General features: G+C 39.6%; 9 protein-coding genes and 1 pseudogene across 9 annotated transcripts; 9 read left to right on the top strand and 1 right to left on the bottom strand.

The window, feature by feature from the left end:
* The first annotated feature begins 16,656 nt into the window (after positions 1–16,656).
* LOC121967027 (keratin, type I cytoskeletal 13-like) lies at positions 16,657–19,536 on the top strand. The gene is made up of 7 exons (XM_088091151.1): positions 16,657–17,178; positions 17,780–17,862; positions 18,008–18,164; positions 18,334–18,495; positions 18,813–18,938; positions 19,032–19,267; positions 19,366–19,536. Exons 1-7 carry the CDS (start codon positions 16,720–16,722, stop codon positions 19,463–19,465), a joined length of 1,323 nt encoding a protein of 440 aa, XP_087947277.1. The 5' UTR covers positions 16,657–16,719; the 3' UTR covers positions 19,466–19,536.
* Positions 19,537–20,351: 815 nt separating this feature from the next.
* Positions 20,352–22,780, bottom strand: LOC148186422 (uncharacterized; annotated as a pseudogene).
* A 4,634-nt stretch (positions 22,781–27,414) lies between these two features.
* Positions 27,415–32,444, top strand: LOC121940217 (keratin, type I cytoskeletal 50 kDa-like). The gene is made up of 7 exons (XM_088091077.1): positions 27,415–27,930; positions 28,464–28,546; positions 30,211–30,367; positions 30,510–30,671; positions 30,991–31,116; positions 31,210–31,517; positions 32,267–32,444. The coding sequence occupies exons 1-7, from the start codon at positions 27,472–27,474 to the stop codon at positions 32,370–32,372; spliced, it is 1,401 nt and encodes a 466-aa protein (XP_087947203.1). The 5' UTR covers positions 27,415–27,471; the 3' UTR covers positions 32,373–32,444.
* Positions 32,445–41,098: 8,654 nt separating this feature from the next.
* LOC121964172 (keratin, type I cytoskeletal 13-like) lies at positions 41,099–47,828 on the top strand. Its single transcript, XM_088091286.1, has 7 exons — positions 41,099–41,613; positions 43,077–43,159; positions 45,466–45,622; positions 45,765–45,926; positions 46,513–46,638; positions 46,732–47,066; positions 47,643–47,828. Exons 1-7 carry the CDS (start codon positions 41,146–41,148, stop codon positions 47,755–47,757), a joined length of 1,446 nt encoding a protein of 481 aa, XP_087947412.1. The 5' UTR covers positions 41,099–41,145; the 3' UTR covers positions 47,758–47,828.
* A 5,810-nt stretch (positions 47,829–53,638) lies between these two features.
* Positions 53,639–57,820, top strand: LOC121966885 (keratin, type I cytoskeletal 50 kDa-like). The gene is made up of 7 exons (XM_042516954.2): positions 53,639–54,251; positions 54,894–54,976; positions 55,117–55,273; positions 55,715–55,876; positions 56,431–56,556; positions 56,640–56,860; positions 57,668–57,820. The coding sequence occupies exons 1-7, from the start codon at positions 53,832–53,834 to the stop codon at positions 57,744–57,746; spliced, it is 1,248 nt and encodes a 415-aa protein (XP_042372888.1). The 5' UTR covers positions 53,639–53,831; the 3' UTR covers positions 57,747–57,820.
* A 4,135-nt stretch (positions 57,821–61,955) lies between these two features.
* On the top strand, positions 61,956–64,938 carry LOC148186421 (keratin, type I cytoskeletal 50 kDa-like). The gene is made up of 7 exons (XM_088091225.1): positions 61,956–62,373; positions 62,539–62,621; positions 62,772–62,928; positions 63,003–63,164; positions 63,392–63,517; positions 63,977–64,191; positions 64,857–64,938. Exons 1-7 carry the CDS (start codon positions 61,975–61,977, stop codon positions 64,894–64,896), a joined length of 1,182 nt encoding a protein of 393 aa, XP_087947351.1. The 5' UTR covers positions 61,956–61,974; the 3' UTR covers positions 64,897–64,938.
* Positions 64,939–68,096: 3,158 nt separating this feature from the next.
* Positions 68,097–74,102, top strand: LOC121966898 (keratin, type I cytoskeletal 50 kDa-like). The gene is made up of 9 exons (XM_088069049.1): positions 68,097–68,662; positions 68,868–68,950; positions 69,105–69,261; positions 69,335–69,496; positions 69,587–69,712; positions 70,630–70,844; positions 72,894–72,933; positions 73,683–73,897; positions 74,036–74,102. The coding sequence occupies exons 1-9, from the start codon at positions 68,252–68,254 to the stop codon at positions 74,100–74,102; spliced, it is 1,476 nt and encodes a 491-aa protein (XP_087925175.1). The 5' UTR covers positions 68,097–68,251.
* A 4,100-nt stretch (positions 74,103–78,202) lies between these two features.
* LOC121938344 (keratin, type I cytoskeletal 50 kDa-like) lies at positions 78,203–80,850 on the top strand. The gene is made up of 7 exons (XM_088091076.1): positions 78,203–78,773; positions 78,939–79,021; positions 79,175–79,331; positions 79,406–79,567; positions 79,658–79,783; positions 80,151–80,365; positions 80,700–80,850. Exons 1-7 carry the CDS (start codon positions 78,375–78,377, stop codon positions 80,785–80,787), a joined length of 1,230 nt encoding a protein of 409 aa, XP_087947202.1. The 5' UTR covers positions 78,203–78,374; the 3' UTR covers positions 80,788–80,850.
* A 1,350-nt stretch (positions 80,851–82,200) lies between these two features.
* LOC121956200 (keratin, type I cytoskeletal 50 kDa-like) lies at positions 82,201–86,858 on the top strand. Its single transcript, XM_088069048.1, has 7 exons — positions 82,201–82,605; positions 84,378–84,460; positions 84,604–84,760; positions 84,835–84,996; positions 85,403–85,528; positions 86,137–86,351; positions 86,840–86,858. Exons 1-7 carry the CDS (start codon positions 82,201–82,203, stop codon positions 86,856–86,858), a joined length of 1,167 nt encoding a protein of 388 aa, XP_087925174.1.
* A 10,248-nt stretch (positions 86,859–97,106) lies between these two features.
* On the top strand, positions 97,107–103,444 carry LOC121956367 (keratin, type I cytoskeletal 13-like). Its single transcript, XM_042504542.2, has 8 exons — positions 97,107–97,532; positions 98,624–98,706; positions 99,464–99,620; positions 101,106–101,267; positions 101,349–101,474; positions 102,341–102,415; positions 102,505–102,653; positions 103,213–103,444. Exons 1-8 carry the CDS (start codon positions 97,161–97,163, stop codon positions 103,337–103,339), a joined length of 1,251 nt encoding a protein of 416 aa, XP_042360476.1. The 5' UTR covers positions 97,107–97,160; the 3' UTR covers positions 103,340–103,444.
* The last annotated feature ends 8,482 nt before the right edge of the window (positions 103,445–111,926 follow it).

The following is a 111,926-nucleotide window of genomic DNA, read 5'->3' as shown; positions in this document are numbered from 1 at the left end:
AGGTCATAGTAATCAGTGGTACTTTTCATTACACATATAATATACATTGACTACCTTGCTGTACAAAGTACTCATGCTGTTTTTTATCCTTATATTTGACATCTTGCACTACTTTAGGTCTTAGATTCTCGCTTTTTACATGCTTGATTATTTGTTTTTTTATACATATTTAACCTTTTAAAACTTGGATGATCATCAGCTTTTGTGTGCTGCACTCAGACACCACTTAAAAGTTGCTTAACTCTTGAAAGCTGAGCAAACTGATTTGATTGACTTTTGGAGAATGGAGCTGAATGGAGCTTTAAAAAAAAAACCTGAATATCATCACTACTGTATTATCAGTAGTGTATTTGTAAAATTAGACTGCTGACTGGTTATATAGTCATTTGGTTGAGTATCTTTAAAAGTGATTGTTTTATCTCTTTTTTTTTTCTTACGCCTGAAAATGAAGTGACTGTTCCCACCTCCTCCTTCACTCTCTCATGTCTGTTGAACATGCCACAAGGGATCAACCAATCACTGAGCAGTGTTGTGACCCACCTCTGCAGCAGCCTCTCCTTCAGCGATGTTGAGGTTAAAAGATCCCACAGACTTCAGCAGAGACGAGGTGTGTCTCAAGATGTCTCTGCACTGTAACAGATTTTAAGACACACACGACACAAAAATGTTATTACTACACAAACAGCCTATATCCCAACAAAAGAAGGGGTAATGTTAACCCCCAATGCAAATTATGTTTATTAGCAAAATTTACAAACTTTTCTGTGCAGGGGGTTGAATAATTTTGAGACTGCAGTAGTCATTAAAAGTGGCATTTTGTGGAATTTTCACTTTCCAATTCATGTAGAATTTGGAGAAACTGCTTGCAATATTAGTTGTGTTATTTAAATTGCTTTTGTTTGATTTGTTTATTGCGAATTGCTAATTTTGCCAATAAATTCAATTTGCAAGTAGGGTTAAAAAAACTGATTGCAACTGTATGTGAATTTAACTTGTGCTTCAAAGGATTAGTAGAGGTGCAGCAGCTCAGCTGGGATCGTGCTGACAGGCAGGCAGGAAGGTGTGGTTTGACTGACAGGAGTTTGGCAGCTCAGCAGAAACATCATGAAACTGGTCTGTCCGGTCAAAAATCTGCTGATGCCGCTTATTACCTTTAAAACATGTCAGCTTTTCAATTCAATTTAATTCTATTATTCCCTGAACAACAACTTGCATGTGCAGTTAGTGGGTACTAAAAATTTAATTAAAAATTGAATGGAGTTTGGTGGGAGGTGCCAGTTTCTCAAACCAGAGTTTTGTATTTTCTCATGAACCAGATTGATTAAAAAAGTCCATCACATGCTGCAATTAAAGTAATGTGCAGTTTCTGTGGTGTTTAAAAAGCCTTTAGGGGCATTGTAATTTTGAAACAGGAACTGACAAAAACACACAAAATTCAGTCATTTGTCTTTGCAACGATAACAGCCCAGTCACAAGAAGAAAACGTTGGCATTGTACATTTATGCAAACTAAAAATAAGTTAAATTTGCATGTAAGATGCACATCATGTCAATGCCTTTAAAGTAGTTAATAAGCCAGTTATCAAATTTCAAATTTACTATGCATCCAACAGGAGGAGACTCACCACCCAGACCAGCAGATACTGCCGCAAAGGGACTAACGATACTTAAAAAGTCTTAAAGGCACTGAATTCATTCACCTAAAAAGCCGTAAATGGTATTAAAATGTCTTAAATTAATCTTTCAAAAGTCTTAAAAATGCTTAGACATGGGAGGGAGCATGTTATGCAAATCTCAAACAATTGGCAACATCTATTTAAAAAAAAAATTCCCAAAACATCTCCTATTAAGGTCACACAGATCAGGATAGCTAAACCAACAGCATTCTTTTTTTGTCTGAGGCTGAGCTGCTCAGAGCAGAGGATCCAGTGTTTGCCACCTAGCTGTCCCTGTACCCTGGATGACACGGGGAAATGCATATTCAGCAAAAATTTAATGAAAAAAGATTTCAGGGCATGACTGAAACCCCTACAAGGCAATGAATATGCAGCTTGGTATATCTGATGCAAAATGCGGAGTAAGAAACATGCACGCACACACACACTCACACACACGCACGCACGCATGCACGCATGCACGCATGCACGCACGCACGCACACACACACACACACACACACACACACACACACACAAACAAACAAAAGCCAACAAGTATATATTTTTACAAAAGTTTTCCTTAGTAACTGATATCAGTTCATGTTTTTGTTTTTTGTCTTCACTTTTGTATATTGTAAAATTGATTCTACATGTCGTTGTGAGTTGCATTAAGCTACAGGAACCTGTGTAGACAGAAGGAGAAGGACACATTTTTTTCATCACAAAGCTGAAAACATCCAGTGATTACAATCGATGCATTGATTAACCATTTAAAACCTGAGCAAATTAGTTACTTTTTTTTTCAGAAACATGGATAGAAGTTTCAAGTTATGCGTTACAAAAAGTACCTGAAATTTAGCAAAACGAGAGAGAGAGAGGTAGAGAGAGAGAGAAGGCAAATAATAATTACAATAAAAAATAAGTGTTATATATATAGTTCTCTGGACATTCTCTCTCTTTTTTAAAGGGATTACAGTTAATTTATTAATCTCTCTCTGTTGCTTTATTTAAAAAAAACTCAGGTCAATTTCTTGTCACCTTTTCCTACTTTCTAGTAAATATAGGACATCTCATGCCTTTTTGCCTCTGAGACACCTAAATGCAGCACATGAAAACTGATGTTTTTCAAAGGGCTGACAAATATAAAAAATGTAAAAATGCATATGGTGTGATGAGTTGAGGGAATAAAGGAGTCTGACAGACTGAAATTGAGCTAATGACTCCTTCCTGGCTGTATTAGTCGTGTTAGCTTCGTTAGCATGCTGACCAAAAAGCAGTAGTGGAAGAAGCAATCAGATATTTTACTCCAGTAAAAATAGCAATGCTATAGTTTACAAGTGCTCTGTTGCAAATAAAGGTCCAGAGTTTTAACTCTTACCTATGCAATAATTTTGCAGGTTCATCAAAACACACTGTTATCATAAAAATAAAGGCCTACATCATTTAACTCATGAAGTCATGCAGTAAAAGTACAAATAAAACAGATTTATGTAATACTTGGTGTGTGTGGGGTCACTGGTTCCTGAGCTGTTATACAACCACATACTAGGACAGGGTGTGTGTGTGTGTGTGTGTGTGTGTGTGTGTGTGTGTTCTTGCATGTATGTACCTGACTGAGTGTTTGCACTGATATTTCCCACAGGCCTGTTGGAACAAAGCCTTCAGTGTGGTACAGCAGATAAAGTATTTCACACACACACACACACGCACACACACACACACACACACACACGCACACACACACACACACACACACACACACACCATCATCATCATCATGCAATAATTAATCTTTAATGCCTCCATTGATCTGTTGGTGACAGTCAGTCATTAGATGATTTTTTCTCACACCTGATCAGCCAATCAGCCACTAGGTGTGTTGCCGTGCCGACGTGACAACGCCTTTGATGCAGTGACAGCGCCTGGATGCATATCAAACACAACATGAACCACTTCAGCCTCTTTGCAACTGACATTTATCTAAATGATGCACACTAGTGCACAATAGTGTTTATAGGTTCAGTGAGAACACATGCAGGCACAGATCCAGTTAATCCAACAGACGCTTAACATTTGGCAACGTTAGGCTTGTAATTATTATTGGCATTCTCTTTAGCTTTTCACAGAGGAACATGTTTCAGTTGTCAAGGAGTAACTGTGACATGTGGTTAGATTTGGGAAGAAGGCTCTCGGCAGATTTCACTAAAATGTGACAAAAAATAAATGAAGTTTGGTGTGAAACATATTTGTGTTTTCTCATAAAATACTGCTCTAACCTGAACATAAAAAATCTGTCACATGCAGCACATGAATTTTTCATCATTATCTGTATTTCATGACAGATTCTTACACATTAAAATAGTAATGTGCAGCTTTTGTGGTGTTTGGATTGCCCTCAAGGGAAATGTCATGTTGAAATAGGAACAGACAAACACAAACTGTTGACACAAAGTTGGAAGAACACAGTGGCCTAAATGCTGAAGCAGAATAGTATTTTAACAGGTATGTCTACATTCTGTTGGCCACATAGGATATAAGAAATAACACCGTCTGAATTACAAACAGAAGTTAAATGTGTTTGTATTTTAAGCAGACAGGTTAAAAAAAACATCAACAGATTTCATTTAAATTTGTCAAAAATTCCATGGAGTTTGGTAAAGTGATACTAATTTCTAAACTGTTCTTTGAGCATATCTGCAACTTATTCAAAACATGCAGCCTGCAGGAAACTTGCATCATCTCGTCAGTTGAGGGCAGCACACTCAGAGGAACACTCACGGAGGAAGTGGAAGAACTGGACCATGTTGGTAATTCAACTTGAGATATCCATCAGAGAGCCGAAACTTGGAAGCAGATGAAGAGAAGAGATCTGCGGTCAGTGCTTATTGTCGTCAGGTGTAGCGGTCTCACACTGAGAAACTGATACACCTTGCTCAGTGTTGTAACCTAATTTACTGTAATCACAACCATTAAAAATGAGCAGGAACAAGGTTAGACTAATAGATACTGGCAGGCAGCCTTTACCACTTTGATAATGACTTAATGTAATTCAAGAGCACTTTTGATGATGGTTTCTATTATTGGTTCAGTATGCAAGATTTAGGGGAATGTATTGGCAGAAATGGAATATAACATAATAATACCCCTTTGCTACCAAAATTAGCATATGCATGCAGTTTTTTTAGACATGGGTAAACCCTGGAAAATATAGTATTGCCATTACAGCAGCGCTTTGAACACGGCACTGCAGCAGACGAGTTTGCCTTTCTGTGTGTTAGTGCAGACTAATTTGGAGTGATGTTTTGGCACTGCTAAGGTGGAGACAGATGGCAATTAATGATGGTGTGCCATTGCATATTGCCATTTAAGGGGCTAAAGTTAGCACGTTCACCCAGGTGTTGTGTTTCCATCAATGTTAAGGCCAGAGCTGAAGGGGATATATATCCATGACCAAGGTAGTTGTTTGACCTGGATGTGAATGCCAGCAGGAACAAGGCAGGCCGGAGTCAGATGAGAAGGCAGTTGTACAGAACCAGTGTTGTTACTTCACGCTGGCAGACAGCCTTAAGGCTACCAAAATTCCATATGTATTTATCACACCTTAGATGTGCAAAAGGGCTTTTAAGGCACAATTATTCTTTATATCACTATCTTAACTGCAATATTATGGTTCAATATTTCAGCCAAAGATTCCTCTGTGCTATTAATCTAATGTGCAATATATTTTTCCAACTATGTAGGCTAGGAGCTTGTTGGAAAGCTTGTGATATGTAGTTTAACCAGCAAAAAACAGCAAGTCACTAACTTGAACCTCTGGCAAGTAATATGATGTGAAGGCAGGATGATATTTGGGGGTGCACAAGCGCGTCAAGGGGATTAATATTTGGACAATTAAACAAATACATTATTCATTCACCAAGAAGCCACCCATCGCGCACCACGCCAGCTTGTAGCCTGTTCCCAACCAGGCTGATGAGACAGTCGTCATCATGTGCCCTTAAAATCCTCTCGGTCTATAAATATGCGTTGTCTTCACACTGCGCCATGTACAATATCTTCTCATAATGCTAAAACTGCGATTGTTGTTAGCATTATTTTCTGCACCATTCTGCGCGTGTTTTTATATCCACTCAACTAATTGCTGACAGGTGGATGTGTTAAAAATTCATCAGTGTGTCTCTGATGGGCACATCACTCATCACCTCTAAGTGTCACCAACAGATCAAAAGCAGTAGAAACTTGTGTACGCCAGCCATGTAGTTGGCGTTGAGCACCGCACATTTCCACGGTCATTTCATTCTTGATACATCTGAACATGAGCATGGAAAAAGGCGTACGCCACGTTTTTGTGCGTATGCACCCTTTGTACATGAGGCCCCTGGTCTGTTTGTTCTGGAGAGTAAGAGACCTACGCCGATAATTCAGCCCCTGGTAAAAAATCTCCAAAACAATAAACACTGAAGGAATTCACACTGTGAGAGGTTTGAGCTGGTTGCAATTTGCAATCCTCCCCACTTGATGCCAATCTTACACACTTCACCTGTAAGACTAAAGGTCAGGACACACATTGTTTCTCTGATGATGCATCTCATTTGTGCAGACTTTTAGAATCAAGATGGATTGTTCCAAGAACACATTACAGTCGGCGTTCTTGCTCATCTACCTCCAGAGCTCCATTTACAGGAAAATACCAAACTGTCATAATGCTTTTATTAGTCACTGTAAGACTATTAAGACAGATTCTTAAACCACATGCATAATCTGAGCCAGACTCACGTTTCAAAGCCCTGCTCTTTGTGTGCCTGCCTCCTTGAAACTTCAGCAAAGTGCACAAATGTAGAGCTAGTATGTACACTTACATTCCACTATTGTTCAGAATGAAACAATATTCTGAATTTGATGGTGGTAATATAAACAACATTTGTTGTTGTTTAGGTATGTTTCGAAATAGGCCTGTTTCTGGATTTAGCATTTTCTGATAAAGACACAGGATATGCCAGTGTCAAAAGCTCCTAACACTCCAAAGCTGAAACGGTTTCAGAGTATCAGCACACATTTCCTTCAAAAGCTTTCAAAGGTTTTTTTTTTTTTTATCTTGGATTGCCCAAATTCCACTTCACTGACCAAAATGATGCTGCAGGTGGGACTCACATTGACTTTTCCTTTTATGGTAAAAAAAAAAAAAAAATGCATGTCTGAAACAGAGGAGTGGGCACGTTGGAACAAATCTCTCTTTTTCTGAAGGCAGTCAACAGAGAGTTTGAACTGTGAAAGTATTCTGCAGCAGCACAGAAACATGCATGTAGCTGTCCAGTTCTCAGATTCATTTTTAAAGTTTTATTCAGCTACATGTTGATTTCACTGGTTTAACTTAAGATATGAAATATAAAATATTGTAAGTTTGAAATAAGATGGGTGTCAAATTTGAGCGAAACCAGAGGAATTATGCTGTTAAACTGCACAACTGTGTCAAATTGAAGTTAAAAAAGAAACAATTTAATTAGAATAAACTTTCTTTAAGAGAGTATCGGTTATCAAAGTGCTGACAGGGCGTTTGAGGAGCAATGACATTTGATGAATGATTTAAGGATCGCTGGAGGGGAAAATGAGAAAAGGTCTTACGAGAGCAGAGCCCGGAGGTGACTGAAGGAAAGAATTAAGGCGCCACACCCTGACAGACCTGACTTGCGTAAACCTGACCTGACTTGCGGACTAACAAGAAGAGCCCCTGGAGGGTTAGTACACAAGTCAGGTCATATGTTTTTCATTTTTTGATGATTGTAATCTGTTCTGAGGAATTTCATCAGAAACCTGCAACCAAGACAATGTCACAACAGCTCGTGCTGTTTTTACCTTGTAAGTCTTGTGTGTCCTCATGACAAAATGTAGTCGTAGTGACACTGATTATAGCGGGAACTATGACAGAAGCCTTTTGAAATATTTCACAGAATATTTTTATGTCAGAGTTTGTCACTGCAACAGCCTCAGAACTGTGCAAGATGAAGTCGTTCATTGATGAACGTAACTGCTTATCCTCTCTTAACAGTCATAGGTTGGCTGAGGCCTATGCCAGCTGACATTGGGCCAGAGGCAGGGCACACCCAGGACAGGTCGCCAAATGGGCTGACTCATTGAGCCAAACAACTTTTCAAACACAAAATAACTATTCAAACAAAAATTCACATCAACTCCCAATTTAGAGTCACCAAAACGGCATGTTTTGGACTGTGGATGGAAACTGGAGAATTTGTGGAAAACCCACGCAGACACAACATGCAAACTTCTCATAGAAGGGCCCTGGCCGGCCAATGGCTTCAAACCTAGAACCATCTTGCTGTGAGGCCACAGTGCTAACCACTGATCCTTCATGCCACTTTCAAGATTAAGTCATGAAACTTTTTACAATAAGTCTGAGCAAAGGTGCTGGAAGTAGTGGGGTAGGAAGTAGGGAAGGGGGGCAGTGACTCTCCCAAACCCTCTTCTTTACAGAACTGGGGCATGAAACTGTGCAGGTGTGTGGTTGAGATTGGGGCAAACTAAAACCAAAATATTGGTACTAAAGAGTTTTTTAATTTAAAAGATTGACCTATAGCATCAATAGGATTAAAACCAACCGGGATTACTTTCTCTCTTCTAACTTGCAGGAAGTGGAAGAAAATTGGTATTTCCTGACTTCCTCCTGTCTGATATTGCTCTCAAGGTGTGTGGTGAGATTAAAATACCTTGGCCACTACATCAGCAGTGATCTCTCAGATGATGAGGATATACTCAGACAGTGTTATAAGTTATATGTACAAGGAAACACGCAGACTCGTAAACTCAGTATGTGTACGTAGACTGTGAAGAGCTCTCTTTTTAAAGCTTTTTGTACACCTCTTCAAACTGCCCATCTGTGGCATCACAACATTTTTTTTTTATTTCGATGTCCCTTTTCATTATTGTTATTAATATTATTTTGTTAATATTATTTTTGTTTTATTTTCTATGGACCTCCCTACGAGCTGAGTCATCAGGCAAGGCAAGGTGGCTTTACAACAGGGCAATTCAAAGTGCTTTACAGAGCAATAAAACATAATAAAAGATACAGATTTACAATAAAAGAGAAGAGATAAGATAAACAAGGCAAAATGAATCACTAAATGATATAAATAAATATAAATATAAGTAAGTTTAAAGTTTTAAAGTTTAAAGTTTAAAGTTTAAAGTTTAAAGACTTAAAGTTTTGAATCGAAACTGACTTGCAGACCCCTGACACAGACATCACAGGCAGAGTCTTTTCAGAGAGGTGCTAAGACAAGAAATATCCAGCTGCATAGGAGTGAAATTAATATTTTAGTCAAATAAGATAATCAGTTAATGTTACATTTTCAAACTGGAATTGCTCATTGTTACTTAAGCTGATTCATTATTCACCTAATAAATCATGAGACACTGCTTTCGGCCATGCAAAATTACATTAGTCACTTTTAATATCAATAAAAAGTATCATCGGTATTGGCGATAATGTATTAGTTGGCATTAGATCGAAACAAGAATTTGTGGCATCTCCCAAACCCTAGTTTAGATGATAAAGATGGGTGTAGTCTGAGCAAAGGCAGAAGTACGAGGAAGAAGGGCAATAAAAATAAAATAAAAAGTCTTGCTTTGCAGATTGCTGTATCGTAGCCAGAGTGATTCCATTACAAGATGTTCTCTAGTTAAGTATAATTTTGAGTCCTTTTTACCTAACTGAGTTCTTCACCTCAGACAGAAACATTGTAGTTTTTGTATTTTTTCTGACAGCTACAGTTCCTCTGAACAGCAGCTTTACATAGAAAAATATATTCTCAGTTTACAAAAATATGATGCATTATAGATTAGTTATCCAACAGTAAACCAGTTAAGATTATCTTAATTATAACCAGCTACAACCCAAAATCCTGCTTTCACTCTAAAAAATATAATAACCTACTATGTCAAGCTGCAGCTGCCAAACGAGCACCTTTACTTTTAACTGAAATACATTTTGCTTCTTATACTGTTTTGAATGCAGAAATTTCACATGAGGCATCGCTATACTTTTACTTCAGTTAAAGGTCTGAATACTTCCCCTGACATGAAGAGACCACACCCAGCTCAGAGTGTGTGTGTACCTGCTTGGATCACACGCAGGACAGTGTGTGCAGCAGTGTACAGCTAGGATGAAAATGGTTTGTCTTGGGACATTCTTCTTAATAAGATTTTAATATGTAAATGAAGCCTATTGGATTGTTTTGAGATTAGAATACAGTGATTTTAAAAAATGGTATTGATTGACAGTAATTTGATTAAAAATATTTATTTATAGAGTTTATTTGATAGGGACAATGCAAATTAACAAAGTACAACTTCAGGCTGTTAGAAGCCAGCTGTAGTTTCCAGCTCCTGTTCCTAATTGTGGCAGTTATTGATGCCTTAGTGTTTATCTCTCTAATGTTTCAGCTGGTAAAGGGGGAGCTAATTTGAATAAACTTCTATTTCATATATATATTACTTTACATATTGGTAGCTTGTGAATTTCCCCTGGGGACAGATAAAGCCTTATTGACATAATTATATATTTTTTTGCAAAGTAACTAATTCAGCTAATGCTAGATAGTTTAGCTAACATCACATATCAGGGAGGTAGCTATTAACCATTCGCAAGGTTCTTTATGTTGCATAGCTGTCTCATGTAACCTAACTCACAGCAAACTCTCTTGCATGCAATAGACAATAACTGTCACATAATTCACTTTAACTTGAGCAAATTAAGAGCTGCACTGCAATCTTCAACTATGATAATAACAGCAATGCGAGTTTAGCCTTGCTATGAAAGTAAGGGCTTCCACAACTTCTAATAGACACAGTTGTTAAGGACTCATAACACTTTCCCCAAATTTACAGCGAGTTCACAAGTGCTGACATTATGCTGATAGTATGTAACCTTTAAAGTTGTCCATCGCCTGCAGGCACATACCTGTGCAGCTCAGACTTGCAGCTCTAGTCAGTTTATATAAGCTAGTGGAGACATACTTTCACACTGAGGCCTTTAACTACTAATGTAATACCAGCAATGACTCCCCTGAACCTATCGCTCTGTGTATGTAAAACAGGGGGTCACCCATTACCAGACAGAATGTGTTTGTGTGGATATTACTATATTCATCCTCCTAAAGTACAAATAAAGGTTCACTACTTTCTTTAATAATAATTGACAGACAAAAGTGTTAAAGTAAGTTTTTGTGTCATAAAAATGACACAAAAACACAAAAGAGTTTGTGTGGCCACGATGACACCGTCACTCTCTGGATTGACTAAGCACAATGGCTCTCATGCCACTCAAATACCTTGTTGAGCCACTTACAGAGGGTCATTGCCTATTCCTGCCTATTGGCTAGATGCTAAATTCTGCTTCAATAGAAGGATATAACCTCTCCATCACAAGGCCAATGGAGCAAAGACGTGATGCAGAACATCAAGCTGGAAAAAAGTAAGAAGCACCCTCAACAAACTTTATAAACTTTAAACTTTACAAAACTAGGGATCCTTTGATAAATTATGTGAATAATCTACCTGCCACCTACAAGTTGTCTTTCCTACATGTGCAAAATGCACCACGATGCACACATCCCATTTTGTTGTTTTCTGTTTTGTTTTGTTTTGTTTTGTTTTGACTTACTTGTTTCCTTTTTGTCCTTTCTTCCATGCTTTGATACATTTCTGTTCATATTTGCACTTTGACATTAAATCTTATGTTCAAGTCTTGTCTGATAAACTGAAAATTATCCATAAATTTAGTGTTAAAAACTATATATATTGTGGAGAATTTTTCTATTGAATCAAATCCAGCCAACTTTTAATGACTCAACTATCATACATGTATAGTTTTTTGTAGTTATATTGCACTTTACAAGACCTAATATTGTGAAACAGCAAAAAAAAAAAAAAAAAAAAAATTTTGGTAATTCAAATGTGCAGCTTCGCTTATTTTAGCTATTATCCTGCAGCTGTTGTTACATATTCTTTATATAAATCCATAATACATGAACAAAGTGTTTTCTTTTAATTTAAAAAAAAACAACTACAAATAACAACGTATTAATAAGATATAGAAGCTTAAATTTAAGAACAAAGCAATTGCAGCAGAAATTAAACCAAAAAAAGAGTTATTAATTTATCCTTTTTCATTTACTTCTTTTTTGCAGATAGTTAGAGTTGCACAAGAGGGACACACCTATATGTGCACCTGCAGGTGATGAGCCCCACCCTCTCAGGTTACAGGTGTTATGTAAGGTTTGTGCTGCAGGCAGGAGTATTCAGGTGAAAACTGACAGGGAGGGGGAGCGAGCTGGAGAAGGTTGAGCAGGCCCAGGTAGGGCTCCCCGAGGCGGGGGAGAGGAAGGTAGCGTTTGTGTGATGGCACAATAGCCGTCAGTCACTGAGCGGAGTGAACGCCAGCTTCCTGTCACTTGGTGTTTGTTCAGACTCTGTAGCGGGTTCTGCAGGCCTTAGAAACTGCATGAAACACAATATATTATCAAATATTTTGTGTAAAGGAATCCTAATGTGGAACTCCTGCAGACTGAGCTGAGTCCAAACGATAAATGTGACGATACGATCCTCCCATGTCCTTTGCTGAGCTAAGCTACAGGTGCTAACACCAAATTTTTGCTGCAAGGTACAAAGCAGCTCTGCTCAACTCCACTCGTTCTTTTTTTATGTGCAAAAGTTGTGAATCATCAACACGTTCTCAGTCAAACTGACACTGGGCCTACATGTCAAAATATGATGAAGAAGGCTACCCTACTGCATCAGTTTGGTCAGGGATGGTAGTGTTTCCCCCTCAACGGCACCCCCCATCCCACCTTGATGGTCAAGTAAACTGTAATTAATTTTATTTTCTACATAGCGCCAGATCATAACAGAAGTCATTTGAGGATATGTTTTCTATAGAACAGGTCTATACCTTGGCCTTTTATTAGATAAACTTAATAGCCTTATGTTATTTATCTTATTTATACGACTGCATGTCATTTCTGCCTCTACTTGGTTGCGCGTTTACAATTCTCCTCTGTTCTCTGTATTGTGCACAGCAGAGTTTCACCCTAATGCCCGCACACACACACACACACACACACACACACACACACACACACACACACACACACACACACACACACACACACAAACTTTTAGTGTTTGTGTCGGTGTCCATCTGCCCCCCACCCCCCCTCAAAACCTGGAAATGAGTTAGTATGTCGGCACTACTGGTTCCCTCCGCTTAAAGTCAATGGGTTTTTTTAAATGTGTTTTTGGTTAGAAGCCTCAAATAAGGTCTGTGGATGAAAATAGGATGATCAGCCTACAGAAAAATGTCATCACTGGGGCATTCTTTCTATAATCTATATAAAAATAAATTTAGCTTGTAATAGTACGAATGCAGACTCTGAGGAATTAGTGGCATCTAGTGGTGAGGCTTGCTGAATGCAACCAGCTGAAACTTCTCCCACTTAGAATTCCTTCAGTGCTCATTGTTCAAGAGGTTTTTAGTAGTGTCTAAATTATCCACAGAGGTCTGGTAACTGCTTAAGGACCACATGGGCTACTTTGTTTATGGATCCAAACTGTAAAAGTAGCACATATTTTTGGCAACTATGTATACATTTTCTGCATTTTGCATATTGTTTGTCGGAAGTAACAGACATTATTCCTATACCATGCATCACATTGCTTTTGCATTATATTCATTATACTTTGACTTATCATTATTTAAAAACAGAGCAGTTCCTTCATTCCTGTCACAGTTAAAATATGTTTGTGTTTAGGAGCTGAAGTTTCCTCCATTTAAAGCCAAATCATAAAAGTTTACAAGCTTTTTAATTGCTGCGCGTTGTCTAAATTCCAGTTAAATCTTAAGGAAGTGGGTGTTGTGCATACCTGTCAGTTTCCCCTGGAGCCTGAGAGCAGTAGCTGTACATAATGGGAACAAGCCTCCAGCAGAATACCAAGCAGTCACACCCTCTGCATAAAAAAATAACTGAAAATAAATCACTGAGTTCGTTCCAGAACACATTTAAATGCACACAATGAATCAACTGTTTGAGCCTCTAGAGTAATTGTTATTTAATTGAAACACTTCCGTACCATGTTATACAAATATAAACTTTCAGCAAAATCAAGAAGTCAATGTTTGCAAAGTAACTTATATTTCCCCAAACACAACAAAATGTCTGTTTTGCAGTGAAGTAGGTTTATTTTCATTTTTGTTTCTTTTATTAGATGCATCCTTACAGCATTTCTAATATCCCAAACATAGGCTCCTTGCCTGTTCCAGGACTTCTGACTGCATAACAGTCTTTTGGCTTTTAAACCAACATAAATTAGAAGTCTTAAAAGTGCTTTGAAGAGTTAAACGTTTAATGTAATACTTAGACCACAAAATTAACATTTGTGGATCAGTATAACACTGATTTTGTGAAACAAACTTTGTTTTTTCTTGCATGCCTCAATCGTGAACAAAGAATCCAAAAATAGAAAAAAATCCTGATGAATAGCAGCTAAAGAGGTCTGAGTGTAACAACAACAAAACTCTGTCAACTCTGTCCATTTGCAAACTCTTACACAAACCATGCAGCATGACCTAAGTCTCATTTATCCTTTTGTATGTCTAGCACGTGCCAAACAAGTGCATTTTCACTAAATCCTTACTATTTACAACCCTAACACCTAAGCCTACGACTAGAACTCTGCATTCCAGTTGAGCAGAGTTCAATTTCACACACATTAGCAGAGTTCAGAAGCATACACTTGTCAAGACGACTGTTTAAATTAGAAATGTTTCTAATTGCAGATGTTTAGAAAAAAAATGCATGTTTGGGAAATGTTTATATCATTCAGGAGATTCCCGAGTTTCGGCATTCAGTTACTTAATAGTTAAGTGTTCATTTCAGTTGTGTGTTGTTAACGCTGCATGCATGACTATATGTGCTAAAAATCTATATGTTGATGCCTCATGCTGCCTACATGGCTGTGTGTTGCTGTGCTCTTATTTTGCACTGATATTTAGCTGTTTTGTTTACTTTGGTGTTCCTGTTGGTGGTGGCTCTCTTTATTGTGTCCTACTACCATTGTTATGTGAATTATACCATTTTATATGTTTCAAAACATCTTGCCAAAGAACGGAAAACGCTGATTAATGTGTGTTGTCCTTATCAATAAAATAAATGAAACGAAAATAAATGAAAGATGGTAGGGGTGTCTGTCATAGCAGCGACCTATGAACCTGCTAGTGAATACCAGAGGAAGGAGGCTACCTTACTACAGAAGAAGGCCTTCCGGGCTTGGTTGGCCCAGGGGTATCCTGAAGTAGCAGACTGGTACCAGTTTGCCAGAACAGCTATAGCTGTGCTGGTCACTAAAGCAAGAACATGAGTGTGGAAGGAGTTCAAGGAGGCTTTGGGGAAGGACTTTCTGTCAGCTTAGAAAGTTCTGGCAAAACATTAAAAGCCACAGGAAGGGAAAACCAGGTTGCCTCAGACTGCGTTCAGCAGGTTAGGAGAACTGCTGACCTGGACTGGGGATATTGTCGAAAGGTAGAAAGGGCACTTTGAAGAACTCCTGAACTCGGCCATCACGTCTGCTGTGGAGGAGGCCGAGTCTGAGGACTTGATGGAACTCTGGACTTTATTCCTGGCAGGTAGTCAAAAAGCTCCTCGGTGGCAAGGCACCAAATGTGGATGAGATTCAAGCTGAGATGCTGAAGGCTCTTGACATTATTGGGCTGGGCCAAAAGGGCAGGTGCTTGAACTCCAATTGGGGTCCATGTGTGCAGATGCCTGGAATCAGCGGGGCTCCTGCTTAAATGCTATATCCAGGTCTCGACCTGTTGTTTGTGCTGTCCATTAGCCGAGGATTGTTGTCCTCGCTCCTCATTCTCTCTCTGTTCCTGTTTCCTGTCCTTACTTTAACAAAATACCCAAAAGACAATTTGAATGATACCAGTGCATTTTTTTTTAGCTTCCATTTTTGCTAATTTAGTCACGGATGATATCTTCCTTAGCTTGATGAAACCACCAGTCTGATTCTGCAGTTTAAATATGGTTACAGACAATGCCCTAATTTGCAACTACCCAGAAGTCCGCAAACTAAACATTGTCGAAAAGTCTGGGTATTTTTATCCAGCCGGCCTATCTTATTATCCTCTTTGGGTTTGTAAGAGATTGGAGACCATCATAGCATGCACTGGGTGAGAGGAAGGGTACACTTGAACAGCTTGGCCGTTCATCAAATCACAATGTCATCAAACATCTTTCTCTTCCAAAGCTGCATCTCCTTGGCCAGGATTGTTCAGAGATGATTTTAGCATCTAGAACTGATCTGGTAATAATGTAAAATATGTAACCTATAAGTGGAACAATCTCTCCTGAGCGCTGTGGTTTGTATAAATCCTTCATGCATGTGAACATTGCCAGACTTTTAAACTTACTTTGTAACGGAGTTTTAACTCTGAATGTTGAATGTTTCATTGATCTTAACTGAATATATTTGGTTTCTGCTTATTATCAGCTTTGTTTGCTTAAGACCAGGCAGCTGACTGAAACTTGTTTTGATCAAAGAGGCAGTTTATCCTTTAAGCCTTGTTGCTTCAGCTTTAATACACAATAGCCTGCTGCTAAGACTTACCTGCATTTGCAAAAACTGTTGAACTTATTGAATGTGGGTTTTAGTCTGGGAGTAATCATCAAATCTAAATGTCATCCATATCTGAACACGCCCTGCAGTACTTCTTGTGCTCTCATTCCTTTCAATGTGAAATGTTTGCATGAAGATGCCTCTGCATGTAAATCCGCAGGTCACACTGTCAGAAAATTAACCTACTGAGTCATACAAGTACAAGGTGTCTCCTCCCAGGGTTGGCACGAGCTTGCGATCCTTCCCTCCTAGGCTCCCTCCTCCTTCTCAGAAACTCTGTGTAGTGTATAAAATTCAACTGCTCTGAGAGCTTTTCACTTTCTCCTTTTCAGCTGAAGCAGATAGACTACTTTACTGTCATCACCGCTCAAAATGTACACCAATGCTAGCAGCATGTCGTTTAAAAGTGGAGTCAGTAGAGGTGGTACAAGTTATGCACGCAGCCTGCCTGGTGTGTCTCAAGCAGCAAGAATCTCTTCTGGTAGCACCCTGTTTGGCAGCAGCGGTGGTGGCCGAGGTAGTGGAGGTAGCTATGGCTTTAGCTTCGGTAGCTCAGGAGGTGCAGGAGGGTATGGATTCAGTGCTGGTGTTGGCGGCGGGTCTGCCTTCGCCGCTGGTGGCGGTGGCTGCATTGACATCTCTGCCAACGAGAAGGCCACCATGCAGAACCTGAACGACCGCCTGGCTGCCTACCTGGAGAAGGTCCGCAAGCTGGAGGCGGCCAATGCCGAGCTGGAGAGGATGATCAGGGAATTCTTGGAGAAAAAGACCTCCCCCTCTGCCAGAGACTACAGCCACTTCTTCGAAACCATCTCAGACCTGCAGGGAAAGGTAAGCTCACCTGTGACATTTAGTCATGTGACCATCCAACAACAAAAGGAAGGTTCAGGTTTATGCTCTATCTGTCATCATCACCGTCACCAAACAGTTTCTATCATCCAATGAGGAGTTACAGCACCAAAACTGCCAGCACTTTGGTAACAATGATAGCCTTTATGAAAACAGTTTACTGTGCATATCTGTCAATACCAGCTTTAAAGTTTGTAGCCTCTTCTAGTATTATTTCGCTGCTGATACTGGACTCATTTGTGGATTTGGCCTTTTATATCACAGTCACTTTATACAGCACTGTAATTAAATCTGTCTTGCACAAGAATGGATTTTATTATAAGTAGTAAGTAGTAGCTGACAACTGATGTAAAAGTTTAAAATCAAATAAGCAGTAATTGTTATGTAGCTTACCAGCATTTTGAATTTCAGCACATTTAAAAAAAGCCTAATTGATACTGCATGTTTTTTGCTGCTATCTTTGAGTGAGTTTTTTAGAAAACAGTCTCTTCTCCCTCTTTGCAGAAGGAACACATTAAAGCATTAGTGTAATCATAGCATGAACATAAAAAAACTGACACCATTACTTTTTTTTATCTCCCAGATCCAGGATGCTAACAGAGTCAATGGTGGCATCTACCTCTCCATTGACAATGCCAAGCTGGCTGCTGATGACTTCAGGGTCAAGTAAGTGAATTTATTCATTAATTAGTAGCTACGAATAGACTTTAAAGTTCACATTTTCCCCTCTCGGTTTCCATCTTTTGCATGCTTCGGTTGTTTATGTTGTAGTACAAACAAATTGAGAAACAAGCACTTTTTTTCTGTGCAGGTATGAGAATGAGCTGGCTATGCGTTTGTCAGTGGAGTCTGACATTGCTGGGCTGAGGAGGCTCCTGGACGAGCTGACTATGAGCCGCAGCGACCTGGAGATGCAGATCGAGGGTCTGAAGGAAGAGCTGATCTTCCTCAAGAAGAACCACGAGGAGGTCAGTGGGATCTTAGATCGTATTGAGCGGGTCAGGCATTGGAGTTAAAAAAAAAAAAAACAAGATTAAATGTATTTAAACAAAATTTGCTTTCAAGATTCCAGGGGTATCTTAATCAAGAAATGACTATACATCATATTCTCCTTTCTTTGTTTTTTGTCGTCTGCAGGAGCTGCTGGCAATGAAAGATCAGATGAGTGGCCAGGTGAACGTGGAAGTGGACGCCTCTCAAGGTGTGGACCTTGCTAAGGTCATGGAGGAGGCCAGAGAAGACTATGAACAACTTGCCGCCAAAAACAAAAAAGAACTGGAGGCTTGGTTCAATCAAAGGGTAAGGACATGATTTTTAGCCAAAGCTAGCCCACTGATTCACCATTTTGCTCCAGACTGAAATGTCCCAAACACTAGCATTCAGCTTAAAGCAGTGCTGTGTCTCAGCACAGCCTCACAGGGCTGCTATTACGGCTGAAGACCCAGTCTGATCACACAGACTTCACAGTGTCTCTACAACTGTCACATAAATGTAGAGGAGAAAATAGTAAAAGAAGAAGATCAAACCGATTACAATGTAGTGAGTTACTTGATACCTTTGGATAACTAAATATGCAGTCTGTAATGACCATACTGTGATTTGTGTCCTCTCTTCAGGCAGAAGCACTGAATCAAGAAGTTGCTGCTGACACACAAACCATCCAGACGTCCAAAACAGAGATCACAGACCTCAAGAGAACACTGCAGGCCCTGGAGATTGAGCTGCAGTCCCAGCTTAGCATGGTGAACATCTTATCATTTCTCCTTTTTTACATCTACTGTCTCTTTGTGAGGAAATAAACAAACTGAACAAGCTCCTTCTTCTCCCTCCTACAGAAAGCGGCGTTGGAGGGCACTCTGGCTGAAACTCAGAACCGCTATGCCATGCAGCTGTCGGGTTACCAGATGCAGATCAACAGTCTGGAGGAGCAGCTGGTGCAGCTGAGAGCCGACCTGGAAAGACAGGGCCAGGAGTACCAGATGCTGCTTGACATCAAGACCAGACTGGAGATGGAGATTGCCGAGTACAGGAGGCTGCTGGACGGAGAGGGCGGCCAAGTCATAAGTGGCGGGTGAGAAAATTAAAGGCTTGATTATGTTACAGCCAGATCAAAAATAATATTTCAATGAAAAAAAAACCTTGACAGTGATGTTTGGTTCTCTCCTGCAGTGGCGCATCCTCCTCCAAATCAACCAAAATCATCACCTTTGTAGAGGAGGTGGTGGATGGGAAGGTGGTGAGCTCCACTGAGACCATCAGTCAGAACTGAGCTCCAGCAGGGGACGCCTTCACAGAAATAAACACACAAATAAAAGTCTGCTGAAGTGCTTCAAAATTAAATGTCATCTGTTGTGTCTTCTGTGTGTCTGCAGTTACACTTTCTCTAATGGCCACCAGGAACTGCTGTAGGAAAACTTAATGAGGGTCTGGAATAAAATACAGAAGAGACAAAAAAACTATATCTGTCCTCAGATGTAAAAAAGTGTAATGAGTATAATGTGAAAATCATTATTTTATGAAGTGAATACTTCATAAAAGCTTAAAGATAAGTATATTTTGTATATAGTATATAAAATAAGTATATTTTGGAAGAAGCAGGTAAAAATTAAGATACACTTTGTCCCCTATGAGAAATTTGTCTTGGGCCACAGTACAACACACAGGCGCAATCATAAGCTATATTATAAAGACAATACCACAAGGTGAGACACAGAAAAACAAATGACAGTCTACACTGATTACACAAATTGGATGTCACCACAGATGAGGACGTAGCATGGCCTTCATATGTTGCACCTACCCTAAAATGTTGGACCAGCTTCTGTGATCACAATATTGCACAGTATAATATTATCAAAATACTTAACACAATTCACAAAACCACACACCCAAACTGCAAAATAGCTCATATATCCTGCACAATGAAGCGCTGCAACCAAAACTACATATACTGTAGCATTATCAAAATCAAACTTTCATTCACACACTTCATTCAGATTTTTGTCTCACCAACTAAACACTGTTGGGCATATTGAAAAGTACTCTCATCTTTAGTATGCTTTGCCATAATACTAAAATAGTTCAAATTGTAGAAAATTCTTCAGATTGTTCACATGCACAGAAATATTTGCAGATACACACACGCTGTTGAAACATTTACTTTTTTATTTTTTACCAAAAAAGTCAGTGCAACATATGCACAGCAGATATATTTACATTGGAGTGAACAAAATATGCTCACAAAAAACAGTAAACTGAAAAAGAAAATTGCAGAAAAAATGTGCAGAAAAAATATATAGAAAAAAGAGGCAAGAAAAATAATTAGGCAGCATTTTGCCGCACAGCTGGGTCTGGCCACAACGCCTCGTCCACATCACAGGCAATATCTTCCATTGCCAGACATCGAGGGAAGAAGCACCTTGAGTGCCTATCCATCCCTGAATCGCACCCACATCAATTTCATCACATGCCTCTTCCATAGCCTGCACAAGAGGCATGTACACAAAGGACTGCTGGTCGTATACGTTCCACCACCATGCCGAAAAGAACTCTTTTATGGGGTTCAGAAATGATGAGTATGGTGGGAGGTATTGCACGCGTAATGGTGGGTGGTCAGCAAACCAGTTTTGGACTGGGGCTGCACGGTGAAAGCTCCCGTTGTCCCATACTACAACGTACCAGTTTCTTTGATGGTCTGCATCATGCATACACTCTGGTGGTATGAGAATGTTATGGAGTCTGTCCAAAAATGTGAGAATATGGGCTGTGTTGTATGGTCCAAGGTTGGCATGACGGTGGAGGACACCATGCGTATTGGAGATGGCAGTGCACATTGTGGTGTTCCCACCACGTTGGCCAGGAACATCTCTAATGGCTCTGTGGCCAATGATATTTCTTTCCCTTCTTCTGGTCTTTGCTAGGTTGAACCCAGCCTCATCTATAAAGATGAACTCATGTGGGATTTCATGAGCATCCATTTCCAGTACTCCCTGAAAACAAAGAACAAAAATCAGTCAATATGGTGTTATCCAGTACACTGGGAAACAATGTTGCGTGTAGTGTACTGCAGTCAGCATTGTACTTACATCAACATATGCTCATCTGAGCTCTTTGTTTCTTTGAGAGTTTCTCTGAAAAGTTGTTCCATTCGGATTTGGTTTCGTTTGAGAATGCGAGCCAATGTGGACAGATTGACTTGTTGAATGTTGTTGAATATGGTGTTGTCTTGGATGATGTGGCTTTGAATTTCTCGTAATCTGATTTTATTATTTTCCAAAACCAAGTTTACAATGGCAGCTTCCTGTACCCTGGTGAACATTTCGCCCCTTCCTCCACCATGGTTGCGTGTCTCAGTCCTTCAGAAAAATAAAAAAACAAAAATATAGGGCTACCCCTACCTCTAACCCTGGTGACCCCTGGCATTTTTATAGTGCTTACTTCCTGATTGAAGAGGTAACAATTAACCATTGAGGTGTTTGGCCAGGTGGCAGGGCCGTGCAGACACCTTTGAAGGGGCAGGTGCTCAAAGTTTAAACGGGGCACATGGAGCACGTATTTAAAGCACCATAGAGAAGCATACCTTACAGTATAGCTGGTTAAATGGTAGCAACCTATATTCATAAAGAATGTAACATGGACTCAACATACATCACTGTCCTCTCCTTGCGAGGCATCTCTGCAGAATGAAATATGACGAAGATGAACTACAATCTGATGCACATAAAACACACACACACACACACACACACAGAGTGACATTTCACACCTTCTCAAGGCATATACTCTATAACCAACATGAAATTGCTCCATGGTGCTGATTCGCAGCACTAGTAATTAAGTAAAAATGAATCTAATGATATAAAAATCATGTATTTAGATGTATTTGGGCTTTCATTCAGTTTGACTGACAGCAAAGTTATAAAAGTTTATAAAACTACATTTTATGCTAATGCATAATATATTTAGTTTGTGTGTATACAACTAGAAACAAGTAGTGTACTGATATGTTTAAACAAGAGGTTGAGAAAATCACAATTCAAATTCTTCTAATTCTTTTTCTTGTTATTGTTGTATATGTAGGCTACATTGCATAGTTTTACTGAAATAACATACAGTATAGCCTATGCCTCATTGCCTCTACAAACACAGGAAACCCACTGCAACTGACAGTAAAATTATACATCTCTCTAATGCACTCGGCCAAAGACAAAAGAAACAAAAAGAAACAAAAAGAAGCCTGACTCAGCATGTGTCATTAACTCGGCTATCATTCATGAGAGGTGAGTGTGTGCAGACTCAGTTGCACACACTCACTTGCTCATGCTCACTTTACTTCGTCAGTCATCTTTCTATGAAAGAATACACCAGATGTGCACAAACAAATATCGCTGCACATCCTACTCACCGGAGTCATTGGGCTATCAGCTGTTAAATAATTAGCAGCGCGAAGGAACAGGGCTCCACTGGGCACGTCCGGGCACGTCTGGCCCACGTCTGGGCGGTGAGTGACGAAGTGTGGGCACGTTTACGTGGATCATGTGACCGACCGAGGGCAACCACATACACACACACATACTCGACAAAAGGGCACTTTGGGCATCGAGAGGAAAAGGGGCAGGTGCTCCAGCACCCTCCGCCCCCCCCCCTCTGCACGTGCCAGCCAGGTGACACATATATTGGCCAGTTAGCTCATGTTGTGTCATTTTGAATGACGGTGTTTCGAAATGGCAAACATGTGACTTTATGTCAGATTATTGCGTCTTATGCAGAGAACCATGTTCAGTGCATTTAAAAAGTGCTATTTTGAATTGCAAAATGTGTGTTAAGCAGAAAATGTGTTTAGAGTTTTAGAGACTTGAGGTTTTGCTCTCTGTGTGTCAGTTTAAATAATTGTGCTATGCATGTCATTTTAGTGAGTTACTAACTGGAAAAAACTGTCATAGCATAGTCTGAGATATGTAACTTACTAACAACAACACTGATTATAATAATTTTTTTTTGTGGATAAAACTGCCACTCAGCGTGTTCATGGCCAAAAATGGCCACCCCCTGTTTGCATTCCCAAAATGCTATAAAAGCAATATATATTTAAAGATTTTTTCACTTTCACCAACTTGATTTTTTTAATTTGCATCAGTCCTGGTCATGAAAACCAAAATTTCATTCAAATTCAGAATTTTAACCCTTTAAATGCCTGTTAGATCACATAATGCTAATGATTTATAAAGTGAGAAAAGCATTAAATCTAAAAAATAAAATCTATTTTTTTTTTTTACCATATAATACATGCTACCTGATTTATTTTTTAACCATAATTGCAGCTAATTGTGTGTCAATAATTAGCATTATCAATGATAATTATGCATCATTACTTTTCTGTGCAGTGACAGAAACACATAAAGACTCCTACTTAGCATGTTTGTGGACAAAAATGGCAATTTCCTGTTTGCTTTTGCAAATTGCTATACAAAAACTATGTACTGAAAACTTTTACTGCTTACATTTTTTAATTTGGCATCAGTCCTGATCATGAAATCCAAAATTTTAATCAATTCCAGAATTTTAACCCTTTAAATACCAGCTAGATTATATATTTACCCTAACTTTTGAAGGGAAAAAAAAAGAGAGAAAGTTTTTTTCACCATATAATTAAAGCAACCTAATATTTTTTTTAAATAATCATAGCAGGTCAGTACCAGTAATAGTAACAAAGATTCTTTTTCAGCATGAGAACTTCTTTTGTGCTGGGACAAAAAAAGACAAAAACTCCCACTTGGCATGTTAGTGTTTTAATTTACTTTGTTGTTAAAGGCAAGTCAGAAAAACTCAACCTATTAGAAGTTAATCTTGTGTTTTCTTATTGGAGCTTCTGTTTTCTGATTTGGGGTTTTCTCACAAACTCACAGGCAGGTGGACACAGTAATGCAACAGCACTCGGAAGATGGCAGAATAGGTAGGCAGAATAGGCAGAATCGTGGTCTTTATTGCAGTCCAAAGTCGGTACACAGGAATCAAAAACTCACGACATCAGTACAGAAGGATCAGGCAAAGCTCACAGGTCTGGAAATTGGTCATGAAGGTCATACACGAGGAATCAATATGCAAAAATGCTGGGACGTTTGCTCACGGGGAGGACAAGATGAACTGGCACAGAGGGAACACATGTGGTACCTATCAATCACCACTACGTCAGGAGTAAATCCCAAGCATTACTTCTCAGAAATGTTGTAGTAGACTTTCTGGCACCTTCCCAACGTGTAAATAGGAAATGTGTTACCATATGTCCAACATAACTTGCAAGAACAAAGACTTTTATATGAGTAGATAGAGGCTAACATAAGGCAGACACAGAGATATAAAATAATTGTAAAAGATACATAATCATAAAAAATACATACTGACAGCAACAGAACATCAAGGCAACCGTGTGTCATTTGTTTAAGCCTAGCATTAGCTTTTTACTTTGGTGATTGCATTTAGGCTTCAAAAATATGAAATTGCACAGTGTTAATTTTTGAAGATTATCTTGCTAAACAAAATGTAGTATCGGAAACATTTGCTCACCACAGAGCTTATTTTTTGCAATGATCCAAAATTCTATGGAAAATCCCCATAAGGCTTTTTGATGAGTCAACCAGGGCAATGTTAGCTTCCAGACTGGCCTGTAGTGCACCCTATAGAGTCTCCCTAAAGGTAATACTTCATATTTGGAGTGAAGAATATGGGCAGGTTCCTTCAGAATACTGTGTGCCTGATTGATTACTTTCGTTGAAAGATTAAGAGATGGTTGCCAATCACCTTCATAGCAGATTTAACTAGTGTTTTAATTTTAGATTTGTACTAGACAGCGAGAGTGTTGACCCAGGATGCCATTCTGTTTCTGATCAGACTTTCCAGCACAGCATCATTAAATGTTGTCATAACTTTGGTGCTTAAACAATCTGAGGAGAAAGCGTAATCTTTTGAGCCAGTTTAGCACACATATGATCAACATGAACATTCCATTTTTACAAGTTAACCATTAGCATGTTCAAGTACTTATGTAATGAAGAGCTAAACTAGAAAATTTACATTATCTAAAGAAAAATGCATGTGGGAGCTGGAGGCTGCGAGCTCTTCTAGATCGAGAAGTGGCTGTTGCACAGATATTTTGGCTTATTTTTTCTACAGTGGGAGCAAGTGGAGACATGTCCATCTTTACACAGAGTCTGTGGTCACAACACCCACGAAATAACTAATTTATCTCTCGGAATTTGATCCACTCAGTCCAATAACATCTGAAAAGTAAAGAGAGTGCATGATTAAATCAATTTATCCCCATTACACTAAGCAGTAGGCTAAACTGGAATTAGCTGGCAGAAGTCTGTAATATGCCTTCTCTATGGGCCACACAGTATGGAAGCAGTGCCAACTGTCCAAGTCATTTTCTACCCCGCAGTTGAGATTTTTGGCTGCATGCATCAATAAGCAACTCTTAAAGGCCCGAGGCTGCATGCAACAGCAATACATTATCACACTCAGACTATTTTGTGTGTAAAAAAAACTCACACCAAACTATGTTGAAATGTCATAATTTAACATAATATATTTCAATTGCTATGAATCATGGTCATAGTTTCAGACAGCGCTCTGACTTGCAACGTCTCCGGAGTCCACAAACTAAAACATTTTGTCGAAGTCTGGATGTTTTTATTTAGCCAGCCTGTCTCATGATCCTGTTCAGGGTTGTAGAAGACTGGAGACCATCAAAGCATGCACTTAGGTAAGAGACAGGGATCACTTGGATAGGTTGACAGTTTTTGTCACCAAATATCTTTCTCTTCCAAAGCTGAATGTTCTTGGCCAGGAGTGTTCAGAAATGAGTTGAGACTGTAGAATGGATCTAATAATGATTTAGAAAACTGAACAGCACCTTTATGTACAATAATCTAGGGCTGGGGCGACATGTCGGCGTAATTTATTCTGTAAATACGTTGATTTACATAACACATGCGACCTGTTCACCATGGATATATTATAGTGAAATTGTTTCACACACCGCGCATCATGACTGCGAGACATCAGCCTCGCCAAGCAGCATTGTGTTTCATTTGTGTGGAGTTCACACATACAGTGTTATTGTTACGTCACTGCTGCGTCGCTGCCTGCTGCTATAAGTTCTGTTTCTGTATTTAAAAGCACAAATTCCACTCATTTATGAAGTCGTGCAAGCGCCTGCACAGCCATAGATTGCACTACATTCCTTGTACTGAAATGAAACAAGCTCTTGTCTAATTTTCACTTTGGAGAGACTTTATATCAGACTGTAAAACACAGATTACCAGTTAAGACTGGGCTATTTTTTATTGGGGAATAATGCCCTGCAGTGTATACTCTGTCATGATAGAAGATGATTTAAATATTGAAATTGAAATGAAAATTTTTAAAATGTTATTTTTGGTGAAGTCATAGTTATATCAATAGAGTAATAATAAAAAAAAATCAATCAATAAAAAAAATAGATTGATCAATAAAAAAAAAAAAAAACAATCGTTAGTTGCAGCCCTACAATAATTCCTCTTTTACTTCAGTTGTTTTGAATTCCACATGCAAGGTAGACATTTTCAGAATTTTAACGGGCTCCTTTTCACTCCTGAATTTTGACTCCGTCTTGGATTGTACAGATCTAAACACAACATCTTTGGTTTCTGCTTATGTCAGCTCTGTTTTCTTAGGTCCAGCCGACTAAAACTTGTTCTGATCAAACAAGCGGCTTATCCTTTAAGCACTGTGGCTCCTGCTTCACCAAACAATAACCGATATAATAACCTAAAATAATAACTGTAACAACATATTAAGGTCATTCAGACGAAGTTTTTTTTTTTTTTTTAACTGCCAATCAATTAAATGTGGTTTTTCCTTCTGGGAGTGATCCTTAAATCAAAATGTTATTCATTTCTGAACTCACCCTGCAGCGCCTAATTATCGATAAACTCTTAATTCTTTTGATGTGAAATGTTTGCGTGCTGATGCCTCTGCATGTAAATCATACAGTGAACTTTCAGGTGATGGGTGGATTTCACATTTCTCAGGCACACCCAGGGACAATTAACATGAGTCAAACTAGGACAGGTGTCTCCTCCCAGGGTTGGTTTGATTTTGACATGTTTTGCAACTTGTACTCCTCCTTCTCAGAAACTCGGAATACAATATAAAAAGTCAGATGCTCTCTGAACTCTTCACTTTCTCCTTTTCAGCTGAAGCAGATAGACTACTTTACTGTCATCACCGCTCAAAATGTACACCAATGCTAGCAGCATGTCGTTTAAAAGTGGAGTCAGTAGAGGTGGTACAAGTTATGCACGCAGCCTGCCTGGTGTGTCTCAAGCAGTAAGAATGTCCTCTGGTGCCACCCTGTTTGGCAGCAGCGGTGGTGGCCGAGGTAGTGGAGGTAGCTATGGCTTCAGCTTCGGTAGCTCAGGAGGTGCAGGAGGGTATGGATTCGGTGCTGGTGGTGGCGGCGGGTCTGCCTTCGCCGCTGGTGGCGGTGGCTGCATTGACATCTCTGCCAACGAGAAGGCCACCATGCAGAACCTGAACGACCGCCTGGCTGCCTACCTGGAGAAGGTCCGCAAGCTGGAGGCGGCCAATGCTGAGCTGGAGAGGATGATCAGGGAATTCTTGGAGAAAAAGACCTCCCCCTCTGCCAGAGACTACAGCCACTTCTTCAAAATCATCGCAGAACTGCAGGGAAAGGTAGGCTCACCTGTGACATTTAGTAATGTGACCATCCAACAACAAAAGGAAGGTTCAGGTTAATGGTCTACGTGTCATCACCGTCACCAAACAGTTTCTATTATGCCTGAATTTAACCTGAATTTGATCAAAAGGGAAAATTTTTGAATCAGCACACTGTAAGTATCTGTTATTATCAGCTTTTGAACTATACAGGCATTTTTCAGTATTATATTCCTGCTATTATTGGAATAATTTGTCATTTGGTGTTTATTCCACAATATGTTTAGTCATAGAAGTAAAGTCTAATGCCTGTCTTGCAGGAGAACTGCTGAAACTGCAAACAAAAGTACATTTCAATGCAGAATGCTCAGGCATTTTCAACAAAATAGAGAATAATAAAATAGAAAATAGAGCACAAGTGTGACTTCATACAAATATCAATGGATTTACCATCAAATGTAACACAATAGCTGACATTTCTCTCATTGTGCAAAACAACAATAAAAAGCTGAAAGTATGTTTCCTGCTTTTCTTTTTTTTTTATCTCCCAGATTCAGGACGCTACCAGAGTCAACGGTGGCATCTACCTCGCCATTGACAATGCCAAGCTGGCTGCTGATGACTTCAGGGTCAAGTAAGTGAATTAATTCATTGATTAAAGCCTTAAGAGGCATTTATTGGGGTCAAAGCGTATTACAAGCATTTAAATGCTTGTTCCTTTTTTAATTGAGAAGAAGCCAATCTCCTCTCTTAAAGTCATTCATGATGGTCATCACTGTATGCTGATACATTGCAAAATGAAAAATGTCAGAAGTTATCCTGGAAAATATAAAGATTGAGATTACCTGCAACAGGGCACAAGTGTGCTTTGAACTTGTCATTTTTGCATAACAAGACAATTACATTATCTCTCACCTAGTGGGGAAATCAGCTAATATTATAAGTCATAACATGTTCTGACAGGATGAAATATGAATTGAAAGAAATTAAATTTATATGGAATTTGAGATTTGTCACAGGAAACATGGCATTTCAGTTTGGAAATTCACGTAGTAGCATAGGATATGACACATCAACTTTTAAAACATTAGACTTCACAACAGATGGGCAGAAATGGGAAAAAAAAACAGTTGCAGGTAGTTTCCCAACATCCTCTTCGACCCCGCCCAGAGGCTCTAAGGCCAGGGAGCCAAACCAGCCTCAGAGGGAGACAGCAGACAGAGGGAAGTTACAAAAGTAAAAGGAAAAAATTGCAACAATTTACAATTTAACACACCAACCGGCTGGTTTCTGTTCTATTGTCAGATATTTTGGTGATATTTGGGTGATAGATTAAAAACAAAATTTTGTGCACACGATGCAAATTACAACAAGATACTGAATGTCACTGAGGGCTCACCGTTAAACCGATCCAAATACCATTTGAAACATGAAATATGTAGAATTGGAAGAATACCTGCGTCAATTTAAACCAATTCAAATTCAACCAATTCAAATGTGCTAGCATTTGAATTACAACCTGTGAAAATACAGATGTTTTTTGATTTTGCATATTCTTCAAGATAAAGAGTGATGGGCTTCAGAACAAACTACAGAAACGTCACAATTAAGTGGATGATAATTGTTAATTATTTTTTTTATTATGATTTTATTATGATTAGGATTTTTGGAAGTTTGGAATATGAACTGTTTACAAATGTAGACAAGGACTCTGCACATGTGCATCAAGTTAGGTTAAAACTGCAGAAGCCATTTTGAATTTATGATGTCTGAAATGTTTAAAAATAATTAACTTCAAAACAGACTGAAGTATAGACATTTTATTGATAACTCTGGATCAGCAATGTCTGTTGATGATCCTCCCGGCTTAGGGTGAGTTTGGAAAGGCAGGATTTAGAGAAAATTTTGAAACTTGTCAGATACAAAGACCATTGGCGCAAAGACGCAGATAAATTGAAAGATAAATAAGGTATGGAATTTCGACTGTAAGCCAAGCTGCTTTTGAGATTTTTGCTGAAACATATAGTTGATTGTTACAGTGCCACCTTAACATCAATGAGTGTCATTTTTTGTGTCTGCATGGCGAGTGGATTTTGCAATTCACATTCCAAATACATGAGCTTTCATATTATAATTTTTGCTGCACAAACACTTAAGAGAAAAATAAGAAACAAACAAACAATCAAAGAAGTATGAGAACAAAAACAGAGGGGCCCCAGCAGCCTCTTTGCATCCTTTGCCTGCTCTGATCGATTTTATGGAAGAACACATTCAGAAAAAAGCGCTTCTTCTGTGCAGGTATGAGAATGAGCTGGCCATGCGTTTGTCAGTGGAGTCTGACATTGCTGGGCTGAGGAGGCTCCTGGATGAGCTGACTATGGGCCGCAGCGACCTGGAGATGCAGATCGAGGGTCTGAAGGAAGAGCTGATCTTCCTCAAGAAGAACCACGAGGAGGTCAGTGGGATCTTAGATCATATTGAGTGTGTCCGGCACTGGGGTAAAAAATGAGTCAATGCTTTTTCAGCAGAACATGTTTGTGTTCAAATGTGAGTCACTAAACTCTTCTGGTTTTCATTTGTCTCCTTGTCGTCTGCAGGAGCTGCTGGCAATGAAAGATCAGATGAGTGGCCAGGTGAACGTGGAAGTGGATGCCTCTCAAGGTGTGGACCTTGCTAAGCTGATGGAGGAGGCCAGAGAAGAATATGAACAACTTGCCGCCAAAAACAACAAAGAACTGGAGGCTTGGTTCAATCAAAGGGTAAGGACATGATTTTTAGCCAAAGCTAGCCCACTGATTCACCATTTTGCTCCAGACTGAAATGTCCCAAACACTAGCATTCAGCTTAAAGCAGTGCTGTGTCTCAGCACAGCCTCACAGGGCTGCTAGCACAGCTGAAGACTCCCAGTCTGATCACACAGACTTCACAGTGTCTCTACAACTGTCACATAAATGTAGAGGAGAAAATAGTAAAAGAAGAAGATCAAACCGATTACAATGTAGTGAGTTACTTGATACCTTTGGATAACTAAATATGCAGTCTGTAATGACCATACTGTGATTTGTGTCCTCTCTTCAGGCAGATGCACTGAAACAAGAAGTTACTGTCGACACACAAACCATCCAGACGTCCAAAACAGAGATCACAGACCTCAAGAGAACACTGCAGGCCCTGGAGATTGAGCTGCAGTCCCAGCTTAGCATGGTGAACATCTTATCATTTCTCCTTTTTTACATCTACTGTCTCTTTGTGAGGAAATAAACAAACTGAACAAGCTCTTTCTTCTCCCTCCTACAGAAAATGTCACTGGAGGGCACTCTGGCTGAAACTGAGAACCGCTATGCCATGCAGCTGTCGGGTTACCAGTTGCAGATCAACAGTCTGGAGGAGCAGCTGGTGCAGATGAGAGCCGACATGGAAAGACAGAGCCAGGAGTACCAGATGCTGCTTGACATCAAGACCAGACTGGAGATGGAGATTGCCGAGTACAGGAGGCTGCTGGACGGAGAGGGCGGTGGCGGTGGTAGGAGCAGCAGCAGCTTCAGCACCAGCAGCAGCTTTAGTGCCAGTGGCAGCGGCAGTGGCAGCGGCAGTGGCAGCGGCGGGTGAGAGATTTAAATGGTTATTTACAGAGTAAACCTGAAGGATAAATGTTCCGCAGGTAGACGCTGCCATCTGACAACAAGCTCAGAAATTAAAGATGAGTCAAAAATGTTCTCGAGAAGCTAGAAATGTAGGTGACCCTTGGGTGACTAGGTGACTATTCGGAACCCTGTTCTCAGTTTGTCTAAAATCATGTTAAAGCGTATCCATTATATTTGACTGAAGAATTTGATTGACAGTGAGCTGATAATTTCTGCATATGGCCAAACTATTTTTACACTCGAATCTAAAACATCAAATGAAGGTGACAAAAAGAAAATTTTTAAAATTATTTGTGTATTTATTTCTTTAGTTTTTCAGCTAAGAGTTTGGTCCACTCATTGGGAGATTAAACAGGGGTCAAATGTAGTTTTTTTGGATGGGTGGGGGGTTGGATTTCCAGAAATGATTTCATTTTCTTTGATTATATATCTGCCTTTGTAAACCTGTGAAAGAAAAAAAAAAGACAAAAACCTGGAAATGTCTATTAAAGACTTGTTCCTGTGTCATTAATGCATTTCCCTTGATATAATTAGCCCGTAAATATCACTTTAAATTATGTCTTTGTCTCTTCTTAAGTTACAGATCTTTTTCTGTACATTTACTAAAATAAACATCTAAAGGGTGATTGTTTCTGAATATTATAAGCAGCTTAAAAAGAATAATAATTGTGAATAAAATCCTGACAGTGATGTTTGTTTATCTCCTGCAGTGGCTCATCCACCAGCAGCAAAACAACCAAAGTCATCAAGATCGTAGAGGAGGTGGTGGATGGGCAGGTGGTGAGCTCCTCCACTGAGACCGTCACTGCGGAATGAGCTCCAGCAGGGGAGGCCCTCACAGAAATAACACACAAATAAAAGTCTGCTGAAGTGCTTCAAAATACATAATCTATTGTGTCTTTTGTTCAGTGTCTAAAATTGCAGTTTCTAATGGCCATCTGGGGGGACAAAGGAAAAACTTAATGAGAGCTGGGAATAAAAATATTAGAAATTAATTAATAAATGCTATAATTAAATAAATAAATAAAAACAATGTGTTTTCAGAAATAAAAAGTGTAATGGGTTGATGGGTAATTTGGAAATTATTCCTTAATGAAGAGAATGTTAAAGGCTAAAGATAAGTATCTCTTTGAGGAAGCAGGTAAAGATTTATGTCTTTAGTATAACGTGCATTTTCTAAAGCAAAATGCACGTGGAAGCTGGATGCTGTGAGCTGTTATTTAGATGTAACGATTACCCGGATATTTTAGATTTTCTGTTCAGTGGAAAAAAGTAGAGATGCGTTGTTCATCCTCACATACACTCTATGCACACAGCACCCATGAAATGACTTCTTTTACTATCAGAATGTGATCCATTCAGTTCAATAACATTTGGAAAATGGAGAGTCCACGACTAAGTCCAATGGTGGACAGAGTACTCAAGTCTATTACTTAAGTCAAAGCACAGTTATTCCTGGTCAAATATTACTACAAACAAGTGAATGTCGCTGAGTCAAATTATAACTTGAGCTAAAGTACCACAGCACTTGCTTTTAAAAGTACATTAGCATACAAAGTATTGTTTCTACTTTTATCTCAACACACTGTTGTCTCAATACATTTACAGATTCGAATGACTCCAAAACAAGCCACTGGTGCATTCAGTGGCATGTTTCAGTGACTTGCTTTTTTGCTCATCCTTTTGGTTTATTTTATCTGAAAAGTTTTTAAATTTGAATTTCAAACAAATATTAACAACAGGCCTCACAGCAGAATCTGAACAACAATCAGGGTCATATTCTATCATATCGTGTACACAGGCATGTGTGTGATTATTAGATGGATCACAAAAGACACTGTGTAAACATATCTGTTCTACCTGAATTCCGCCACATCTATGTACCTCAGTTTATGTTACATTAAGTGGTCTAAGAAGTTCACTGAAACATCAATAGTGATGCACACTCAATATAAATAGTCTTGTGATCACTCCATGAATTAGCCACAGAGGCCATCAGAGAACAAGAACAAGTTGTGACAAATGCAGGACCACTGATCCACTGCTGTCTACATGTGGAAATAAGGATTTACTATTGGATTGGTGTATGTAAAGGGGGCAGATATTCCCATACTTGATGGCACAATAAATGAGTGTCCTTATCGAAGCATTGGATTTTAGGCAAGGTAACATGATTACCAAAACTTGCTGTTCTGGTGAAATGTCTGTCAAAAGTGCCACCTGTGGTCATTGACTGTGTAAAAACTTTTGTGGAATAAATGCTATTATCGCAGGATGTGACTGTGCTTATATAAGCCTTTTCTTCTGATGCATGAATTACGAAAGCCTTGGTCAAGATTTTTTTCTAAAGTGTTTTTGTTCTTCTCAGGACATGAAAAAAAAAGTTCAACTTTTTTTTTCCAAAAATATGATTTTTTCATGAAGTTGCAGACATGTCCAATCCAGTGGACTACATGCGCCTGAGCACTCAATATAAAACATTGTGAACTTACTGTAAAAATGAATTAACTTGTGTTCTATTGTAAATATACAAACACTTGTTTCTTTTTATGCTTTGAAAAACATTTCAACAATTTTCTGAAAATTTCAACATTGTATAGGCACGATGTTTAGGCTTGAATAAGAAAACCAATGACACTCATAGCCGTGAATCTTACACTTGAATGTGTCAAACCATCTCCAACAGGAGAAACATTATTGTGAGTCTCCACAGTTCTATAAGGATGCAGGACAGTATTACCAAGCCCTTATGTTAGCATGTGGGAAGAGAACACGAACTGACATTTTAGTCTCTGCATCTCTGATCACTTCTGTGTTCATCACATCTAGGCTGTATGAAAGTTCACAAAGCATCCAGGGCACAGTGGCACACAACATTGCATGCAGATGTATTTGGTCTTCCGTGTACATGCAGCATCATGGCATCTGTTTGCATTTTTCACCTCGGTGAGTTGGGGCCAGTGATATCCTGTGCCAAACCTGACCTCACGGGCTACTTTGGTGACTGCTCTCCGTTTCACGGGTTGTGGGGTCCCACTGGGTCTTCCTCTTTTGCTTCGCTGGAGGGTGCCACTATTTATCAGTGCACAAGCCACAGAAGCTTTGAAGAGGAGGAGTCTCATCTTTTCCAAACCAGACATCAGGTAGAGGCGCCAGGCATTTACAATGGTCACATCCAAAATATGAAAAAACACTCAGATGTACCACCTCTTGTTTCGACGTCTGTGGGGGTACATTGCCAGACATTGGTCAACGAGATCAACCCCACCCATGTGTTGATTGTAAAGGGCCACAGAGAAGGGTTTTTGGACCATCATCACCGTTTTTTCCTTCTTGACCCATCTGTTGGCAACATCTTCAGGGGACTGGCCAGCACAGGACGAGACCATGTGGATGACTGAACTGTCGAGCCAACGTGTGAAAGTGATGTTTGCATTATTGCTGACAACAGAGCAAGCTCCTCTGCCCATTTCTTTCAGTTGTTTTTCACTCTTGAGTTTCTGATTTGCTCCCTTCAGCCTGTTTGCTCTGCATGTACCTGTGCCATAGATGCCTTGGTCTTTCAAGGCCTCGATGAGTGGAATGCTGCAGAAGAAGTTATCAAAAAACACCTTGTGATTTTTGTGTTTTATGTCATCACAAAGACACATCACCACATCTCCAGCCATTCCCAATCCACTGATGGGACCACTACTTGCAGAGCCTTGGTACACTTCGAATCTATTCATATAGCCTGAGGTTCCTGCCCTCACCCACACTCACTCCCCAGGGTTTGGGCTTTTTTGGTATGTACTGTTTGATGGACAGTAGGCCTTTGAAAGGAATGATCTGTTCATCAACTGACTGAAATTCCTCAGGGTCTGCTGCTGCCTTGAATGTCTCCTGAAGTGCGCTTAGCAATGGTCTTATTTTGAAGAGCCTATCTGTGTTCTCTGGCTGGTAAGTCAAGTTATCCACAAAGTGCAGGTATCTCAGGATTTGCTCATATCTGTTTACAGACATGGCATTGGCAATTATTCCAAGACGAAGGCCATCCTCACTAGACCAGTACATTCGTGCCCTAGGATACCGAATGTACCCCATGATCAGGTTGATCCCTAAAAAAATCTGCATTTCTTCTCCTGTCACTGCTAGATTTTCTTTCCCTTTCTGGAGAGCATACAAGTTGGTGTTGTGCACTATATCATCAATGAGATCGGCTGGAAACAGATGTCTGAAGAAATCTATGGGATCTCTTCCCTCCACATTCAATTTCCACTCTCCTAGAAAAGGAGGCAAGTCTCCATCAAAGTCATTGTCGTGGACTTTCCAGATATTTTTGCGGGCTTAAGTATGGTCAGGTGCCATGTGCCCATCTTCCACAGCTCCCTGATCATGCTGACCTTCCTCTGCATCCTGCCCCTCATCATCCTCACTTTCTGCATCCTGACTGTCTGTATCTCCATCATCCTCAGCACCTATGTCTCTGTTCTTCTCTGGCAGCCACTCATCATCACTGTTGTTACTACACTCATCATCACTGTCCTCATCATCACTGGAGCTGGACGGAATTTCCTGGACTATTCTGTAGGCTGCCTTATTCTTTGCTGCATTTGAAGTCTACAAAATATGATAAAATAATTATTATAGTAACAAACTATAGCTAATCTGCACAAAAAAGTTATATTTTAAATGAATAGCTTATAAATATAACAATTATATACTGACTTATAACCAAAACAGTCACAAGAAACAGTGAAGCAATTATATGACTTGTGTTAAAAAATATACTGGGTGATGCATGATGTCCACTTCATTGGACACATGGTTAATCGTAATTTTCTACATATTGGACATAAAAATTTCATATTCCAAACAGATAATATTCTTTCTTAGATGTTACTGTATATCATCATATTTTTTTTTACCAGTGGGGCTCTTCCAGCATAGAAGGATTGACAGGTTATGCCAGCAGTGGTCGGCAGGGGTGGCTGTTTGTCGGCCATCTTGGATTCAGAGGAAATTTACTTGCAGTTACACCGGCTGACCACTGAATTGACCTCAATGGAGTATGGCAGCAGAGAGCACTCTAGAGGCTGATATGCATTTCCACCATAGAAACCAATGCCTTAAAGGGAAAATGACGTTTTAGTAGCTGTCCACTGCAGTGACCGCTATGCACCAGAGGGTTAAAGGACAGGATAGAAGAGTTTACCGTGTATGCTATCCGTTTTTATTCTTATGGAACAATGTAGGACAAGTCCAGCTGCTCCGTGACAATTTGTAGTTTCGTCAGCACACCTTTTGATGCTGAGGACCATACAGATGAGCAATAGTCCAGGTGGGTTAAAATTAAAGATTTAACTACTTGCCCCCGAATATGCCCTGGAACATACGATGGCATTTTCTTTTTATGGAGATGCAAATTCCCATTTTCCTGACAATGGTGTCTATATGTACTACCCATGATGAGAGTCGACTATCTACTATTACGCTCAACACTTTAGCTTTTCAACCTGTTGAATTTGTTCATTGGCCAAATACAGACACAGCGTCCATCTAGGTGAGAGTTTGTAACTACATCACAGAATTATGGATTTGGTTTTTGCAATATTTAGAGCCATAGTTTTATCCACTCAAAAAAAATTGGATGATAAAACATTGTTTAAATTTCCACTATTGTTTGCTGCATAATAAAGTAACAAATAACAAAAGTTTGCTGAGTACTGGGAGAATAGACCAAATTCCTGTTTGTATACAGAGATGATGTGTTTCGTGGGTGAGGCCAAAGGGGTGTCAGAAAACTCTGACAGCTCTGCACTAGCTAACTAGCGGCGTGAGCGCCAAATCAAAAATATGGACGATACCGACCCCTTCTCCAGTTATTTTCATGCATTGCCAGGAGCAGACAGGTTACCCTACATAAAGTGACCCTTGACACAGTCACATGACGAAATTAATTTAATTTCCCATCACCTTGTGTGTGACAAATCTAACACTGACGAAGTTCTAGGATAATTTTATTGTTAGTGGTTTGGCATCACACAAAGCTGCATTTTTTTTATCCATTTATATATGCCTTTGTTTTTTTTAATTTACAATACAATCAATGATTCTTTGGGTCAGGCCTGGCCTGGCCCGTAACTAATACACTGGCCAACCCATAAACTTGTGCATTAATCAATGATCTGAATCTGAACCACACAGCGCACACACTGAGACTGTCTGATAATAACACACCTTGGCTCTATTGTATCTCATTTCCAGTAAATATCACGATGAATGTGTGCTTTCCAAATAATACACATAGGAAGTCAACAAGTTCTCACCTGTCTTTTATGTGATTACATCTTAAATATGATGTTATGCACACAGCTGATATCCCACAGAGGTTTATTTACATGATGTTAGTGTATATTTAATATAGCCTATTCAGTGTGGACACTGAGATGCTTCCTTGCTATTAAAACACTCTGTGAGACCTTCATATTTGCAGAGGGAAATATTTTAACTGGACATTATGACCAGAGAAATTGATCCTAAATATGCTGGACTTCAACAGATTTTCCTGCTCAGATGCAGAAAAACACTGCGCAGCAGCCGATGATGAAGCTGCGGCTGTCTGACAGAAATGGAGAGAGAGGAGAGGAGAAGGTGATGGCTAAATGTTCTTTTATTTAAAAAATATTATTAACCACCCGCCCGAAACCTGCAATATTTTCTAATAAACTCATCTAAATCAGCTGAGCCACGGGTCCTGCGGGGGAGACGTGCGGGTCTACCTGTGCATCACCAACACATATTCTTACACAAAGAGGCTGTGTGGTGTTTTATTGTGCAGATAATAATACAAGTAAATAAATACCCTAAATAATTATAACACTGATACCTGTATGAATTAGATGATAAAGGAATATTAAATGGTGATCTGCTTCAGTAATAATAGGCCTACTAGGCGACCAACAATTGGCTGTTAAACAGTTTACATAAGCGATTAAAGTCTTCCTGTGTAGCCGCCTATGTGAGCCTTTTATTGAGCTACAAGACTTTTCGCTGTCTTGTAAGATTTTGAAACTGTTCTTAAATAAGAGCACTCTACCTGTCAGTCTGACAGCTGATGAGTTGTGCAGCACATTATATGTTACTAACGTTGCTTGAGACTTACGCTGTGGGATCCTCCACTATTGCTCCCGGCACTTCCCGCTAGTTTTCTGCCACCATGGTGCACGAGCAATTGCAGTGACGTCAGTATGATGTCCACTTCAAATTGGTCTACAGTGATGAGTTTGCCGCTTTGCCCAGTGAATGGTAGTCTGCCATCTTTGGGTCAGGGAATTATTTTGCTTTCTTTCACATACTAGGATATACAGTATATATAGGCATTTATTTCATAGATGACATATGGGATTCAACTATAACACAAGAGACTTGTGCTCCAGAAAAGGATAAGCACTCAATGAGGATCCTAGGGTCACTGATCAGCATTATGACTTAAATATGAATGCCAGAGAGAGGTCGGAGAGAGTCAGAGAGCAGTGAAGACTAACACATCTTAGGGGTCATCAGGTGGGAACCTCCTTTCATCAGTGTTTCACCTAGTTGGTCCCACAACACCTCCAGGAGACTAGGCAGTGAACTCTAGCGTCCCAAAGCCACTCCCCTAGTGCCAGCCCTCACTGCTCCTTATGCGAGCTCCAGGTAGTGGCAGCACCACCTGGCTATCACAGATACAAGGCTTAGCTACACTAAAACATGGCTATCACAGATACAAGGCTAAGGCTAAGCTACGCTAGCCATGCTAGCTAGGCTAGTTATCACATGGCTATCACAACCTACAGACAGATACCACAGGCTACCACAGATACAAAGCTAAGCTAAGCTAACACATGGCTATCCCCCAGGAGGCTGAACTGAGCTAACTAAGCTAGGTAGGCTGGCTATCACAGCCCAAACAGCAATACCACCTTCAACAGACCCAGTCTCTATTTATTTTTTTGGGACTAGAAATGTAGTCAGCTGCAACAGAGTACCTTATTATCCAACATATCAGTGCCCACTAAAGATGTACTTAGGTAAATCTACTTCCTTAAGGGCGGGGCGGGGGCCCTTCTGTGTGGAGTTTGCATGTTCTCCCCGTGTCTGCGTGGGTCCTCTCCTGGGTCTCCAGCTTCCTCCCACAGTCCAAAGACATGCAGCTCAGGTTGATTGGTGACTCTAAATTGCCCTTAGGTGTGGCTGTGAGCGTGTATGGTTGTTTGTCTATATGTGTCGGCCCTGCGATAGTCTGGCGGCCTATCCAGGGTGTACCCCGCCTTCCACCCGATGACAGCTGGGATTGGCTCCAGCCCCCCCACGACCCTTACTAGGACAATGACTGACTTCCTTACTGTCTACCACTGATTAAATCATTTTATCCCTATTCAGGTAAGCGGAGCAATACACCAAGTAGCTGGCTCGGCCAGCCATAGTCTTTAATATGCCTCCTCTCTTGGCCACACAGAGCAGAAGCAGTGCACACCATCCAGGTAATTTTATATGTAGCATTTGAACTTTTTGGCTTACTGGTAACTTTCATAAGAATATATGTTCTCTTTACATAACCATGATTGATTGCCTGGCAGTTACACTAACCATTAGCCAATCATCATTGCTGCCATTGTTGCAGTCTGCATGTTTTTATTTAGCCAGCCTGTCTCATGGTCCTGTTCAGTGTTGTAGGAGACCATTCTAGTATGCACTTGGGAGGGACAAGGTATAAGAGGACAGCTCGGCAGTTTATGTCACCTAATGTCACCAAACATCTTTATCTAACAAAGCTGCATCTCCTTGGCCACGATTGTAAAAAGATGATTTCAGCTTCTAGAATGGATTTGGTAATGATTTAAAACACCTGACAGCACCTATTATTTTAATAATCTCTTAAGCTTTGTGGTTTTCAGAAATCCTCCATGCAAGGTGGACTCTTGTTTGTACTGAGTTTTAACTTTGTCTTGGAATGTACAGAATATTATTGGGTTTTGTTATTGACAGCTCTGTTTGCATCAGATCAGGCCGCTGAATAAAACTTAAAAAGCAGTTTATCCTTTAAGCCCTGTGGCTCCTGCTTCATTACACGATAACCTGCTGCCAAGAGTTACTCAACCTAGCACTTACAAAAACTATTAAGAACGATCAAGGTCATTCAGTGGAAGGTTTCTCTTTCATAGCTGCCGATCTATTGAATGTTGTTTTTCATTCTGGGAGTGATTATTAACGCTATATGTTATCCATCTCTGAACTTGCCTGGCAGTGCCTAATTATTTCTGATCTCTTAATTCTTTTGATGTTAAATGTTGCTTGACGATGCCTCTGCATGAAAATCATTAGGTGAGCATTCAGGTGATGGGTGGATTCCACATTTCTCAGGCACACCCAGGGACAATTATTTTGAGTCAAACTAAGGCAGGTGTCTCTGGGGGTTGGTTTGATCTTGCCATTCTTTGCTCATCGGCCCCCTCCTCCTTCTCAGAAACTCTGCATACATTATAAAAAGTCACACACTCTCTGAGCTCTTCACTTTCTCCTTTTCAGCTGAAGCAGATAGACTACTTTACCATCATCACCACACAAAATGTTTGCCAACAACGCTAGTAGTAGCATGTCGTTTAGAAGTAGTGGAGTCAGTAAAGGTGGTACAAGTTATGCACGCAGCCTGCCTGGTGTGTCTCAAGCAGTAAGAATGTCCTCTGGTGCCACCCTGTTTGGCAGCAGCGGTGGTGGCCGAGGTAGTGGAGGTAGCTATGGCTTCAGCTTCGGTAGCTCAGGAGGTGCAGGAGGGTATGGATTCGGTGCTGGTGGTGGCGGCGGGTCTGCCTTCGCCGCTGGTGGCGGTGGCTGCATTGACATCTCTGCCAACGAGAAGGCCACCATGCAGAACCTGAACGACCGCCTGGCTGCCTACCTGGAGAAGGTCCGCAAGCTGGAGGCGGCCAATGCCGAGCTGGAGAGGATGATCAGGGAATTCTTGGAGAAAAAGGCCTCCCCCTCTGCCAGAGACTACAGCCACTTCTTCAAAATCATTGCAGAACTGCAGGGAAAGGTAAGCTCACCTGTGACATTTAGTAATGTGACCATCCAGCAACAAAAGGAAGGTTCAGGTTAATGGTCTACGTGTCATCACCGTCACCAAACAGTTATCATGCAATAAGGAGTTACAGCACCAAAACTGCCAGCACTTTGGTAACAATGATAGCCTTTATGAAAACAGTTTACTGTGCATATCTGTCAATACCAGCTTTAAAGTTTGTAGCCTCTTCTAGTATTATTTCGCTGCTGATATTGGACTCATTTGTGGAATTTTTATTTTTTATTTAAACCTTGTGAAAAAACTTGTGCTGAAACTTAATCATAAATCTGTTTTAATGAAGAAGATGATGTTTTAATGATGAAGACAAGACTTTTTTTTCTGAGAGGACTATGTGACAGCTGGCATTTTCTCTCAGTGGGCTTCATTCAAGCAATGATATACAAACTCATTTTCTCTTAATTTTGCTCATATCCAGGATTTGCTATTATTTTTTCATACCCATTGATTTTTGGGATTCAACCAATGTTTTATTATTTTTTCTCTTTTATCTCATACATAAGAGAAATATATACAAGTGGTCATGCGCACTTGTACCAAGATAAGAGAAAAACAGCTCGCACATTCCACAAATTGTTGTCCAACATGAGTTACATTATTGTAATTGCAGTTGCTATGTGTCCCTCTGCTGACAAGAGCTGAATGCAACAAAGTAAATTTACTCAAGTACTGTACTTAAGTACAAATCTGAGGTTACATCACTTGATTATCTTAATCTCATGCCACTTTCCACTTCCACTACTTCACAAATTAATTTTTTTTCACATATATCAAAGGTATGGCAATAAATAAGTGTAGTTGACACAATTAGTCAATTATTTAGATTAATTAATTGGCAACTTTTTCTTTCCTGTAAGTCACTTTTAATGCAAGAAATTTTTTTTTTCATGGTTCCAGCCTCTCATGTATACTGTGTGTTTGAGGACATGATGCTTTTATTTTAATTCATCACATTTATTTAAACCTTTTTCCATGCATAGTTTTACTTTGTGATTTATGATCAAGTGGTATTCATCACTAAACACAACTGGGTCAGAGCAGATTTGGGTGTTTAAGAGTGTTTGGTGCATCCGGAGTTGACTTCTCTTATATTTTCTCTTACTAGAAAATAATAACAATAACACAAGAGAAATGTAGGAGAATGTTGCTGCATGAGGTCCATGTAAAGTATGCAGACAAGAGATGTTTTACACGGATGTAAAAGTTCATAATAACACTTGACAACACTATGAATTTCAGCACTTTAACCTAAAGTCTAATTGGTATTGCACATTTTTTTTATGACATCTCTGAATGAGTTAGGTTTCTTGTCAGTCTTTGTAGAAGGAGAACTTAAAAGAGTCAGTAAAATTGTTGGATGAACATAAAAAGCTAACAGTATTTCAATCTTTTTCTTTTTTTTTTTTTTTAACTCCCAGATTCAGGAAGCTACCAAACTCAACGGTGGCATCTACCTCTCCCTTGACAATGCCAAGCTGGCTGCTGATGACTTCAGGGTCAAGTAGGTGAATTCATTTATTAATTAAAGCCTTAAGCAACATTTATCAGGGTCCATACTGATTGCAAGCATTTTAATGCTTATTCCTTTTTTAATTGAGAGGAAGCAAAACTCTTGTCATTGAAATTATTCATGGTCATCATCACTGTAAGCTGATACTTTTTGATGTACATAAATCTACTTTCAGAAACATTAGATGTTGTTTCTGGCCTTCTGTGAAGACATGTCTCACATGACTACAGTTGTATTGTTTTTTGGTTTTTTTTTCCTGTGAGAGCTGGAATGCATCTTGTTTCTACTAATTTATACAGAAATAATCCTGCTGTGTGAAAAATGTCAAAAGTTATCCAGGAAAATGCTAATTTTGATACCATCTACAGGAGGGCGCAAGTGCAGTTTCAACTTGTCATTTTCACAGTACAAGACTTTATCTACTTTATCGATAAACTAAGAAATCAGCTAACATTGTCATATGTCATAATAGCTTTTGTTTGGATGAAATATGAATTGCATAAAATTTTCACTTTGGTTCACTATATTGTATATTTGTAATTGTATATTCAAGATTTAAAATAAGAGCATATGTGAAAAATAAGAGTTCACAATAGATGGTCAGACACAGGACATCTAACCAGGTGCATGAAGCTTTCCATCATCCTCTCCAACCCCGCCCAAAGGCTCCAAGGCCGGCGAGCCAAAACAGCCTCAGAAAAAGAAGGCAGACAGGGAGAGGTCTCAAAATTAAAAAAATCACAGCGATTTTCACTACTGGGGATAGAATCATGAAAAAAAAATCACACTCCAAATGGATGGTTTTTGGTGTTCTGTCAAATAATTTGGTGACATTTGTTTAATAATTAGATGAAACAGAAAATGTGTACATGGGTTAGGGGTTGCAACAAGATATTGATTATCACTTAGGGCTTTCAATTAAACCAATCTGAAAACTCTTTGAAACATAGGATATCTAGTATCTAAAGAATACTTGTCTCAATTTTGGTAGCAAAGGTAGCAAGGCACAGGTAGACCTGTGAAAATATAGTTGTCAATTTATTTTGCCTATTCTTAAAAATATAGTGATGGACTAGAGTGACAGGTTGCAGTGAAGCAAACCTATCACAATTCAGTGAATGGTAGTTGTTGATTTATTATGATTTTTTTAAGTTTAAAATATGAAATGTCTAAAAATGTAGATTTATTATGATAAGTCTCACCCACTGTGGACAATCATTACCAAATATTATGCATCAACCATTTCATGACTCTCGCAGGTGGAAACCAAATTTTGTTCTAATCCCTGTTACTGCTTATGAGATACAAACTTCTTGCATTTGTTGCACCCTCTAGTGGCAGAATTGCCCAGGACTGCTTAGCAAGGCTTAGACAAAGAATACGCAGATGCGCCCCAAGCTAAGTTGCAATAGCTGAAGTCTTGTTTGATTGTTTTATGTAAAAAATAACTTTGTTGTTTGAAAATGATTAACTTCAAATGAACTGAAGTATAGAAATTTCCTTGATAACGTTAGATCAACAATGTCTGTTGATTATCCTAACAAAATTTGGAATAATAGGCTTTAGGTATAGGATGAGTTCGCAAATGCATGATTCAGTCAGGACCAAGAAAAACACTCCTTGGCAGCTTTTAGATTTAGCTTTATGCAGTTATTGACATTTGGCCGTATGGACCTGTTCTGGGGTCCCCCTGCCCTGCCACGTGCTTATGTGGAATGCGGCAAACAGGAACAGCACACATTCCTGCCTTTCCTGTGCATACAAGGAAGGCTTAAGGCAGGGAGAGCAGCAGCAGCAGCAAAAAGAAAAGAACAAAAAACCTCAAAACGACCATACCAGGCAAACCTCCCTGGCCTTCCAAGGCTTTTTGGAAGAACCAGTAGGAGGAGCTAGATGCAAATTGGGTGGAGAGGAACCAGCACGATAAATTTAGGCTCACTACTAAATAAGATATCAAGGAAACAAGGCTATAACTAATCAAGTAGACGCTTTACATACAATTGAAATCAGCAAAGAGCACTCATAGCTTTTTTTTTTTTTTTTGAGCATGCAGAATAGCTTGTGCTTGGGCCTGAGGTAGCGTTCGTAGGCCAACAATGACGATTGGCCCATAGCTTTGAGTGTTGACACGGGCAATAAATGAAGCAGTCATTGCTGCCCCTATGCGAGATGAAACAATCTGGAAGAAGCTCGCAGTATGGCAGAGGAGGCGAATGAAAAAGAGGTGGAAGAAGGAGAGAGGGAAGCAGCCTCTTTGTTTGCATGAATTTTATGGAAAAACACATTTCTGTGTGCAGGTATGAGAATGAGCTGGCCATGCGTATGTCAGTGGAGTCTGACATTGCTGGACTGAGGAGGGTCCTGGACGAGCTGACTATGGGCCGCAGCGACCTGGAGATGCAGATCGAGGGTCTGAAGGAAGAGCTGATCTTCCTCAAGAAGAACCACGAGGAGGTCAGTGGGATCTTCGATCTTTTTAAGCGGATCACATGCTGGAGTGAAAAATGAGTCAATGCTTTTTAAACAGAACAGGTTTGCATTCAAATATGAGTCACTAAACTCTTCTGGTTTTCATTTGTCTCCTTGTCGTCTGCAGGAGCTGTTGGCAATGAAAGATCAGATGAGTGGCCAGGTGAACGTGGAAGTGGACGCCTCTCAAGGCGTGGACCTCGCTCAGATCATGGAGGAGGCCAGAGAAGACTATGAACAACTTGCCGCCAAAAACAAAAAAGAACTGGAGGCTTGGTTCAATCAAAAGGTAAGGACATGATTTTTAGCCAAAGCTAGCCCACTGATTCACCATTTTGCTCCAGACTGAAATGTCCCAAAAACTACTGGATGGATTTTAATTACATGTGGTTCATCGTTCGTGTTCCCCTCAGGATGAACTACAATAACTTTACTCTGAGTTTTCATCTGACACCATCATCAGGTCATTTCAATATCCAATACTGATGACTTTCCCATCAGCCTCAGCTGTGTTTTATGTTTAATGCTAATGAACTAATGTTAGCATGCTAACATGGTGAACATGCTTTACATTATACCTGCTAAACATGAGTATGTTACATTTTTATGAACAAGTTCGCATTTTGATGTTAGCATTCAGCTTAAAGCAGTGCTGTGTCTCAGCACAGCCTCACAGGGCTGCTAGCACGGCTGAAGACTCCCAGTCTGATCACACAGACTTCACAGTGTCTCTACAACTGTCACATAAATGTAGAGGAGAAAATAGTAAAAGAGGAAGATCAAACCGATGACAATGTAGTGAGTTACTTGATACCTTCGGATAACTAAATATGCAGTCTGTAATGACCATACTGTGATTTGTGTCCTCTCTTCAGGCAGAAGCACTGAATCAAGAAGTTGCTGCTGACACACAAACCATCCAGACGTCCAAAACAGAGATCACAGACCTCAAGAGAACACTGCAGGCCCTGGAGATTGAGCTGCAGTCCCAGCTTAGCATGGTGAACATCTTATCATTTCTCCTTTTTTACATCTACTGTCTCTTTGTGAGGAAATAAACAAACTGAACAAGCTCCTTCTTCTCCCTCCTACAGAAAGCGGCGTTGGAGGGCACTCTGGCTGAAACTCAGAACCGCTATGCCATGCAGCTGTCGGGTTACCAGATGCAGATCAACAGTCTGGAGGAGCAGCTGGTGCAGCTGAGAGCCGACCTGGAAAGACAGGGCCAGGAGTACCAGATGCTGCTTGACATCAAGACCAGACTGGAGATGGAGATTGCCGAGTACAGGAGGCTGCTGGACGGAGAGGGCGGTGGCGGTGGTGGGAGCAGCAGCAGCTTCAGCAGCAGCAGCTTTAGTGCTAGCGGTAGCATTAGTACCAGTGGTGGCGGTGGCGGCAGCGGCGGAGACGGCGATGGTGACGGCGATGGGTGAGAGACTTAAATTGTTATTTCCAAAATAAACCTGGAGCATAAATGTTATGCAAGTAGATGTTGCATCTGACAACAAGCTCAGAAATTAAAAACAGGTCAGAAATGTTCTCAAGAAGCCAGAAATGAAGGATAACCTAAAGACAGGACTACAAAATTTATACTGAGAACACTGTTCAGTTCATGTATAACTGTAGACAAAATATTCAATTTTGGTTTTAACTGACAGTGAGCTGACAAGTTTGGCATGTCCAAACTTATTTTCTCACCTCTCCTGAAACATCAAATGAAGGTGACAAAAGTACAGTCAAATTATTTATTTTTATATATTATTACAGGTTTCCAGCTGAGAGGTTAAGTGTCCCATCATTATAGGATCAAATAAGGGTCATTTTTGTTCGCAAAATTAAAAGAAATGTGTGAATGTATAGAAAAGATTTGTGAAGAAAATGTGAAAATAGGATAACTAGCCCTGATTTTGTCTGTGCCTGTATCTTAAATGCATTATCAAAAGAACATCTTTTCTCCTAATTCTGAAAAAAATCCTAACATTGCTGTCTTGTCTCTCTCCTGCAGCGATTCAGCCACTGGCACCTCAAGCAAAACCACAAAGATCATCACCATCGTAGAGGAGATGGTGGATGGGCAGGTGGTGAGCTCCACCACTGAGACCATCAGTCAGGTCGAGTGAGCTCCAGCAGGATACGCCTTCACAGAAATAAACACAAAAATAAAAGTCTGCTGAAGTGCTTCAAAATAAAATGCCCTCTTTTGAGTCTTTTGTTTAAAGTGTCTTAAGTTAGAATTTCTCTACTGGTCACCAGAAACTGAAAATTAAAACGACAACAAAAATCTAGATGTGTCTCCAAAAACAAAATGTGTAATGAGTGTTGGTGGATATTTTGGAAATAATTATTTTATTAAGAGAACAACATTTGAATATTTTGGAGGTGTTAGGTAACAATTTAATTAGAACATTTGTATTTTCTGAAAAAAATGCATGTGAGAGCTGGAATTGGTTAGCGCCTACTGCTCCCAACTGCAAGCTGCTGCTCCAACAGCAATTTTTCAGATCTTTTAGTGACCCCTAAAGGTTTAATCGTATCAAATTCTACAGACTTGTTAAGCATTCCTGTCTATATAGCACTGCTGAATAAGATACCATAAAATATTATTTTCAAGAAACAAGGCAGTAATTAAGTAGTACGGTGGTGTTTTACTATTGGCCACAGGGAGGAACTATTTGATATTATTAAATATGTTGGTCACTTGCTCATGAGGAACTAGTTTTCCAAGTTATTGTTTTGATATGCTTCACAGTTAATGAGATACTTGCCAAAATGTAAAACGCATATTGATTCCCCAAATAGTGGTTCTATGGTACCTTGTTTTGGTATGATAACAATTAGGGCTGCAGCTATCAAATATTTTAGTAATCGAGTATTCTACTGAAAATTCCATCGATTAATCGAGTAATCGGATAAAACATATTTTTGTTTAGTTAAAGAGCAATTATAAATATACATGAGACAATAAGACATTTCACCTAACAATGAACCATTGGTTTCCTTTTTTAACTACCCAGTTAGCTTTATTATGTTTTTATTTTCCACCCTCATCACTCTACAGCGCTGTGTTTTTACAGATTAAATAAAGCCTGCATGAAAGGCACGTTAGCCACGCATCGACAGTAGTCATAATTAATAGAAACCTAGCCCTCCGCAGGGCTAACGTTATGTTAGCAAGGTACAGTAAAGTTAATCTCATTAATTAGCGCTACGTTAACTTCATTTTGCCTTGTCTCGGGTGACAGTCCTCCGCTCTCAGAGTAAACAGGGGGCCTTCGGTGGAGATGCTGCAGCATTGAAGACGTACTGTTGTGGTATGCAAGCGCTGTCTTACAGTGAATACACGCAGCAGTGTTCGCCTTGGTGTCCAGCTTGAAATGCTCCCACACTTTTGACATTTTCTGCCTTTTCTTTGTGCCTTTCGCTTTCGTCGCCTTCTTTGTCGTTACCTCTTCATCCATGGTTAAAACCAAACATATCCGCCGCCTCTTTTTAATTCCTTTACGTGCGTGACGTCAGCGCGTTGTGCCGCATTAAAAGTAGTCCGGGCGAAATACCATGCTTTGAGCTGGCAAAATTAAACGATTCCTCGAGGCAGAGAAAATTCCTCGATCATTTTTTGTAATCGAGTTATTCGAATTATTCGAGGAATCGTTTCAGCCCTAATAACAATAATATGATAGGAACTACGTAATGTGGTGCACCTTTCCTTTAAGGTAAAGCTTGGTTTAGACGGTGGAGTGATATGAGAGATGTGAAGTGAGGCATCACCTTGCTGAATGGTCGGTCCTACAAATGAGGCGGACATTGAAGTAACAGAGAAACAGAGGATATTGTCCCCTTGCTTTTCTTACCCACAGTCCTTCTGGAAGAGGGCAGCCTGAGATGAGATAACTTGTTAACAACATGCTATATTTGAAAAAATACAAAAACCACAACAGTGAGCCCACACAGCATATTAACTTGTAACACCGAAACAATATTCTAAAAATATCCAACCTTGAGGGCATATGGCCACTTAGTATGCACGCCACTCTTCATATTAAGTAACCATGATTTTTTCTTCCCGCTCTAAACCGGGCTCTTCAAAAGCTAACATTACTATTGGCTAGCAACCTAACAAAAGCATTTCATTTACTTTTCTAGGTGAAAATATGACAGGTTTCTGTGGAAGGAGGACATCCCAGGCTTCTCCTCAGTTGTGCGTTTGCAAATGGAGCATTTAACAGTGCTCTAAACTGATTTGGATATTAAAAATCTGGGTATAAAATCCAGGGGCACCTCAGGCTCATGGATGAAGGCCGTAGTCGGCGGGCACATGCGACATGAACTCGCATGGAGGTAGAGGAGTATGCTGCTTTCATATGCTCCTTGGAAATATCGTATTTACCGTAAGCACGCAAATCTTTTTATGGACAACCGGTTGCAGCTAAGGCATATATTTTTTGTTCAGATTTTGTTTTGTTTCAAGCAATCTTTCTATGTGTATGGATATAACTCGACCTTGCTGTAGAAGCCTAGTTGTGCTTAGTTCTTAGCATTGCTGACTTATTTGGCCCGTTCACCACATACAATGTATCCTCACTACAGCCTCTCAGTATGAGTTTCTTGTGTTTCTGTCGATATTAAAGGGTCGAGCAGGGCTCTTCAACATTTTTCAGGCCAAGGACCCCTCAGATGAAAGAGAAATAGAGGAGGGACCCTTTGTACAAAACTGAGTTGCACTTGAGATAATTCACTGAATATTTTGGGGTCTTGTCTTGTTTGAGCTTGCCTATGGCTATTAAATCTGAAGCTGTTGAGGCATGCCTATTAGCCTCACCCTCTGCACTTAAGCCTATGTCTGAAGTGGACGTTGTGTCTGAATGTCTTGACTGAAAAAAAAAAAAAAAAATAGGATCCACTGTGGCTATAAAAGAATGTCTGTACACCTAAATGGCCAACATGCCTCAATATTGTACAACTGTTGGTTTACTAGTTCACCTTGCTGTTATGGATAGGTGTTGTACAGTAGTTTAGCAATGGCATGATTGCACAGGGATTCATTATTAATAATCAGCCTATGAACTACTTTTTTTCCCCTTTTATCCTCTGCAGTTTGTCTTTGCTATGTTTGATTCATATCCACAATTGTTTTTTTTTATTTAAAAAAAATGTTTGTACATTTTATTTATCCAAATGAATGTGTATCGTCAAACATATTTTTGATTTATTTTTGAAAAAAAAAAAGAAATGAATGAGCAGTCTTTCAGGAAGTGCTTGTGTCTCTTGTAACCTTAAACAGAACTAACTTACTGTGTGTTCAAATACCCATAATACCATAATAATTTAGTATGTCAGAAAGATATTTAGTATGTCCCAAATCATAGTACATCAAATGCCAAATACCAAAAAGTATGTTCCAGGATGCTCTACTGCATCTGGTCGCATTTTTCAGCTTTTTTCCCACCATCATCTCTGCAAAAGAAGATTGGTCAAATTGACTGGTTGATATAGTGGTTAATGGTTAATATAGTTGGAAGAGGATGAGAAGAATGGGTTGTTAGGATATTTTTTATGAAAGTTATTAAACAATTACTATTTATAGTGTATTTCTGCAGCCACTATATCTGTCAAATATTTCACTCCATTAAGGCAGTTTCTGAGCTTGATTGAGATTCCATTTATTCAGCCAGAGACATATCAGTGTAAAGCATTTTGTGGCAATTAAAGTTTAATTTCAATTAAAGTGCCAACTCACTAATGGTGACACTATAAACTATCACAAAGATGACAATAGCCAGCAAAAACCAGCCTGTTTTAAACAGATACATTACAAATACTGACAAAAAGTGACATTTGTGTTTTGGAGCATGAAACAGAAAACTTAATATGCAAACTAAAAACTACTCAGTCCAGGTCTAGGTATGATGGGAAATATGGATGTCGCCTCACTTCTTACAACGGCTAAGTTATGGCATTGAAAAAGTTGTTTTTGAAAGGCTAAACGCTATCAAACATGGATTAAAGCAGAATATTCCGTTAGATAACAACATGTTGTAAATTTTTGGAAATGATTACATCTACTGACATGACTGCTTCTTCCCATGGCCCCCTCATAAAAACTGTTCAGTAAATTACTAATTGATATTGTTACTGCAGTTAGTTACTAATTACTCTTTAAAAGATGACAATCACAGTCGACACAATCAAGGCCAAAGCAAACATAGTACAAGTACACACACAGAAACTGACCCTCCAATAAAACTCCCTCTATAAACCTGCACTCAGTCAGAGTTTTTCCTTCACTTTAAAACAGCCTTTAAATCAGGGTTCATTTACTATGACATTAACATCAAAGGGAGCCAGGTAACCATGGCGACGCCCAATAAAGATTTGCCTGCATGCTGGTTCCAGTTTGAAACAGCAGCTGATAAAAAACATACCTGCTGTTTACACTGTCAGACTGAGAACTGAGTGAGGCAGCAGGTGAAATATGCCTCATTTTTAACCTGCACTGATAACTAAACCACCACCACATTTGGCCTAATCTCTAATGGTAAATCCACAACAATCAAACTTAATTGAGATCTATTTAAAATTAAAATTAAAATTAAAATTAAAATTAAAATGCACTCCATGATTTCACAACAGCATTTTTAGTGCTGTTGTTGTTTTTTTGTTGTTTTTTTTAGATACATTTTTTGGGCTTTTTCAATGTCTTTATTTGGTAGGACAGATATAGTGTGAAAGGGGGAGAGAGAGAGGGGATGACATGCAGCAAAGGGCCGAAGCCAGACACGAACCCACAGCCACTGCAGCGAGGACACAGCCTCTGTACATGGGGCACCTGCTCTACCAACTGAGCCACAGGCACCCCAGTGAAACACAGCTACGTGGGTGTTTAGAGAGGAGGCTGCATTCGCTCACGCAATAAGATGAAAGATGTACTTATGCTGCAAAAATCAGAGGAGCTAGTACTCAGTATCGTGTACCTGCCCCATTGCAGGCACTACTTTGATTTTTAGCGTTAACTTGGATACACATACATATTTGATTATGTGTGACCTTTTTCCAATAGATGTGTAACAGCAAACCTTTCTGCAAATCTTTATGTGCTCAATAGTTGGATATTATTTGTGCAAATCTTTGTCATTTGTTCACTCAAACATGAAGCTGCATCTCTTATGGACTCAAAAATGAGTCTTTGTTCAGATGCAAACATGTAAATGAATTTGATGGAAGTGATTTTACACAATAACACATTTGAATGCACTCATACAAAATGTTTTAAGACTTTCAGAATCAGAATTCCAGAATCCAGATTTATTGCCAAGTTCATTTACATATACAAGGAATTTGACTTGGTGTTTTAGTGTAAAACAATTAACATAAATTAACATATGATGAGCTACAATTCTTTTGACCCTATGTTTCCATGAAAATGATGAAAATAATGGAACTAGCACTAGCACTACTGCACATATTCATTGGTAAACATGATCCCAGAGGTAACCCAGTGTTTAGAACCATTTTTTTGGTATATGCACCAGGCAATTCTCATAGGACCGAATAGGTACCCTGTTGGTAAAGTTCTGAGTAATACATCCATGCTGCAGAGTAAATGAATGTGTGTCTCCTGCTCGGTTATGTCACAGCAAACAGAGCCTGATGGAGAGTTAGTACAAAGGATGTCATTGTTTGCTTGCACAATACAAGAAGCGGGGGGGGGGGCTCTGTATGTGGAGCCGCAGGGGTCTGAAATGACACTCACAGCTCAGAAGCAACAGATGGGTTTGAACATGCAGAGAGGAATCCAGGGGCATGTGAGACAGGAGGGCCAAGGGTCTTTAGATGTTAGAAATGTACAACATTCCAAACACAGATTAGGGAATCCATCAGGTTTACAGAGGAGGTACAGCTGAACAAATAAAATGATCAAGTCACCTGGAAGAAATTTTCAGACAGCATAACAAACTGAAAGGTCTGGATGTGATATCATTTTGCAACAGTCATAAAATATAAATTCCTGCAGTGATTGGTTGCTTTGTTTGTCACCCTCCTGCCGGCTCTGCGTGCCTGGATTTGTGGTCTTGAAGTGTGTCGCAGGGGGCTGGACCCAGAACCCCTCCCTCACTTTCAGGTAGCATAAAAGGCACTGAGTCCAAACTGTGTTTCATTCTCCTCTCTTCATCCAGAGCTGACGGACTCCTCCATCATGACCTCCTATTCCCGCTCGGTCACATATTCCACTGGAAACCGTGCCTCCATGAGGACCCCCAGTGTGTATGGCGGCGCCGGAGGCAGTGGAGTTCGCATTTCCAGCATGAGCAGCCCCAGAAGCTTCTCCTCTGCTGGCGCAGGGTTTTCTGCGACTGGAGCACGGTTTTCTGCTGCTGGAGCTGGTGTTGGTGCTAGTGCTGGCTTTGACCTGGCTGATGCCATCTCCGATAACAAGAAAGTGACCATGCAGAACCTGAACGACCGCCTTGCCAACTACTTGACCCAGGTGCGTGACCTAGAGAAGGCCAATGCCGAGCTGGAGCTGAAAATCAGGAAATTCCTGGAGAACAAGACCAAACCTGAAGGCCACGACTTTGCTGCATTCAAGGTCACCATTGGCGACCTGCAGGACCAGGTGAGTCCAGGCTTTGATTCTGTACGCAGCTTTGTCTCAGTCATGAAGACAGATGATAGCAGAGGCACAAAAGAAAGACTAGAGATGCGAGATCATCTGAACACTGCTTGGACATAAATCTTCTCCAGAACAAAAGCGCCATCCTCACTGCATGAAAAGTCCCACAGGCAAGCTAGGTGTACGGTTATTGGCTATAGGCAGACGGATATGGTGTGTTGTTTCCCCGCAGGATAAATACAGGTGCAGCCACACCCAAAACACACAGAGGCCACCTGGAGCAGAAACAGACTCCAGCTCTAGCTTTGCATGATGCATACTAGGACCACTAAAACAATGACGGGAAATTTGACTTTTATTTGAATAGTTTTTCAGACAAGTTGTGTAGCTGCCTCATGGACATTTGTACAATGCCCACTCAATCAGGACAGGGCAGGCAGAAACTAAATCCAAAAATAACATATTTTTTCTTTAATCTTTTAGTCTAAAACAGGACAAACTTGCAGATATGCTTTCGTGCATGTTGTTTACTTGCCTGGATCAGCTGGAATACTTTGCCTTTTAGTCTCAGTACAAGGCCCAGTTAAAGACTGGTGATAAAATCCAACACACTAAACCTAAATCACTATTTCCTTTGTGTTTCAGATCTTCCTTGCCACCCGCACAAATGGATCTCTCTACCTGGCCATCGATAATGCCAAGCTGGCCGCTGATGACTTCAAGGTCAAGTGAGTACATGAACCACAGGAGCTATTACCCTTTTTTTCCCAATGTATTGTTAAGGTCTCACTAAAACTACTTGCATAATATTGCTGAAAGATGGGTGGATTATGCAGCTGGTTGATTGATGTTGCTGATTGGTGTGCAGGTTTGAGAATGAGCTGGCCATGCGTCAGTCGGTGGAGGCTGACATTGCTGGGTTGAAGAGAGTCCTGGATGAGCTGACTCTGGGAAGATCTGACCTGGAGATGCAGATCGAAGCGCTGAGGGAAGAACTCATCCAGCTCAAGAAGAACCATGAAGAGGTCGGCACAAAACTGCAAACTAACTATGAGTATTTCAATCAATGACCACCAGTGGTGAATGTAGAGAAATTTAAAGGGATTTCTCTTGATTTTACAAATAGAAAAACAATTTGAAATTAATCTAAATTGACTTTCAAAGGGTATAAACACTGAAAAGATTTAACTGCTGAGTATTAGTAAATCACAGCATGCAGAAAGCATCAAGGCATCAAATGTCTTCAGTATTTTGGATTAGAGCTGCGTGTAAAAGTGATTTTAATTAGTGGTCAATCCATTTCTTGATAAGTCATTTCGTCTACAGAGTGTCCCAAAATGTGACAAATGCCAAAGAGAAAAGCAAGAAAAAATGGGGAAATTTGTCTTAATAAACAGTGAAAATGAAATGATTGTTAACATTGTTACCAGCTAATTTCTTTTTCATCTGGATGCGCCTTCCTGCAGGATCTGCTGGCTCTGCGGTCCCAGATGGGAGGTCAAGTGAATGTGGAGGTGGATGCTGCGCCACAGCAGGACCTGTCTGCCGTCATGGCCACAATGAGAGAACACTATGAGACCGTCGCTAACAAGAACCGCAAAGACCTGGAGGCCTGGTTCGTCACCAAGGTAAGCAAAAAAACCCTCTTAACTAATTTTTGCTAGGCTGAGAAAAAAACCCTACCTCTAAGTTTATTCTTCTTTAAGCCATAATGTCTTTACAATGGCATAATAATTTCAAAATCACTATCAAGAAACACACCTGAAGAAATCAAATTAATAACTGTTGTTCCACCATTACTTCAGTGCAATTAGGTGTTTTCTAGCAGCATCTATATTAGTGTAACTGCAGGCTACACTGTTAAACAAGGTTATATAAAAAAAATGGAAACATTTGTCATGTTGACTTTTCAAGTCAAAATGATTACTGTTTGTTATTTATTAAGACAGAATTATGAAAAAATTAAGAAAAAAATTTCAGCTTTTGACAAACTATGTCAATCTGAATTTTATCAAATTTAATACGTCTATTCCTATTATATCAAATCAATAAGTACGGAAAGCAAGAAAACATAGAAGTGTGTAAATTATAAGTGAGTAGTGTGTCATCTGTATAAATGATGAGTTTTAAGCAGATCTCTCTCATAAGTCATTTCTGATGTTTTTTGTTGTTGTTTTTGCAGACTGAAGTGCTCAATAAGGAGGTCGCCGCAAGCACAGAGACCCTTCAGTCATCACGGTCTGAGATCACAGAAGTCAAACGCTCACTGCAGGGCCTGGAAATCGAGCTACAAGCACAGCTCAGCATGGTGGGTCTATCATCTGTCTTGGTCTTTTTTATGTGAGCCTATGTAGTCTCTAAATCTCCTCACACTGTTTATTTTTTCCTCAGAAAGCGTCTCTGGAAGGAACCTTTGCAGACGCACAGACCCGCTACGCCAACATGCTGGAAGGTTACCAGAGGCAGGTTACCGCTCTGGAGGCCCAGCTGGCCCAGCTGAGGGCTGACATGGAGCGCCAGGGAAACGAGTACCAGATGCTGCTAGACACCAAGACCAAACTGGAGATGGAGATCACTGAGTACAGGAGGCTGCTGGATGGGGAGTTGTTCAGGTGAATGGACCAGTCCTTACTGGGATGATTCTTGTAAAATCCTTATTACGGAAGCCCATTTCGAGCAAAACTAGAGTCATAGCGAGGGTCAATTCTAAGATATGTAATTTTTTTTTTAGTCCAAGTTACAAAAGGCAAGGCAAAAAATGTTTGAATTATTTTAAAACATACAAATCAGTATTATAAATATTCATGTTTTTTATGTTAATTTAATGTTAATTTTTATGTTAATTTTAATTAAGTTATTTTCAGTCTTTTTATTTAGTATTAGTTTTCTACATTTATTGTCAAAATTTTACTTCCATATATTATTTCAACACATTTACCAATGATAACAATAACACCTTTCTTATATAGAACTTTTTAAAACAAATAATACTGGAGGCAAGTAATGGAAAATGGACCTGCTTTTGCACAACGCTTTTCTAGTCATTTTGACCACTGAAAGCCCTTTCACACTACAAGTCATAATCATGCATTTGCCTTACATTCATGCACTAACATATAAGGTGCCACCTGGTATTCAGGTTTTAACCACTGACCCAACTTGGAGCTCAGTATCTGGCCCTATGATGATGCTTAACATGCAGATAAGACAAACCAAACAGCTAAAGTCAAAGTGTCAAAAGTGTTTGTCATCTGTGGGCAATTCAGGAACAAAGGCATTCTATGCAAATCAGAAAAAAGCAGAAATATTTAAATAATTAATAGTTTAAAAGAGTAAAACATATCAATAGAGATAAATGTGTTGCCTCTGTATGTGTGATCTCAACTAACAGCACTATTTGTTTATGCATTTTCCTACAGCCCGTCTGCCACCACCAAAGTCCTGATCATCACCAAAGATGTCAGCGACGATGAGGTCAGCTCTGAAACTCAGGAGTAAGACAACAGACATCTGTCAAAATGCTGCAACCGTTCTCAGAAATGCACAAATAAAATACTTCTGATGAACTGAAACATGTATGTGAGCATGCATTTTCTATGTGTTCGTTTCTTTGCTCAATGCTCAATTTATATCTTTCAAAAGAACCAAAAACATTTATTTATTCTTATTTTAGTTTAAACTACAGTGTATTTGGTTGGTATTATTTTACATTATTATTTGAACAGAGTAAAAATATTTATTTATAGATCACCAGTGGTGGAGAAACTATTATAATGAAAACACAAATTTCTGGCTCATTAATTAAGTTAAAGAGAGTTTATTTAAATCTACTTGCATTAAACACCAACTGGTTTGGACCCTAAGGTCTTCTGCTACATTCCACTGTACTTGGAACTTAGGAAAAAACGAGTCAGGATTCAAGTTGGGATTCCAAGTCGGAACCTTGGGCTAGATCCATGGAGACAGTCAAATTGACATCACAATGAATGGACAACCTGGTTGTTATTTTAAATTTCATGTTGGGCTTGTGTTGTGAAACATGCTATAACAACCTTTTGTAGCATTTCCATTCATTTGATTAGTGTTTGACAGAGGGTATGTAGTAGCCTCCTAGCCTCCTGTCTCTGTCAGCAACCCACACCAATCAATCTGCATACGATCTGAAAATCCCCAAAAGGATTTCTGTGGGAGGTGGGGTGTCTGGTGCTGTGGTAGCTCATGTAGGTCCTCAGCACATGCTTCTGATGTTCAGTGGCAAGCTAAAGAGACATGAGTGTCCTGCGATGCAGCCATGTTTTCCTGAGCAGATGCACTGAAAAGATTGGAAGTCGGAAAAACCGACAGGGAATTATCAACTTTTGACTTTCAATGAAACGCAGCAGTAATCAAGGTATAAAAGCTTGAACAGAAATCAAGTAAAGAATTTTAAAAAACTTGTCAACCAATCCTGATTGATAAGTGAATGCAGCTGGGTGACAGCAATGGATCACAATTAGGCCCCATTTTGAAGATGACACCTCCATAGGTGAAAATATCCTGCACAAAAATGGGAAATAAACATTTAAATGATATCCCTCACATTTATTTTGGGTGCTAATGTTACAGGTCCACAGTCAGGTGGCTGGAACACAAATGAGCAACACAGACAATCTGGCAGGGAGAAGGCCCTGTTTTATCCTGCAGGGCTGATGAGCAAGTGAGATTCAGGTGACTGACACAGCTGAGAGAGTCTGAGAGCATCTGGTGGATGGATGGAGAATGGCAAGTGATATACGTGTACGAGTATACGGTGATAACGGCATAAGTGAAGGCAAGTGCAGGGAGATATAAACAGATAAAAGAGATTAGATAAAGACATACAGTAAGAGTGAAGACAAAGGAGAAAATTAGGAAAACATAATTAAACAAAAAAATAAAAAATAAAAATGCATAAAACAAGCCTTCAGTCGGATGGGTATGCAGGATAAAAGGCAAAAAAAGAGAGATAATGTATACAGATGTGTGTGTGTGTGTGTGTGTGTGTGTGTGTGTGTGTGGTTGCATGATATGAGGATGAACAGGGTGTGAGTACAAGGATAGAGTGACATACTATATACCGTATATGTATACACAGATGTAATGGTTGGGTTGACTGTAATGTAATCCAACTCCATGTCAAATAATAATAATAATAAAAATAATAATAATAATAATAAGAAGAAGAAAAAAGGTTCAAACAAAAACATTAATTAATACTAATGAAATCATCATGGTCTGTGGTCATATTTAAAATGACAGTAGTTTCACAGAGCAAAAACTCAACATACTGGTTTGACTAAATTGTTTCCTTTGTTGTTAATACGCTTCTAGTCTTATATATTTCTTACCACTTCTAACATTTGCAGAGACGTTTTAAACACTGAATGATCTCTTCAGGGCTGCACAACACAGACAAATAAACATCTAAAAGGATAAAAAGCACTTATGCACACTGGCTGAAACTAAACCTAAGGTTAAATCTAAACTGTAAACAGACAAAAACGCTTCACTTCCATGAGTCTTCCTTAATATCCCTCTGAGGACTGACTTGTGAGCTGTGTGCTGTTAGAGGTCCTCAGGGCTCTGTGTGGACTGACAGGACCAGACCATCAGGTCCCCATGGAGGGGGAGGGGGCAGGAGCCCAACAGGTATCAGGCCCGTCAGGTGACGCCTCCCTCATCCATCAGTTGTGAAAGGTTTCACTGACAGAGAGTCATAAAACCCTTTAGGACATGTTCACACTGTCTCTCTTACACGATTCATATGTTACTCTTGCTGCATTTGGACTCTCTATGATAAGATGATGTAAGTCCATTTTATTATCAGCCACAACAGCAGGACTCGTGTTGCTTTCACCTTGTAACTCTATGTGCTCTGAGCAACGGCCTGGAAATAGGGAAGAGGCTATTGCCCCCCCAGATTTATGCCCCTGGCTCAAATGCAGTTTAATTCAAAGATTGCTGTTACAGTAGGTTTGATCATGTCTCAAGATAGTCTGTAGTTAACCCTTTGAAACCTGAGCAAATTGACTTGATTTCTTTCAAAAACACAGGAGGAATAATACTGTGACATAATTTTAAATATGGAAGTATAATCATTATAAATAGTAGTTTTCCCTAGTCTTTAAATGTTTTTTTTCCCTAGACATTTTGTCCTAGCTTTTTAAAAATAATGTTCTAAATCTACTAATTTCTGGCAATTTGTGGAATAGTTCCTAACAAGTTGCTCATTGTCTTTTTCCATGCTTTTGAAAGAAATTACACCAATTTGCTCAGGGTTCAAAGGTTAAATACTTATGAAAGGCATCTGAAGGCAGCACAACAAATGTGATGTCACTCAGGTTTCAAAGGGTTAATTAAACTCTTTGATATCATTCTTTAGACATTTTTCAGACAGTACACGATGGCAAACTATTTCACCACCGTGACTGATCAGAAAGACACTGAAAAAAGTGATCACAGCATATGAAGCTATTCAAATAAAGTTCTTTGCAAAAATTAAATGTAAATGGCAAGATTTTAATATACTCGGACCGGATTAAAATGCAACATCTACTTGGAGAAAATAATGTTCACGCCATAGAAGTAACAGTTATGTCAGCGCATGCCACAGCCTGAGAGACAACTGACAGAACATTACATCTCCTCACAATTCACACCCTGCGGTCTAATTGATTACACACACACACACACACACACACACACACACACACACACACACACACACACACACACACACGCACACTACTGGTATTGGTGTTGTTGCTAAAATCCGTCAGTACGCTTAGCTTACATAAGATAATGTTGTTGGCATGGCTGTTGTTTTTGGAATTTAATGTGAACATTTTTTGTTGTTTGAATTTCAAAAACTGCACTTTTTCCTTTAAAAATCACCTTGTACAATGTGCTCTGGCACTATGTTTTAATATGATCATGTCAATAAAGAATCTTTGAATTTGAATATGTAAAGCATAGAGGCACTGATGAGCAAAGGAAGATTAAAATGAAATACATTTAAATATCACTTCAGGCCTTTAAAATATATGAAGAATTGCCTCCAGAGAAGTGTTTAACTTGAAATGAGTGAATTTGCTTCGGCTCAAGGGGTCATGAGCCAAAACACACTAGAGGATTTTTCATCATAAATATCTAAACAAGATGAAAATTAGTTGTCAGAGTTTGAAAACTATGAGCTCAGAAAAACAGTCCAATTCTAAGCTTTGTGGCATTAATGTTTTTGTTTTGTTTTTTTGCATTTTTAAAAAACAGGTTGCATAGATGATTGAGCTGAAGAAGAATTCACCTCACCCCTAAAAAAACACCTTTACTTCAGACTCTCTTGATTTCCTTTTCTCCATTGGACAGTGCTGTGAAGCTGTGAAGCATTTGAGGTATGACTGAATGTCTGGTCCTTGGGGATCGGTGTGGACTGATAGGACCAGTCCATCAGGAACAAAGGCCACTCTGAGATGCTTTTGAGATTACTTTCTCTCTCAGCTGGAGACCCACCTGACCTGCTGGACCTCATGTGCTCAGCTCAGACTAGCATGCTTATCAGACTGATCATACTGTGACCCACCTGGAGTGTCTGGCATTCCAACCTGACCTGCCACCACACCCCCTGCCTCATTTCGAGGCATAAAAGGAGCTGCCGTCCCAGCACCTCTTCACTCTCCACTCAGAGCCGACAACCAGCCGACCAACAGCCATGACCTCCTTCTCCAGCCGCAGCAGCTACAAATCATCCCCCATGAGGAGCTCCATTCTCATGGCCCCTGCCGTGTCCCAAAGAGTCAGCCTGGGGGCCGGCAGCGTGTACGGAGGTGCTGGTGGGTCTGGAGTCCGTGTCTCCAAGGCCTCCTTCGTTTCCTCCGCCGGTGCAGGTGGATTCGACCTGGCCAACGCTGTTGACGTAACTGCCAGCGAGAAATTCACCATGCAGAACCTCAATGACCGCCTGGCCACTTACCTGGACAAGGTGCGCAACCTGGAGAAGGCCAACGCTGACCTGGAGCTGAAGATCAGGCATTTCCTGGAGAACAGAGCCTTGCCAGAGGCTCACAATCACACCAGCTTCAATGTCCGCATCAAAGACCTGCAGGACCAGGTGAGAACACAAACTAAAAAGTTTTTGTTTTTACAGATTTTGATCGTAAGTTTTAAATGTAAGGTTTAAGGTTTAGTTTTAAAATGCAGTTAAGGTTGTTTGAGTTTTATAAATCCTTTATGTTTTTAAAAACTGAGTGAAAGTTATAACTTTTTGACTTCTCAGATCAACTTTGCTGCTCGTGGAAACGCTGGCGTCATCCTCGCCATCGACAACGCCAAGCTGGCCACTGATGACTTCAGAGTAAAGTGAGTCTGAGACTTTATTTTTTTTAACAATGAATTGTGTGTCAAGACTGCAACAAAATAATCTGATTCAATGTGTTTTTGTGGTCACCTTCTTTTTAATCATTTCAACATTCAGGTGTATTTCTTATAATCATTCCCATGCTTTTTCAGGTATGAGAATGAGCTGGCCATGCATCAAACTGTAGAGGCTGACATTGCTGGGCTGAGGAGGGTCCTGGATGAGTTGACTCTGAGCCGGTCCGACCTGGAGAAGGTGGTGGAGGGTCTGAGAGAAGAGCTGATCCTTCTGAAGAAGAACCATGAGGAGGTAAGACCGCTGAAACCAAACAGAAAATGAAATAAAGATAGAGTGACAGAAATTTAACTGGTGTCCTCCTGCAGGACCTGCTGGCTCTGAGGGCCCAAATGGGAGGACAGGTGAATGTGGAGGTGGATGCTGCTCCTCAGCAGGACCTGTCCTCTGTGCTGGCTGGAGTCAGAGAGCACTACGAACAAGTCGCCAGCAAGAACCGCAGAGACCTGGAGGCCTGGTTCCAGGCTAAGGTGAGACCACAATGTCCTGTTTTGGACTCCTAATGAGATCACTGCTGCCCCATTCTGTCCACAGCCTGCTCCAACTCAAGTTGTCCTTTACCTTGATAGTTAAAGTTGTAAAACTTTTGCTTTTGAAGTTCTGCTGTTCTTGGACGTTCCGCAAATAATTCTAAGTTTGCTGCCATCTGAAATTCTGATATTTGATCAATAACATCATTAGTTCCTGTGCTCCACAGACAGCTGACCTGAACAAAGATGTAGCTTTGAGCACTGAGACCCTGCAGACGTCCAGGACTGAGATCGGCATGGTCCGTAGAACTCTTCAAACTTTGGAGATCAAACTGCAGGCTCAGATCAGCAAGGTAAGAAAACATTAAGTCAATAAATTCATCAAGTCATCAACTGTATGAATAATTAAATAAATAAATTAATTAAGTTTCTACATTTTTGGATAGAAAATGGATAGAATGATCAAAACTATGTTTTCATTAGTTTATAATAATCTGAATTATGGTTCTATTTCCTGACTTACTTATACTTGTTTTTGCTGTTGGCCACCATACTTCTCCTATGCGCTAAATAAATAAATAAAAAAGTTGGAGCCAAATAAAAAACCCAACAACTTTCCCATGGTGCATTTACTGTATCAGAACTTTAATATGTTTTATTTATAACATTATTAGCTTTATTTGTGGCAGGATTGGTCCTCCATATGAATTATATTATATGAATATTATTTTCATTGTATTTAAGGGTTATTTTACTGTCAAACTGACAGTACAACAACTGACCTGATCGTTATCCCTCTTCCTCCTGAATAGAAAGGAGCTCTGGAGGCCAGTCTGGCTGAGACCAGGAGCCGCTACGCCAACATGCTGGCAGGTTACCAGATTCAGGTGGAGGCTCTGGAGGAGCAGCTGGCCCAGCTGAGGGCCGACCTGGAGAACCAGAAGATCATGTACGCCGAACTGCTGGACATCAAGACCAGACTGGAGCTGGAGATTGCAGAGTACAGGAGGCTGCTGGACGGAGGAATGTGAGTAGAGACAAAGGTTCAATAACTTTAGTGTAATTTTACTGCTGTTAATATTTTAATATTTGTTGAGTAAATTCGACAAATACTAACAAAACATCTTAGCTTAGCATGTTAGCATGCTAAGATTAGCCAATTGTCAGTAAACATACAAGTGAGGCTGATGGGAAATGTGCACTAGACACATTGCATGCTGACCCAATGATGTTGCTAGATGAAAAGTCAGTGAAAAGTTATTGGAATTCATTGTGAGGGAAACATGAATGTCTGAGTCACATTTTATCACCACCGTCGAGATGTCTCATTCCAGAACAAAGTTGTAGACACACAGACATTAACATCCATAGCTGTTACATGGCTAAAAAATACTCATCAAAATTGTTATTTTATATCATAAATGTAAACGTAAAATCTCTTTTTTGACAATATGAAGCCAAAATGTATTATTTTTTGTTAAAAAACCAAGTTCTGAACACAAAAACCAAAAAATACTTTTTAGTACTTCCTTACTAATACATGATATACATGCAGTTTTATCTACTTTTTAAAATGTTGCTTATCATGTTAGAACACTAAAAATAATCATTTTCATTCTCATGAAACAGAAATAGAGAAATATATATTAAAAAAGACAAAATAAAATGAAGTATTTCTTTTTTGTCCTGCAGCGTAATCACGACCCAGGAAGTGGACTCATCTGCAAAGTAAATCAGCGGTAGCAGTTAGACCAGAACAAAGCCAGAATCAGATGCTGTAAAATGTAAACTAACTATGTCTGAAATTGTTCAATAAAAAGTCTGAAAATGTGTCTGTGGTTCATGTGTTATTATTTCAAACAGAAAGATTGACTCCTGCTATAACTATCGAGAAATAAACTGAAAGAAGTATCTATAGCCGAGACAAGAAAAGTTCTATATATAAAAAGAAATTAAAGGTGAATTGGAGGAACTAGACTTTCAGATTCCCAGAACCCATATATAAAAAAATAATTTGTTTTTCTGCCTCTTGATTATAATTGGATAAAAAAAAGAAGCATAAATTCATGAAATGAATTAGCTTGTACAGTTTGTCTTGCTGAAATGAGAGAACCTAAATAGTTTGCTTGATTTAACACAACCACTCCCCTCTTAAGCTCATATGGGGAATTTAGTACCAGAATGGCTGATGGAAGCTTGCAGCCATCGGCCACTATTTGAGCAAAGTTCTGCCAGTAAAGAGTTTGTCAAATTTCCAATTGGCGCCATTTACCAAATAGAGAATTTTGTCATTGTGATGGCACTTGTTTCGATATTGTAACAAATGATAGTAAATGACATTTAAATAAACTCAAGGCTTTTAGATACAGCAACTACTAGTAGGCTAATACAGGACTGTCAGCATCTATGGATCTAAAAGCCCGTATTCACTTTGAAATAGCAATGGTTAACATGGACACATTGATAAAGAGAACTGGATAAGTGGTGGGACCTTATCTATTATGATTAAAAGTTGCTCAGTTCAGGTAGCTTGTGTATTTATGAATATATTGACATCAAACCATTTCCTGTGTGTCTCAGACATACAGTCACAACCATAGACTGTATGTACAGATTGACAATATGACAGTTCCCCCAAAGTGTAACTTTTTAATCTCAGTTGCCCCCTGGTGTCTGTCTGCAGTATCATAGCGGTCATAGAGCCCGCCCCTCCATGTTAGTGAATGGGATATAGGCCAAACTAAAAATTCAAAGTACATGCCATATTAATTTTTCCTAAAGATGGTTTCTGGCACTGAAGGTAGCTCTCATCACTCTGATGTTTGTTCAAGTACTTGATTTTATAAGTTTGGTTTTAGTGGGGTAATAAATTATAGAAAATGGGTATTGTCCTCCAAAATTCCCTGCATATCATTATCAGTGACCTGTTGCCTTAAATATGCATAATGTTTTGAGATGTCCTGTTATTAAGTGACTGCCACACATTATTCCACAACATGAATAACATAACAAACCATTTTATGTGTAGAACAATTCAAAACAAATACAAGTTTGACAGGAGACAAAAACAACAACTTTTGAATAATGGCAACAAATAAGAGTTTCCATGTAACAGATTACATAACAAATCAATTATGTATTTTGCAACCAAATAAAAACAAATCAAATGAAGTTGTTAATTTTCATAGCGTAGATAGCAAGAAGTGCTTGATGGTCTTTAGAGTTAACTGATAGAAAACAAGTAGCTGACCTTTCAGTTTTATTAGAATGACTCAGGGATTGGGCTTGTCATCTCTGTTTCTATTTTAAAGTGCTTTTATTCCTACCTACCAGACAGATCTTTTAGTGTTTCCATACCACAGGAGTCTGTCCTTGGACCACTACTGTTTTCTCTGTACATATTGCTCCTGGGGCATGTTATTTGTAGGCATAATGTAAGCTTCCATTCCTATGCAGATGACACTCATTTGTATCTCTCTTTTAACCACAGTGATTTTCATCAAATTAATACATTCAAAAACTGCACCCATGACCTTAAAAGCTGGACCACCCACAACTCCCTGCAGCTAAGACTGCAACTGAGGTAATTAATATTGGCCCTGGCACAGTTAATGCTTGTAGTCCACAATACCAGGGCTAACTGTTCCAAAATACAGCCCAAAACTGTAAAAATCTTGGTGTCATATTTACTAATAACCTATACCTGAACAAGCATGTTAATACGGAGGTCCAGTCCTCTTTTCTGTAGCTCAGGAGACTCTCAAAAATAAGTTCAGTTTTATCCTGTAGACATCTAGAGATTGTCATACACGTGTTTGGCTATCCCTTAATGGACTACTGTAACTCCTACATATGTCTGAATCAACAATATTTACACAAATGACATCTTAGGGCCAGTTAAGGTGCTGACTCTCTGGAGGAGCCTCCCTGAGGAGATCAGACTGACAAGTTCCTTATGCATATTTTGAAACCATCTCTATATATATATATATATATATATATACATATATATTACTCAGTTTTGATTTCACAATGTTTATGGCCTCAGCAAACTTTTTCCTTTATTTGATTTATAAATTAAGATAACATTAGCTTTTATTGTCTTCCTTAGGAGAAAAAGGAGACAATAAAGGTTTATTTTAGCATTATAGCATTATATACAAACATACTTTTAGTCATATACAAAGGCATTCTCTTACCCTTAAAGCTAGTAATTGTTGAAGTCATTTTATTTCACAAATTTTACTCTCTATCATGTGTTTAATATATATATATATATATATATATATATATATATATATATATATATATATATATATATATATATATATATATATTAAAGCAATTTGTAACTTTGTTTTGAAAAGTGATATATCAATAAAGGTTGTTATTATTATTATTACTATTATTATTGTTGTTGTTGTTGAGGCCTATAAAATATGCGTCAAATTCCTCTTGAAGTAAATAACACTTTTTGCTTTAAGTGCCCTCAGCTTAACCTGTGATGAGTTAATTTGCTTCAGTTGAAAGGGTCACAAGCCATCGGAAGGGTCATTGCAAGTATCTAAACAAAAAAAAGACAAGCTGTCAAAGCGTGAAAAATGAGCTCAGGTAAACATGCTAGTTTTTAGATTTGTGATGACCTCTTAAGAAACATTTGAAATTCAGACTGTTGATCTTCCTTGAATCTATCTGTTGACAGGCCTGTAAGCTGTGACACACTTGAGGTCTGGTCCTCGGGGCTCGGTGTGGACTGACGACACCGGACCATCCGGAACAAACAGCTGTCAGGCCACTCTGAGATGTCAGCCATAGGCCTGGGAGGCCCAGAAGCCTCTCTTAGAATAGTTGGAATAGTCTTTCTCTCTTAGCTGGAGATCCATCTTACCTGCTGGATCCTAACCACTCAGCTCCACCAGGTTGGATCTCTAGGCCCAGGGGCTGACCTGCGACCCACCTGGCATGTTTGGCATCCAAACACAACCTACCACCATACCCCACAGCATCTTTTCGAGGCATAAAAGGAGCTGCTGTCCCAGCACTTCTTCACTCTCTGCTCAGAGCCGCCGACCAGCCGACCAGCAGCCATGACCTCCTTCTCCAGCCGCAGCAGCTACATATCCTCCCCAATGAGAAGCTCCATCATCATGGCCCCCGCCATGTCCCACCGAGCCAGCAGTGGGGCTGGCAGTGTGTATGGAGGAGCTGGAGGGTCTGGAGTCCGTGTCTCCAAGGCCTCCTTCGTTTCCTCCGCTGGTGCTGGAGGTGCCTTCAACCTAACTGACCTGGCTGATGCTGTTGACGTAACTGCCAGTGAGAAATTCACTATGCAGAACCTCAATGACCGCCTGGCCACCTACCTTGACAAGGTGCGCAACCTGGAGAAGGCCAATGCTGAACTGGAGCTGAAGATCAGGCATTTCCTGGACAATAAAACCTTGCCGGAGGCTCATAACTACACCAGCTTCAACGTCCGCATCAAAGACCTCCAAGACCAGGTGAGTACACAAACTAAAAACTTTTTGATTTTTTTTCATTCTGATTTTAACTTTTTACATTTTTGATTTAAGTTTAAGTCTTTGAGTGTACAATGGCTTTCTTAATTTTATTGTTATTTAAGTTTTTTTTTTTTTTCAAATGCATTGTCTTCTCTTGTAACTATTTGAACTACAGTGCTTTAGTTTGAATTTGTCAACTTTTCAGATCAATGCCGCTGCTCGTGAAAATGCTCTCGTCATCCTCGCCATCGACAATGCCAAGCTAGCCGCCGACGACTTCAGAGTCAAGTAAGTGTAAGACTTTGTTTCTTTTATTATCAAATTGTGTGTCAAGACCGAATCATAAAACAATCTGATTGAATGTCTTATTTTGAACACCTTCCTCCCAATCATCTCAACAGAGAGGTGAGTGCTTTGATCTCATTCTCGTTTTTTTTTTCAGATATGAGAACGAGCTGTCCATGCATCAAACTGTCGATGCTGACATTGCTGGGCTGAAGAGGGTCCTGCAAGAGCTGACCCTGAGCCGGTCTGACCTGGAGAAGGTGGTGGAGGGTCTGAGAGACGAGCTGGTCCAGTTGAAGAAGAACCATGAGGAGGTAAGATCACTGAAAGCAGACAGTAAAACAGATAAGATAAAATGACAGAAGTTTAACTAGTGTCCTCCTGCAGGACCTGCTGGCTCTGAGGGCCCAGATGAGAGGACAGGTGAATGTGGAGGTGGACGCTGCTCCTCAGCAGGACCTGTCCTTTGTGCTGGCTGGAGTCAGAGAGCACTATGAACAAGTTGCCAGCAAGAACCGCAGAGACCTGGAGGCCTGGTTCCAGGCTAAGGTGAGACAGTGTTGGTGTAATGCTACATCACGCTGCCATCTGATATTCTGATATTTGATCAATAACATCATTAGTTCCTGTGCTCCACAGACAGCTGACCTGAACAAAGATGTATCTTTGAGCACTGAGACCCTGCAGACGTCCAGGACTGAGATTGGAGAGATCAGAAGACATCTCCAGACTCTGGAGATCAAACTGCAGGCTCAGATCAGCAAGGTAAGAAAACTCTAAATCAGTCAACTTTACAAAGTCATCAACTGTAGAAAACAAATTCCTCTTGCATGTTGTATTCATAACTATATTTCTTTGCGGCCTTTAGCTTAATGGGTGGAGTGTGCACTCTCAACACGTTCTCGTCCCAGCTTGTCATATGGTGCCACTCTGTCAGTAACCTTCCATGTCTACTTAGGTATTCAGTCAGCTGTTTACGCCCGGGGATACTGTTACTGTGATATCAACGTGATATCAACAGTCACAGATGGTAAGATTTAGGCAAAGGAGGCACACGGTAAGGTGTGGAAAAAACAAACTCACATCCTCACAGGAAGGGAACCCTGGACTCCTGCAGCAAAGTCTGATGTAAGTGGTGCCCTTCCCCCCCTTCCAAAAGGTGTATAAGCAAACTTGCGCTTGTTATATTACATTGTTGACAGCAGCATTTTTACCTTACGCTGTCCTTCTGCATTGCATGTGCACTCTACTGGTTCTATCTATCTGCCTTTTCAAGAGACGCAGACTGTGTGTATTGCATGTGGATGTACCTAGTGGTGTCCAGCTGTCGTATGATGACAATGTCACCAGTTCTGTCCGGCTTAGTTCTCATCTGATGCCGTACAGCCGCATTCCAGGTGAATGCAGAGGTAGCTTTTTGGCGTTGTGCTCGTACACTGAAAGCACTGACAGAGCAGACATATTTGACCTTTTTTCGGAATAAGAACGTCCTGACACCCAATAGAGGCTCAGACCTTGGAAGCAGCCCGGGTTTGGGTTCTTTTCTGCCTGGTATTCCCCCTCTCTCTGCCCTCTTTCCTGTCACACTTCATCTGCTGTAAATAGGACATTGTCCATAAACTGCCCCCTTAAAAAAAAACAGCTGATCTGACCTGATCGTTTTCCTTCTTCCTCCTGAACAGAAAGGAGCTCTGGAGGCCAGTCTGGCTGAGACCAGGAGCCGCTACGCCAACATGCTGGCAGGTTACCAGAGGCAGGTGGAGACTCTGGAGGAGCAGCTGGGCCAGCTGAGGGCCGACCTGGAGAACCAGGGGATCATGTACGCCGACCTGCTGGACATCAAGACCAGGCTGGAGCTGGAGATTGCAGAGTACAGGAGGCTGCTGGACGGAGGAATGTGAGTAGAGAGAAAGGTTCAATAACCTCAATGTGTTTTTACTGCTGGTAACACTTTATTTGTTGAGTAAATTGGACAAATACACAAAAATCAATTAAAAAAATATATATATATATATTTTTTGTCTCATGAGACAGAAATAGAGAGAGACATATTCAAAAAGGGTCAAAATAAACTTGAGTATTTCTTTTTTGTCCTGCAGTGTAATCACAACCCCCACAGTGGTGCCCACTGCACTAGTAGTGACCTCCTCTGCAAAGTAAATCAGCATTAGCAGTTAGACATTTGACAATATTTGTAGTTGTTTGTAAATTGGACAAAAACTCACAAAACAGCTTGGCATATTAGCATGTTAATATTTGCCAATTTTCAGTATACAGTATAAGTATATAGCCAAGGCTGATGGAAAATGTGTAGTGGACATACTGAAATGCTGACCTGATGATGGTGCTAGATGAAGAGTCAGACATTAACATCCATTACTGTTTCTAGCATGGCTTGAAATGTTCTTTAAAATTGTGATTTTGTATCATCATTTAAAAACGTCATTTGTCTGTTTGTATATATCACAAATAATCATTTTCAGTTTCATCAGACAGAAATAGAGATAATAAATAAAAAAATAAAAATAATCAAAATAAAATATCAAAATAAACTGACATATTTCTTTCCTGTCCTGCAGTGTTATCACAACCTCCAAGGTGGTGGAAACTGAGCAGAAAGAGGAAGCCTCTGCACAATAGATCAGCAGCAGCAGTAAGACCAGAATACAGCCAAAATCAAATGCTGTAAAATGCAATCTGAGTCTGTCTGAGGTTTTCAATAAAAATTAAGTCTGACATTGTGTTCATGTGTTTTTTTATGTTGTGTTTTTTTATGTTTAACTGCCAATAAACATAATTATCACTGAGTTAATAATAATAACTATAAACAAATAAGAAAAAAAACAACAACAGATGAGACAAGAATAATGAGGTGATCCTTTTTCCTCTGTCCAAAACTGCAAATGCAGCTGGCTAGTTAGCTAGCTTACTTAATAATCCCACAGAGCTTTTACAACTTCATTTAAAAAAAAAAAAAAAAGTGTGAAACCTAAATAAAAACAGATTGCAGTTATTTAAAATTCCATTCTGACTTACACTCAATTGAATGTAGTATGAAGACAACATAATTGAAGTTTAAACTGATTTTACCCTAAAAAGGCACCCTAAAAAGGCTCAGCCGTTCACAAGCAGGTATGATTACTTTGTGGAAAAACTGAGGGCAAATAGCCCCAAAGAACAAAGTTTCTCAATGCACCATTGCAAGAAATGTAGAATTTCAACATTTTCAAATATCATCAAAATATTTGGAGGATCTGGAGAAATCTTTGCACATAAGGTGCCAGGCTGAAAAACAACATTGAATGCCTGTGTGCAGTGAGGATTGGGATATTATTTAATCTATATAATACAACATTAGCTCAAAAGATAGCCATATAACTCTGGGAACATGGGAATTTCACCCTGAGAATTATTACTTTCTCCAGTAATATAAAGAGGGCACTCAGGTTTGCTATGCAAATTATAAAATAAATCACGAAATAATAATAATAATTTAAAAAAATACAATTATCTGCAACTTGCTCAAAAATAATCACAGTAAACTTAGTAAAGTTAATAAACGAAACATCAAAACACTAATTGCAAGTTACAGTTCAGACTTATCTTTACCAACAACACCGCAAGAAATAAAGTCAAACGATAAGCAGCTGGTCAACCAAATAATGAAATAATCAGGTGATGAATCAGGAGACTTCAAATGCTGATTTCCACAGTGCAGTGAGTTCTTGATTAATTTTTTGAGTATACTGTTGTTGGTTTGTATAGTCCTAGGTACTCTAGTATCCATGTGTGGGGTACTGAATTGTAGGCTTTCTTGTAGATAATCCAGATGATGCTCAGGTTGGTCAGCATAGACTTAGAATCTTGGGTGACTGCTCCGTCAACCAGTAACTGGTGCTTTGACCCTCTGGTATTTGCTCATGTATTGACTTTTTTGCTTACTCAGCTTAGCTGCTATGATCTCTGAGAGGAGCTTCCATGTTGTGGTAAGGAAGGTTATTGATTGGTAGTTAGTAAGTGTTGCACCCTTGTAAGTATCTGTCCGAACTAGTATTGTCTAGCCTTGTGTTAGCCAGTCTGGAAGAGTGCCGGCTTCCAGTGGCTCAGTTATTTGTGTTGCCAGGTGATCGTGCAGTGCTTTTAGCTTTTTCAGAGAGTAGGAGTGGATCATGTCAGGTCCTGGTGTTGTCCAGCTCTTCATGCCTGATATTCATTGAATGTCTGCCCCGGTGATGGTGACTGGTCCTTGTTCTGGGAGGTTGTGTGGTCCACCTTCCACTTGGCATTAGTGTTGCGTGATTCCTCTTTTTCCCAGATGCCCTTTAACTATCCCACAGTCTCAACTTTTGTTGGGTTTATTCTTTTGTTATAGTTCTGTTGCAGCTAGGAGTATGCCCTTGCTGGATCTTTAGAAGACATGCCATTTATTCTCTTGGCCTCCACTTCTCTAGTTCAACTTAGCAGCCAGAGGTGTTAGTCTTTGTTTGGCAGTCTCTAGAGGCTTACTTATGGACATCTTGTTGTACTTCATATTTCTCCAGGATCTGTCTGTTATGGCCCCCTTCTGTACCTCTGTTAGTTGACGAAGGTTCCTCTGGGCTTCCTTGATCTTGTCTTCCAACCTTCTCCAACCTTCTTTCAACCAGTTAGTCTTATGTATAATGTATTTAGGGGTTATCTTGCTGTTAGGTCAAACACAGCTGACCTGACTGTCTTCATTCTTCTTCCTTAACAGAAAGGAGCTCTGGAGGCCATTCTGACTGAGACCAGGAGCCGCTACGCCACTATGCTGGCAGGTTACCAGAGGCAGGTGGAGACTCTGGAGGAGCAGCTGGGCCAGCTGAGGGCCGACCTGGAGAACCAGAGGATCATGTACGCTGACCTGCTGGACATCAAGACCAGACTGGAGCTGGAGATTGCAGAGTACAGGAGGCTGCTGGACGGAGGAATGTGAGTAGAGAGAAAAGTCATCCAAGTTATTTCAAACATTTCTTTTCAAACAATAAAAATCATAATTTTCAATCTCATCTCACAGAAAAATAATACAAAAGTCAAAATAAATGGAACTTTTTCTTTTCTGTTCTGCAGGATAGGAAGAAGGATAGGAAGTGAACTCCTCTGCAAAGCAGATCATCATCATCAGCAGCAGCAGTAAAACCAGAAGAGAGATAGAATTAAATGCTGTAAAATGTAAATTAAGTCTCTGTGAAGTTCTTAAATAAAAAGTCTGACATTGTGTCTGCTGTTTATGTGTTTTTGTCATACACTCCGCTTTACATTTGCAGAAAAAGAAGTATAATTTAAGGGAAACACCCCGCCCCCTCCCTAATTCAGGTGTTAAAAGGGCATGTTGGCAAAAAACTTTATTAATTAATTAATTTTATTTTATTGGTTTGCCTAAATAAAAACTAACAAAAAAAATGCAATATGAATGCTGTGATATTGAAAAGCTGACACCAAACTAGATTGCTAGCTTCAGAAGATGAATAATTGGTTTGAGTGGAGGTGCTCAAAGTATGAATATATTTTGAAAACAAGGCTTTAAAATTACTTGGAAAAAACGTACATTTTGCATGAATATAAGTTTTAATTTTATTTTTCAGTCTTATGTCAAAATCTTGTTTTTCCAAATTACAAGATTTTAAGTTTCAATTACGATATCTAAATTCTTTCAAAACACAGGAAATCATCAACTATAACAAAGGTTATTTAATTATTTTGATTTGATGTATTGTATGAGAGCATTTCTACGGTGTGTCAGAGCAAATTTTATATGTAAACACTTTTCAACAGTTTTTATAAGCACTTTTTAGTTGTGCATGTGAGCGTATCATTTTTCCATTTTTGGTTCAGTTGAGTGCATTTCATTTGTGTGTAAAAGCATTTCACTTGTGTCAGGTTTTAAGTTCAGTATGTAAATGGGTTTGGTTTAACGTGTGTGTGTGTGTGTGTGTGTGTGTGTGTGTGTGTGAGTGTGAGTGAGAGAGAGAGAGAGAGAGAGAGAGAGAGAGAGAGTAAAACCATAAATAACATTAAAGCTAATGAGAAACTACTTCCACAGAAAGGGGAAAATTTTATTTCTAAATTGCATGGTTTTAGGATGACCAGAAAAAGTTTTTGTTTATCACTCTGTGGAGTTATACTATGGAACAGTTTATGTGTTGAGCTAAAGCAATGTCCAGACATAAACCAGTTTCATATTCTGTATAAAAACAACATTTTCACAAGGCACAGGGATAAAGAAAGGCTTTGAAAAAAGGCTGTAAATGTAGAAATGTAATTTTATTATGTGGTTGTATGTATATATTTAATTACTTATGGGGAAGGGGTGGGATTGAAAAAGTTTTTACTTCCTCTCACTCCTTTTCAAATATGTGAAGCGAGTCATATTTTTCAGTGTTTGTAATTTTTACTTTGCTTTTTGTCAGTGTGTTTGGCAATATTTCTATATTTCCTTTTTTACATGTTCGAAAATAAATAAAAATCAAATCAAATCAAAGTACATATGCATGGTGATTGTGAATAATGTCCCCAACAGCCCATAGACTGCAATGTTATTGTAGCAAGTGAATCTGGGTGATAAAGCCTTTGCCTTAATGCCAGAAGGCTTCAAAGTTAGTTTAGATTAGATTAGATGTACTGTGTGGGTGTGTGAATAGGCTGGTGAAGGAGCACACCAAACATTCTCCAGAGTAGAATAAGTTGGTTAAGTTACCCAACAAGTAGTTTCAATAAAGCAATCTGATGACAGCACACCTTCCTCGTCACTAAAATATCAGTTCACTTATTTCTCAACTAGTAGGTATTCATGAACCATGAGGGTGTTTGTTAGGCAGGAGACAGGGAACAAATTAGAGTAGTACCACTGGCTAGAGGTCGCATGATGCTGAATGTCAGTTAACCTAATTGCTGAAATGCAGCTGGAATTATGAAAAGTCAACTCACTCATGGTGTAAACTATAAACCAAAACTAAGATGACAAAAAAACAGTATAAACTGCCATGTTTTGAACAGACACATTATAAACACTGACAAAAAGTGACACTTCACATTTTGGAAAACAAAACAGCTTATTTAACCACAAACTGGAAAATACTCAGTCCAGATCTGGGCATAATGGGAAATGCGGGCGTCGCTACAGTACTCAAGCTAAGTGACTGTGACCGCAGTGACACTATCAATAAGTGTGAGTCTGTTAGTCTTCTTTAATATCTCCCTGAGGACAGAGCTGTAAGCTGTGTGCTGTTGGAGGTCCTCAGGGCTCTGTGTAGACTGACGGGACAGGAGCAACAAGTCCCCCAGGGACCCAACAACTGAACAGGTCCGTCTGGTGAAGCTCCATTCCTGCTCCCTCATCTATCAGGTGTGCACTGACAGTATGACACTAAAGACAAGTTTCACAGACAGAAATTAGAAAACTTTAGAACAAACAGCTGATGATAATCTGCACATCACGGTGTGCCCGCTGGAATTTTGATAGTCTTTTTGGTTCAGAGAACATTATTACTGTTTCTCTTACACAATTAATGGAGTTATTCTGACAACATTCCATCTCTTTGTGATTAGATGATTTAAGTGTACTTTAAAAATGTATCAAATTAGTCTAATATGTCTTTGCATTTCCTCTAAGGGGCCATTTTCAAGACAGTTCTTGCACGAAATGTGAAATTTTTGTTGTGGTTTGGCCTTTCGTTTGCACGACAGCAGTGTTTTGGGGGCCTGAAAACACAAACTTTTGAAACTACATTCCAGGGTGTTCTATTGAAAATGCAAGTCCAAACTGTGCGGATCCTGTGAGAACAGTGACGTCATGGCAGCACTTTGCCCACGGGCTCGGTGTTCTTCTATGGTGTGTCATTTTAAAATTATAAAGTTATGGCTGGAATCATACTACAGGGTTTTTGGTTGTTTTTGTGGATCTGTGTACACAATGATCATTTTCACAATGTTGTGAATATTATATTCTTTTAAAAGTGCAAAGGAAAGCCTTTTCGGTTTTTAGAAGGGCCATTCTCGTCTGAACGTGGCTTGAGTCTGTGCTTCCTCACCAACCCAGAGGAGTTGCAAGACACAGCTGAAGAGTCACAAGATTACTGAAAAGTAGGGAACGTTTGTAGCAAAATGAATGTAATTAATGTCTCACAAACATGTCTGAATTTATTTTGTAAAATATTATTTGACTTTACTAGTCTTCTTCAAGACTGCAGAACTTGTTCAAAATAAAAGTCTGATAAATAGAAATTACTTTTTATACCCAATGGTACACCTGAGAAAACACAAACCGGACAGAATTTTTTATTGACTTCAGCTCTTGATTTTTAGTCTTTACTAATTTCTACTTATATAATGTAAAATGTACATAAAATAGTAATCTGATGATTTACAATAACCTTTATTTCCCCTCCTATCTGAGCCACCAACCTTGAAAAATGACTAAATGTCATTTTATATTTAAAATTCATCTCTTTAAATGATGCTTCCCTGCATGATGGTGGTGGGGATTACTGGAGGTCTTTTAATATAATGTATTTATTTTCACCTAAAACTGTGGAGCTAATGTCTCTTTTCTTTTATTTCAACTTCAAAGTCCTCCAAATCAGTGGACACCAACATGGGGGTAAAGACCCCCAAAGGGGTCGCAATATAACCCTTAGAGGTAACAAGTAGATTAGTTAAGAAAATATTTTCTGAGATGTTCTTTTCTTTAATCTGTAAAGAGTGATATTTATTTCTCAGGAGGTTATTCTTGATACATTTTATTGACCTAAAGTGGTGATACACTGATAAGTTTGTGTTAATGTGCTTTGATTTTAAGGATCATAAGCTAAAAAACACTCTAAAGAATTTATCATGAATTTTTAAACTCATGGAAAATGAGCTGTCAGACTATGAAAACTGAGCTAAAAGAAACACTCCTTTTCAACTTTGTCATGATGCATTTTGCAGAAAATTGAAAAGGATTTAATAGTCTATACAGCTTAGGTGAAATTCCTCGAACCCTAAAGAAACACTTTAACTTCAGACTGCCTCCATAAATATATCTGTTTGACAGGCCTGTGAGCTATGAAGCATTTGAGGTCTGGTCCTCAGGGCCTGGTGTGGACTGACAGGACCGGAACAAAAAGCTGTCGGTCCCCTCGGAGATGTCAGCAATGGGGCTGGAGGCCCTGAAGCCTCTTCTGGAGGAGCTGAAATCGACTATCTCTCTCAGTTGAATACCCACCTGACCTGCTGGACCTCTACCACTCAGCTCAGACTGGTTGGCTCTCAGGGCTTCCATGGCGGCACTGTGACATACCTAGCATTTTTGGCATCTCAACCTGACCTGCCACCACACCCCCTGCCTCATTTCGAGGCATAAAAGGAGCTGCCGTCCCAGCACCTCTTCACTCTCCACTCAGAGCCGACAACCAGCCGACCAGCAGCCATGACCTCCTTCTCCAGCCGCAGCAGCTACAAATCATCCCCCATGAGGAGCTCCATTCTCATGGCCCCCGCCGTGTCCCAAAGAGTCAGCCTGGGGGCCGGCAGCGTGTACGGAGGTGCTGGTGGGTCTGGAGTCCGTGTCTCCAAGGCCTCCTTCGTTTCCTCCGCCGGTGCAGGTGGATTCGACCTGGCCGACGCTGTTGACGTAACTGCCAGCGAGAAATTCACCATGCAGAACCTCAATGACCGCCTGGCCACTTACCTGGACAAGGTGCGCAACCTGGAGAAGGCCAATGCTGACCTGGAGCTGAAGATCAGGCATTTCCTGGAGAACAGAGCCTTGCCAGAGGCTCACAATCACACCAGCTTCAACGTCCGCATCAAAGACCTGCAGGACCAGGTGAGAACACAAACTAAAAAGTTTTTGTTTTTACAAATTTTGATCGTAAGTTTTAAATGTAAGGTTTAAGGTTTAGTTTTAAAATGCAGTTAAGGTTGTTTGAGTTTTAGAAATCCTTTATGTTTTTAAAAACTGAGTGAAAGTTATAACTTTTTGACTTCTCAGATCAACTTTGCTGCTCGTGGAAACGCTGGCGTCATCCTCGCCATCGACAACGCCAAGCTGGCCACTGATGACTTCAGAGTAAAGTGAGTCTGAGACTTTATTTTTTTTAACAATGAATTGTGTGTCAAGACCGCAACATAAAATAATCTGATTCAATGTGTTCTTTTGAGCACCTTCTCCATCATCATCTCAACAGTGAGGCAACTTTATTTAGCTCATCCTTGTTTTTTTTTCAGGTATGAGAATGAGCTGGCCATGCGTCAGTCAGTGGATGCCGACATCGCCGGGTTGAAGAGGGTCTTGCAAGAGCTGACCCTGGCCCGGTCAGATCTGGAGATGCAGGTGCAAGGTCTGAGAGATGAGCTGGTTCAGCTGAAGAGGAACCATGAAGATGTAAGACCACTGAAAGCAAACAGAAAATGAAATAAAGATAGAGTGACAGAAGTTTAACTAGTGTCCTCCTGCAGGACCTGCTGGCTCTGAGGGCCCAGATGGGAGGACAGGTGAATGTGGAGGTGGACGCTGCTCCTCAGCAGGACCTGTCCTTTGTGTTGGCTGGAATCAGAGAGCACTACGAACAAGTCGCCAGCAAGAACCGCAGAGACCTGGAGGCCTGGTTCCAGGCTAAGGTGAGACGTTGCAGGTGTAATGCTACATAATGCTGCCATCTGATATTCTGATATTTGATCAATAACATCATTAGTTCCTGTGCTCCACAGACAGCTGACCTGAACAAAGATGTAGCTTTGAGCACTGAGACCCTGCAGACGTCCAGGACTGAGATCGGAGAGGTCCGAAGAACTCTTCAGACTTTGGAGATCAAACTGCAGGCTCAGATCAGCAAGGTAAGAAAACACTAAATCACTTAACTTCAACAAGTCATCAATTAAATTTGTTCTGTTTGTTCTGTTCCGGATTATCATGTAAATTTTTAACCTTTCAAGGAACTTTTTCTTGTGCTCATCAATCACGCCCTACTTTTTGCTAGGAAAAGACAAAGAAAAACAGTTTAGAAGCTACTCAGCTTCATTCGCATCACTATGGTAAAAGATCATGTCCAACTACTAAAAGAACCCCCTTTTTCTATTCATTAAAGAAGGATAGCCATTAAATATGAAGTAACACTGGCTAGAAGGGGGCTTTAAAGGATTATCTTACTGTAAAGTCAAACTGACAGCTGACTTGATCTTCTTGCATCTTCCTCCTGAACAGAAAGGAGCTCTGGAGGCCAGTCTGGCTGAGACCAGGAGCCGCTACGCCAACATGCTGGCAGGTTACCAGAGGCAGGTGGAGGCTCTGGAGGAGCAGCTGGCCCAGCTGAGGGCCGACCTGGAGAACCAGAAGATCATGTACGCCGAACTGCTGGACATCAAGACCAGACTGGAGCTGGAGATTGCAGAGTACAGGAGGCTGCTGGACGGAGGAATGTGAGTAGTAGGAAAAGTTGGATGACTCAAGTGTGACTTCACTGCAGTTACTTCTTTAATACATGTTGTGCAAAGTGGAAATACTCATGAAACATCTTAGCTTAACATGTAAGCATGCTAACATTAGCTAATTAGCAGCAATGATACAACTGAAATTGAAGGCGATGTCATTGGTATTGATTAGCCATAAACTAAAAGAAAATAATATTCACTGTTATTGAATGACCACATGACGTTCCGTCTTATTTTGGCAATTGATGAATGACTGGCATTGATTATGTTAATAAATAGAAAAAAGACAGAGTAAACTGAATTATTTATTTTCCTCCTGCAGCATCATCACAAATCCCAACACCACCATCACCCCAACTACCACCACCATCACCACTGTCACCACCACAAAAAATACCACCCAGGAGTAACCATTGGGCAGGAAATGGACTTCTCTGGAAGCGTGATCAGCAGCAACACTTATGACAGAATAAAGCCAGAATGAGATGCTGTAAACTCTAAAACTGAGTCTGTCATATGTTCCTCAATAAAAATGAAGTCTTACATGATTTCTGTGTTTCATGTTTTTTATTTTTTTATTTTGCGATTGGCAGTGTTAAAATTCGATCAAGATTTTGGATCTGCACCAGGACAAAACAGCTCCAAAGGTGGCAGCAAACGACAACAAGTAGCAGACAAGGTGTACTCTGAAGCAAGACTGATAGGATGTGAGATGTTTTAAACCTATAGCAACACCAAGACTGTAAAAATAAATAAAGTAGCTAATGTGACGTCACTCATTGGTTTGTGGACTGTGAATGTTTCTTTTCAAGATCAAACTCCACATGTTGGAGTGGCCTTTATTGTGACCATCCTAAAGGAAAAGCGCTCAATAACACAGATTTTAACACATAAAAGAATAAAAATTGAGGGGAAAAATTTACAAGACAAGGACAAAAAGGATTCAAAAACTAAACAAAAAAGGACACAATAGAGTAAGAAAGAGTAATAAAACACAAAGTTACAAAAGAGAGAAAAATAACAAAATAATATGTAACTATGAATAAATTTGTTGAAGCAAAATTAACCCTTTAACACCTCAATTGAGATTAGTTTTCTTGTGCTGCGTTCAGACGATTTTCATAAGCACCTCTGAAACCTGAGAAAATTGCTATGATTTCTGTAAATCAACGTGAAAATTTCTTAAAAGAAAAATGATCTGAAAATAAACCTGGGGAAGATTATTAGATATAATCAAAAAATAAGGGGAAATGTTCAGAAAACTAAATTTATTATTCTTTTAATTTTATATTTAAAATATATACTTTTTTAGCACTTTCTTGAGGTCATTTTCTTGTTTTTTGTTTTTCTTTTTTACTTTTTCTTTGCTTATTTCCGGGTAATGTTCTTGTGACTTTATACTAACTTCTTGCTACTTTGGGGTCATTTCTTGTTGAGTTGCTAATCACCCTCTTTGAAAATATTTGAAAGATATCAAGCCAGTTTGCTGAGGTACCAAAGAGTTTAACAGTCATAGAGGATTATAGAGTCTGAAAAATAGAAAAGAAATCTCTTATCTTTGCTATTTTCTTGTGAAGCACTGAATAGCTGTCTCCTTTCCCCTCCCTGACGGACAGGGAAAGGAGAGAGCTTTAGAAATCCAGCCTGCTGCACCTCACCTGTTCATCTAAGACCTGTTTGCGCTTCACTGTTTGCACAGTGGGAAGCCCCTCTGGCATGTTTAGGATCCCAGCTTCAGGGAGTATTTGAGTCATATAAGGAGCCCTGCATTTCAGCAGCTCTTCACTCTCTGCTCAAAGCCACTGACCAGCCGACCAGCAGCCATGACCTCCTTCTCCAGCCGCAGCAGCTACATATCTTCCTCTATGAGGGGCTCCACTATGATGGGCCCCTCCTCCTCCCTCCGGGTCGGCAGCATGGGGTCTGGCAGTGTGTACGGAGGAGCCGGAGGGTCTGGAGTACGTATCTCTAAGGCTTCTTTTGTTTCCTCTGCCGGTGCTGGCAGTGGCTTCAACCTGGCTGATGCCACCAATGTGTCCATCAATGACAAGGCCACCATGCAGAACCTTAACGACCGCCTGGCCAGCTACCTGGACAAGGTGCGCAGCCTGGAGGCGGCCAATGCTGAGCTGGAGATGAAGATCAGACAGTATCTGGAGAGCAGAGTCATGCCAGAGGCCAACAACTTCAGCAGCTTCAATGTCCGCATCAAAGACCTGCAGGACCAGGTGAGGACACAAAGACAGAATGTGCATCTTGTGCAGAAAATGGCAGATTATACCGATTCTCCTTAGGCTGTACGGGCGTTCTCTAACCTCACTTTAGCCTTTCAGGCAGGACATCCTTACAAGCCAGTCTCAATATGATTGGCCTGTTGATCATATCTTAAGGGGGTTTCATTTTAGTTAACTATGCATATAATTCACATTCTGGTTTTAAAATACCGTTTAGAACACTAATTAGAATAATACATTTCCAATTAATAAATTGATCATAATGTTTTGTGATTTAAAAAAAAAAATTCTCCATTAATGGGTCACGGTCCAGAAGTGTGTCCATTCCGCATGGACTCCAAGCGACTTGTGAACATCTCAAGTTTGTAAAAAAGCAAAACAAAAAAACCCAAAACAACACATTTTTCAGTGCAGTGAATATACAGAAGAAAGCTTGTATTTTTAAGTGTTGTTCATTCTTAACATAAAAAATAATAAAATATATCTTATTTTTCCTTTGTCCTCTATTCCAACGCATTGTTTCGATTTTGTGAAATAAAATTGAATATGTGGTAATTTTTTTAATGTGTGGACCTTGAACTAAAGACTACGGGAAAATCTGGAACCTGTGGCTGGACCGTGCTAGACTATAATGCAATTTATTTACATCGATCACAGGGTTAACACTGCAAAAGTCATTGCAGAAAATCATGTTTATGTTTTATTTGTTAAAAGCCTTATTCTCATTAACACAAATGAACTTAAAGTTTCCCCAGTAGTCATTCTGTATTGGTTGTACTGCAGTAATTTGCTTTTTGAATTGCCTTTAGGACTACTGACATACTTTTCTAAAAATGAGTTAAAATAAGTTACCTTGCAATTAACTTGCAGTGGACCTTACTTGAAGAATGTACAACTTTCACAGCTGAATAATATACACATATAACTAACAGGATGTTTTGGGGGGTTGGGATTTTTTTTTCAAGTTTTGCAAACAAAAATGTTGAGTTTGTACAATTAAACAAACAAGTGACTAAAGGGTAAACAACAGACAGCCTAACATATGACAAGTAAATATGTACATGTTTGTTCAGTTATCCTCGGTAAATATGAGTTAAGAATGTTTGCAGTAAAAGATGTTTGGATTGCAAAGTATATTTCAACACTTCAGGGTGGGGTGGCAGTGGGGTCGACAGGTGACATAATTTGGTGATGTAACCAGAGAAACAAAGCCAACTGAGCACGATTAAATTAAAAACTGTTTGTTTTGTGAAATATAAGTTTAGTTTAGTATAGTTTAATTTAGTTTTTAATTGCTACTATGTTCTTTTAGATTCATTGAGTTGTAAAACTTATTAGGGTTTTTGAAATTTTATTTTTAAAGAACACACTAAATTGATTTTTTTATTATTTTTTATTTATTTAATGGATAACAGTTTGTTAATGTAATTTCTGGGTCGTAGCTTTCAGTTAAAAGTTTTAGTTGACGAAGCATTAAGGTAAATAACATTTCTAGCAATGTAGTTTTAATTTTAGATTTTTTTTAAGTTGAAAGTTTGAAGTTATGAAGTTAATATCTTTGGTTTTTAAATGTAGGTTTTAAAGTTTCATAATACAGAAGTTTTTAGAGCCACCTGGTAGCCACAGAGTTCCATGCAGCCACTACAGATGTTCATTTACCAGTTTGATTTTAATTTTGATCTTTAGGGAAGCTGAAATAAGTCTCCCAAAGCCTTTCAGTCAAACTGCCAGTTACCCACACAGATTCTGTCTTTCTTTCTGCTCAGATCAGGCTTGCTTCTCGTGACAACGCCGCCTTCATCCTCACCATTGACAACGCCAAGCTGGCCACTGATGACTTCAGAGTCAAGTGAGTGTGAGACTTCGTTTCTTTTTATGTGAAATTGTTTGGTGAGCCCACAACATAACATAATCTGAAACAATTTGTCTTTTTGAGCATGTTCTCCACAGTCACTTGGTGAGTCTCTTAAACTCATTCTCGTGCTCCTTCAGGTACGAGAATGAACTGGCCTTACGTCAGTCAGTAGAGGCTGACATTGCTGGGCTGAAGAGGGCCCTGCAAGAGCTGACACTGAGCCGAAGGGACCTTGAAATACAGGTGGAGGGTCTGAAAGATGAGCTGATCCAGCTGAAGAAGAACCACGAGGAGGTAAGACCACTGAAACCCGACAGAACAAGAAATTAAGATAAAATGCAAGAGGTTTAATCTGCGACTTCTTGCAGGACCTGCTGGCTCTGAGAGCTCTGATGGGAGGTCAGGTGAACGTGGAGGTGGACGCTGCTCCTCAGGAGGATCTGGCTGCCATCATGGCTGGAATCAGAGAGCACTACGAGACTGTCGCTGACAAGAACCGCAGAGACCTGGAGGCCTGGTTCCAGGCCAAGGTGAGGACATAAAGTCCTGTTCAATGCCCTGAATGTGATCAATGCTGCTCCCTTCTGTCCAAAACCTGCTCCTACAAAAGTTACATGATAACCACCTTTTGTTGTTCAGTGTTTTTGTTTTATATATGTATATTTTTCAAGTTTCATAAGTTTTTATTCCAGTGACCTTTTAGTCATTTAGGATTTGTTTTTCTTTTTTAAACCAAGTAGATACGTTTGTTTTAGGTTTTTTTTTTTAATTTATACTTTTTCAGCTTTGTATTTTTTTTTCTTTGTACTAATTGACTTTTTATTGTTTTCAGTTCTTCTGTTACAAGATATTTAGCAGATAATATCACAATACATCACGTTGCTGTCTGATATTCTCATATTTGATCAACAAATCACTGGTACTTGTTTTTCACAGACAGCTGACCTGAACAAAGAGGTGGCTGCCAGCACAGAGACGTTGCAGACATCCAAGACTGAGATCGGAGAGATCAGACGAACTCTTCAGACCCTGGAGATCAAACTGCAGGCTCAGATCAGCAAGGTAAGAAAACACAAAAATATTTGTAAAAGGCCATTTATCACCAAAGTATAACTAACTGAAACAACAATCAGCTTGTTGTGCTAATCGGGCATACAGCTTAAAATTTTTGGGGTGAAACTTGTTAAATTTGGTGATGCATTATTTCCATTAATCTACATTCCATGTATTCTGCGTGCAGCTGTATGTACTGGACCATGACCCCTTAACCATGATGGTTCTGCACCAATGCACAAACTGTTACAGCCCCGGTCTGTGTTGATTAGAGGTAAAAGGGCAACAGCATTATCCAAGGGGGAAATCTTTATCAAGTTACAAAATTGCTGTTATATTTGAAGCGTTCATATGGAGGCAGGTTTTATCAGATCAGCTATTATGTCATTTGGAAAAACAACGTTGAGATAGTTCAACAGAAGTGTCTGGTCTGCCCTGGTGTTTTGATGGAATGTAGTGGTTAGAGTAGTTTTTGTGATGAAAAACGTTTATCTAGAGCTGTATCATGCACTTTCACTTTGAAGAAGTATCTCAGTAAGTATAAGGGTGGTCTTACTGTTGAGTCAAACTTATAGTAATACAGTTGACCCCAGTGTCTTCCTCTTCCTCCTGAACAGAAAGGAGCTCTGGAGGCCAGTCTGGCTGAGACCAGGAGCCGCTACGCCACCATGCTGGCAGGTTACCAGAGGCAGGTGGAGGCTCTGGAGGAGCAGCTGGCCCAGCTGAGGGCCGACCTGGAGAACCAAAAGGGCATGTACGCTGACTTGTTGGACATCAAGAACAGACTAGAGCTGGAGATCGCCGAGTACAGGAGGCTTCTGGATGGAGAGAGGTAAGCAGAGGGAAAACATACAACAAAACAGCATTCAGTGATGCTGGCAGCTCTGCAAGGCTGTACTTGACAAACTGATAGCATACTTACATTAGCTAATTAGCAGTAGAAACAAAGTACAACTGAGGTTGATGGGAATGTTATTAGTTCTGCAGGTATTTGGTCATAAACCAAAGTGTCTGACACAGTAAAGAAAATAGCATTTATTTTTTGTAAACTTTTTTGTTTTTTAAATCTCCAATGAGATCAGTTTATGTAGATTTGAGACACAGAAAGAAAATACAATACTAACATTTTTAATGAAAACATCTATGGTTGTAGTTCGGGGAATAGCTTCCACTTTTTGAATGTTACTTATCTTGTTTATGGGGATAAAATTACCAGCTTGAGGTTGTGATGTGAAGAAGAAATCAGGAAAAGAAAGAAATAAAAATCAATAAATAAATGAAATGTATTTATGTGTTTTTCGTGTCTTGTTTCTTTGACAGCACAACCCCTAATGTGTAACCATCTTGCACGAAATAGACTCCTCAGAAAGCGTGATCAGCAGCAGCAGTTAGACCAGGATAAAGCCAGAATCAGCTGCTGTAAACTGAAAACAGAGTTTGTCTGACGCTCTTAAATAAAAATGAAGTCTGATATTGTTTCTGTGGTTCATGTGTTTTTATTTCATAATAACAGATCGGCTGCCACTTTGCCTTTATTGTTATTATAAAAATAGATTTAAGGTTGAGGGTCATTTCTGATGTATGACTCAGCCAACACAAAACATTCCCTCAACATCCCTGGAACGTTCTACCCAGGTTTGTATTTTGATAACCCCCTCTCAATGTGCTATGTGAATGTTGTGCAGAAATTTTTTTTCCAACATTTCTAACACATTCTAATAACAACATGAAGTAACTTTTTTTCTAAAAAGAGTTTAACAATTTTATTTTATTTTTTGTTAAACCAAACATTTTCCAAACTTTTTTTGGATGGGGTACCATTTTTTTTTTTATGTTCTCCCGAGGTTACCTGCCGGTACCCTCTCAGATAACCCTCCCATAATGCTCTTAAAATGTTGTGCAAATGCTTTTGTTCAATGTAACATTCCCAAATTGTTCTAATAACCACATAAAGTTGTTTTTATGGCTGTTATTTTGATAAGTCTGTGTACCTAGCACCAAAAACTGTTTCCACTGAACATATAATCCATTGCTCTCTACAGCCCTCATTTTCTTTGTTTTCCATTCTGGAAAACACTCTCAATACTGTTTGTGTGTGTAACAAACTTTTAAATTCTTGAACACCTGTCTAGATTTTTATTTTTTATTATTTCAAAGCTGACTGATTTGTCGCAGCAGCTTACAAACTTTAGATATTATCGCTGGAGCAACAGTAAACTATACTAAAGTTACTCATTACAGGTTAATGGACTGATATGAAGTGTAATTGTTGTGTTGGAGAAGACTGCCCTCCTATGGCAAAAGTCAGGAACAGCAACACATTTTTTTCACTATTTCCTGTACAATGATCTATGACTACTTATTTACCACTTAGCTAAAGTAAAGGTAGATTCCTTATTCTTTATGGTTGATGTTTACATCCCACCTCAGGCCAGTCTTAGTGAGGCCTTACAACTCCAGGCCCACCAAATTACTAATGTGGAGAACAACTCCATGCTCACTGTTCATGGGGAGTATGCACACCTCAGCAACAAACCTCCAAAATACAGACAACAAATCAAGTGTCCCAACAGAGCACACTGGATCTTTGCTATATGATATTTAAGGTCCAATGTGTAGGACTCCGTGGCATCTATTTGCAGAAATGTAAGAGAGGGTTTGTATATTTTCATTAATTCATAATTACCTCAGAGAATCATTTTGCATCCATAACCCTAGAATAAACTCTTTATTTCTTAATACTGAGCAGGTCTTCCTCCACAGAGTCCACCATGCTGTTTCTACAGTAGCCCAGAATGCACAAACCAAACATTCGCTCCATAGTTCTTCTACATGCTTGGCACACAGGAAAAAGTTTTAGCTCTGCAACCTCACCACTAGATGCCACTAAGTCCTACAAATTGGAGCTTTGAAGGATGCCTGCTGTTCTGTTCCTCATGCAGGTTTTGGACTCTGTTTCCACTGTCTTGTCCATCTTCTCACAACTAATAGGCACAAACTAAAATCTCTCAAACCTGTGGTCAAATGCTCTGTAGCTACAGACCTAGATAACTGACTAACAATGTGACATCTTACATCAGTTTTTGAGAAGATGTGTGCCAACTAAAACCTTCTGCACATTCAACAACACGTTCTCATGCAAAGTCATCATATATCACTACTTTGTAGTGGACTTCCTCATCTACATGTTAGGTTCTTGGTATCCTTCTGAGTCTGCTGCTGATTTACTGGGATGCAGCTACCATGATATCAACACAAGCACAGGTGAAGTGTTCACAGCCCGTGATTAGGGCCTGGCCTTTGAGATGTATGATCTTGTATAAGAGTTTTCCAGAAGACTTTAAGTGCCAGTTCCAGTGCTATCCCTTTCTCCTAAATTAACAGTCTGTAGGTACCTGGCAACACATTCTCATCCCAACTCGTCACATGGTGCCACCATGTCAGTGACCGTCTGCTTCTACTTATGATGTTTAAGGTATCCTTCTACATCAGCTGTTTATGCTTTGGGATGCCATTAACATGATGTTAACAAATGCACATGGTGGGATGACGCAGCATGGTGGTTATGTTTCTAAAACAGAGCATGGCAACCAAGGTAGGATGTCGTGATGGTTAGGATAAGGCACAAAGTCATGGATGGTTAGGTCTAGGCAAAAAAGGGACGTCGTAAAGTGTGGAAAAAAAACTCTCACATCCACACGGGTAACAAATTCTGGACTCCCGCACAAAAATCGGTTGCCCTAAAATTGCACTTGTGCACCTTACATCATTACTGGCAGTGTTACCACCTGAAACTGTCCCCCAGCATTTCATGTGCATGCAACCGGTTCTGTCAGGCTGTTTTCTTAAGTGATGCCCCCCATGCGCATTACATATGGGTGCACATGGTGTTGCCTGCTGGTGTATAATAACTACACCACTGGTTCTGTCTTTGTGCGTTCTCATCTGATACTATCCAGCTGCGTTCTGGTTGGATGCGGAAGATAGCTTTTGGTATCACACTTCTATGCCAAAAGCACTTGAAGAGCAGATGTATTTGTCGAGTTTGGAGTGAGAACAGGCTGTACTTGGAGAGCGTAATATTTTCTGAGGTGGTAAAGTGTGTAAAACATTTGAGAAGCATTGCTCTAAACCAGTGACTGCACCTTAGCAGAACCATCTGTTAAACTCCTCAAATTTGCAGATGACAGAACCAGAATCAGGACTGCAGAAAGAATCATGAGTGTCGGTCTGTCCATCATTCAGGACTTAACATCTACAGAGTCAGGAAACAGGCAAGTAACATCACTGCAGCCCTTCACACCTTAGACACACCCTGTTTCAATTTGTCAAGTTTAGTAGTTTCTTCAGAACACTGAACGCCAAAAATACCAGATACAAAAACAGTTTCCTCCCACAGGCCTTCACCATGATGAACACTTAACACCAGTCCACAGTGTCAGGAACAATCCCTTGTGCTAAAACTCTCTAACACCAAATATCCACCTTACCAGTAAGGTATATATTTCATAGTCTAAATACTCAGTTCTTTCTTTTGAGGTTGCATACTTCCGCCTACCTACAATAAAGGTCCTCTGCTACTTTCATGTTTTTGTTGAGGGAGATAATACACGTTTTGAATATTTAAGGGACATGTCCCCTGCATCCTCCCAAAAATCTGTTATGGTAGAAGAACCGGTGGAGGTGAAGGACCCAGGAGCAAACACACAAACAATGGGGATGAGTGAATAAAAGGTTTGATGGTAGTTGATGGAGGAGTTATGGGGAATGTTGGGAAGGGGAATCACAGAAGCCGAGCAAGTGGAAAGACCTGGCGGGACTGGTGAGGCTGGAAGATGGTGGAGTCCAGAGTGGAAGGGGAAAAGCTGGTGGGGGCACACAGAGGCGAGAGGCTGGGTCGTGAGGCATTGGAGCTCACAGAGAGGAACTGGAAAAACACACAAAAAACCAATGAGCACAGAGATTCTTCGCAGGCAAAGAACTAACACTAGTTGTAATGCAAATCACAAGAAATGAAGCGGCCGATCTAACCACGTGTCAGGAAGTAACAATCTGGTACCAGAGTCAAGTGAAGCTGCAGACTTTAAGCCTTGGTTGATTGCTGATGAGATGCAGGTGAGGAAGTGCACTGTGAGCTCCAGCACCTGGAAGCCACGCCCAGCCCCTGCAACACAGCCAAAAAGGGAGAAACGTCTCAGCACACAAAAAACACAATCCCAGGAATTCCACCCGAAATAAAAGCCACCCAAAAACCCAAAACCCAAAATCTGCACATATGCATGTTTGATCTGTGGTCCTGGTAGACTTGTTTAGTTCTCCCATGACCCAGGGTGTGTCTGTTGCACAGTGGAAGTATAAGTTTATTTTTGTGTATTCATATCTGTTTGTATTGTGCATGATTTTATATTTTTCCTGCATGAGTTTATTGTTTACTGGTTTTTAGTGTTTATTTTATTGTGTTTTATTGCATGGCTTTATTGTGTTTATGGCATGGTTTTATTGTGTTTTATGGCATGTTTTAGGTTGAAGTTACTGAGTTTTGTTTTACTTCTTGCCAGGGCATTCTTATCATTATGTTTGATAACCTGCACCTGTGAAGCACTTTACCTCCTGATAGAATGACCAATGGCACTGGAGAACAGAGCGGTCAGCAACCAATTGGATACCAGGAGGAGGGACTTAACCTGGCGCACACGGAAACAGAGGTAGAGGCCAGAGGGGAGCAGCAGCAGAGTGACACACGTGCAGACACACGAGCTGGCAATGAGTAAAAGGAGCCGACGATACTGACACGCCGAACAGGGGAGAGGCCATGTGTTCAGTGCCTAAGACAGACTTAAATGAAAAAACAATCTTGTTTTTAACTGAAAAGCTGCTGTTGCCTCTTGGCTTTAACATCGTGCTCGCCACTTGATTTTAAAGGACCAGTACAAAGTTTACAATAAATCTTCCATCTCACATTCTCATTACTTGCTTTACATGTCTGCACACAATGAAGTGATCTTTTGGCAGCACTAAAGTGTTTTTGAGCCAATGACATACTTTGTTTATTACTTCTAGCATAAATTGTGTGGCTTTACAAATGTCAGGCCGAACATTCCTTGGAATTGAGCAACAAGTGAAACTGATTTGGAAAAAGAGAGAGTTGACTGGTTGGTAACTGCCGACAGAGAAAAAAAGAAAAAATGGATTTGGGCTGCAGAACTTTGACTTGTAAAGGTGTCTTTATTGCGGTATTGGCGCTTATACTTTAGGAAAGGCTCTGAGTACTTCCTCAACCACTGCATTAATCTAATAAATGATTAAACGCTGTGCTAATATCTGAAATATAGGATTTCTGACTAGTCATGTTGTAATTATGACATCCAAATGAATTAATAGATATCTCAAATGTAATTAAAAAAATGAAGCCCATTCAATGTAAAAAGTGTTTTCCATAAAAAAAAATGTCTTGGAAAGGTAAAATATCATTTTTACCTCAAAAGGTTGGGGTGGGCGGCATGTTCTCCCCGTGTCTGAGAACTCTGAGCAGCTTCCTCCCACGATCCAAAGACATGCATGTCAAGTTGGTTGGTGACTCTAAATTGCCCTTAGGTGTGACTGTGAGCGTGTATGGTTGTCTGTCTATATGTGTCGGCCCTGCGATAGTCTGGCGACCTGTCCAGGGTGTACCCCACCTTCCGCCCGATTACGGCTGGGATTGGCTCCAGCACCCCCTGCGATCCTTACGAGGACAAGCGATCACAGAAAATGAATGAGGAAATGGTGAAATAACAATGAAACTTCCAAGAGCTCCGGATTAATTTACTCCTGGAACAATAAAACTGCCGGACAATATGAAACTGATTTTGAACTTTACACCTGACTCTGAGTAAGATCGTATTTAAGAAAAACAGTCAGACTATTCTTAAAAGTCGTCTGGATGTTTAAAGTTCTTCTGTAATGCACATAAGCCTCTCCCTTCAAATAGAGGCAAATTTCTCATTTCCCCTAAATTACGTTATGTATGCAGTTTGTTGTCTGCTTTGACAGGTGAGGATTTTGAAGAGAATCCAACGACCTGAGGGCTGGAAATTAGTTGATGGGCTGAAAAGCTCTGTGTCAGTTATGAAGAAAGCAATGAATTCATTCACCTGTGCTTCAATAAATCCTGTCTATACACCACCACAAACTCGTGTTTCTGCTTTTGCGTTCGCTAGAAAACAAACTGAAACAGATGTAGTACAAACAGCGAAAAAATCTGACAAGGAGAGTGAATGGGTCTAGAGCCTCATTCCCACTGAATAAAAAACCTCCAACACCCGCTAACATCTGGCTTTTTAATGCAAGTAGAATGCGTATGATTGGTATTCACACCCGGGTCAAATGACTCTGTAGTAGACATGGGGTTTTATCGTCTCTGGCTCTGATTGGCATTAATGGGAATACAACTCCTGGGTGAACGTGCTAATTTTAGCTCCTAGGCCAACAGGATGCAATGACGTGCTGTCACTAATTACTGTCCGTCTCCTCCAAAACACAGATCCATTTACATGTGCATCGAGTTTGAAAGAGAGACTGAATAAGTAAAAGATATATGAAGAGAAGAAACCACTGAAGACTTTTCAAAGACCTTTGATCCTGCTGCTGTGTACTGTTTACCTGTTCTCTTGCCTGTCTGTGGTGACGCATGAACACACCAACCTCTTCTTTGAAAAACCTGCGTGCATGCACAAATTTTGCTGGGAGACGTCATGACAAAACTTTGACCTAGGAAACCATCTTCAAGTTCTGCATGAAACGTTACTACTAATACTAGCCTGAGCATCCTGATATAATGCTTATTGTCGCTTTGTGTCTTTTTGTAGTCATTTGGGTCTTTTTGAGGTAAATGTGTGACTTTTTGGTTGCTTCATGTTGCTTTGTAGTCATTTTGTGCTGTTTTGTGTCTCTTTGCAGCTGTTTTTGTGTCTCCTTGTGGTTACTTTGTGTCTTTTTGTAGTTATTTGGGTCTCGGAGGTAATTTTCTGTCTTACTGTGGTGATTTTGCATTTATTTGTGGTTGGTTTGGGCCTCCTTGTGGTTTTCTATTATCTTCTTGTGTTTGTTTTGCGTTTGTTTTTCTCTTTCTCATTGTGGTTATTTTGCATTCTCTTGTAATTGCTGTGCGTCTCCTTGTGGTCATTTTGTGTCTCTTTTTAGTCATCTTGTGTCTCCTTGTGGATGTTTCGTGTCTCTTTGTAGTTGTTTTGTGTCTGTGGTCGCGTCACCCATCTTTGCCACTTCTTGTGTCTCCTTGCATTTTTTTGCATGGCATTGGTTATTATGTATTGATTTAAAATTTGAAATTTTGCAAGTGAAGGCCAGGGGGTGTCCTGACACTTTCTCTAGCTTAAGCACAAGTTTCAGGTACTTGTATTTGAGTATTTCAAGGGCATAGTCATCATGTCAATAACAGAGCTCCCAAAATCCTGAAAAATAGCGATAATATTCTCTTTGAGGGTGTCACAAGAAAGAAACCATAATGACACTTTTTAAGAGTGTTTCTATCCCCTCAGTTTTTACTACACGAGTAAAGATGCTCTGAGTACTCTATGGTATTTAGGCCCTTCAATTCTCTAAGGGGAAAAAACAGCATGCCTGCCCAAAGACCATAGGGGGGCCTTTACTGCATCTAGCCCTAACTATGCCTGCAGTTTTTCTCAGTTTATTAAAGTCATAAAGTACAATCCATCATCTTATCTTTAAAAGTGTCACTCTTTAGTCACTGTCATCAACAGCACTCTATGCACCTGACACTCCCAAAGAACCTGAAAACTTGATTGTTTTGGCAAGTGATCTGAACTGGAGAAAAGCTGGGTTAACCTTTCATAAAGACTTGTTTGGCCTGCAGGAGTAGATTACTGGCGACACATTTTAAACTAAGTGGCAAGTTGGTTCTTTTGAATTCTGCTGTCACCGTCAAAGCCGTCCATCACAGTAGCAGGGAACCATAAGGGACATGAGTCGGCTTCACAGTCAAACAGGTTTGTTAACATTCATTTACAGTTCAAACCTAGCATCCAAGGCGAATCACTCTTATTTTATTTACCTTTCTCTTTTGTGTGAAATGTGAGTTGTTTGAGGTGTTGATTGAGGCGTGATTAACAATGATGAAAGATTGGAGGCAGTGAGTTGGGTGTGTGGTTTGACAATGGTTGGAATGGGGAGAGGTGGTCATAAACTTGTTCATAAAAGAGAGCTAAGCACAGGTGGCGAGGGTGAGGGTTTAACTGGTAAAACAGCAACTAGTAATGGAGGAAAAGTGGTGGAATTCAGTTGGTGAACACCGCTGATTGTCGCACGGTGCAGAGTTCACAAAGGGGCAGAAGAAATCAACCCATTCAGGGTTTAGTTCAGTCTGGGACATAGTGGATCATGTTTTTTCTTACTTTTCAGAGCTTTTCCATGACTGGGAAGCTCAAAACTGCATGTTTGATGCAAATGTTCATGAGTTCAGACTTAACCTCATGCTAACCTCTGTGCTTACTATGTTTAGTTCTATCACCTTATTAAACTTTAGGGACTGTTTGGTGCATTTTACGCATTTTTGATTCTTCTTTTTTTTTTTTTTTTTGATAATTTTGGATATGTATGCATTTGTCATAAATTTTCAAAAGACTGTCTTTTTAATCTTGTAATTTCCAACCTCTACTATAACTACAGTACTTTGCATGAAGTATGTTGAAAATAATGTGTGTGTGTGTGTGTGTGTGTGTGTGTGTGTTTTCATATTAAAAACATAGTGGCAAAAACCTGGCAATTAAAGGATCAAAATTCTGAAAATTAATGAATATTGCATATATATTTTAGGACTGATGTTGGTTGAAAAAATAAACTCAATGAAAGCAGAAAAAATCTAAGTAAATGTAAAATATATGTATAATATATAAATGTATAATATGTATTTTTTAATGCTTGATTTTGAAAAGTGCATTTTGTGCGCAAAGCGATACCATTTTGTGCAATATTAAAGTGGCGTTTGGGGTTAAAACAGGTAAGCTCTCCACTCAGGATTTAGGCCCTGTCTACATGCGGTTTAAGAATCCTGGGTGACTGGATTGAAAGTGGACAGCTCTAAGTGCAGTTTGTGAATGAACCACATGCATCCTCAATTTATCTTGAGTTCTGATCGATCCAACCATATTCGGAGGCGGTCTGGATTGCATATGACCACATTCTTTAGGCAGTGTGTGCAGCTAGTGTTTCCTGAGTCACACTGAAGGTCGACCTACACAGCTGATGTCCGTACTTACTGACTCCCCACTTGTAGATGCAGAGCTAGAGGACCGTCTCTGCAGCCGCTCTTCCCTGGTAGAATGGTCAGTTTAATGTTTGTAGCACCAGGTAACACATCATCAAACTCACACCAACACAGAAATGGCTCAACTGTGTCTCTAAACTTTAGGCTGTCTCTGCTTATTAATTGTTTGGTAACAGCTGGTTGATGCTGACAGTCAGATCTGTCACTGGCTCACAGTAGTGTGTGTATAGCATGACAGACCTCAGTTAAAACCAGCAATGCATTTGGCCTTTGCAAACACAGAAGATGTGTATATGTGTTTATTTGCATATAGAGAGGGAGATCCGATTACAAGTTGTCAGTCGACACGTGGAAATGCATTCTAATGCCTGGTGTGAACAGACAGATATAAAGCTGTCCACTTGTCATTGGATCACCCAGGAAGGTTAATACCAAGTCTGCACAGGCTCTTTATTTTATTGCATTGATGTTTTTGTCTGTCTTATATTCTATTTGTTTAAAACACTTTTATTCCTCAGGAATTGCCACCTGAATTTCGTTATATTGTTCTGACCCTCAATATTATGACAGTAAAACTACTTGAACTTGAGCTTGGACTTGCATTCAAGTCACTCACAAAAATGTCAGACTTTTGTTAAACTTTTGATAGTTTTCTCTCTTCCAAAACTGCTTGTAGTTTAAAATCAAGTTTAATGCAACACAAGATCATCTGACCTGACCTTTTTTTTTTTTTTTAACTCTGTGTTATCTTAGGTCATCTCAGTAGGTTTCAAGCCATTTGACATACTTCGTTTGTGTGATAGGAGCAATAAACTAGACCACTCTCACTGCAATTACAGAGGATATTATTTGATATATATTTATATTATTTATTTAAACCTTTACTTGGTGCCACTTAGACTCCTTGGAAGTGTATAATTATTGTGCTCACACTCATTTTATAAGTGCACTGACATTTTGAAAAGCTTTCACAAAAGCCTTACTAAAGTGTACTTCCTCATTTGAACTTTTGATTGACTGAAAATTGGCAACATTGCCTGTCTCGACAGCTTTAGATACACAAGTTCTTCCTTGGTAATTGAAATCAAAAGGTTCAGGCGACCTCCCATCCTGGCACTGATAAACGAAACCCATTACTGTCACGTAAGAAAGCATGTTTGAAGGTTACATTTTTCCCCTGCCATGCCCATCCACACCCAGGACCAGCCTCCTGCATGCATACCTGACTACCCACCTCACTCTCAGTAACCATGGTGTTTGCTGAGTGATTGATGGCTGCAGGAGTATTAAAAAGGAGGTGAGCTTCCTGCAGCTCGTCACTCTCCTCTGTCATCTCACAGCAGAAAGGCAGCATCCATCATGAGCAACTACGTCTCTCGCACTTCCTCCATGTCGGTTCGGCGCTCAAGTGGCTCCTTGATAGGCATCGGTGCTGAGCAGAGGTCAAGTGGTGGCACCGTGTATGGAGGAGCAGGAGGCAGAGGAGTCAAGATCTCCTCTGCCATAGGTGGAGGCGGCTACAGCATGGATGACAGCCTCATCGGCAATGAGAAGTTCACCATGCAGAACCTCAACGACCGCCTGGCCAACTACCTGGCAAAGGTGCGCTCCCTGGAAAAGGCCAACGCCGAGCTGGAGCTGAAGATCAGGCAGTATCTGGACAGTAAGGTCGGTCCCAGCACCAGGGACTACAGCGCCTTCTTCGCCACCATCGCTGACCTCACTGCCAAGGTAACGCCCAGCCTCCTCATCCTCACAGGTAACATGCAGGTGCAAGGATGTGACGCCTGAGCAGAGCAATAAAGTTTTACATGAGGAAGTGAGGTTAAGTTCAGGTAGGGAGCTTAGTACTGTCAGCTGCAGCTGTCGTGTTTATACTATAAGAAATAACAGAAGTAGCTGTTGTACAATCAGCATCAACTGCGGTAGTAATAGTAATATAAACAACAGCTGTAGTAGTTGCATTATAAGGAACAACTGTGGTGGTAGTGCCATAAGCATCAATTGCAGTAGTAGTGTATGCAACAACAATAGTAGTTTTATATTTAACATGACTAGTAGTAGTACAATAAGCAACAGCTGTAGTGGTTGTGCTGTAAGAAACAACTGCATAAGTAGTAAAAGTAGAATAAGCAACAGCTGTAGTGAGTGTACTATATGAAACAAGTCTAGTAGTAGTACTTTAAGCATAGGTTGCAGTAGTTGTAGTTGTAGTACTATACGCATCAGCTGCAGAAGTAGTAGTAAAAGCAACAGCTGCAGTAATTGTGCTACAAGAAACATCTGCAGTAGTAATAGCAGTATATGCAACAGCTGTAGTAGTTGCCCTTTATAAGACAGGTCTAGAGGTACTAGTACTTTAAGCCACTGTAGTAGTTGTATTATATGAAACACTTAGTGGTAGTAGTACTTTCAGCTGCAGAAGTAATAGTAGTATATGCAACAGCTGTAGTAGTTGTTTTACAGGAAACAACAGTGGTAGTAGTACTGAGAAACAGCTGTAGTAGTTATAGTATAAAAAAGCTTTAGTACAATAAAATATAACCCAAGTAGTAGTACTATAAGAAAAAATTGCAGTTGTATTAGTAGTAGTAGAAGTAGTATTTCTGTTTGAAGAAACTGTAGTAGTAGTAGCATTATTATATGTAAAAACTGTATTAGTAGTAGAACTATGCGTAAAAACATAAGTAGTACCACTATGAGCAACAACTTAAGCAGAAGTAGTAGTAGTAGTAGTAGTAGTAGTAAGAGTAGTAGTAGAAGTAACATGTAATCTGATGATGCAAGAGTGAAATGATGAAATCTTTGTTTGTGTTCGCCAGATTCAGGCCGCCATCAAGGTGAACGGAGCGATTCACCTCAGCATCGATAACGCCCGCCTGGCCGCAGACGACTTCAGGACCAAGTGAGTCCAAGTTAACACACACACACACACACACACACACACACACACACACACACACACACACACACACACACACACACACAGTACAAGGGTTAGTAAAACCACACGTTGAGGTGGATAAAGAGACACTCATTCATTACTGACATCATTGCTATGTCTCAGCTGTGACTTGACTGACAGGTTAAGAGATATTAAAATTTCTTTCAGCAGCAGCAGCTCTGACCTCAGGGCTTTACCTCAACTCATAAATCAGTTTGATCACTCTGCAGGAAATCAAAGAGTAGATGTGCTGTGATGTTTGTCGTCTGGCAGATTCATTCAAGCAGATCATATCTAACTTTCATTAAAGCATCCTGATATTTCGCCTTTAACTTCATATGAACTGTTGTTAAAATGAAACTGAAGTTTTCTTACTGCCTAACCTGCATCAGCTACGCTTTTCACAAGTCATTCACCAAGACACATTAAGGCACTTTCCCTGCTTTTAGAGCAAAAATAAAATGTAGTTTTTCTACTATTTATAATCATTCAAAGAAGTGTCCCAGATGGCTGCAGATGTTTTTAAGGATAATTCTGTTTATTACAACTATGTTACCTTCATAGTTGTGACCTGCAACAGTAATGAAAGCAACTTCTGACTACAGCTGCACAGGTGGGCGGGACATCACTACATCTGAGCTATGTGTTGATGTCTCATGTTTTTATTGCTTTTATTTATGTGACAGCTGACATTTGACAGTCCCTCTTCCTGCTGCAGGTATGAGAACGAGTTGGCCTTGCGTCTGTCGGTGGAGGCCGACATCGCCGGCTTAAAGAGAGTTCTGGATGAGCTTAACCTAGCAAAGAACGACTTGAACATGCAGATCGAGGGCCTGAGAGAGGAGCTCCTCTTCCTTAAGAAGAACCATGAGGAGGTCAGACAGCATGAAAACACCTCATCCACACCCTTTTACAATATTACCTTATTATTTGTTAGTCTGCACCATTTTTTAGGCCAACTGGTGGTTGAAATATGTTATGTTTATGAGCCCTCCATAAACAAGTACCACACATGCAACAAGGGGGTAGCACAAGGTCGGCCATGAATGGAGCAACTGGAGCAGTTTGGGGGTTTGATGCCTTGATCAGGGGCACTTTGGCGGTGCCTAGGAGATGAACTGGCACCTCTTCAGCTGCTAGTCCCCAGAGGCCAGCTACCCTCTGTTGCCCCCTACAATAACATCTTGTGAATTAAATTAAATTAAATGATAAATAAGTGTAACAGTTGTGAAAATCTAAACCTGATCCTTTTATGGTTGACTTTGACACATCTGTCATGACAACAACAACAACAACAACAACAACAACAACAATACTACTACTCTTACTACTACTACTAAGATACTTAGGGACATTTCATTAAAGGCATCATGTCATTGTGAATAATACAATTTCTGTGTACATTTTATTAGAACTAAAAATTTCTGCCTTAATATTGTTTAGGTTTTCCGCAAATGAAAGCAATATAGGTTACAGTCAATTTTAGTATTAACAATTCTATTATTATTAAGACGTAGAACACTGAAAACCATGTTTTGGCAGAAAAGTGTTTATACATTTTCAAGCTTTAAAATTTGGTTTCGAATTTTATTTTAATTTATTTGCATAATTTATGTGCACATCATAAAAAAATAATTTAATCTTGTTCATTAGTTACATGGGAGGGTTTCACTTGGTTGCAATCTGAGGCCTCTCCACTAAATGTCACCAAATCCTCCACTCCAGACCTTTATTATTGACAGCCATAGACTGTAAAAAAAAACAGAACTAACAGCAGCCCCTAGTGGCAGCCCTGCACATTACACACAAACAGTATGCTACTCTCTCAAAACTGCAAAACGAGATTCAGAAGTACATCCATTTCTTAGCATTTTTGGTATTAATCATTTCTGTGGTACATTTGTAAAACTCTTAATCTGACCGATCAACAGTTAAAACCCACCCAAATATTCATATTAAAATTATGTAAAGCAGGACACCGTCAGATTAGAAAAGTTCGAACCAGAAAATTAATTTTGCAGATTAATTTTCTGACTATGAAAATTAATCGATGAACTGACATTTATTTAATTAATTTCTTAATATTTCATTAAACAATACATCTTTTGGTTTGGTGTTTTTTTGCAAAGCACTTTGTAACTTGTTTTTGAGCAGTACCATATAAAAAACGTATATTATAATTATTATCATTCTTATTTCAGCACTTACTTGTTTTCATTCACATTGTTCTCTCAGGCAGCAAGTAATCCTAATGTTGGATTTTTCAAAATGAACAGAGTCTTAGAAACAGCTGTTTTAACATTAATCAAGCAAGAGCAAACTAAAGTCACAATTCTTTCATATCTGTTGTGTCTGTGCAGGAGCTGCTAGCGATGAGAGCTCAGATGAGCGGTCAGGTCCAGGTTGATGTGGAAGCCACTCCAGGGCCAGACCTCACCAAGATGATGGAAGAAATCAGAGAGCAGTACGAGACCATCGCTGCAAAGAACCAGAAAGAGCTGGAGATCTGGTTCAAGACCAAGGTAATGCCATGATATCACTTCCTGTGGACGCAGAAAGGACCTGCATGGTTTGTACATGTACCGATTTGTGTCTTTGTGCAGTCGGAGACTTTGAGCAAGGAGGTGGTCATCCAGACGGAGACCCTGCAGACGTCCAAGACAGAAATCACAGAGCTCAAAAGGACGAAGCAGTCACTGGAGATCGAGCTGCAGGCCGCGTTGGGCTTGGTGAGTGTCACAGTAGTGCAACAAGCTTTAACTTCAATTTTAAAGCGTAGAAAAAGTCTGTTCTTTCATTGAATATCAGAATCAAAATATACTCAACCCTTTGCAACCTGACTAAATTAGTTTGATTTGGTCATGAGTAGCTCAAGAAGAAAAGACCCAAAATTAGCCCAAAAAATGAAATAAAAAATAAAAACTACAAGAAAATTTTCTAAACCTTAGCTCAAATAAAGAAAGAAAGAAAAAAGAGAACTCAAAAGAACCAACAAACAGAAAAATGGCCTGAAAAAAAACTGCATATTTATAAACATTTTATTTTAATTTTAATTATAGTAAATGGTTCAACCACTTAAACCGAAGAACATTAGACATTACAGTTATTATTATTATTATTATTATTATTATTATTATTATTATTATTATTATTATTATTATTATTATTATTAATGATAATAATATAACAACAACAACAATAATAATAATATTGTATTATGTAGGAATGGACAGAAAGTTAATTACTGGTACAAGTAACAAAAAGTACAAAAGTTTTACATCAATATTAATCATGTAACATCAAATCCCCCACTGACAGACTGCTGCTCAGTGCTGCCACTGTGCAAACAAAAATAAATAAATAAAAATCACACTTGGTATAGACTCGTACTTTTTATATTTTATATTTTATATTTTATATTTGTATCTTCTATTTTATCTGGGTTTTTTTTTCTATATTTATGTTGCACCAACCCACCAGAACAAATTCATCGTATTGTGTTAACTATACCTGGCAATAAATCTTTTTCTGATTCTGATTCTGATTCTGAGGTGGGAAATCAGTTGTTCAAGTGTTTGTGACTTTGTTTCTGTAGAAAGCGTCACTAGAGGGAACTCTGGCTGAGACACAAAGCCGGTACGCCATGAAGCTCTCTGGATACCAGATGCAGGTGAGACAGAAAAAGTTCCACCTCTAAGAACTATTTACTGTACATACTTCTGTTGACTTTAACCTGTTAATCTCCCTCTTCACTTTCAGGTGACCCTTCTGGAGGAGCAGCTGGTGCAGCTGAGGGCCGATCTGGAGAGACAGGCCCAGGAGTACAAGATGCTGCTGGACATCAAGACCAAACTGGAGGCGGAGATTGCAGAATACAGGAGGCTGCTGGATGGAGAGGCCAGCAGCAGGTGAGACTCAGCAGGAGGGTTCAACTCCTCAGGACTGTATCATCACTCCTAAGGAGGTTGAGGCAAGCTAGGGTTGGGAAATGATAGATTAAGACTTTAACGTTAACAAAAAAAGAAGTACTAGTAAGTTATTAACTACATAGTCAATAAGTTTTTAAGTAGTAAGTACATAGCAAGTAAATAAGTAGTTAGTAAGACACTTAGTATCTAGGTTGTCAGTAACAAATACAGAACAAATGAGAAAATAAGTAGGTATAACATAACAGGTACATGAGTAAGTAAGTAAGAAGTTAGACATAAGTCAGTGTGTAGTAGTAGTAGTGTGATTATGATTATCTTCGGCCTGCGGCCTCGTGCCTACGACCGAATCACAGCCGTGATGATATATGAGCACAACATCACCCCTCTCGTGTGACATTGCTTAATTAACAGATAATTAAGTAGTGATCAAAACAAATTAAAATTAAAATATAAAATATGATGTGAACTAAATAGATAAAATTAATACTTACCAAAGATCTTCAGTTCACAGTGATCTATTTTCTGTTTGGTTCAACAGCATCTCCACAACCTCAACCTCATCCAGCAAGACAACCAAGCGCATAGTGACAGTGGTGGAGCAGGTGGTTGATGGGCAGGTGGTCTCCTCCTCCTCCTCCTCCTCCACCACCACCTCCACCTCTTAGACCGCCTGAGCTGCTGCTGGGGCTGTCAGCCGGTCACCATCGCCATCATCATCGTTCACTGATGTTAAGAATGATGTATAAACAATAAAGCAAGAGTCCAAATAAGCTGTGTGTGTTCATGTCTGTCTTGTTGCTATGGTTATATGCTGTTTAACAGCCTGCATCCTGAGCTCTGATGTAAAACATAAAAATATAAAATATAAAAGTTCATACAAATACCATAAAGATCAACGGTAAAATAGGAATACATAGAAAACAAAGGGACCAAAAATATCTATAAAGTAATGAGAACAGCCATGTTTGACATAATTAAAAATCTCTGTGACCTTGAAATAATGAATTTATTGTTATCTGAGGAAAGCAACAGTTAATATTAATTACCTTAAAATAATGATCAAGACAAGAGTTATTCCTTTAAACTTTATTGGCATTCCAATTCATAAGCTCTGCATGCAAGACTGTTTGATAATTTTCATCAGATGCCCCCTGCGTGAGAGACAACAGAGACATGGGACATCAATAGGTGGGACCAATTCTCTTGCATTAAAGGAAATATTGAACATAATTCTTTCCATTTACTTCCATATATAATATAACAAGTACAATATTTGGACAAAGAAAAATTTTAGCATTAGGATACAATGGAAATGAATTTGACTTCAATGCAAGGTCAGTTTTATGTTAAAATATGTTAATGTGGTCACATTTATAAATTAAAAAAGAGAAATTCTTTCTTCACATGCAGGCAAGTGGCTGTCGAAGGGAACATCCTCCTTTGCAATAATTGCAATAATTGCAACACGCAAGTATACGTATTGTTAATATATTTTTCTTGACATTTTTCTCTATTCATTTGATAATTTTCTAATGATTCTCTCATTTTTTAAGCTAACAATCAGGTCATTTTCTTGTCTTATTTGAGTTTTTGTTTTAAATCTGAGGAACATCTCTTGTAAAGTTGCCTTTTTTCATGTTTTTGAAAGGAACAGCTCCAATTTTCTTGGGGTTCAAAAGGTTAATACAAACCCAAATAAGATACTACGCTACCCTTTTCTGGTCTTTTCTAATTTTTGATTTTTATTTTTATGCTTTTTTTCTTCTCTGTTCTTTTTTTTTTTTTAATCTCTTAGCTTAAGCTTTTCTTTTTTTAAATCTTTGCAGTATTTTGGAAGCAGCAGTGGCTCTGCAGGTTGATTCATCTCCCGAATCAGGAAAGACTCAATTTCCTTCCCTCTGGGCATCACGTCTTATTTCCTGATTTTTCCTGCACAGGTTAGAAATTAATACCTGTCTCCTCCTCTTTGGAACTCCTCCAATGCTGTCACAGCCTTTTGGGATCAATTCCATGATGGGAACTTGATTTTGTTAGTATTCTCACGAAAAACAAAGAACCTAAATATTTCTCTAAATGTCAAAATGCAGATAAAGCTGGCAGACAGGATCTGTGCAGTGATATATTAAAGGTAAATAAATTTACTGGTGGAGAAAGACAAGTCGGTACAGGTCTGAGGGCAGACTGGCAACAAAAATCAGTGCGGATATTTGCAGCCCTTGATTGATAAGCTGCACTAAATTCAAACTCCCATAACATGTTTTTCAATCAACAATCAATTCATGTGTTTTTTACATTTTCTCTTACAACTAGAGTGGCATAGATAGATGATGCATGCTGACAACATGTTTTTGTGTGCATTGTAGGTGTCGTCATCGTATACATCAAACTTGATGTTGCATAGATCTATGTTGCATAGTGTGGCTTGCACTAAACTTATAAGATTGCTAAATTTGCACAGTCTGTGGGAGGCTTTTTTTGTGATCAAATTGAGATCATTGAGATTTTTACAAGAACTGGAAGGGATCATTACAATAGCCAAAGTGCATGCCAAAGTGGGCTCCAGTGAACAAAGCACACTTTGGTGTAAAGTTTGCCTGTACTTTCCCTTCCTCTCCACCTAGAATTCCCCCTCACCACCTTCAAGTTCCTTACATCATAGATCCAGACATCTCTGTACACAAATCAAGAATATAAAATAATAAATAAGACAAAAAAAGAAAATAAAAAAGAGAACCCCCCCCTTCCCCGAATCCCTCTAAACACCCAAAACAACAGAAATAGCAGAGAATATAAGTGGCATGTATACATGTGAGAAGATGTTACATTATAGATGTTTTTATGTGAATAGTTGTCAGACTGATTGACAGCTTCAGACAATAAAAGATCAAGTTAGAAACACAAGTCATTACAATAAAGCACTTATTTTGTGTAGTAGCTTTGGGCAACAAGTAATATATTAGGATTTGGCAAAACGTAGCGGGACTGTGGAAAGCTCCAACTGTGCAGTGTCCCAATAGACAGCAAGCCATTTTTTCACCGACAGTGGACGTGGTTGCTATATAGTGTTTTATGTAGTGCTTGTGATGTGAAACATGCTGTAACAATGTTGTAGCCTTCCATTTTCATTTGATTGATTATTCTTGATCAAAGTCTTTGCAAGATTTTCAGTACCTAAAGTCATAAAATTTTTGTTCTTTGGTTATTTGAATAACCAAAGCCTGTTATGTAATGCAGATTGGGTGGACCCGAATGCACGAAACTAAAGGCAGCTAGAACTCGAACTGAGTTCTATTCTAGGTTGTAACTAGAAAACAGCAAAAAAAACAACAACAAAAAAAGATCATAGGACTAAACCAAGCATCCAACACAGACTGAAGTGAAAACCTTAAAATACAAAGACTTAAATACAAACTAGACTGACGAGGAGACAAAGTGCAGCTGGAGAAAAAGGGCAGAGAAGCTCAGGTGAGGGGAATGATGTGATGAGGGAGAAGGACAGGCAGCGGGCTGATTGGCTGAAAGAAAATGAGGAGCAGGAAGGACTAATGAGGTTGATGTAAGACAGGTGAGACTGAAAACAGGTGGTAAACAACAAGGGGAAGTGACTAGCAAGGACAGGTGAAACTAATCAGGACAGGGCAGACCAACACAAAGGTGTAAAAACACACAAAGACAGGAAATAAAACCAGACATGACACATGAGGGATGAATCTCCAAAATGAAACAGGAAACAGATAAAACATGAATGAATACATGAAATGAGGATAAACAAACAGAACACCCAGGATATGACACATAAACAACAAAGAAACACTGAAAAGTAAAGACCTAGGGGTAGATCCTCAAAATCATGAAATGTGTCAACAGAGATGTGGGGGTACTTTAGGGGAAAGATGTTTGAAATTATCCTCAATACAGTACCCGTACGGGTACTTTACAAAATACTTAGAGGAGGTACTGTATTGCGTTGCTTCATTTAACTAATGAGAATCAAATGTGAGCAAAATTATTTTAACTAATACAGCCCACTTTTCAAAAATGTCCCCACTTTCAAAAAATGCTCTCACTTCTTAAAAATGTTCCCACTTTCCAAAATTACCTCACCTCCGAGTAATGTCCTCCCCTCCTATACTCAGATATAAGCGCGAGAACACAGAGACACACGTTTGTCCTGTGGCAGTGTGTTTCTTTAGCACTTTCGACATCTTAAATGCATTAATCACCGTGCACAGTAGCAGCAGCTCCAGTTAGCCTCAGGCTTTACGTTCATTTTACTGCTTTTACCTAGTGTTCCCACATAAAACACTGACTGGTGGCTTAAGTCCAATATAAGAGCTTTAATAACAGGTTGAGGCTCTATATGCAACATTCACAATATGGCAGCACACAATTTGCTATGTAAAGATATCGTGTGTGTTGTAAGCCAAGCTTCTCTGCAGTTTGTTTGGTAAGCGCATCTGGCCATACGTGCATTGTAGTGCATGTTGAGTCCCTGTGAGTGTGTCTCACTGGCTAGCTATTGGCTGCCACCATGCAGTAACTGCTATCTGTACAGTATCATTATGGAAGCATAGTACCCACCCTCCAGTTCCCCCCTGGGTTAACAATGTTAGCTCTGTCAGCACTGTTTTGTCCTTGTAAGTGCTGTTTACAGAGTTAACCCAGTCACCACCATATTGAGAACCTTTTGCAGACAATCCCACCCCTGATTCTGAATCACTCAGAATTTTTTTGTTTGTTTTTAATTATTTTTCATATTTTATTAGCAAGATGATGCATTTCTCAAAATCAAAACACATCCCTTAAGTACATCTAGAAATGTGTGTTGACTGTGCTTTATTACCTGTGTATTCTGATGCAAAATGTAGGCCTAGTTTGACAAGAGTGGCATGACAATCTTTTCTGATCTCATACTGAACTGTGGTTGGCTGTTTCAGTGACCCCTCAGCATAAGCAGTAAAAGTTGAATGAGAATGCAGCCTGACAGTCAGAGTTTCATTAATCTCCAGCCCATCCCTCACCTCAGGCTGCCTGTAAAACCTCTTGATGTTATATAACTCTGCCCAAAAACTCATAAACTCATGAACCTGATGTTTTTTCTATGATCTGTGTGCCGATGGCTAATTCTCTTCTGAAGGTATGTGGAGGGGCAGATAGTATACATTGTGTACAGTATGTAAGAAACAACGGGGAGGTAGCACACTTGCAGCAACACTAGTATTACTGATTTATCACAGAAATTAACTAAAAGAGGAAATGTATCAGTAATGTAAATGTCCATATCTTGTTAATAGATTAAAAAAATAAAATAGAAGGAGGATAGAGGTACTATCTTTTTTAAAGAAGGCACCAACAGTTCTGTCTTATTATCAATCAGGTTTTGGCTATTTTAACAGTTAAGCTTGTTTGTGGCAGTGAGTGTAATGATGGGTTAAGCATGTACTTATGTTTTTTTATTTTTTCAGTCATACATTACTGAATTTGTCACATTGCAGCAGGCAAATGGATTAACTGAAACTTTGTCTTTTCTTGCTGAATAACAGGTAAAGCTGTGACTGGAGCTGAGGCCAGGGGTTTCGGTGTAAGATCCCAATGCCAAAAACCATATTTTGTGACCGTGTGATACTTGCTGAATGATGTCAGATGATAAATGTGTCAGACTGAACCATTCACATTGTTATTATACGCCACCAGATGGCACCTGCTGTGGCAGCATGATATGCTGACAGTTGGTGTCAGTTGAGAAATTAGCTGGAAGGATTCTGTTACGTCTGCATGATAACCTGCTGGATGGTGTCAGGTTGAAATCCTTCCAATAATGGTGAAATATAAGGAGCGTGAATTCTCTTGTAGGGTGGGCAGGAGCGGGATGGATCTAACAAACCATGAACTTTGATGCCTGAGTCCGATGTTTGCTTTCTGTCTGAATGTGATGTTTTTTTCTACAACTTACCATGTGTCTCTTTTGCCTAAACCTCACCATATGTGCCAGCATGTGCGTTTGTTGTCGTCCTGGCTTTGGCTGCCATGTGCTTGTGTCGTGTAAACATAACCATGCGCAGCTTCATCCCACCATGTACATTTGATGACATCACAAATGCAGAGGGATACCTAGAGTGTAATATATAGTATAAGGGGCAATATGTGACAACATGGTATGAGTATGTGTCGGGCATTCCCACTGCCCCCCCTGGAAAAAATAATGGAGGTCATTATTGTCTTGTGCACTCATTTTTTAGCTGTCTTGAAGGTAGTGGTGTCCTGTGAAATTAGACAACATAAGACATCCACTGGTACCAATTAAGCTGACATGTCTTATTAGGAAGGGGCTTTATAACACACCAAAGTTAGGCTTAATTTTGGCTTGGGAACAACTGGCATGGCCATTTTCAAAGGGGTCCCTTGAAGTCTCGCCTCAAAATATCTGAGTGAAAATGGGCTCTAGGAGCACCAGCAAATCTCCACTAAACTTAGGAGGGCTTTTTCCCAATAGATGTTTCATTCCTTACAATATACTTATTCAAAATAAAGCTATATATTTGTCTTTTTAAGGAAAAGGATAACCAGCTTATTTCAAGAGTAACATAAAACATAACTGATTCCTTGACATTCACTGATGGCTTTTGGTTATTACCCCGATATTATAGCATAATAGCCCCATCTGGCTGCGCCTATGAATATTTCTGAACATACCACTGTTCTTCACAACAGTCGGCTGCAACAAAAACCTCCAGGCCCTTTGACTTTTAAATGGGAGAAAGTGTCCTTTGTAACCTTCTGTCAAATGGTCCAGTTCAGGGTAAAATCTTGCTGCTTCTGACCCTGTTCGGATCAATCCACAGTTTAGCTTAACTGTTTAAAACAGAGAAATAAAAAATCAACTGCCAGTGTTGATGCTGGATTGTTTTAGGGTTGGTTCAATTTCCTGATCAACTGCCTGTTGGTTTGTGTTGCGACTTGGAGAGAGAGAGAAAAAAGTTCACCCCAATTGTTTGCTTTGATTGGCAGGTGATTTACAGAGCTTAAGCTTCATTAAGAGTTAAGGTGTAGTCACAATTTGGAGGTTAAAAAGTCACCAGAGGAGAGACTGAAGCCAGCAGAGAGAAACGAGCTGCAACGCCAGATGAGTAATCCAACCAGAATCTATGAATAAAAGAGCCCTTGAGCAAGGTACTGAACTCAAAATTGCCCCTGTAGATGGCAGACAGAAACTGTACCTGCACTGCAGATCATATTAAATGTGATTTTGCATGTTCAGTCAAATTTCCTTAAACCAGAAGGTTTGATGAGTGACTGGATTACATTGTTTCAAGATTGAATGAGTTAATGGTGATAATGCGTTTCTCCTGTCCACACTGGCACTGAAGTGATCCCTTCTTAGCACGCAGGCCTACTCTGTTTAGGTGCACACCAAGAGGGGTTTTTGACGCCTTTCTCACAGTATAGTTAAGTTTTCAGTTTCACAAATGGAAAATTCCAAAATGAATCTGAGAGGTATGTTGCATTAATTTAGTGAACCCCCTGTTTCATTTTTTCAAAAAAAAATCCTGCGTCCATTTGTGGCAGCATGGCTCTATGAATGACAATCTGGTGGTCTACCACTTTGATTCAGACTGTCATACCTCAATCACTACTGGATGGATTGCCATGGAAACCTGAACAAACATTTGTGGTCCCAAGAGGATAAATCCCACTGACTTTGATCATCCTTCCTTGCCTTGGAACTTGTTGTTCTTGACTTAGGGCCAGTCTTGGAACTTAATTTGCATTGGTTCCTTTGCCGGAGACTTTTCTTGCAATGTGTCAGTCTTGACTTAGGACTTGGTTTTGATTTGAGACTTGATGTGGGACTTGGTCTTGATTTGAGACTTGAAGTGGGATTTGGTCTTGATTTGGGACTAGTCTTAGGACTTGATTTTGACCTGACACTTGTCTTGGGACTTGACCTGTGACTTAATCTTGACCTGGCACTTGTGTATGGACTAGTTGGGCTTGAACTGGTGCTTTTCCATGGACTTGTTGGTCTTGACCTGGCACAAGTCTTGGGGCTTGGTAGACTTTGCACTGGTCAGTAGGCTTGCTAGGCTTGTTTCACAAGTCTTTGGGATCACTGGTCTTGACTTGGCACTAGTATTGAGACTTTTCTTGACTTCGCACTTGCCTATTGAACTGTTAGGTTTGACCGAGCACTTGTCTATGGCCATGCTGGTCTTGACTCGGTGTTTATCTTGGAATTTGTTTATCTTTGCATTTTACTTGATTTGGCAGTTGTTTTATTATTATACAAATATCTAGACTAGAAAACAGAAAACAAACAATTGTAAAGGAGCCTTTGACCTCCAGTTTGTGATAATTTGATTAACTGATCAAATATAACAGAGATGGAAAGGGTTTTAATTTTAAAGTCACTCACACTCCTTTATGGACCTGAAATACTTATGCCTGCTGTCTGAATATGTTTTTTTTTTCTTCCCTATGTTTTATTGTTTATTGTCTTATTTTATTTGCCATGTTCAAAATAAAGATGTAACTACTACTACTACAAGTATTACTATTAATACTCCTGTATCTTTATTCAGTTCTGATGTTTTGTCTTACAGAGAGACCCTTTGTCAAAATGTAACTCTACCACCTTTGCTATTTCAATTAATATTACACTTAAATATATCTGCATTAAATTAGTTGTAAAACTGCGTTCAGGAACACAAAAGGCCCACAGCAGTGCTGCCTTCTGTAGGTTTTTTTTTTTTTTAATTTGGGGGGCTTTTTTGCTATTTTTGGATAGGACAGAGTGGCAGCATGAAAGGGGGAGAGAGAGGGGATAATATGTAGCAAAGGGCTGTGAGCTGGAGTTGAACCCACAGCCGCTGCAGCAAGGATACTATCTTTTGTACATGTGGTGCGTGCTCTATCCACTGAGCCACCAGATGCTCCTGCCTTCTGTGGGTTAATCAAGCTATGGAGCACTAGGGTTCTTATTTAAACAAGTAATTTTTTTGGTCAGAGTAAAAGCAGCTATGATAGAGCGGGGCGGTCCAATTTTCATGTAGATGTTGTTCCTGTGTGTGAATTTATTAGTTGCCAGTTATTTTGAGTAATAACATAAATCATATCAGTCCTTCTGGCTCATGTGCTATCAAAATGATGTCATAACATGTTTTTAATCAAATCCAAATTAAACCTGAATCGACAATTTGAAGCTGCAGAGAGCAAAGAGGCTTCTACCTGCAGGTGAAAAATGTCCATATAGGA

The sequence above is a fragment of the Plectropomus leopardus genome, chromosome 18 (genome assembly GCF_026936395.1).
Source record: "Plectropomus leopardus strain MGB_pleo_1.0 chromosome 18, ASM2693639v1, whole genome shotgun sequence".
Lineage (NCBI taxonomy): Eukaryota > Metazoa > Chordata > Actinopteri > Perciformes > Serranidae > Plectropomus > Plectropomus leopardus.
The sequence above is the reverse complement of the archived record's forward strand: the minus strand, read 5'-3'. Positions and strand labels throughout refer to the sequence as shown.

What these genes read in the sequence shown, in the direction of transcription:
- LOC121956367 (XM_042504542.2), top strand. Translation starts at nt 97,161, where the DNA reads ATGAGCAACTACGTCTCTCGCACTTCCTCCATGTCGGTTCGGCGCTCA. An exon ending in TCGCTGACCTCACTGCCAAG is followed by an intron (nt 97,533 to 98,623) that starts GTAACGCCCAGC and finishes TGTGTTCGCCAG; the next exon opens with ATTCAGGCCGCCATCAAGGT. An exon ending in TCTCTGGATACCAGATGCAG is followed by an intron (nt 102,416 to 102,504) that starts GTGAGACAGAAA and finishes CTTCACTTTCAG; the next exon opens with GTGACCCTTCTGGAGGAGCA.
- LOC121956200 (XM_088069048.1), top strand. Translation starts at nt 82,201, where the DNA reads ATGACCTCCTTCTCCAGCCGCAGCAGCTACATATCTTCCTCTATGAGG. An exon ending in ACTGATGACTTCAGAGTCAA is followed by an intron (nt 84,461 to 84,603) that starts GTGAGTGTGAGA and finishes GTGCTCCTTCAG; the next exon opens with GTACGAGAATGAACTGGCCT. An exon ending in TGAAGAAGAACCACGAGGAG is followed by an intron (nt 84,761 to 84,834) that starts GTAAGACCACTG and finishes GACTTCTTGCAG; the next exon opens with GACCTGCTGGCTCTGAGAGC.
- LOC121940217 (XM_088091077.1), top strand. Translation starts at nt 27,472, where the DNA reads ATGTACACCAATGCTAGCAGCATGTCGTTTAAAAGTGGAGTCAGTAGA. An exon ending in TCGCAGAACTGCAGGGAAAG is followed by an intron (nt 27,931 to 28,463) that starts GTAGGCTCACCT and finishes TTTATCTCCCAG; the next exon opens with ATTCAGGACGCTACCAGAGT. An exon ending in TGCAGTCCCAGCTTAGCATG is followed by an intron (nt 31,117 to 31,209) that starts GTGAACATCTTA and finishes TCCCTCCTACAG; the next exon opens with AAAATGTCACTGGAGGGCAC.
- LOC121966898 (XM_088069049.1), top strand. Translation starts at nt 68,252, where the DNA reads ATGACCTCCTTCTCCAGCCGCAGCAGCTACATATCCTCCCCAATGAGA. An exon ending in AGGCCTGGTTCCAGGCTAAG is followed by an intron (nt 69,497 to 69,586) that starts GTGAGACAGTGT and finishes TGTGCTCCACAG; the next exon opens with ACAGCTGACCTGAACAAAGA. An exon ending in TGCAGGCTCAGATCAGCAAG is followed by an intron (nt 69,713 to 70,629) that starts GTAAGAAAACTC and finishes CCTCCTGAACAG; the next exon opens with AAAGGAGCTCTGGAGGCCAG.
- LOC121938344 (XM_088091076.1), top strand. Translation starts at nt 78,375, where the DNA reads ATGACCTCCTTCTCCAGCCGCAGCAGCTACAAATCATCCCCCATGAGG. An exon ending in ACTGATGACTTCAGAGTAAA is followed by an intron (nt 79,022 to 79,174) that starts GTGAGTCTGAGA and finishes TTTTTTTTTCAG; the next exon opens with GTATGAGAATGAGCTGGCCA. An exon ending in AGGCTGCTGGACGGAGGAAT is followed by an intron (nt 80,366 to 80,699) that starts GTGAGTAGTAGG and finishes TTCCTCCTGCAG; the next exon opens with CATCATCACAAATCCCAACA.
- LOC121967027 (XM_088091151.1), top strand. Translation starts at nt 16,720, where the DNA reads ATGTACACCAATGCTAGCAGCATGTCGTTTAAAAGTGGAGTCAGTAGA. An exon ending in TCAAGAAGAACCACGAGGAG is followed by an intron (nt 18,165 to 18,333) that starts GTCAGTGGGATC and finishes TGTCGTCTGCAG; the next exon opens with GAGCTGCTGGCAATGAAAGA. An exon ending in AGGCTTGGTTCAATCAAAGG is followed by an intron (nt 18,496 to 18,812) that starts GTAAGGACATGA and finishes TCCTCTCTTCAG; the next exon opens with GCAGAAGCACTGAATCAAGA.
- LOC121966885 (XM_042516954.2), top strand. Translation starts at nt 53,832, where the DNA reads ATGACCTCCTATTCCCGCTCGGTCACATATTCCACTGGAAACCGTGCC. An exon ending in TCAAGAAGAACCATGAAGAG is followed by an intron (nt 55,274 to 55,714) that starts GTCGGCACAAAA and finishes GCCTTCCTGCAG; the next exon opens with GATCTGCTGGCTCTGCGGTC. An exon ending in CTGGATGGGGAGTTGTTCAG is followed by an intron (nt 56,861 to 57,667) that starts GTGAATGGACCA and finishes ATTTTCCTACAG; the next exon opens with CCCGTCTGCCACCACCAAAG.
- LOC148186421 (XM_088091225.1), top strand. Translation starts at nt 61,975, where the DNA reads ATGACCTCCTTCTCCAGCCGCAGCAGCTACAAATCATCCCCCATGAGG. An exon ending in ACTGATGACTTCAGAGTAAA is followed by an intron (nt 62,622 to 62,771) that starts GTGAGTCTGAGA and finishes ATGCTTTTTCAG; the next exon opens with GTATGAGAATGAGCTGGCCA. An exon ending in AGGCTGCTGGACGGAGGAAT is followed by an intron (nt 64,192 to 64,856) that starts GTGAGTAGAGAC and finishes TTTGTCCTGCAG; the next exon opens with CGTAATCACGACCCAGGAAG.
- LOC121964172 (XM_088091286.1), top strand. Translation starts at nt 41,146, where the DNA reads ATGTTTGCCAACAACGCTAGTAGTAGCATGTCGTTTAGAAGTAGTGGA. An exon ending in GCTGATGACTTCAGGGTCAA is followed by an intron (nt 43,160 to 45,465) that starts GTAGGTGAATTC and finishes TTCTGTGTGCAG; the next exon opens with GTATGAGAATGAGCTGGCCA. An exon ending in TGCAGTCCCAGCTTAGCATG is followed by an intron (nt 46,639 to 46,731) that starts GTGAACATCTTA and finishes TCCCTCCTACAG; the next exon opens with AAAGCGGCGTTGGAGGGCAC.